The 130,541-nt window shown below is 37.5% G+C and overlaps 1 protein-coding gene across 5 annotated transcripts; it reads left to right on the forward strand.

Annotated features, from left to right (window-relative positions):
- The first annotated feature begins 14,635 nt into the window (after positions 1–14,635).
- USP9X (ubiquitin specific peptidase 9 X-linked) lies at positions 14,636–121,511 on the forward strand. 5 transcript variants are annotated; one of them, XM_042789069.1, is made up of 46 exons: positions 14,636–15,169; positions 41,196–41,449; positions 42,983–43,128; positions 43,502–43,581; positions 49,656–49,768; positions 50,534–50,752; positions 51,911–52,026; positions 52,280–52,531; positions 52,611–52,749; positions 54,328–54,480; positions 58,317–58,421; positions 59,935–60,141; positions 61,117–61,253; positions 67,417–67,550; positions 73,183–73,270; positions 74,945–75,287; positions 76,660–76,755; positions 78,356–78,567; positions 80,237–80,477; positions 80,688–80,837; positions 80,933–81,053; positions 81,545–81,675; positions 81,926–82,204; positions 84,320–84,445; positions 86,875–87,000; positions 90,300–90,466; positions 95,468–95,576; positions 96,163–96,309; positions 96,431–96,577; positions 97,406–97,628; positions 99,922–100,142; positions 100,539–100,729; positions 101,168–101,341; positions 103,499–103,640; positions 103,814–104,564; positions 105,058–105,181; positions 106,504–106,729; positions 107,836–107,965; positions 111,203–111,388; positions 113,092–113,312; positions 114,388–114,476; positions 116,958–117,114; positions 117,502–117,714; positions 118,163–118,258; positions 118,954–118,964; positions 119,705–119,833. In XM_042789069.1, coding segments are annotated over exons 2-46 (7,536 nt in total). In that variant the 5' UTR covers positions 14,636–15,169; positions 41,196–41,353; the 3' UTR covers positions 119,706–119,833. The 5 variants fall into 5 exon arrangements, with proteins under 5 accessions (XP_042645003.1, XP_042645004.1, XP_042645002.1 ...); XM_042789070.1 differs by having other exon boundaries at positions 118,957–118,964; XM_042789068.1 differs by lacking the exon at positions 118,954–118,964 and having other exon boundaries at positions 14,643–15,169; positions 97,406–97,613; positions 119,705–121,511.
- Positions 121,512–130,541: the final 9,030 nt, after the last annotated feature.

Raw genomic sequence — 130,541 nt, forward strand, 5'->3', positions numbered from 1 at the left:
ACATATTCTAAGGACTGTTATGCTTGAAGAAAAGACATTTTCCATAGGCAAAAAAAAAGTCATATTTATATTGCTTGTAAGAGAGACTATAATACTAATAAAATTATTTTAAAAAGCTAACAAATATGTTTAAGTGCTCACCTACGAAAATTTTAAAAACTCATTCATTTTATATGTCAGTGGATGAGGAGTAACCCCTCTGAGACTAAGTTTATAACAATCTTATCCTGTTTTGTGTAGAGGGTGTTCTCAGGTGTCTTTTGGGTGTGTCTGGTAAATATAGTGGGCAGTGTGATCCTAATTCAGAACCCAAACTTTTGTCCTCAAGACTGTACCCAAGAAGTCACATCTGCAGGCCATGACAGATCAGAGGAGTTGAAAATAACTCCTGAAGAGCCAGTAACTTACCTCAGTCATCGTTGCAGTGCTAAGCTTTCTACAAAGATTTCCAAAACATCCAGCCTCCCCACAGAATAAAAAAAAAAAAAATAGTAAGGCAGAAGAAAATAGCCATTCTAAATCCTTAATACAAGGACTATTAAAATTTTAAAATACATCTGATTTTGGTTTTGTAGCCAGGGTGTGTTTCTCAGTGCCTAATTTTATCTCAAGAGACTTAGTCACCTAAATTGGTATTTACTGCAATGGTTCAGTAGAACCACTAAATAGGACATGTCCGTAGACTCACAGCATCTTAATATTTTATTTTAAAAGACATCAATTCTAAGAATTGGGATGTAGGAAATGCAAGCCTGAAATTGTCCATCCTAATTTATGTGCACTGGACAAAGCTTACTACTGTAAACGAGCACCTGTAAAGCAATACCATCACACTATTTTTATCATGCCTTTAAATCGCATAAGATTAATGACAGTTTAGGGATCATTCACCACTTGTCATCTAATAATATATTTTTTACGTTATATGAAAAAGAGGAAAAATATCACCAACATAATCCACATGATATATTCCTTATGCCATCAGCTATCCATTATCTAGGGCAACCTGAGCCTGGGAGACACTACAGACAGGAAAAGCCAGTGGCAGCACTGTGACTCTTGTTGCAGACACAAGAGCCACTTTGGCACCTCTGCACCACATTCCAGTTTCTGCAAATGCTCATTAGTTGAGCCGGCTCCTCACAGATAAGATACAGAAATATGACTGCACTAGTGACACAGTCTACTCATGGCTGAATAATCTTCCCACAGGCTTTGGGGAGTGAATGATCTTAGCAGTTAGACTCTCAGAAACTTGATTTTTTAAGTCTTAGTCAATGCTCTTGATATGGTAATCTCCTTGTCAACACAGAAAAAAGAAGTGAACCCTTTATCTTCTAATTTTTTTCTTTATTTTTCTGCTTGTCCCAACATTACAGTTTAAACTGGCCTTTAAGTTGAGAAACAGCTGCATGCATACAACAGCCATCCTAGAGGCAATTAATGAATCCAGTGCTGTGATTTTATTTTTTTTTATTTAAATTATTGTTTGATCTTGATTTTCATGATCTGTTTGTTGTACATTTGTTGAGGACCATTTAAATTATTGTTTAAGCTGGAAGGCATGCCTAACATGGTATAAATTAATAAACATGTTTATATTTTCATAATGTAATACGATTCCCCTTTCCAAGCCAGATCCCATCTGTTAAGACAACTTCTTAGATCTTTGTAATGTACATCTGCTTTCAGATCAGGGTAAGTGGAGATTGCTAGCCCTCCTGCAGCATGCAGAGGCAATGAGGAGTTGTCTTCACATTTTAGTAATTTGTATAATAAACAGGGGAATTAATGGAATTAATGTAAAGATACCCTCCTGACATCATTGGGTTGTGGGTTTCAAACACACCTGAGGGGGCCAGGGACTAACAGAGCAATTGCATGTATCCAAGTTCCTTAGAAAAGTCAAATAAAATTAAGCCAAAAAGGGTGGAAATTAACTTTGTCACCTTGACGTCCTCAACAAGAAAAATACAAGACCCTCTAACTGTCTTGAAGTGCCCTTCTCACCAAATAAAATAATACTTTAAGGAAAATCTTAGTAATTCATGCTTTTCTTTCTTTTAGCTTTTCCTGCGTTAGTGAGTCAAGGAGATTTTAGAACTAATTACTTCTTTTTTGTTTGTCTGTTTGTTACTCAGTTCCTTCCTAGTACCCTACATTTTGAGCTTTCATATTTTAAGTGAGGCAATTTTGTCATCTGCAAATTCATCACATTAATGCTTTCATTAATGAAGAGGCAAAACCTGATGCATTTCCTTTTATGTTTTTGAAGTGCATTCTCTGGGATAAAAAAAGAGCCTTCTTGCTGCTTGCATAGCAATATTTACCCTTTGCATTTGTCATTTATTATAATACTTTCTTCTGCATTATCTCATTTCTTATTAGAAATGAGCACTTTTTTCATCTTAGATACTGTTTCTCATCACTGTGTTTTATCACTGGCAAAAACACAGCAGGATTGCAGCTGGTGGAACTTAGGGTTTTTTAAGTAAACTCTTTGTTTTTCTTTCATCCTTATGCATAAATAGCTCTTTAAAGTAATAAGCATTATTTTGAAGAGACACTCAAATGCTATGTGGGGTTATGTGTTAGTGATACACTTCTGACTGTTTCATACCATTCTGCCTTGTAATCTATGCAGAAAATCATTAAGTCCTTACATTCCATACAGAAGATTTTACTTGGAAAGATGGACAGAGCTGTCCATCCATCCTAGCCTTCAAACCATTTTCCAGTCCCACCAAGTATGTGATCAGAAGCAAACTCCTCATAGTCTAAAGTATACTAATTATGTCTAGACCCAGGAAGACTTCACACTGAACACCTACAGAGGAAGAAATGCCCACTTGCCGGTGGGTGAATGTTTCTCACAAAAGGGTCATTTCACCCTAATCCTTCAGTCCTGAACCTCAGGAGAAAACTCCTGAAGATGAGCCTGGGAACTATGGGCTCATTTATAACTTGGCACAATCTCAGAAGCCAGAGACTTAACAGAGATGTACTTCTGACATTTTATAAACTCTCTTCTCCACTGTTAACCTATCTGTGCTCTACAGGTTAAAAAGTACGAGTCTCTCTTTTTTCCCCCAGGAGGTAGCAAGCCTAAAATTTCTTCATCTCTTAAGCATTTTTCCCTCTCCTGCAGTATGCCCCATACTTCACAGCTACCAAACACCTTTATTTTTAAGCGATGATCTAGTTGGTACATAACCTGCTAAACTCTGAGCAATCATTCTCAATTCTTCTTATGGACGCATAGAATCACAGAATGGTTTGGGTTGGAAGGGACCTTTAAAGATCATCCAGTCCGACCCCCAGATCTTTGAAATCTGTTGCTTTTATTTCAGTCCTGAAGAATGGCTTCATAAATCTGAAAGCCTGCCTGAATTCTTCAGCTGTGACAATTGGCATGTTAAAAAAATAATTCCTCTTCTCACAAGCCTCATAGCTGCAGCAAAATATTCTATCATCTTTATCTGATATTTCATAATCAATATATCTATGCATTGTTAAGGTGCTAGAAAAGCCAGACTATATAATTATTTCTTGGTTTGTAATTAAGCATGCACAGTATGTAATCAATTAACAATACACTACATACACCTGTATGAAAGGGAAAGGACTTAAGGCAGTGTATTTTCTTTTCACATTTACTCCTATGTGGACAGCTGTGTAGTTGTACCATCGCATTATACGGTTTTATGTATTTATTTAATACTTCTAATAAAATTGACACTGATATTTCATATTTTGATTACCATAGAACTTTTAATTATAACTTGCTTATGTTAAATACATCACCCAATTTTACTGTACAAAATAACAGAATTTATAGATTATTTCATCTTGCAGTGCTAGGGATATCTATGAGGTCAAAAGAAGTCCTCTGTATACACAGAATGAAGAGCAAGCCAAAGCTAATTAGTGCAGTAAGAATCTGGGAGGAGAATTTGCTTACTGTCTTCAAAATTTTCCACATCTTGGGTGAGCTGGTCAAGCAGTAAGAGCTTTGTGACAAGCTGCAAGGCTGATTATTCACTTTTGTTTTGTATTTGTTTTAAATAGTATTTCCCCATTAATATATAGTAGTTTCCTAAGTGAATCTGTAGGCAGAAATAATACCTTTTTCCGCTAGTTTACAAGACAGTTGGTTTTAAAATTTTACATTCATGGAAGCTGCGTAATACACTCAATGTAAGTAATTTTTTGCCCCTTTACTCTACAGTATGTTTCAGTGGGAGAAACTTCCTTAAGAGATATGCGCCAGAACAGAGAAAATTGTGCTGGTGTACTACAGCTACATGGGAAACAGATAGGTAATTGTAATATTGATTAAGCTTAAGCTTTTATAAAAGCTAGAACTTTTAGCTTCTATTTTTCTTTAAGCATATAAAGAAATAAGGGACTTAGTAAGAATAACAGAGCTTTCTAGCATGCTCAAAATTCAGCATGTTGTGTTCTGGTGTACCAAACTGGAACATGGGATGACAGAATCCAGTAAATATATAGTGAAAATAGGCAACTTATTCTTCCCTTATATTTTTTGCATCCAGCCAATATGAGAGTGAATTTTATCAATAAGAAATTTAGATGGTCTTTCATGAACACATGGAAGATGAGAAAGGCAACAACGCATTTCCTGTTGCTTCTCTGCTTCTGTTGCTGTTCCTCTGTATAATATGAAGACAATCTTAAGTCTGTAAATGTGCTCCAAGTTAGATTCAATAGTGTTACAACAGTAATCCTCAATTTCTGAGCTATCTTTTTGGTCTTTAGGAGATTATAGAGTTAGAAAACAATATTCCTTCCAGAAAATTAAGAAACAGAGTTTAAGAAAACTCTTTTCCAGATGGTTTTGAATTAATCAGGTACTAATTCCAGACAGTAAAAGGTACTAATATAACTTAAAATACTTGATACTAAATTTCACCATTGAGGGCATCTATATGGCTTTCAAGGATGACCTTTGCTCACTGTGTAAGTGACCAAAAAAGTATCAGCCACAGTGTAGAAATTGGAAAACCCCCCCACAAACAAACAAGTATAATCTTGATGAATCGTTCACATGTATGAGACTGAGCTAGTCTGTCATGTAGTGGTCCTTGTAAGCACCACTGGCATCTAAATTCAGAACCCTTAAGGCAACTCCAAGATTCTATACCTGAAAAATTTGTGCAGTGTGATGAGCCCTCATTCCCTGAGTCCAGTTACACTTTTTAAAACAGTTCTTCAAAGAATAAATTTATGTGTAGCTTCTAGAAACAATTTGGACCCAGAATTTTCAATCTACACATGAAACAATGGTTGTCTTGTAATTTCTACTCCCTGATACAAAGAATTAAGACTTTGAAGGAGGGAAATGAGGAATAATGCTTGACTGAAGTCAAACAGTAAGTATCTTCATGTGCAGGACAGATACTCAGATCAGCTATTTCATGAACAGCTGACCAAAACTCAAATCATACAAATGTCCATGAACATTAAGCAAAGGGCATAAATGCGGTTGAATCAGCAGCTGTTTGCTATTAGAATGAGTGTTTTCAAGTACTACGTAGGTAATATTTGGACAGTGTACCCCATTGTTTAGGATAAGTTAAAGAAACTGTTCTCTGGAAATAATTGTTTCTGCTCAGACTCCCGTTATCTCTTTTCTCACCCTATCTTTCTCTCCCATTAGCTGCCATGGCACCTCATCTATGTCTGGTAAAACAGATAAGCAGTTGTCATCAACCCCACTACATGAATTAGTCATTGTATCTGCTCTCTGAATACTTCAGATGCTCTGAACAGCACATTTCTCTTCCTCCAGCCTGGGCAGTTTGTAATACCCTTGCAGTCTCTGTGCTGACTAAGGGAAACGTGAGTTGCAGGGTTCCTCCCAGCCCCGACCGTAGGCGCTCGCTTGCTAGCGGGCTCCTGGCTCAGCCTGCTTACCGCCGTCAAACTCGCTTCTGGGAACAAAAACCTCTTGCTGAGAACCCAAATTTCACATCACCTAACACTGGCAAGCTGAAAGTTACGTAGCCATTCACCCTTTGTCCACAGCTATGGGAGAAAGGAAAGCAGCTCCCGGGGGCAATGGTAGAGGGGGGTGAGACATGCCCGGGGAGCGCCTGCCTCCCCCGCCGGACTGCCAGGAACGCCAGGCAGCCACACCCGACAAGGTGTCCCATTTGTAGGTGGTTACAACCTGGTGAGATGTATCCAGCTGAAACAACTACTGTTTGACATGTTAGGAGCCTCATTCTCCTTTGAAATAGAGACAGACTTATGATGGATTTAGCCCACTAATTAGGGACTAGATCTATGCTAAACTGCAATCGGCCGCATTCTTTTGGCCATATGCTTTTGATACTTCTAACATTCCTTGAATTAAGGTTCAAGGAAAACTTCAAAGCCTACTATTGCTTGGTGAAATTAATACTACTAATGGCATTAATCCATGGACTTCAGTTGGACTCCTCACCTGAGAAGCATAAAGAATTAGTCTTTTGTAATGATGTATAGTCACCAACTAAAATCCTTAAGAACTGCTGGCATTTCAGTTCATCTACTAGAAGTCTTATTCAGAGAAAAAAAAAAAAAAACAGCACAAAACATGGATGATTTAATTTTTTTTTAAGTCATTTTAGAAAATAAAGAAGTAACTACTTTCTGGGAAGTTAAAATACATTATTTTGTTCATTTTTGTTTTGTTTTGTATTTTCTGTTAAAGGCTTTAAGATTTTCTGTTCAAGATTTAAAAAAACAGAAGTATACCTAAACATGTATTACTATATGTGCATGTAAAAGTACAAACACAAGGAAAGGAAAACAATTAAAGGGACATTATGATCTGAAATTTGATTCCCATCTTAACTTAGGAAATAACCGGTAATAAGTTTAAAAGCAGAACTACAGAATTCTAGTAGTTAACATTTCAAAAAGAAAAATAACTTGTTGGTATCAGATTTGTCCATTTGGTCTCAATTTGTAACTGAAAGCAGTGCAAAAGACAGAAGTAGTGACAAGTCAATTGGACTACTGAAGTATGTTTTGCTTAATAGTCAAAAAAAGGCAAAACACAGAGAAATAAACTGTTGTTTACAGCATAAACTTTAGGTTTTGTCCCTTGATGTTATTTCCGTACATTTGGATCCTGAATTAAATTTACCTTCCCAAAATAATGGGAAAAAAACAAATGGAAAAGAATTACTGTGCTGAGAAAAAGCAGATTGCCACTGGATGATAAAGTACCTACTTATATATTGTTTCAATAGACTAACTGATACGTCTAGTAAAAAAAGACAAGCTTTGATGCATACAAGCCTGTTTTCAGATCTAATAAAAGATATTACCTCTCCTTACAAGTTCTGGCTTCCTTATTGCCATATACCATTCTGGCTACAAAGACAATGCTATTGCTCAAACATTACTGCTACTAACCTTCCAGCTAAAATAACACTACTACTACAAAAGTCCTAGTATGACATACTGCATATTCATCAAACATATTGTTTAATGTATGTAATCTCTCAGAAAGGCTATAGGGCTACATAAAATACAATATGGCATACAGTTAATCTGCGTTATGTTTTGAAGTGACCTGTCACAGTGAAATACTGGAATAGCAATATAATTGCAGTTATCAAAACTCAGTCTTTACAAATCAGCAATGTAAACTGATATTTGCTTACTATACTATTTCATGAAAAGAGAAATAATGATTTTTTAGGGAAGTTTTTGACAATGGGCATTATTTTTTGCAGATAACTAGCAATAAAATACAAATAGTCAAGAAAAACTTCTAGAAAAAAAAAGGAGTGGAGTGACAAACACATAACTAAAGGTTCCAAAATCCTACTACTCTGCATGCTGCACTGTTAAATCCATCTTTAGACTGAAAAAAAAGTCTTCAATCCCAAAAAGGAAAAAGAAAACTGGCTTTACAAAATAACAAACTTCCTTCCTGTACACATTTTTAGATTTAAGCCTTTCTGACAAGCTATTTTATAAAGCTCGGATAAAACTATTGATACAAGATTTGAAATGAATCTGCATGTTGGTTCAAATCATGTTAGCATGTTTGTTTCAAATTTTGTGGCTTAGTCTTAAATAATATTTTTCTATTGTTTCTCTTTTTTTTTTTTTTTTTTTTTTTCATTTCAGAACTGCAGCAGTAACCTTTCTCCTATCAGACTACCCTGTTTTGAAACTTTTTATGGTTTCTTAATGATACTGGTTTCACATGATCCTGTTGCCTAGCTGTCCCTCTGCCTATCAGTTCCTCCAGAGCCTTTCAGCCAATTTCAATAAACTTTGAACAAGGGATACTGGCTTCCAAAGGGATGTTATTTTCTACAAATTTTAGGAAGACTGTTAGCAGAAGGAGGAAGAAATGCCAAACAAGTGCCCACTGTTGGAAAGGCAAGTACAATTTAGTTATTATACCTCCTGCTCGCTATTAGCTAATTAAGCTCCTGACCAGTCCAGCCTATTTAACACAAACCAGGCAATTTAGCATGTGAGGGATGTAAATCAAGGTTTCAGGGAGACCAGGGTTGGAAGGGCACAAGATGGTCAGCCATAGGAAAACAAACTTCTTTAGTCCTACTGCGCACATAGCAACTCCTGTGTTTAGAAACACCATGTAAGTGAAAATGACCATCACACAGTATGTAATGGATATAATTTTGTGAACAACAATCTGCTTCAAATTTATACTGGTGCAATGACAAACACTCTGTGTGCAGAGATGCATTCAGAAAAACTGAGGAAATGGCAGTAGGTCATGAAACTACAGAATTTCCTGCAGTATTTTGACAATGTTCTCATCTAGAACATTTAGGAATATGATTAACGAGTTTTAAGAGCAGTTCCCTTCTTCCCTCACTCTACTCCTAAGGCTGGAAGGAAGTCATACTTCTTAAAGGTTCATGTGGATGAAGAGGACCATATGGTTGTCAAATCAATTTGTCGAACTCTGTTCAAATCTATGAGATGGATGCTTTTCACGTGGATACCACATGGTTTATCTGAGGACAGTTCAGTTAGGAGCCAACTAGACAGGAAAAATAAAAGTATTCTGTATTGCTACCTCTCCAAAAGATGGGCAAGGTACACTTTGGGGCCTGTAAATAGAAGTTTTCACAATCAGTCTCTGTGATATCTGGTAGACGCACGCAGAATTTCTGTTTATGCTATTCATTTAAACCTTATTTGAAAAATTAAATGAGTAACAGCAAAACATCACACCGTATTTTTCTTGTAAGAATTGTTCCTAATCAGATATCATTCTTTCTTCAACGTAAGAGACCACAGGTCCCTACAAAATCTTTTTCTTATCAAATTTCTATGATTTCTACCTAGGCATGCATTCTTTTGTACCTTTAAGTATGGAGCATAAATTGGCTTTAACTTCTATGAGTCTTTCGAGAATGACATGATGCTCACTCCAACATCACTGTTAACATCTCATACAACCAGAAAAGTGGAAAGATGGAAAGTTACGACTATGAAAAGAAGCCTCATATTGATGTAAGGAAATGTAATTAAAGCACCCATCTCAGGAGAAACTAAAATGAAATGTCCATACTCAACCTTTGCTTGTAACAGAAAAGTTACAGAATCACTCCAGAACAGTTTTTGCAACTTCTTGATACATTACTTCTGAGGTTTTTTTCCTAATTTTGAATGTTAATTTATATGTACAGTAAGTACTGTCTGATACCTCAGGGGCACCCCCTCCCACTCCTCAAGTTTATTAAACTCAGAATAGTATGGAAAGTAGAGATAACACCTGAGTTTTGGAACACATACACAATAGCTAAATTTTAAAATTTACGGCATTGAGATTGTGGCTTTGTTCCATACAGAAAAGTCTAAATATATGGTGTCTAGATATAATAATTATATGCTAAACACTTTCAACCCATCTTAATTATTTGCTACTGGAATAACTTTATTGTGTTTTGCTTATCAATTTAAGGGATACAGAGGGCAAAGTTCTTACCAAGCTGCTCAGCATTCTCCCATCAGCTGCACTAATCACCTGCCACGTTGGCTAGAAAACAGAGATGTATCAGGGCCCTAAGGGCACTAACAGGGCCCCTCGGCAGTCTCCCCCGGGGCCCTCCCTGCACCCCTGCCCAGAACACCATTTCAGCCCAGCCAAGCAGGGAGGTGCCTGATGCCCGGGGCTGGGGCTGCCCCCGTGGCCCCAGCTGCTCCAGTCTGGGGTGGTGGGACAGGCCCGAGCTACCAGGGCCTGCTTGAACACCCTGGGGAGCTCCCTGATGCTCCTGGCACCTGGGGAAAATCTGGTCCCTGGGGTACCCCAACGAAACTCATCTCTCCTGGGGAACATCTCTGCACATCTCCAAAATCATCTTTCATTTTTGTCATGCCTTACCCCACCAGTGATACACAACAACACGTGTGCTGAGTGCAAGTGTGAAAATATCAGACGCTGTCCACCACTCATGTTGTATTTGGTACTCATTATTCCCAGTGTGAAAATACCATTTATTCATCTATATAATGTCCTGTGACCACTATGATACAATTACGCTTTACATTAGAAATTACAATTTCAAAAATGTTATTTTCTGAAAGGGATGACATCCAACAATTCGGTGTTGTACAAAATGACATATACCTGCACATCATTATTGCCAGAATACTATCCAAAATACATGCTGCATAAACCAAAGACTCAGACTTTTCCTTACTGGCATTGACATGCAGGCTCAAATAAGTCAACAAAAAACTATGTAAACCAAGAGCACTACTCGTGCTTAAGTGATTTACTGGATTGGGCCCAAAAATACTGAAAATGTTCCAAGATTGATCCTTGACGTGATCCCTTACAACAAACCTTAACATTCAGGCAACAGCTTGTTTGATTTTCAAGCAGCGTTTTATTTTCTTTTTAATAGAAACTTTTCTTATCTGCTAAGCTGCTTATTTTGATTCCTACAATACTACGTAATGTGGTGTCTTGGGGGGCTGAACCAGGAGGAAAAAAATGATCTTTCATGGGTCTGTGGTAAAATTCTGCTCTCTTCTGTTACTGTTCTTTTATGCTACTCAGTTGCAAATCCTCATAGCACTACTCTGCATCAGCAACGTTAAAAGTTTCATTTTTGTCTATGGAGCAGTGTAGCATTAATCAGTGTTTAAGAACTGGATCTATTGACATAGACATTTTCTAAATTCTGAACTAGTCCTTCACTGCAATGTTTCCTTTTTCATTTCTTTTGGGTTAGTCAATGAACAACACAACCAGCTAGTTTGCAACTGGTTTCACTTTTTGTTTGATAGGCTGACTGCAGTGCGTGAGCTGGGAAGCCTGCAGGGAAATGTTTCCATTCCCCCCATTTTCACACCAAATTGAAAACATTGAAAAAGCATTCCTAGTTATACTGAGTTGTGTACAGAGGGGAATTAAGTGGCCGGACTACTGAGGAATAAATTAGTCTGTCACAGTTCTCTGCATGGACACTTATTTTAGAACAATTAGTGAGTTTTCTGAGTGCCTACTGAAGACTTCCATCAGATACTCTTTAATCAGCAATTTATCTCACTCATAGCCTTTTGTTTCCATAGCTGCTGCACAAAGATAAACCAGTAACATTTATTTGCAGTATCAGGGGGAGGGGGAAGCGTCAGTCTTTTCCAAAGGCAAAGCAGCGTCGTACCAGATGAGCCACCGCAACGCCCCCAGAGAACTCAGGAAGCCTGGCTGCTGAGGGACTGGCATAGGTTTTTGTTTGGGGGAGCGGGAATAATTTCCCTGTCAGAAGTCTGGTGTGCAGCTTGCTCATTCGATAACCACAAAGTGCCATTGCCGTCCCAATATCTTCTTTTATTTGGTGCCATAAATAGATGTCTACTTCAGCCTATCGTGACCTTTGATTATCATGGCTACAAGCAACTGCTGGTCTGTCAAAGCACTTCGGAATATACTTTTAAAACAGGAAGGAGGTGAAATATAAAAGAGAATAAACTTGAAGTCCTCTGTTTTTTTTTTCCCCATACAACTGCAAAATTCCTCATTACGCTTCTGTAAACTGTACATAATCTAAAATGAGATAAATACCACCAAATGTCCCTGAAAGTTGAAGAGGAATTGGCTCTTAGTTTGTTGCAAACCTAAGGTTTCAATTAAATTAATCAGAGCTTCTACTCTTTCTCTCGGCGGAAGGAACCCTTCTTCCCAAGAGCGAATACTTGCTACAAGTTTTACCGGTATTGTTTCTACAAGTATTCACATCTTGTTGTTGTTGTTGTTGTTGACTTTTATGCGAACTGTCAATTTCTTGGTGGGCAATTGCCCGCATTATAAAAATCCACTGATGTGTCACTGTTTGGCTCCGCTGAAAAATCCATATTATAACGAATGCACTATTTGGCCTGTCATTAAAACAGGAGTCTACTTAACAGTAAAAATAAATGACCATCAATAAAACACAGCAGTTTATTTTTAAGCATAAGAAGCGTCAAAAAATACACAACTGGCTGAAGTGCCATTGTGCCTCTCTAAGTCATCATAAATAGTAAAGAGCTCTAGGGAGAACACTGCAGCAGGCAAGGAAGGTTAAATGCGTTATAGGTGCAGTCATTTTAAATGCTTTCCCAGGAAAAAAAAAAAAAACAAAAACGAAAAAACAGGATAAACTGGAAATAGGAGGGAAAGCCCAAAGTAATTGAGAAGGGACAAAAAATGAGAAAGGAGGCCACAATAAAATGCTCAGAGGCATGAAAATCACTGAGATAAAAGGGCTGCTTTTCTACAGTTACACATATTTCTAACCCAAACATGAACAGGCTTACTCTTACACAGATCTTCACCATGACTATGGCTCAGTTTTATTGTTGGTGAGGAGAACACATGTAAAACTATACTTTCAGTAAACAAACTGTTGCACTTGTATAGTGATGAAGCAGCTGCATCCTTTGTTTTGTTTACTGAGTGGTTAATGCAGAGATATACTTCAGATTTCCTTCTCAAATAATACAACCTAGTGATTAGAAAAAGAGCTAACTCTGTTAAAATAGGAAATAACAGTAGATACCACCACTTGGTTTTGAGCTCTAGCTTTTTACAGAAAAACACCCACCCACGGCTCCTGCAATGAGCAACTGGTATTTTAGTCTTTGTCGCTGCACAGTCCAAAAGATAAACATTTTGCACAAGAGCTAAGACTGTTAGCCCTCGCCTCTTGAGCAAATTCCAACCCATGCAAACCAAATTCCTCCTGTGTTTTCAGCTGGATATTGTGTTTTTCACTTCCTGCTCTGAAATTCTTGAATGGTGCTGTTAAAATTAAACTTTGACCTTGGAATACAAACAAAACATTAAGCACCATTTCTGGTACTGTCCAAGACCAAGTTCCCCACGTGTGCCCAACTTTGGTGCTTCCACGAGGCACGCTTTCCCATTTTTCACAGCTTTTAAATCCAGGTTTGAAGTCTCCCTGATGGCTATACAAAGCGCCTACATAGTTTGGGGTTCTACTGACTTCAGGTCATTGACATAAACTCAAAGGTATTAAAGGAAGAAACGACAACAACGAAAGATCCACTCGTCTTTTTGCGATGCCTGTGTCCCCCAACCAGCGGGGTGTTCCGAGCGTTTCGGGGAGGAACGCGGTTCACCGCTGCGGGCTGCTACGCCAGCCCCAGCCCTGCCCCAGCCCCAGCCCGCTGTCAGGCGGCGGGCCCGAGGCCCAGCGGCCGTCGGTGCCCCAGGACAAACGCGGCCGCAGCGGAGATAAACGCTGCGAAAGCCGCAGCCGCCCCGGAAAACCCCGCCTCTCCCGCTGCCCGCCCGGGGTGCTCCCGGCGGAGCGCGGGCACACGCCCGGCCGGGGCCGCCTCACACGGCCGCGGCGGCCGCAACCGGTTGCGCCGCCCGCCCGGGGACGCGAGCGGGCGGCCGGGCCGCCTCCGCTTCCCCCCCCCCCTCCCCCAGCTTTGTCTACCCGTCCTCCCGCTCGGCGACCCGCGGGCGGAGCGGCACCGCCGGCCCCTACACCCCCAGGCCCAACGGGACGCGCCAGCGGAGCGGCCCCAGCGGCCGCCCCCACCTTGGCGGGGCCTAGGAGGCAGCGGCCGCGCTGACGTCATTATCCGGGCCTTCGCCCGGCGGGTCACAATGGAACCCGCTCGAGCCCAACCGACGTGAAACGGCAGCGCGCGCGCACACGCGCCACCGCTTATACACCCCCCCCCCCCCCCACTCCCCCCCCCCGCGCCTTCCTCGCGCGCGCTCCCTCCTCGCCGCACACACAGGGGTGGGGGCAGGCTGTGCCGCGGCCTGGGCCTCGCCGCGGCAGCGTGAGTGACAGCCCGGGGGGACGGGGGCGGGCAGCGCGTCACGCCGTTCGGGTGGCGGAGCCTCCGCCGGCGCTACCGCCGCCGCTGCTGCGCTTAGGTCGGGGCCTGCGGCGCGGGCCGGGCGCGGAGGGCTCTGCTGGGGCCGCCATCTTGCCCAGGGCCCCGCCAGACGGAGGTGCGCCGCCGCCGCCGCCGCCGGGAGCGCGAGGAGCCGCCGCCGCGTCTCGCCTCGCCTCGCTCCCTCCCCCCCCTCCCCTTCCCCCGCACGCACGGAGCCGTCAGCGCAGAGCGCTCCAGCCGCCCCGGACGGTCCCTCCGCCGCCGCCTCCCGCCCGCCCGCCGCCTGCCCCCGCTGCCGCCCAGCCGAGCCCCGGGGCCCCGGCGAGAGGCGCGGGGTGCGTGTGCGCCCCCTCCCCCGCGTGCGCCCGGTCCTCGGACGGGGCGGAGCGGAACGCGCGCAGGCCCCAGCCAAGCCCCAGCCGGAGCCGAAGCCCGGGGCCGCCGGGCAGGAGCTGGTGACGCAGGAAAAACGCCCCGGCTGTGCCGCCGGCGCCGAAGAGAGCGGAGCGGCCAGGGCCGGGATCCGAAGCGCGGGCAGCGGCGGCGGCTTCGCCCTCCCTCTTCCCGTCGCGGTAACACGGCGCCCGCCCCGGGGGGGAACCGGGGAAGCGGAGCCGCCCCCTCAGCCAGCCGGCTGCACGCCCGGGATCGCGGGGCCTGGCATGAGACTCTGCCCTGCTGGCTGCCGGGGATGAGGCAGCCCCCGGCCGCGCTCCTTCGGCAGCACCCTAAGAGGGCACCGGGCCGTCGCTGCAGCAGCCGCGGGACAAGGAAAAGCCGTGCGGGGGTGAGTGGCGGAGCGCTGTGCCCGGGCGGGGCCGGGGGCCGCGGCCGGGCCGCGGCGAGGCCAAGCGGCTGCGCGGGGAGAGCGGTGGGGGGGGGGGAAGCTGTTGGCGCTGCAGCCGGCCGAGCCGAGCGGAGCAGGGGGGAGACGCTCCCCGGGGATGGGGCTCCCCGAGTCGGGGTGCGGGACGGTGGGGTGCGGCGGGGAGGAGGGGGCGAGCCGGGCCCCGCGGGGCGGGCAGCGGGGGTGTGTGTGTGTGTGGGGGGGGGGGGGGGGGGGATGGGGACAACGAGCGGCGGGTGGCGGCAGCGCCTCCCGCGCAGCCCCCGGCGTGTGGCCCTGCATCGCTGGTGTTTTGGAGGGCAAGGGAAAATGGCTGACGGCTCCTCATCCTCTTCCCCGGCTGCCGGGGGGTAGAAGTGTTCCGCGCCCCTCGGGGAGCTCTGCCAGCCGCCGGGCGGCCCCTCCCGCCGTTCACCCCCGGTGCCGCCGGGCGAGGAGGGCCCGGTGGCTCCCCGCAGCGCTGCACCCAGCTTTGCCTCCCCTGGTTCTCGCTTCCCTTCGCACCGAACGCCATTACTGAGGTGGAGTGATTGGAGCCGTGTAGGCCCGGGCGACGCCTGGAAATAAGGCCCTGCCGAGGCGCTTTTCCTACAGTCTCAATGAAAACCGCCAGCAGCAGCTCGTTCACGCCCGCTGTAAACATTATTAACACGTAGGCCACTCCTCTAGCCTCGGCTTCCAGCAACCCAATTTCCATGCATAAAAAACGTTTCTGGCTTTTCGCATCTTCTTCCTGTAGTTCACCCCGCCGCTTCTCCAAGTTATGTCTTGGGGCTTGTCTGCTGCGATTTATTTTAGGCAACGTAACCCTCTCTGCTTGTCTAAGGTGTGCGGCAGGGGTAGTTGCATGCAGTTTGGCCATGGTTATTCTCTGTTACTGTCCTCAAGAAAACAGGGAATTACCAGTTGGTAAAACCAGATGGGTGGTTGGATTTTTTTTGTGTGTTGGTAATCACTGTTAATGTGTACTGCCTCACGTTGTGCAGCATTGTTTGTATACAGAGAGAATAGACTTTGAAAATTATTCATTTTGTTCTTAAGTGATTTTGTTCTCATAGAAGCATCCAAAAAATGTTGAGGTGGTTTTTAAGATGCCATATTTTATTTTCAGGTTCCTCCCTCAGAAGTCCAGTTAAGTATTTTGAAGATGTACAGTAACACACAACCCTACAGGAAAAAAAAATTCTTTTAGAAAAGAATTGTTCTAATTAAATGTTCACAGGACGCCCAGGCTCACTGTAGACATATTGTGTCTGTCTCGGCTGTCTTCATGTTGTCTGTGCAACTTGATTTATATTCACAGTTCTGCACTTGTATCACCGGACGTTTGTATCAGCCCAAAGACCCTCTGAAGTCACAGGCTCAAAGCTAGTACAAGGCCCACTTTTCCTGACCTAGTTGAAGAACCAGGGCCTGCATTTTTAAAAAGTTGTTGAATTTAGATATTAATATGCAGTGTTAAGTATACTAGTGGCAACACTTGTTATGACAGATGGACTAGGTAACCTGTGTTTTTCAGTAGGCTTCTCAAATGCCTGAGAAATGGATATTTAAATTATTATGTTTAGGAAGGGACTATTGATGGGTATTTGGAGTATTGACCTTTATTGATTATGCACTTGAAATTGTGTCTCTAGTAAGAAGCATTTAGGGGTGACTGAAATCTGTAGACAGCTAACTTCATTCCTAATATTTTAAGGCTTCATTTTGAGAAATTGGCAGGACTTTCCACCATAAATGTTCCTGATCAAGTAGCATTTGTTTATTTCAGCAAAACCTAAGTCATATATGAGGGTGTTTTCTTTTTTTTTTTTTTTTTTAAATAATGCTTTTGATTTTTTTTGTTGAAGTAATGTTTATTCTTTGAACCAACAAAGTACAGTAGCTAATAAGAATTTTGGGGAAGCATATAAAATACATCTATTGATTATTCTGTTGCAATACCCTGGACAACGGTGATGCTTAATGATAGCATTGAATGAAAAACATAAACATAGTCATAAAGCTGTGTTGGAAGAAACTCAAGTATCAGCATGTTTTTTGGGGGGAGGAGGAATCTAGCTAAAAATAAATGTAAGATTGTATTATAGTAACTTTTTCACCTCTCTCCAATATCTCTTGTACTTTCATGTAGGTTTTCTTAATGGTATTTCTTTTGGTTAGCCTCTGTCTTAAGCTTTCCAGGCTCCTGCTTCTTCATGTCTTGCAGAATTTGCCCTTGTGGTGTTACTTCTGCCCATTGAATTGACAGGAAGACTACATCTGGAGGGTGGTGATCAGTAAGGATAGTGGTAGCAAAACTGTTTACTCTTTCTGTATCTGTGGAACACTGTCACCCTTACATAAACATTTTATTTCCCATTGTGATGGATTTATGCTCACATAGACCAGTGCAACTACTCTCTGTTCTAAGTGCACACTTTTAGGTTATTGCATTTTACTAATATTCTGGATTTCTTACAAGCAAGACTGAGGATAAACAGAAATAGTGGATTAGTGCCTATTCAACAAAATTAAATAGACTTTTAAGAAAGTAAAGGTACCTCTAATACCTTTGTTTTAAGACATCTTACATTTAAAAATAAAATTAGTTTAGGACTTTTCAATATGAATACAACTTTGAGTAAAAATGGACAGGAATTCAATTATTTATTAGTTTGAACAAATTAGTTTTAAATGGCTTTAAAACTATGTTCTGTCAGGTGTGTATTGAAAATATGTTAAGTTCCACGGGAAATATTTCTGTCCTTCCTGTTCTGGTTTAGAAATAAGCTCAACTTACTTCAGGTATTTGAATGGCAAGCACTTTTGTGCTAAGCAGTACTCTGAGTGTGTGTGTATGTATTTCCCCCCCAGCCCCAAGAAATAATGTTTTATATCTTCTAAGAGATATAAAAACTGTGGGTACATTTTGAAAACATCGTGAGCAGGATAACCTCATTTGTGAAGTAAATGAATCAAGGTGTTCCTTACTGTTATTCACTTAAAGCATGATTTATTTATTTTTTTAAAAAAGCAAGCTAAACCTGGCAAAACCCTAAAAACTATTCTAGTTACTTTAATTCTTTTTCATGTAATCACAAACACTGTTTAATCAAACCAGAAGTCTTGCTTATCCAGCGCTTGCAGAGACCAGTGTGAAGTGGTTGTCTGAAGAGGCAAGAAACTTTGCTGGGTTTTCTGTTCACTTGAAAAGCTGTATGTGTGAAGGCTTTTGTGTTCTTCAGGAAATTGTTTCCTGGATGTTAGCATTAGTATTAATATGAATGTGTGGACACGGTTTCTCTTGTTCAACTATTTTAAGTTTTTCTTACAGCATGGATGTGTCTCCTCTTGAAACTGTGTAGTTTCATCCAGTTTTATTATCTATATCACCCTTGTTTAAAATCAGAGTTCGAAGTTTAAAGCTGTACTTGAGGGTATGTTTTGGGAACACAGCTTGATAATGTCTATCTTTTGTTGTAGTACCTTGCCTTTTGCAAAGCTAGCAGTGCTGTGTGCTGTTGCTGTAGACTTGTCTTATATCATACATGATGTTTGTGGTATATACACAACTTTTTTTTTTACACAACTGAGCTTTGTTATGCATACTGTCTCTGTGACACAAACCTAATGAAAGAAAGAATGAAAAATTGAGCCATACTGCTATACCTGCACTTTACCATCAGCATAGAACATTCACCACAGTCTTTATTTCATTCCATTTTTCTTAAGAGGTTTGTATTCTGCAATATCCAGTAGTGACGAATGTCAGTTGCTTAGCTGTGTTGCCAAGCAGTTGTTATGTTTAGGAAGAGCAGTTTGGTAAACCTTCATGTTGCAGGATGGTAGTTAAGAGAAATAGTCTTTCCATAGCAGAGACAAGGGATGAAAAGAAGGTCTGATAAGCATATGCTTCCATGCAGTGAGACTTGAATTTTTCTACCTGGGAAGTTTGAGCTATTTTGGATTCATGCGTTAGAAAAATGCAGTGACAATTTTCATATATTAAATGTAGTTTTTGTTCTCTTTTTAATGTAGTAACATCTTCAAGTTCTCACACTGTTATAATGAATTACAGTTTCCTAATGAGCTATCTTTTTAAGACAGTTGTGTTGTATTGGCTGTCTCTGTTATGCTTAAGGCTGCAGCATGCCTTGTGAATATGGTTAAGAGCTCTCTGCGCTTAATGACAGAACCAGTGTTTTGACTTAGATCGTCTTGTTTAGAGTCTTGAATAGATAGATAGTGGCAGAAAGCTGGCCTGTCATGACTTTGCACCCTCAAAATGTCAGCTACTGCATTTCTGAGACATTATGGTGTCCACTTGAGCCCATTGGTGCTTAGAGCACTTTCTGTAGATCTGGTTTGGTAAAATCATATAAATATAGTGTTGGTAGGGTTACAGGAGAGCTGTTGTTAACTTCCCACAGTAGAGGAGAAGAGGGAAGTAAGTAAGGTCTTAAAGTAGCCAGTTGTGACTTTCTGTTTTTTTTCTTTCTTTGTTTGTTGTTTTTTTAAGGGATCTTAACATCATAGACAGTTCCTTTTGCATTTTCTGATATTTGCTTAATTTTACAAGAAGCCATTAGTTACTTTATTTAAGAGTTGAATACAGTCTGCTTGATATCAAAGCTTTTTGGTTGCCAGCTGTTGATGTGTTTTCAAATAAAAATTAAAATGGTGGGAATAAAACCCATATGGATGGCTTGCTTTTTAAAGGAAACATTACTAATTCATGGTTTTCTTAAAGAAGGATTAGTTAGTATTAACTGTGACAATGATTACTTAACTTATTTGTGTTAGTACACCTCCAAAAGAAATGCATGGGATGTATATTTAAAATCTAGTCATGTTTTAAATCCTAGTATTTTCAACTTTCTCAATTAAGCTAAAACGAAGGCTGCTTTAGAAGTAATGGATAGCTATGGGGAATGTTATCGTGGGAAACTTTTATTTGTAGCATCCTTGATCTACTTACAAAACCAGTACGTATTCCTGTTTTGTGATTTTTGTTTTCCTTACGTATGTAACTTCCAACAGAAAAATGATTTTCTTGCATGTAGAACTTTGCATGGACATCTTAGCAAATCATACTCTTTGGTGGTTAGTGTTTAGCCATGAATTCGCTCATAAGAGGGGAATTCCACATTGCATCATTCCTTAAAGATGTACATCTGTGAATGGAGAACTCTTACAGAGGAAATCTTTTTTTCCAATTTTTTTTTTTTTTAAGCTGAGATTCAAGAGTGTGTTGAAGGCAAGGCACAAACATGTGACTCCTTAGTGTTTGCTTGTCTTCTCTCTGCTGTAAAGTGTGAAAGACTTCCCTAGTATATTTTTTAACAGAAGTGTTGTTCACATGGGTACTCCAAATAATGAAAAGTTCATGGAGGGAATTTCAGGGCTAACTTCATCAAGCTTTCATGTAAAATACCCAAAACTCAAGTCATAGTAAATTGTCCCTAGAAGAGCATTTAAGACAATTAACACTTTTTTGTATCAGCTTAATGTCAACATGGAATGGCACAAAAAATGTACATTATAAATTCCATAGGCTTCAATCCTTAAGTCACTTAATTGCCTCTTAACCTTTTCTGTACTTCCAGCAGGACTGTGTGTGCGAAGAGGGAAAGGCATTGTTTTGTGTTGGGGTGGTCTTAGCTTAATCCTCTGAAATGGTGAAGAAGAAAAAGAAGATGGTTTATAAATGTGTTCAGTAAAGCAAAAACAGTAGTGATGTGTGCCAGGTATGATCCCTTTGTTACCAGACAGGCTTTTTTTGTTGGAGGGGAGTGTCCTGGCTAGCACTGTGATATGGGATAGTGGTGACAGGCCTGTATTGGCTGTGGGTGGAACTTAAGTTTTCTTGTGGCAGAAATTAAAATTGACAGTGAGGAAGAAAAGTCTCTTTTCTAATATAAGATGAGAATGAACACTGTTGTCAAGGTACACTGGCATCTCAGTGAATGAGCCTTGCATCTTTTGGTGTTTAATTTTTCTGCTGTCTTAGCAATTAAGTACTTCAGTGCGTTTTTGAGTAAGTTTCAACAGAACAAATCCGTGAACTTGAAGGTTAAATAAGAAGGTGGATCTGCTTAGCTTAGCTTTTAGGTGAATAGATCGGTGAAAGACCAAAATTTTGATAAACTAAAAGCTTAAACTATAATTTAAACTATATTTTATATTACTTTCTATATTTCTTACTTAGAAATGTTAATTGTTTGGTGATTTTTGACATTTCCTTTTAATGCATTTTCCTGAATCCTTTAGCTGTGAGGATTGCCATTATTGTTGGTTTGTTGTTTTTTTTTGTTTTTTTTTTTTTTTGTTTGTTTGTTTGTTTTTTTGGTTTTTTTCAAGCCGTGACACAAATTCGATGGAGCTTGAAGGTGAAAACTCCAGTGACTTGTTCTGCAGTTTTAGACGGCAGTTTTGCATGGCCCTCCATATGTCTTTCAGGCAGTGCTTTATTAATCACAGTGGGACCTTAAAATCCCAGGTGCTTTTCCTGACTGCTTATAATTGTGTATGTGTGTATATACACACAGACACACACACACGAACATTTTTTTAAGATGATATATTAACTTTTTTCCCTAGGTGAGGTACTAATGTCAGGTCTCTTAAGTGCTTTATAGCTCTCTTGCTGTGTCAAAGTTTCTTCATGACAGCTCTGGTAATTAAGACAGGAAGATAACCTCCAGATTGCCTGAAAACTCTTACTGTTCTTATTCTTGTAGCAATTTAGCCAGATTGCTGTGGTTGACAGTTTGTAACGTGTCTAGTGAAGATGTAACTTGAAACATGAATTCCCCTTATGGCATTTGAGAAGCCATTATTTCCTTTTCTTCCATGTTTTAGGATTGGGAAAACAGATTTTTTTTTTTTCATAAAATGAAAAGCTTTGAAGTTAAATAAAAAGCTTTGTTTTCATCATTGGCAATGGATGCAGCAAGGTAAACATAGTGGTAGCAAAACCTTGCTGTAAGCTGATGTGTCTTCAGCCATGGAAAAAAACCTCATGTGATCAGTATCAGCCTCTGGTTAGCAGGTGTATGACTGAAGTTTTTCACTTCTCTGCACCGTCCTAAGAACTTTGACCAGATGAAGGAGGCTTTGGTAATGCATCCTGTCATGAATTTTCTTTTTTCTTCATATCACTTTCCTGATAATGGAATGAGTATTTAGAACCAGTAGCAATTATGGATAAGGTGCCTGGAGGCAGCTGGATGGGGGTAATGGATGACCAGCATGTTAGTTCAGTTTTGTTGTTGGCAAGTAGTAGCCAACACAGGAACTTGGAGATTCACATGCACTGTGCTTATTGATCCTTAGTTGGTACTTCAGAAGATCATCTTTTCCTAAAATGTATATTGTTTGTGATACTTGATGTGCTGTTTGTTTTTATGCTTTATATTTACTTAGGTGTGACTATTGCATGGGAAGATTGAGGTGTTTCAGAAGTTGTATATTATGTCTAGGCCAGCAGCAAGTAATGAACAGCTGAGAGCAGAGAATCAGAATCTCTTCTGTGAGAGCTGCTTCACACTTTCATGTGCTTATACTATACTACACCTAAAATACGGGTTGAAGGGTTTTCAGTGTTGATGAGCCACTGTGGTTCTTCATGGGTCTGAAAATATGATAAATAGTAGTAGTTTACACCTACAATGAAGACTAACCCTTTCGTTCTACTTTCAATCATTCTAACAGCAAAATTTTGCTTTAAATGTGAGTTTATTGTATGTCATTTAACTTCTAAATTACAGTTGTCCACTGTAATTCTTTATTCCATATCTCTAACATAATCAGCTTCTCTAGTGTATTTGACAAATTTAAGTTTTTTTCTTGGGACTTCTGTGCCAGAAATGGGGGGGGGGGGATGGGGGGGGGAAGAGGGGAGAAGCCTCAACAAGAAAGTTGATGTTTAAACAGTTCCAGCTGCAATGGTTTTTCCATTTATAGGAATTATGAAGACCTTATCTTTGGGGTACATTTCTGTAGACTGGTATAGTGGGTATGAAAAACTTTGCTTTTTCCACAAGCTCTGGAAACATTTGTTTTCTCTTCAGATACTCTCTCATGATTTTCAAGATGTTTTCTCTTAATGAGAAATGAGGATTTTTTAGTTTAAATTTTTATAGTTTGCTCCTACTTGCCTGCTTAGTCTGGCGTTAATTAGTATGCTTTAAAGAAACGCTGTGGTGAGATTTTATTGATCTGATAAAATTAGTGTCTGTGCATTTACCTTTTTGCTTTTCCTTCTTGAATATCTTCTGTTTAATTCATTCTGCTTTCTCACGCCATTTTTCTTTGAAAAGTGTTACTTACTAATTCAGAGTTTCAGTGGATATCCCACATGTTTTAGTGGATATCTTCCTTTGGACTTTCTTTCCTCTCTCATACTTTTGCGTAGCTAGTGCTTTTGAGTAACATGTTTTGTTTCACCAAAATCAGTGAGGTTAGGTATATGCTTTGGAGAGACTTTCTTTCTAGGAAGAAGGTGTCTTTATAGACAACTCATCACAGGGGTGCATATCATCAGTTGGGTTTTTTACTTTGCTTTGTTGAATTGGTAAATATGAGGTTGATGTTTGAGGTACCTTATTTTTGCTTAGATTCTTGATAAATGCAAGTGAAAAGTTTGTTTTTCCCAGCCCTAGTACATATTATTTCATCAGGACTTTGGGTTTGTAGTATTTCAGAGTGGATTCCTCAGCAGAAGTAAAATTTTGATTTTTAAAATGCTTCCGTTATTAATTTTTCGGTTGAATTATCAGATGGCTCATTAAAGTTACTTAAAAATTGTGTGCAGTGAAAAACAAATGATGCAAAGAGCCTTGGAACAAATACACAAGTCATGATCTATTTAAGCATTTTACCTTTTAAGGAGGGTATTTTCACTTGAGCCATGGGTAATTTAAGAAGATTCATCTAAGTTTACATAGAAGTGGAAAATGGGGAAATACGAGAATGAAACTTGTCGTTAAACCAGTGGGTTTTTTTCCCCCACTTAATTATGAACTCTTCTTCCCATTGGATCTTTGACTCATTCAGTCTGGAAGATGGATTGAATTGGATTGTCATTCAGTATTTTATCCTTAGAATTTATTCTGTAAATGCATGTGTTATATCAGTCTAAATCCCATACTGAGTAGAATTATTACTCCATTAATAAACTTGATAGGTTCTTTTTGCTCTCAGGCTCTACATTTCCCAAACATTAACGTATTATTTCTCACATTACTCTGTAAATTAAAAGGCTTGTGTTTTTTGTTTTATTGATGAAGAATTGAGGCACAGGGTCTGTAAACTTCAAAAGTACCCCGTCATAACTTTTCAACTGATTTTTGTTAGATGTTCAGGTGTTGCAGACACAGTTTATGTTGACTTAAGTTGCTGTTGTGCTCCCTTGCTTTTCCTCAGTTTCGCCTTTATCTCAGCACCTAGAAAAATGAGAGTAGGATGAAGAGGTTAATCTGAAAAATCTGTGGTTTCTTGAGCAACATATATGAACAAGCCACAGACAGAATTAACTTCTTGGGGGTTCTGTATAGCTGCCTTATAATCCAGAGGTCTCTCTTTGACTGCCTGCAGTTCTGTTTCTCTTCTTGTAAAACATCATTTAACTTCTGCAACGAATGAGGTATGGACAGTTTTTCTTCTGGTACCTCAGTTGATTACTGTTTACCCAGGGGACTTAGTTTGATGGAAACCAACTTTAGTTTGATGGAAATGAAATTACAGTGGAAACTAGATTACTCTGAAAATCCCAAATTATGTAGGAGAAAAATGACAAATTGAGCCTTTGACAAATTTAAGGAGCATGTTCCTTATGTCTGTCTCTCTTACATGGACATAAAATTTTGTTATATGAAAATTTCTTTTGCTAAAAAGTAGTATGAAGTTGATTGTCACAGTGGATACAGCTGTTGTACTTGGTTACTCATACTCAGTCATCTCTAATTCCAGGGGTTTTGACCTGAATTTCCAGATAATATTTCATTTGTACAGTCTTGTTTACAGTTTCATAACTCTGGCCTTTTTTTTTTTTCTTTAGCAAAAGTAAATTTTTTACCAGCTTCTGTGTTTTACATAATCTGCATTACCTGCTGTAGCTTTGTTACTGATTTATGTGCTTTTGGTCCGATTATTCAAAGTGTTAATGCTAAATTAATTTTCCTGACTCACTGTGATTTGTTAAGTATTCCACTGGCTTTATTGCAATTTCCTGGGCAAAGAGTCTTTTGCCTCCACCTCCTTAGACTTCTTGCAGTTAGACTTACTTGCTCTGGCTACTTAGTATTTCTTTCAGGACTGAACTTACGCTGCTCATGAACTGACATTTCTGGCATTTATCATACACTAAACAGCTTTCTCTATGGGCATTTTACTGTGATACCCATCATGCTTGAGAAAACTTTTGGTCTTTATGACACTTTTGTGTTGTCAAGACTCATCTTGGCTCTAATGTGTGTGAACCATGGTTGCTATCATAGCTAAATGTGTGCTGACTGTAATTACCCATATTCTGTTTCCTTCCTTTTTTGTCCTCTTTCAGGGTGCATTTCGCGATAAATTTGGACTGATGATAAAAGAGTTGGTTCTATCCATGGTTATATATTCTTCATGTTTCTTGTGCCATTGTTAGTGTTCATACAGCGTGTGATGCAGCTGAAAACTAAAATAATTTTCATTCCTTTCCCCCAGTTACCTTTCAGCCAGATTGGCTTCTTGATTTGGCTGACTATGTGGTGATGCAAGGGCATATAATACTAGTGATGAGGAGGTGGTTGGGATGAAAGCGAGCAAGATCACCCTCCTCTTCTCGTGACAGTGGAGATGTACCTGGTTTCATACAGCCTGCATAGCTGTACATTCAGCTAAGCCTTATCCACATGCAGAAATACAGCGAAACTTCTGTTCCAGAATTTATCAGGATATAATACTTCTACTGGGAAATAAGATTGCTGTTTCTCACTGAGATTCCAACAGTGGAAACAGAAAAGATCCATGTACAAGCTGTGGTGGCAAAACTACCTTATGAGCATTTGTCACTTCGTGCTGGTTTAAGCACTGTCCCTAAAAAGAACAGCTACAACATTCCTCTTGCCTCTCTTGGCCTGCTGGTGGATTCAGCTGAAAATGTTACAGTTTTCTTTATAGTTTATTTTGTGTACCGAAGGGAGGTGCTCAATAGCAAGGTGGTTTATGGGATTTAGCTGTTAACCATTTTCAGTACAGGGATATTAGTAGTAATGCATGTTTTAGATTGTTTTTTTTGTGTGGTGGGTTGGTTTTTTTCTGAATGATGACTGTTTTCAGACAGACCTGCGACAGAGTTTTTAAACCCATCTTCAGTCCCTAGGATGTGGTAGTAATTGATCATTATCTCCTGCATTTCTTAATAAAGAAGGTTATGATGTGCTTTTTGATAGGTTTTGTAGATACAGGAATATTAAGTTTCTGGGCCAGTGGAGTCATTTTCTTTTTCTGTGGGGGTATGGATATAGTGGAAATAATTCTCCTGTTTCCAGTCCTGCTTTGTTCTTAATACTTGTTCCTATCCAACTTCCTCTGCTATTTACTTTTTTGCATTTGTATCAAACTACAGCCTCAGTTGTGCTGGCAGAAGGAACATTAAGACAGAAGACAAAACTGCTGTTCCTGTTGCCACTTCTTATTTCCCTGCTGAGAGGCCAGGATTTTTAAGAGGAGTTGTTACACAAGTTCTCCAGAGCAGATGGCTTATATGAGTTTAGTTGGAATGGAGCACGTTTAAGGCAGACAGTCTTAAAAAAAAAAAAATCAGCTATCAGCTTATAACACCTCTAGTGAGCTTGTGCTAGCTTGATTTTTCAGAACAAGTATCATCTGACTGAAATGCTTGTAAGGCAACAGGAAATGGCAAAATGTTTACTTGCAGATAGCTAGAATGGAACCGTACAAAAATCTCTAGTCTGAGTTAGGCAGTTGGTACATTGAAAACTAGTTGGAAGTTTGGCTAAGTTTGTTAAGCAGTTATGAAGAAGTTTATTGAAACATTATTTTTAATGCTGATAACACTTTCTTCTGTATTTGAGACATTTTAAGTTATGCTTGATGATGATGATGGTAGTGTTGAGTTCCTGTGCATAGTTCATGCTTTCTAATTGAACATTACATGAAAAACAGTTTAAAAAAAACAAGTGAAATTAAAGCTAGTACAGTAATGGGAATACTTAGATTATTTGAATTTAAAGCATCTCAAAATATCTGGGTATTTCATTAAGTTAATTTTGTCATGATTCAAGAATGTGAAATGCTTCAAATTTAATACCTGGTTTAGAAGCTGTACCATGGTTGAATTATTTGCAGTTAACCAACCAATAAGGTGTGTTAATTTTATACTTCGAGAGAAAATTTCTATAATGTGTTGATAATGTCACAGGATATTAGGAGTACAGACTACTATTAATAATTGTTAGTTAATTAGTTAATAATAATTTTCTGTAGTGTAATGTTTGACATACTTCAGAGAAGCCCTTAAATTCTCCATAGAAAACTTGAAAGGAGTCAGAAGGGGCTAGCCTGTTTTTTTCAGGCAAACTTTAAACTTTACTTTTCTAACAGAAGCTTTATAGTATAATTGTGGTAGTGGCATTGAGTACTGCATGCTATGGTGATATGTCAGGTGCGGTGTATAAGCATGATTTAACAAGAATAGTGTGCAAGTAAAATGTAGAAATAATGTAGGAATATCTATAATTCATTGGGTGAATGGCTTTAGACAATATTTCAAATATTTATAGTGCTGAGTTTTGCAAAGCCTTAAGTGCAGTATACTATAAATAATTTCAAGTTTAAAAGCCACAAGTGGAATGAACCTGGAAGATACCATTATGCTTCCCTTCAAATATATGAGAAAGAATGAAGGTATCAAAAGCCATTTAGCATCTACCCCTGGCCTGGTAGAAGGTATGAACATCATCAGAAATAACAGAAGACACCAATGTATTTATGTATCCTGGGGGAAACCAAGGCTAGGGATGCCATTGAACATGAGAAATGGTAATTTGGGTATTTGTATGGTTCAGTGGGATCTTCCAAGGATGTAATGTTGAAGTGTTACTTCCTTTTTTGCTCTGTTCTTCAGGAAGAATGGAAGTTGTGAATAGTATTAAATTTCTATAGTATAACAGATCAAAGGGAGCATTTTGATTTAAACTTTTGTCATGAAGTTTTTAGATTTTTTTTTTTTTTTTTTTGTCTGAAGTTAATGTTACCTGTAATCTTTAGGCAGTTAGTCTAGATAATCACTAATCACTGTAGGTCTCTACCAGCTGGAAAATAATTCTATTCTTAAATATTCTATTCTGTTCATTGGAGGAGGAGGTGGAAACTTCATAGTTTTACCTTCATCAATCCTGCCTACAAGATTGTGCTAATTAAATACAAGATTTCATTTTGAGTTCTGTAGCAAAAGAACATGACTTCCGAAGAAGTTTCAAAGGTCAACAGAGCTAGAGGATAAAGGATCTTAACAATTACTAAGGGTTTGAGCCCAACTCTCCAAAAGAAGTGAGATATTTTGTGGATGCTTTTGGAATTTACAAAACTCATGTTCTTCTCTAGTTAACCTTAAGACCTGATATAGAAATAAATGATAAAATGTAACACAACCTAAAATAACAATAAAAGCTTCCTGCATAAGTTGCAGAGCTGAAGTTCTGCATATGTATTGATGGCTTCACTGCTACCCTCACAATATCAGATACAAACCCCAAATTTTTTATGAGGTTAAAAGTCCAAGGATTTGATCATGAAAGAAGAAAGGAATATCCATTCCTAAAGATGGAATTGAAGGAGCTTCTGAAGTGGTTAAGAAACTTGAGTTTGCAGTTTGGAGGAAAAATCTGTGCAGATGCATCAACATTTGCTTATTTTTGTCAACCCGAATATGAATATTGCAGACTTCTTATGGCAAATCTGAACAAAACGAGAAAAAAACAATTCTTTGCTGTGAAATGGTGTGATGTCCAAACACACACAAAATCAAGTAGGCTTAAGCTACTGTGTAGTATTGAGGGCATTTGCCTTACAAAGATGAAGCAAAAGTGAGGCTGGCAGCTTTTTGCAAACAGAGTTTTTGGCTTTGTTGTAATTTGCATTGGTACTTTAAATGAATACTGGTCAACACAAAAAGGTAAACGTAATAGACCCTTATGCTAGTGGAGTTGTGTAAAAGGTTACATGTTAACAAAGTCAAATTTGTTTTGTTTGTTTTAACATTACTTTGTAGAAACTAATATACTTCTTGAGTTGTATGAAGTGACTTTCTTGCTGAGTTCTTGCTTTCAAGAAAACTAGACTTTGGTAAAAACAGTGTTTACTGCTTCTCTGACATGATTGAAGTCCTTTTAAGAGCCTTTTGCTGAAGTGCTTTTTTGGCTTTGTTTTTCAATGTGGAAGACATATCAACATTCTTTCCTGTGTATAGATGTGAGTAATTTTTTTACACCCTACTAGTACTGATTTTGTTTCAAACCTATTAAACCTAGATCTTTCCATTTAGTTCTGTATTTGTCTATATTTTATATCTGCTGTCTGCTTTAATTTCAAACACAAAACTGTAACAGTGTCAGGGTACTTAGTTCCTCATATGTTGGAAGGTACAATTCCTAACTCCTTTCAGTTACTTCATTGTTACCCGGTGTTCTGGGTATGCATTCAGCATCCTCCCTTCTCTCTTGGTATGAAGAATAGTGTTACTGAATATATTACTCTTTATCATTTACAGTTTAAAAGTTATGTTTAAAAATGGTTTCTGTGTATGGACATTATTTTTATTTGAAATTGTAGCTGTGTATAGTTGGTAGTGGTATCAGCTGGTAGTCTTAGCTCTGTATGCAATTTCAGATAGCCAAGAAATGTTTTCTTGCATGACTAGCCAAAGATTTGGAAAACACACATTTTAGATGTATTGGTTCTGTTCTTGAAGTCTACAGCTTAAAAGCTCTTAGCCTGAAACAATATCTTACCATAACTTTGGCTTCAGAACTGAAAAGGAGATACTATGTCATGTGTAGAAAATACCTCTTCTCTAAAGTTGGAGGGAAAAGGCAGGTCCTCACTGCTTTTTCTGATTTTATTTGTGCTTGATGGGCAATTACCGCTTTTTTTGAAAAGAGAATGTCAGTTACAAACACGCTTTCTGTAGTACTTGCCAGCTGGCTTCTTAGTTCTTTTTTTTCCTTTGATAGGTCCAAAAGTTGAAGAGAGTAGACATAGCAGTTTTTAAAGGGCACCCATTTTAAGACATTCCCTTACTGCAAGGGAATAAGATAAATACTAGTCAGAAACCCCAGAACAACTAGGCAGCCTTGGAAGTGGGTGGGTCTCTGATGTTCTGTCCTGTGGCCAGTATTGTAATGGGTTCAGTTATTTGATTTAGCATGTTGCACTTTCATCTTGTTGAGGCAGCTAATTGGTGTGGAGGATATCTTTGTTGCTACTTTTTTTTTCCTAGATGTAAAAGACTAATTCAGAAGTTTTATCAGTTTTGCAACCAAAATTATATGCTTCTGTTAAAAAGACAAGAGTCCTGAGATTTATTCTTTCTGCAAATATGTAATTGTGGTGTTCACATGCAGTTGGTTTTCTAGAATAACCATGCTTCTAGTCATATTTCCCAATATATACAAACTTTTCTGTATGTCCTTTTTTTCTAAGTGAATGGCCTGACACTTGGCTATGTTAGTACACATTTTATTGTGCCAAGTTTATCAGATGATCCAGATTACTCTGTGACATGTTCTCATTGTTTATCACCCCATTAGTTTGTGTGCCATGGGCAAAATTCATTAGTAATTTTACAGTTTTGTCTATGTTATTGGTAATATCGAATAGTATGACATTCAGAATTGACACATGAAGTGTTTGGCTATGAATGTTGTCCCTCTTTGTTAAAATCAGTGTTAATAATTCTGGTTTCAATCAGTGGAGTTTAAATTTACAGTAAACAAAACAGGTTTAAAAAAAATAATCAGACAAACGTAAAAATGCAGTACAGAATTCAGGTAGTCTCTAGTATCTTTCACATTTATAATAAAGAAAGATATTAAATTGATCTTATTTATTAGACTGTAGAAAGTTGCCTTAGTGGCTTTGAGTTTCACTAAACAGGTTTAGTTCTAGAAATGTTAGTTTGATTTCTGTTCTCCCTTCCTCCTACTCCTCCCTTCTTCCTTTTGGTGCTATTTTGGACTATATCCTGTTTTTCAAGATCTAGTAAGAGTTACGGCTGTAGATTTCTCTGGATTCTTGGTCATATTTAGTACAGCTTATCTGAGTTTTCTGATTTTAAAATATTTAGTATAAGTTGTTTTAATATATTATAAATATTGGAAACTGGGTTTTTTGTTATGGCATTGATGTGCCTTTTGTATTTAGGTTCAGACCAGAAATATTATGTAATATGTCAGAGGAGGCTGGGTTGTTTAACACTTATATAATGATTTATATTGTAGTTGCTAGGATGTTTTAAATGTATTAATTATGAACGATAACCATGTGTGTACTAGGAAATACATATTAGATAGAAATAAGGATAATCAATTCGATTAAATTTTGCGACCATGTATTAAAGGAATTGCATGAAGGAAAAAAAAAAAAAACAACCCACCACATTTTGGGATACATCATTCTGTTTTGTTTAGCATATTGCAGTATGTTAGCATATTGCAATATGTTTATCCAAAACTAAATTTTGTTTTAAGTGTAATAAAAATGAGGTGTTATTTTCTACCTGCATTAGTATACAAACCTATATGTTCTCCTGAAACTGCTTTAAAGGCTCGTTCCATTAGAAAACTGAACCTGGTTGTTTTTTGAACCACTGCTATAACTAATAAAAAAGAAAGTTTCCAATGCCAGTACAGAAATATAGTTATCTGCTCCTATGAAGAATGATAATTGACAAGCTGTGTTGCGCACATCCTCATACAGAGAAAACATGGTGATGAGTACTGCTGTGTAAACTTGGGTGTCTGGTTTGTTGTCTCTTTTAGACTTTGTAATACATCCTATTCTGTACGTTGCTTTGCACATTCCCTCTTTATAGAGTGCTTCAGGAACTAGTAGGAAGCCATTGATACCTCTGTGCTCAGAAATTTTAAAATTTCCTCTATTCCCTAGTACTTTCTGTAAAAATTCACATCTTGCTGAGAAAAGCACTCGTTACTCCAGTGAAATTAAGCCTATGTTTTTTGCTACCTGTAATACTGAGAACGTATTTCGATTTTTTTTTTTTCTTCCCCCCATTGACTTCTGAGCATCCAGTAATAATGCTCTTTGTAGTAAAAAGGCAGAGCAGTTCAGTTTGAAGTAACATTCCAAGTTAATTAGGCCTTTTAAAAATGAAGTAAGATTAAATCTTTCTTAAAAAGTCTAAGAGCAGAACATCTTGCAAATCCTAGCATTTAAAAACCAGACACAGTTCTTAAAGTATTCTGGACAGTGAGCTTTGATGTACAGCTTGTAGAGGTGTAACTACGTCCATTTTAGAACTGGGCAAACAGCTTGAAATATTTGATATGGCCATGATCAAATTACAGCTTTAATAATCAGAAATAGGGAACCGAGATCATTTAATCAGTCTTTGGTGCAAACTTTAGACGTATATTTTCTTGAAGCAGTGATAAGTAGACATGATACAATAATAATTACTCCATAGATGATAGAACATCAACTGCAAATGTGTATATTCTTTTTAATCTGGAACATTATTTAAATGTAAACATCAATCTGTTATTTGTCCTTGCTTATAGTGTTCTGTTGCTGTCTGTGAATGACTAAGGTTGCACTTGGGCCTGCAATATCAATTCAATCCTAATTGGCTATATTGCCAAGAACACAGTTTTTGGGTTGCAGAAGGGCAGCCTCCTGCATAAATAAACTTGTAGTGTAATTGGAAGAAAGTATAGCGTGTTGCTGAGCAGCGTGAGATTGAATCTGACACTCTGCCTGAAACAAATGTACGTATGAAAGTTCTTAGATTGGATTTTTTTTTTTAGAGGTTGTTTCCTGTTGTAGCTTGTTCTTTTAATGCAAGGTAGAAGGAAGTCTTGCCCACTTCCGTGCATGTTCATTGTGAATTAAAGAGAAGGGCTGCATAGTAACTGAAAGTCATAGTTCAAATCATTTAAGCAATTTATAAAATAGATGTTAGCATTTTCCAGATAGACTTGACTTAAGTTTGTTTTTCTTAAGTTACAGTGCATGCATTTACTGGTGCTTTTTTTGTTCACTTCATTCTGTTCTTGGAAAGTCTGGTTTATTTTACTGTCATGACCAAATTCTCATCTCCCAGCATAAAACCCCACATTATCTATCTACATACCAGTGCCTTGAATGTAGTTTCTTAATCACTTGGAAATGTTAAAAACAAGAATGTAAATAACAGAATTGCAGGGTCTGTAAATTCTACATCTCTCCTCCTTCTGTCATTGAGATATATTGAATATCATTGAGGATACAGTTCCGTACCAGTTGAATCACTGTAACTCCTGCTGAAAGCTCCTGAGTGTGAATAAATGGTTGTAGTGGGTGAGAGGCCCAGCCTTGCTCAGTGCTCTGTCCACGACAGTGGCCTGAAACATACCGCCTACAGAAAATCGTGGCAGCTCACTGAAGGGAGCATGGCTAATTATCTTAACATTTGCTGGTTTTGTAGATAACTGCTTGCTTTTTTGGTGCTGTATCCGTGGCATTCATCTCTTTTTACTGTCACATAAGCAAAACACTTCTCCAGAGCAGGAACTTGAAATTCACTTTTTTTGGTAGCCAGAACTAAGTGTATGATCTGAAGACCTGACCTCTTGTTACACATCTGGGAAAACGCAATCATGTACCTTAAGTAACCAGTGGTACACTATCTAACTCTTAAATGCCCCCAAAATTATTGGTAAGTGAGTGTCGTCTTCTAAAAGACACTTGCTGCTGTCCAGTGCTCTTTCAGCACCTGAACTTCATTGATTGTCTTGCCTTGAAGTAAGACAGTCCTTTGAGTGGTATAAGGGCTTACCTTGTTTTTTTGGAAGTCTTTTGGGAAGTTACACCATGTGGAGAGAAGTTAATGCATTTTGAATATGTCAGTTTTGTTGCCTTGACATGCAGGGACAAACACTGAATTCTCAGCCTCAGACTGAATACACTTTGTTTTGGTTAGCATTTCTTGGGCTCCAAGCTTGGTATTTCAATTAGAATTTTATATTGAGAGTGCAAAACTTTTGATGGAAGGGAGTCATTTTTAGCCAGAGGGGCTGAAGGAGAGACTTCTAATCCCTTGAAAAGGGAATCTGAGAATCATAAACTTAGGTTACCCGTTACACCTGAAACAGTTAAACATAGTCAGATTCAGCTCTTTATCAGTATGTCTCAAGTCAGGTTACATGAGAAACCAGTACTATTATCCTGTTTTCTAATTGGAAGCTTTTTTTCAAAAGAGGGAATAATCCATGTGGTTTTGCTGTAACAGAGCTATATTATTTAAAAAAAAAATCAAAATTGGTCTTTGTATCATTAATCTTTCTATGTCTTGTTGTTTGGGTTTGTTTTTTTCTTTAATAGTGATGGGAGAAATACTGAATCCTCAATCCCTATTCTTGAATTATGCCATATATATAAGTATTTTGGCTTTCTTAATATGGCATGTAAATAATGGCATTTTAATTTCTTAGAGCTTGTTGAACTTCATTTTCCCCAAATCTCATTCTCAGTAAGGCTTCAATCTTTGAATGTTCTCAGAACTTTACATTTTCAGCCAGACCTCTACATAAGTTCCCCAGTGCTATAAAATATGGGCAGAAGACAATAGGATCAGGCTGTGACACCTGTAAGTCTATAATACAGGTAATATTTATATTTGCTGCTCAAGGAGTAGAAAACATCACTGCTTAAAGCTAGCATTCCTGCAGCATTCCTCTACAGTCTCTTCAGCATAGAAGATCTGAATGCATTTAAGTGACTCCTTTGAGACCATATATATGGAGCTGACAGTTGTGGTCCCTCTGCTTTGCCCTTGACCTGACAATAAGCGGTGATGCTTTCCTTTGGAAGTTCACTTTCTGTGCTTTTACTGCTTGCTTACATTCATGTGAGTGGTAGGTGTAGGTGCATCTTGTACGAAGTGAAGTTGTGTACCATTAAGTAGATGTAGCTTAGCTACACTTAGTCTCTATGCTAAGCTTTGAAGTTAAAAAAAAATTCTGAAAGAACTGAAGTATGTTTTAGGACATCCTTCTTTATTTTGTCATATCATATTATGGGCAAATAGAATTGTATGTTTGCATGGATGCTTCCAGTGTTCCAGAAATTTACGCTGCCAGGTGTCAATCCAGTGACAGACAATTTTAGATGCATGATGGGGAAGGATCAATGAAAAAGGTTACTTGAAGCTATTTTTAAATGAACGTAGTTTTAGTTCACAACAGAGTTACTCAAAATCTGTTTGTTACTATATTTCCTTGAAATTTGTTGCTTTGAAATAATGTGTTGGAGCCTGATGCAGTTGACTAAGTCCTATGTGCACTCTCCTTTTTATTTGGAGAAAGAATCTAAATTCATTGTCTTTGTAATATAAACTATTTGAAGTAACCATTTCTCTGCTTATTATCAGGTATTTTTTAAACATTGAAAGTTAGACACTTCTTGATCTACTGAATAGTAGCCTAATGACAAGTTTTTTATTAATCATTGAATACATTTCAATTTAAGTGCATGTCAGTGTTAATGAGCAAATTGCTGGGACCTCTAGTTTACTGTTCTGATTATATAAATAATTTCCTTCTTCCTGAAAGACACAAGGCACAGAAGAAAGAAAATTATAAATGTGTGTGGGTGTGTATAGATTGTAACTACTGAATTAGGTCAGTGTTACAGTTTTGGGGGAGGTGTTTCTAGATGAGAAGTCGTTTTGATTAAAAGAAAGGAATAGGTTAGATTCTTAAGTCTAGAATTTTTAGACTAGAATTATGTCATAACCTTTGTGATGAGTCAGTATTTATTAGGATTTTTAAGAAGGTAGTTCCCAGAATCCTTTATGAAACAAATCTGTGATACTTTTCAACCTAAAATTTGTATTTGCTGCAGTTAAGATTTTTAGCAATACAGCACCTATAATGTAAAAGCATATTTTCTGTGAGATCCCAATGACATAGGAATGTCATTATATAAATAGTGCTGGAGAAAAAATAAAAATATTTTTTGTTAGCATAGTTGCATGATTTTTAGAAAGCTCTGCCTGTTGAGTAGACGGGTATCCTGGTGCACATTGTTAGCACAAAGTAGATTTTGTGGCATATATCCTCACTTGTATATAATCAGAAAACTTTAAATAAATGAAAAATAGGTCTGTGTCCCTAGATAGTGCTTAGGTAGTGCACATGAATAATAAATTGTATTTTCAGGTCTGCTGTTGTCATCTGTCACCTTGTATTTACTTTTTTAAAACTATTATAAACAGTTAATTTAGGAGAAAGGCTGTATGTATTGAGGTATTTCAGCTACTTTTCAGGAGATGACTTTGAGAAATTCAGATGAAAGCTGATCTAGAAGTCAACTGTATTAGAAAATTATGTATGTTCCTTGATCATCATATGCTAAAATGCCATCCTTTCTATTTGCTGTTAGGCGTTAACCCTGTAGCAGAACACATTTGCGTCTTATCTAGCATGCACCCAGGAACCTATGCCTGTTGTTTTTTTTTCCTGGCTTTCATAAAGGTACTTGATTTCTGTTCTTCCCCAAACAAAATTAACCTGTTCCACCACACAGGCGCGAGGTTGCTGGCTGTAGAAGCTGAGGTGAGGTTTGGATGTGCAGCTGTATGGATGCTTGAGCCTGGAAGCAGAGGCCCCTCCTGAAGGGCACTGCCGTGTCTGGCGTCCTCTGTGCAGTCTGCTGGTGCCCTTTTGGAATGCTGCTTGCAGCAAGTGGTGTCTTCGGAACAGGGAGCATGTGGAGTCAAAACTATAGTTGTCTTTTCCTAGTGTTGTTAAAATTACATGGAGTCAGGTGAAGCAAAAGCTGACTTTCGCTTACAATTTAGTGGTGGATCAGGCTGACATAAGGAAATGGCAAGAGCATGGCAAATCGGAATTTGCTCATTGGGCAGTCAAAAGCAAATGTCAGTGGGATTCATTTGACTTGGTCTTTGTAGCCTCACACATTGCTTGATTAACAGTGGAGTAGTGAGTTTGTCATTTAATAGGTGTCTGCCTCCATTTTGGTGCTGTATCAAAACATCCATTCAAAGCTGTGGGTAAAGATGATGTTTTTTTTTTTAACATGGCTTAGTGTGCTGAATCTAAAATCAAGTATAGTAGAAATGAGACATATTAATAAGTTAATATAGGGTCTCCATTAGAATTCAGCCAGATGCAGGCAGTTTGAATTGTTTCTGTTGGGCTGTCTGTATACTCAAAATCAAGGTGTTGCTGTATCAGTTTACATTTGTTAATAAAAACCCAAATTAATTATAACTAGGTGTAAAGACTGTTCTTGAGTTGAGCTAAACTCTGCCTTGGTCAGTTTTAACTCTAAAAAATTGAAAATTAGTTGTCTGAATTAAAGACGTGACAGGAATTTGAAATTTCATGGTTAATCAGTTCTAGAGAGATTGAAGCAGTAGGGTGTTCTCTGTGGGCATGCAGTTTGCTGTTTTCTTGAAAACATAAATGGTTAGATCAGTGTCTGAAAGCATGACTGATAAAGTGCTCCATTCTAGTACTGTTTAAAATCTATAAATTGGATGATGATTTGTGCTTACGAAAACATATTTGTGTACTCCGTAATTAGAAGGAAGATACCTGAGCCAGGGGTATCCTTACAATTTTGGATACACAGGTACTACAGGAAGCAATCAGGCCATTTGTTGAGAGATGGAGTGCTGTTCGTTAGCTGCAGCATAACTTGAAATTACTGTTGTGTTTTTGAGGACATCACACAAATCAGGGGGGGAGAAGTGATGAACTCAAGAAGTTGGCCTTAGGTATATGGCCAAGCCAAGTGAACTCTGGAGGCCCTGGAATACACTTTTCTGGGAATGTAATTTGAGTAATACACAGTATTGTGATTAGTCTCTTAAGCAGTCAGTCAGCAAATAAGAGGAAGAAGAAGATGTATTAGTCCTTTCTATAAATGTTCTGTATTTACTAGTGTCTATGAAATTCTGTATATTTTTGTTACACAGATTTTGTTTCAGTTGGTGAATTTAGAAGATTTTGAGTAAGTTGAATATTTCATTAGCAGTTTTCTTGTATCTCCTAGTTATGTCACTCACCTTGAGCAGAAAGGGATTTACAAGAATGCTTTGCCCAGACCCTTCAGTTAAGCACAGAACCAAAATCTGAGGGTAAATCACACTACTGTAAGTCAGTCTAACAGGGGAGGTGCAGTTTTGTCCTGGCTCCCTGGCTGGCCTTAGGATGGGTACTCTCTGGCCTTGCAGTACACCCGTTCAGATAATTAAAGAAACTGAAAAATAATCACAGTCTTTGTGTTTTGTGTTTGTTTTTGTGTGTGTGTGTGTTGTTTTTTGTTGTTGTTGCTGTTGTTTCTTTTAGTACTCTAGACCGGCTCACTTCATGATAGTTCAGCCAAAAGCATTAGAATAATAAAGAGATGAGACTGAAGCAGCTTGCACTTGATGTAAGTTATTGTAGAACCGCATCTGCCAGTGATCATTTTCTGCAGTTTAAGCCAACCTAGACCAGGATTGCTGCTGAAATGAGCTGCTTCACCCTTTTCTTGCTTCTTTGCTACCTCACTATATGTGCCAGCACAAGTTTTTGTGTGGCCGCATGGTGAACCAGACCTGCTAAGGAAGAATGATGGTGATTAAGGAAGATTTATTGCTGTGGTAGTTGGCTTAGGGCTGTTGAAAAGTAGTACAATGTAAGTTGGCAGAAGTTTGATTACATTGGTTTGTGCAAGTACCTAGAAGCCTCAATCAGGTAGTGCAGGGGAACTGACAGCATTGAACTGCAGTAGACTGCATATATGTGTGTATATATATATGGCAGGAAACTTTGTCTTGCTAATACTTTCTACCTAGTGATATTTATAAACATCAGTAGAAAAATAATTAAGTATTCAGGAGGGCATTACAAAAGACCACCAATTAAAAGAACGTGGAGATGACCAGGGGGCTGGAGCACCTCCCCTATGAGGACAGGCTGAGAGAGTTGGGGTTGTTCAGCCTGGAGAAGAGAAGGCTCCGGGAAGACCTGATAGCGGCCTGCCAGTCCTTAAAGGGGGATACAGGAAAGCTGGGGAGGGGCACTTTATCAGGGAGTGTAGTGACAGGACGAGGGTTAATGGTTTTAAACTGAAAGGATAGTTTTAGATTAGCTATAAGGAAGAAATTCTTTACTGCAAGGGTGGTGAGACAGTGGCACAGGTTGCCCAGAGAAGCTGTGGCTGCCCCCTCCCTGGAAGGGTTCAAGGCCAGGCTGGACGGGGCTTTGAGCAGCCTGAGGTCTCTGGAATATGTCCCCTGCCCATGGCAGGGTGGTTGGAACTAGATGATCTTTAAGGTCCCTTCCGACCAAACCATTCTATGAACATAAGTTAATTTTTAAAACTGCATTAAAAAATGAGTTTCTTCCTAAAGAAAATTTTAGTTCCAGACTTAGCACGCTTACTAAGCCCTATTAATATGGATTCTGAAGGGTGCGGGTGGATCACAATTGACTGTATTCAAAGAATACAGTTTTGTTCAAAAGTGAACATTATTTTAGTGACAATAGTAGAGAACTCTAAATTTGTTGGTGCTGTTAATATTGGAGACTGGACAGAGGAGTAGCATATTCTGTCAAAATTTTTATTGTATATGTAATGGTTTACAAACTTGCACAATTTAGGAAAGGATTTTAAAGTGTCTTGGAGAAAGATAACAGCATTGAAAATTAATTTGAGGTGAAACATCATAATAAAACACAAATATGCATAGTGTCACAGCAGAAATTTCTAAGTTGATTGGCAAAAACCTTCAAGTTTAACAAATCAGGAACTTAGCACTGCCAAATGAAACTTGCTGAAAGCTCGTACAATCCTTTCTACTACCCAACTTGGCTTTTGAACTTTCTGAGTACTGTTGGTTTATCTGGTGCTTGGAAGTCTGAGTTGCTCTGGAAAATGACATATTGTCTTCCATGGTTATACAATGCCCTGTGGTATAAAGTGGAATTGCTCTTAAAGCTTAATGAAACTTTTATTTCTGTATTTAACACAGTGAAGTTTAAATACATACGTAGTGATTATTGAACTGTTGGTATCAACAAATTAATAATTCCCTTCATATAATACACTAAAATAATTGGTGGGGATGTAACGGGCTTTGTAGTGGGCCTGAAAGGCAGTGGACCCAGGCTTTCATAGGCACGTGCTGAAAGAAGGGAATACAGATCTAATGCTCTAGGTAAATACTGATGTGCTAATAGAAGTTTGACAGCAGGGTCTCTATTAGTCTTAGCTGAGGTAGAATTAATCTCTTAACTCCCTCTCAGACATCTGCAGTTAGACAGTGTCATGGAAAAAGTATTGGAAAAGATGTCAAATTTGGCTGTTCATGCTCTTAACCAGGTCATTTCTACATAGACCTTGGTTAGCACCTTGAATACAAATTGAAAATCTGCTGTATAAGTTCAAGCACAACAGAGTCAGACAGCTGCATTTTGGATGTGTGTCAGTTTCTCAGTGGTACAGAGGTAATTATCAGAGTAATTTTTACTTAGAACATTGAAATAATGTTAAATATTTCAAATGTTCCTTTCTCCTGATGTCAGTTGTGCTCAATAAAACTAAATACTAAGTCTGAAATAAAAGATTCTTTATAGCAGTGTGTTTGGTTTTTTTAGAGTTCTTTTCCAGGTATGGATTACTTTGATATGCATGTGTCAGTATAGCATATTGTGATGTTTTGTTTTGTTTTTTTTTTTTTCAGGTTATGCAATGGTCTCTGCAAGATGGCATATTCTTGAGTTGGAGCTTTTTAAGGCAAGCATATGCTGGTACTTCAACTTTACTAAGTGGACTATAATTTCTTCTCTCACAACAACTACATAAGCAGACAAAATTGCAAAGATCTGCCCTGTGTCGAGTATGACAGCCACGACTCGTGGCTCTCCGGTAGGAGGGAATGATAGCCAGGGCCAGGCTCCTGATGGACAGTCCCAGCCTCCCCTCCAGCAGAATCAGGTATGATATTAAAAATCAAGTTGTCTGAAAATAAAGATGTTAGTTCTGTAGAAACAGCGTTTCTGAATTATTTGAGTTTGTGTATTCCTAGAAATCTCTAGTTAAGTTAGATTTTTTTTTTTTGTGTGTGTGTCTGAAAGTCCAAAAAGATTTTGAGGGATGAAGGCAGTGGTGTTGGCAAAGTAGGTATGGTTAGGGAGCACTGCACTGCAAAAGATGCTCCCTTTTCAGGCAGTGGCATGGCTCTTACAAGCATGTGTATTTTGGATAAGAAGCTGCCTTGGAATAATATCAGAAGCTTCTTCAGGAACTTTGTAGATGTACTTGCCACAGATTGGTAAAACCACTCTCTCTGAGCTCAGTTTATCCTCAGTTCTGCAAAAGCACTTTTGGATAAAACAGCTTACACATGGGTATCACCTCTTTAAGACCAGCTTTATCTAGGCCTTCGTTCATTGTACTAGACTTCCTGAACAATTCAGCATGTTTCTGTTGAACAGGTTATCCTGCTTGCAAAAGACAAGCAGAAGCTTTGAAATATTACATCATAATGTGACGATTCTTTTTTTTCTGGGGAAAAAATACCAGAAAAGATGCTTTTAAACAGTGTAGCCAAACCCATTTAAAAGAAAACTCACACTCTGTCATTTAGTTCAGTATGCAGATATTTATTTAATACCATAAGCTTTAATGGTTGTTACTTCCTGAGCATGAATTGTTCTTTGCAACTTGTGTGGTGGGCTGACCCTGGCTGCCAGGTAAGCCTCCACCCCCTCACTTCTTCCCTCTTCCCTCTGCCTCAGCTGGATGGGGGAGAGAATTGGAAGGGAAAAGTGAGAAAATGTATGGGGTTGAGATAAAAGCAGTTTAATAATTGAATGGGGGGTAGGGGACAAAGCAAGTGGTGAACTTGTGAAAAATGTTCCAGAGGTTTTGTTCCTCTCTTGTCCTCTTCTGGTTTGAATCTTTATTACTGTCAATTCATGCTATTTCTATCAGATAAGCATGCATCTACAAAATGCACTGAATTTTGCATAGCCTGTGAAAATGGGCTTAACTAATTATGTTCTGGGAGGTTGGTTAGTAGCCAGCTGTAGTAGTGTGTTACTCATTTTTAGCAAACTTTTTTAGAAAATGTTTTTCATGGTTGTTTTCTGTGCTGTTGCTCAAGTCTGTCTTTCTACCTAAACCAATCATCTTTTCTGCAGAAGATTTGTAAAAAAATAGAGCATCCATTTAGTCCTTATCTTTACCTTCTAGATAGGTGGTCTGCTGAAAGAAGTCTGTTACAAAAAAATGCAGTTTACTCACTGGAAAAGTAGCTTATTTTTTAAACTGTTGAGATAGAAAGCATATAACATATTTAATGCTCTATTGTTTTTTTGTTAATAGCTTTGAAATTGTTTTATTAGGTTTTATGATGGCAGGTATTTACTTCAAGTGATTCTTTGAAACAGTGTGAAGGAGAAATGCCAAAATAAGTGGCACTTTAAATGCAGACAGTATTTAAAGTATTTTCTGTACCAATTTTAGACTTCTTCACCTGATTCTTCCAATGAGAACTCCCCAGCTACCCCGCCTGATGAGCAGGGCCAAGGAGATGCTCCACCCCAGCTTGAAGATGAGGAGCCTGCATTTCCACACACAGACCTGGCAAAGTTGGATGACATGATCAACAGGTATTTTCACACTTTTTTCAGAGGGTGTGGATGATCTGTGCAAATATCTTGATGGTGGAATTGGGATTCTAGAATCTTTGTTCCACTGGATTTCTTTAAATACTTTTTAAATTGGGTTAGAGTTGTAAGGAGAAAGAGGCTCAAATCATCAAGTCAAAGGGTTTTGTGTGTGTTTTTTTGAGTTTTTTTTGGTTGTTGTTTGGGTTGGTTTGTTTTTCTGTTCTTTTTTTTTTTTTCAGATGGAGTGCTCATCAGGGCCTTTAGAAATTTATGTTATTACCCTATGTTAAGAGGATTACGAAGGGTCAAGGATTCTTAATTTTTAAAAAGTGCAGTTGAAATATGGTGTGGTTTGTTTTGGTTTTGAATATAGGCCTCGATGGGTTGTTCCTGTATTGCCGAAAGGGGAATTAGAAGTTCTTCTAGAAGCTGCTATTGACCTGAGTAAAAAAGGTAAGCTGAAAAGACAATTAATGATTATTGGGCCAGTGGGTAAAGTCTTTTCGTGTTCTTTTGAATCCCTGGTGGAGGCTTAAAAATTCTGAATTATTTCTGTTACAACCCTTGTCCTGAAGATTGTCTCAGAGTGGTATGCGGAACACTCATAGATCAGATTTTAGAAAGCCGTTAGTGTTGTTAGAAATTAGGAACCTTAGCATAAGTAGGGAAGTTGAATAAGCTCACAGCAGTAAAAATCTTGTAATTCCTGTCCTACCTGTTTTCTGTATTCACTTTGATATCAGACTTAGTGGGTTTGGTCTTTATAACAGATACTAAAACTCAAAGAATTCCAGTTTTTTAAAAATAAGTTACTATAATCTAGCTTTCCGAATGCCTTGCCATAGATTTTTATTCAAGTTTGTCATGTACATACTTTTGTAAATACTAGATAAAAGTTAGAATCTTAAATAACAAGACTGAGACTAATAATTCTACCGTATTGCTTTCTGTGTCTGACTTGCTTGGAATTAGGAGGGTTCTGTATCAGGACTGTATATGTGTTTGCTAAATTGTACTAGTCAGACTTGACAAGTTCATCATGTATTCTGGAAAGTTCTGTTGTCCTGGAAGGTTGCTTTGGTCTCATGTTCCAATCAGTATATGTTGCCACAGTATTTCACTAATACCAGAAGTCAGAGAGAAGTACTTTTCTAGATATCTACACTTAAGGGTTAGTTATTTTAAATATAGTGACAGACAAATTGCCTGTTCCTTACTTTTGCAGAGCTGGACCAGGACAACTTCGTTTCCATGTTAATAAGGATTATTCTCATGCAGTTTTAAGAATAAAAAGCTGATTGTAGTCATCGTATTCTGGGCTATCTTGATTGTTTTCTGTAAATCTTTTTTGCTTTGGAGCACTGTCTGGAGAAACAAAAGTTATGGTGCACCCTTGTGATCCAAAACAGGATAATGACATGTTGTTGCCAGCACTGATTTATCAACTGTAGTTGTGCTTGGAATTGGCTTCTTTGCATGTAGCTAGGTCTGGCAGGAATCCTCAGGTGAGTGTAGACTTTTCAAGTCATTGAATCTGTTCAGGGGCAAAATAAATGCCAACTAATGCAAAGACAATGCAGCCATCTATGTGTCTGGGCTGCTGGAACAGTGCAGTAAAAAAAAATCTCTGCTTGTGGTTTGTGAGAGAGGAGATGTATGTACTGCCAGCTGTTAAGTCATCTCTTAATAAAAACAAAACAAAAGAATTGTCAATGCAATGGAGTAATAAGAGCAGAATGAGATTTTTGGCTACTCCTAACATCAGTGGACCTCTCCAAAGTGTTAGACTTCGTTGAAAATTCCCAGTCTTCTCTTTTTTTTTTTTTTTTTTTTTTTCCTCCTGTTTAAGTTGTGAAAAACAGTGGAAGTGTATTTATATGCTTTATGCACTTTGATTTTTATTAAGTTGTTGATGTCCAGTTCTGAAAAGGGCTTCTTGCATTGCTATCTAATTATTCTTCCTCTTGCCCTCTAGATGAATTCCTATGTGTGTACGTATGCAAGGATTATTGGCTAAGGAGAAAACAAGGAAAGCTGTTAAAGTAGTTGCTCGTTAACTGTGTTATCTTTACAGTTACATGCTAGATTTTTTCTTTCCTCTCTACTTGAAGTTATGTGATGACTAAGATGGTTCTTTTTAAAATAACTTCCAGTGCTCAAGGAATATGATAGTGTGCTCACTTGGTGTAACAGACACTGTTTTGGTAGCTTAGAACTTGGCGGACACTGTTTCAGAGCTCTGTATATATAGAGAAGTAATATAAATGATTCTGTTGTGTACATTCCTTAACAGATCAAAAATGTATTCCATTACCTCATCAAGATGCAAGATTAGACACCTTGCTACCTCTCTATGGGCATTTTTCTTAATCGGAGGATTTGTTTTCCAAAAGGGAAGAACTGAAAGGAGAAATGGAAGAGAAACCAGCTGTTGAATTATGTATATTTTATATTGCAGTCTCTAACTCATTTAGTTTGTGAAGCAACAAAACCTAAGAGCCCAGTAAATATTTTTTTATCAAGCACCATTTTCTTGTGGTTAGGATTAAGTAGCCTTTATTCCTAACATTGCTGGTGACTATCAGCTCTGGCATTCTGGAGTGACTCTGGGGTGACTGCTGTCTTTGTGACCCTGTCTATAAAATAAGAGTGATATTTTCATCCTTTTAAAATCTCTTCAGGAACTGAAATTGAAAGGGACATAGCTGAACTGAATTGAAGGTACTCATATGATTTAAATGTCATATTTACCACCTTCAAATGCAAGGAGCAAATGTGATGGAGCAGTATGAATCCTGTCTAGACTGTGACTTGCATTATTCCTGGCAGATGTATTTATTTATGGAATTTATCTTTTTATGTGTAGGCATCAATGTATTATTCTTTGTTAAACCATGAGACTATCAAATGATAGTCTGGAGTTACTTGCTAATACAAGAAAACCTATTTGAAAAATAGCATTTAATAGGAAGACTGATGTTTATCTTCACAATAATTCTGGAATACTTACGAAGTGTTTTGAGTAATGAGATTTGATCCAGAAATACATTTAATGGTGAGTTGGATGCTACAAATTTAGAAGTAAAAAAAAAAATGGTTTGGTTTGTTTGTTTGTGTTTTTTTTTTTTTTTTTTACAGGCTCTAGAGTATTCTTCAGTCTGTCTTTCAAAATCCCTTCAACAACTCTGCACTGCTCCACCTTAGTTGTGGATTTTGTTGCTCATGATTTTTACATTCAATTTTTAACACGCTCTCAAAACTTTCTGATGTGACACACAAGCAGGATGCAATGCAACTTTTAGAATTTGTAGCTTATTTAAACTGAAATGAGATTTCAGTGCACAACTTAAACCTTCAACCTTGATCCCAAATGTTTGTTTCTGATGAACTGCAAAGGCTTACAGGGTGGGAAAGAATGGAGAGGCAGGTCCTAGAGCCTGAAAGAAAAAGTGTGTGTGAGTGCATCCAAAACCCCAGTAATGGGAGTTGTTTCCAGCATCCTCCTTAAAGACAATCTCTCTCTGGATGATCCATCTGCATTTCTGTGGGACCACTCTTGAGTTCCTTACTGAATCTGTATCTTCTGCATTTTCTTGAATGTTTATTTTTAACCATCTGTCTAAAGCAAGGACAGCAGGTTTGTGTCATCGTGTTCCAAAGTTTCTTAGCCAGGTGTTTGGGTTAGAACCAATTCAGTGAAATGGACTACAGCAGGGTCAGTGCGTGCAGTATCTTGGTGTAGAAGGACTCTCACATTCCTGATGATTAAGACTTACTGAAAGTCTGCCAGAATCCGAGTGCCATGTGTAGCTACTGTACCCATGGGCAAGTGTGGGTTTCCCCAGAGCTTAATAGCTCCAGGTCATGTCAGTTCTGCAGGGTCTGAGCCAGCCCTTGCCAAGCCACTGAAAGGTTTCTGTTCTGCACTTCCTGAAGCACCAGGTCTGGAGGGGCTTTGCTGGCACAGTGCCACACCACAGTGTGGAGCTGGCTCAGCTCTGGGGTTGCAGCTACTACAAAATTGTGTAGTCCAAAGTCCTAGAGAACAGAAGCTGTGTGACTTTGCTTGTGACCTTGGTGCTCTAGCCCTATACTGTTGAATACCCCTCAGATGCATCAGGGTTTGTTTATATGCAGTTGCATCTCAACTGACGAGTTTTGTGGACCCAGAGTGTTTCTGCTCTTGTGGCAGGGTTAGTACACTGTGTGTGGTTTATCTCGCGAATTGACCACTTTTAAGCATAAATACAGAAATCAAATGGCCGCCTGTTCTTCCTCTGATCCCCTAATTACAGCCCATTTACACTGTATGTTGCACATCACCTCCTCCTTTCATACTCACTTTTTTCTCACTGTATAATCCCTTCCTCCAACTTTACTCAAAATACTCAGCTCAGGGCTGCATGCGTTTATTTATCTCCTGTATTCTTCCTTATCCTTCCCTGCTCTCCAGATTTGGACAACAGCGAGAAAAATGGCTGCTTGTCTTGCCTAAGAGTTAGTGGTGCTGAATCTGATTCAAGCAGTAGATGCCACATGTCTAGTGTAACTGCTGTTTCTCTTCTCCCTGTCTTTGGATTGCTCTTGCTTCCTCTCCCAACCTGCTGTCTTCTAGGACTCCTGTACTTTCCTTTTGATGATACTCTGGTCCTCATAGACACCTAGCCTTGGTTCCTTCCACAGGTGTCATCTGGTGTTTCAGCAGTATGCAGTGTTGTGAGAGAAGGTAGAAGGTGATTGTATATCCAGGAGGCATACAAGTACCTTCTAAGGTTCTACATCTTCCCTCTCTTTCCAGTGAAGTACAGAAAGGACAGTGTATTTTGAAACATAGTCTGTTTTGGTATTCCTGAACTTGGTTTGAAATGTCTTGCTGGTGGAAGCTGGCCAACTGTTGTGGTGGGAGATGGTCCAAAAAGCACTTGAAATTTTGAGTGATATTTCAGTGCAGTATACTGGTACTCTGAGGAGCATTAAAATCACTTGAGTGCCTGCTTTAAACTTGTATTCTATAATTAAGTTCACTGTTACATTTGGGTTCAGAAAGGAACGTTTCCCCTAGGTTAGCCACATAGGTTGACCACACTGAATATCCTCCCTGTCCTCTGTTTTGTATAGGGTGAAGTCATCTTCAGCTCATTGAGGAGTTAATTTAACAAAGTCCTTTGTTTACTGCAAATGCCTAAGTTTTAGGCAGTGTTCATCTCTCTTCTCTTTGTCATGTTGTCATTGCTGTGGCTTGCAGCCTCTTATTACTGGTCTTACCACCTCACTATATAGAGTACGGATGTCAGCTAGCCAGACTGCAAGCTACATAGAAAGATAATGTAGTTTTCTTTATACTTGCCCACATAATGTTTATCGTGTACCTCTGGTAGTGATAAGAAGAGGGAACACTGGAGTAGTTTTCAAGGAGGTGACAGGGGCTCTCCATAGATACCTGCTATACTCAAGTGGCTTGAGAGCTGCACCCACTGTGAGAGTATAGGCTAGCAAGCTCTGATACAGGAGTTTGGAAAGCCTCTGTGGTATGTACTGACATGCAGGGCAGATGTTCTCTTACCACTTTTGAAAGAAGCCTCGGTTCTACAGTTGTTTGTGACTATGAGGAATTTTTGATCACCCAAATCAATCCTTTCCAAACCAGTGGAAGTGACTGTCAGGATGTCTTACTAAGGAGGTTATGGGAAGGCGAAGTGGTATCAACAGTTTTTATTCAATCTGAATTCGTTTGAATCTGGACACAGTAGACTTGTTGCATGCTAAAATTTCCTGACTGAAAATTAAACTTGTTCTGTAAAGAAATGGTGCAGGCAGGTCACAGTTTTCTTTTTGTAATGTAACCGAGGAAGTACAGATTTATTGAAATACTGGGTTATAAATATATCCAGAGTTTTAAAACAGCTAAAAGAAAAGTATGGAGCATTATTCTTTAATTTTAAACTTGACATGGTGGCTGCAGAGGTTTACAGCAATGTTGGGGTTTAGGTGTATTGGGTCCTAATAGTAGAATTACAAGAAACTGTACTTGAAGTGAGGGTGAGAGACGAAAGGATTCATGCTTATTTTTGCAGGTCAGTTGTGTCTGGAAAACTGAGCAGGTTCACTCTTTTCTCTTACTCACCGGGTTTTACTGGTAGCAACTAAATAATAGAGAACATAAATGTGTGTATACCAGAAGAATGGAAGATAAAGATTGTACTTATTTTTGCTACTATATCTTTGAGTGTTACAAGTGTGGAAAAAAAGCACCCTATCACATGTTTTTAAAATAATTTTAAAATTATCTGAAGGAGTGCAGTTCTTGAGGTGACTTTACTAGAACATTAATCTGTCATGGTTTTGTCCATTCAAACTTATGTAAGTTTGTCTTCAATCAAGGCTTCTCTTTTTAAAATAATTTTGAAATTTTAAACACCAAACCTTTAAAGTCCACATCACTGCTTTCAGTATTTAAAACTTGATGTAACCACTGATGAAATTGCATCTCTGATAGTTTGTTTTTTTTCTCTTCTATTTTAAAATAGGCCTTGATGTCAAAAGCGAAGCATGCCAGCGATTTTTTCGAGATGGGTTAACAATATCTTTCACAAAAATCCTTACAGATGAGGCAGTGAGCGGCTGGAAGTTTGAGATTCATGTGAGTTTTTAATGCTGTGTTTCTGAAAAGCATAGTAATTTAAATGAGGAAGGTGATTTCCCTTGTGACTATGAGGAGACTGCAGATACTGAATCTCATTTTTGAAACTCATCTCAACAGAGAACTGGGAGAACTCCTTGTATACATGGCTCGGGAGGGGGTGGGGAGTCATCCTTCTATCATTGTTTTGTCTTACTGCCTCTGGTGTTTTTGGAAGGAAGTAAAAGAGGTCATATGGGGAGGAATAGAACTTCATATGTTCAGTAGTGCAGCTCTTGTTAGACAGGCTGTCTTTGGCTGGATGTATAGAGATTTCTTATGTGCATGCTAGGACATGAAAACTTGCTTTTTTTAGTAAAAGCTTTTAACCACCTGCTGACTGCTGAATGTTTGTAGCAGGTGCTTGAATATAGAAACTACCTGTTGGACAGCTAGTCACGTGCCAAATGAGAAACTGTAAGAATCTTCATAAGGAAATTAAAATATGTGAGAGATATGGATAGAAGAAGGAAAAATTAGTAGTTCAGTGGTGATTCATTAATGTCTTGATCAAAAATATTTGTGTCTTTTTCCTAAATCTAATTTTAGCTGAAAACAGATAAAGTTTGTTTAAAGCCTTTATTGGATGAAGTACAAATTAAAATAGAATGTTGTAAATCTCTTATGGAACTCTGAATGCTAGGTACAGATGATTCACAGTTTTATGGTCCATATTCATTGTGCAGTCACCTGCCACATTCTTGGTGGTTGTTTCTTTCTTAATAGAGATGTATTATTAACAACACTCATCGACTAGTGGAACTCTGTGTGGCCAAGCTGTCCCAAGATTGGTTTCCCCTTCTTGAACTTCTTGCCATGGCCTTAAATCCTCACTGCAAATTCCATCTATACAATGGTACTCGTCCCTCAGAAACAGTTCCTGCAGGAGTCCAGCTCGCTGAAGATGAACTTTATGCCCGTCCTCCTGACCCACGATCACCAAAGGTATGAGAGCATTTTCAGACCTGTATTATTAATTTTATGCAGTGTTATCTAATTACACAGTAGCCATAGAGAAGTGTTTTTAGAGGGGAAAAACCCCCCAGCTTAATTCACTATATCACTAGGATGTTAGCATGATATTTTGACTTCTAACGATTCATGATTTAATGTAACTTTCCCCTTCTAACTCTTTCAGTCTTTGGTCCACAATCAAACTGTATCATGTGTTTCTGTGGTAAGCTGGCAAACTCTATTGAAATGCCATTCCTACTCTGTTAATTGGGTTGCTTGTATTTGCCAGTTGATGGATTTACCTTCTTATTCAACATGATTTTGTAGGTGACATATTGTGAGGAGGAGACTATGTGATAAAGTAGAAATTTTCTCTTCCTTTTCTTACAGTTCCCAGTGATGGGAGAAATGTTTTTAATTGGGCATGGGATGCTAGCGTTAGCATGATTTTGGGTTATGGGGTTTTTTGGTTTGGTTTGTTTTTTTGGGGGTTTGGGGTTGGGTTTTGTTTTTGAACTGGCAGTGCAGATTACTAATCTGTTCTGATTCTTGGGTCTGCATTTTTTAGAATTCTGCTCCAAATGGCACTGGTACAACTTCAGGAGCTAAATGAATTACATTTTTGTTGCTTTCTTCATTTTTTTCATTTTAGTAGAACTGCTAGCTATTGATAAGTAAGAACCAAAGATAAAGAACTTGGTGTCCTTGGACTTCCTTTCATTGCTAACTGTGTTTAGAAGAGTGTTATTTTGCATTCTTACTGATTTTTATATGCAGCATTATCACATCCAGGACCACAAAAAAAATACCAGATTTGTCATGCTTTCTGTAGTAACTTAGCAGCCAAAACTGAACAGGAAGTAAAGTCATGTTTATTCTTATATATTTGATAAATTTCTTTGAATAACTAATACCCAGTATCTGTTGTTTGTCATGTTAATGGGAAAAAACTTGTTGCCTATTTCTAAGCATTTCCTTAAAACTGAATATTTAAACGACATAGGCAAGTTTACTGTCAATTCTGTTACCTCCTAACACTTTATTGTGTAAGGACTTTTTTGAAGAAAGTTTTATAACTAACAGGTACTTGAAAGTACTTCTAGATGGTAATTTGTAAATGTCAGAAAATAACTGTTTATTATATTGCAGGGTTGGCTAGTAGATCTTATCAACAAGTTTGGCACATTAAATGGATTTCAGATCTTGCATGATCGCTTCATGAGTGGATCAGCATTGAATGTTCAGATAATTGCAGCTCTCATCAAGTAAGTTTTTTTTAAAATAATGATTTACATATTTGGAAAAGTTGGACTACGGATAAAATACTATGTTGATGCAAAGCTTAATGTTTTCTTGAAGCAGTTCCCCTCACTCTATCTCTTAACTAGTTGTGTTTACCTTCAGCATTTCATGTGCTTGTAAGTAGACTTGAGTTTCTTGAATGAATTGCTCCTTACTATCTTAATATTACACAACTACTGATTATGGCACTTTGATCTCTTTTTTCTTTCTTTTTAGGCCATTTGGACAATGTTACGAATTTCTAACATTACATACAGTGAAGAAATATTTCCTTCCAATTATAGAAATGGTTCCACAATTTTTAGAAAATTTAACAGATGATGAACTGAAAAAAGAAGCAAAGAATGAAGCCAAAAATGATGCCCTGTCAATGATAATCAAATCTCTAAAGAATTTAGCTTCAAGAGTTCCAGGACAAGAAGAAACCGTAAAAAACTTAGAAATATTTAGGTTAAAAATGATACTTAGGTAAGATGCTACTCCTAATATGATATGCTCCTGGTGACTTTTTTTTTTTCATGCTTCTTACATTTAATTTCTCTTACAGGTTGTTACAAATTTCTTCTTTCAATGGTAAAATGAATGCACTAAATGAAGTTAACAAAGTAATATCCAGTGTGTCATATTATACTCATCGGCATGGTAATCCTGAAGAGGAAGAATGGCTTACAGCTGAAAGAATGGCAGTAAGTTCTCCTCTTCATTGAAATTCATTGAGTAGATTTTCTTCCTCCTTATTACTTTAATTGTTGAAGTAGCTATATATTAAGGATTCTGCACACAATCCTAATCTTCATATCTAGTGTTATAAACAGTAGATATCACGTCATAGTAATAAGTCATTTTAATAGCAGTCTTTCTGTGAAAAAATGCTATATATGTTTCAGAACTGCTGTTGACAATTGCTTTCAGTGCTGCTAAAAACAGGCTTTGAAAAGGGATCCTTGAATATTATGTTTTTATGTAGTGTTTAAAAAATAAATAAAACAACCCTAGATAAAACAGGTGTGATTCATTGGAAACTTTAGTGCCATTGTACCTAAAAATTGAATGTCCTTTTAAATAAGGATGTAGTTTGGGGTTTGTGCTTCAAGTAATTTTTTGTCATTAGAGCTCTAAGTGACTACTCAGCTTTTCACATTTCAGCTGGATTCTTTTGTACAGAAAGTTGTAGATACCACATTTTTATTTATTTAATATTCACGTATGTTGAATACTGTTTCATGCTTGAGTGCATATATAGAGAGCTATTAAAACAAACATTTATGAAGTTAAAGTAAGGACATATTTCTCTTAATCTTTGTGAAATTTAATTATGTTAACTGGTTTTTGCACTGTTCTGCCCTGGCTTTGTGACTGGCTATCTGTTGTGAGGTTTATAATCTGCAAAAGGACTGCTGACAAAAAAGAATGACTGCAGTTTGACTTTTTAAAGCAATGGGAGGAATTGTGCATATTTCCTATAGTTTGACATCTCAGACAAGACCTTAATTTTAAATGAAAACAACTAGATTTAAGTATTTCACAAGACTAGCTTGAATATTTTAAGTCTGTAATCAAGGGAACTGTTGTGAGGTATGATGCTGTGTATGTTTATTTCCTTTGTCAGCGCTCAAAGCACACACTGCGTTGCTTCAGTAGGACAGAAAACACAGGACACTGTCAGTGACACCACTGAAAAAATTTCATCTACTTAAATATGGCTTTAATATCTGCCTCTGATTCAATTAGAAGCATTTTAAAAACCCCTATAAGTGGCAGTACTTCCATAATCTGACTTTTTTGTATTTCAGTCCTTGCTTATGCCTTTTTTAATGTGATATGCTATACGCATACCAGTAAAGCTAGAAGTGTATTAACTTGGTTTTGATATTTAATGATTGTGAATTGGAAGAGAAAAATTTTGTTCCTTGTATGGAAGAGTTAACTGTTCTTCCCACTGGCTTTTTATGTGTAAAGTTGTTTAAACATTTCTGTGCTTTGAGTTCACTATTTTAATATGTCTGAAAAAATATTTCCCCTTAAGATATCACTGTGACTAGCAGATTGGGTTATTTAAATGCTGATTTTTTTTTTTTTAATAGGAAATTAAAGTTAAGAGATAAATACCTTCCTCTTGTGCTGCATCTGTCTCATTTTTGCCAGTTAGTATATTGTGTATAAAGTCATTAACCTGTAAGAGGTTGAAATTTTTCTGCTTTAACTTCAATATCAGTGACAGCACTTCAGTAACTTGAGATGGCATTGCTTCTTCTTATATTCAGGAATGGATCCAGCAGAATAATATTTTATCAATTGTGTTGAGAGATAGTCTTCATCAACCTCAGTATGTAGAGAAGTTAGAGAAAATTCTCCGTTTTGTCATCAAAGAAAAAGCCCTCACTTTGCAGGATCTTGACAACATTTGGGCTGCACAGGTAAAGAATTCAACTGCTTGCATGTTACTGCACAAGAGGGATCTTGGATGTCATGTATTGAGAAGATGACATGTGCTTCTTTTGCTTGGTGTTAGACAAAATTAACAGAAAATTTGAAATCAAGTGGTGCTGTTTTGGGGGATCCTGGATCTCCAAATTATCTTCTCAACTGTATTCAGTGGAAGGGACAGCTACGCATGTATATAAAGTCTAAAGCAACAGTTCAGAACGTGATGCATAGATTTTCCTTTTTCAGTATTAAGGAACCCTCAATATTCACCAGAGTCTAGATTATGAAAGAACATGGTACTTGATGACTTAGTATTTTAAAATGCATTAAGAATATGTATTGCCAATCTCTGAGTTCACCACAGTTGTCTAGCTTTTTCTTGAGCACAGCACTGTTAATAAGGCTTATAATAATGACTGTTCTAGAAGTTGTTTAACAGCAAATTCTTCCCTTTGTCTTGTAATGATTATCTTGGAAAAACAATAAATTTCACAGTATTGACTTGTTTACGTAAAAGTTTGGTGAAGCTGGGCTTCCTAGCTGTGTGCTGCATGAGTTTAGCAGACATAATGGGCAGCTGAAGAGACAAAATCATTATTAATTATCTAGTAGACATAAAATGAAGGGTCGTTTTAGGATAGAAACAGGCATGAGTACATACATCCTTGTTCATAAGTAACGGGTAGTGAATCTCTGACTTGTACAAGTAAGCCTTTAGGCCAGTCTTTCAAGTGTGGGAAGGCTAAATCCGGTTTCCAAGATAGAGGGTTTTGGCAGGGACAGAGTTAAATTTCTTCATAATAGCTTATTTAAGATTATGTAGGTAAAGCAAAAGATTTATCTGTTAAACTGTATCTCAACCCACAAGATTTCTCACTTTTACCCTTCTGATTCTCTCCCCCATCCCACTGTGGGGTGGGGAGTGAGTGAGCAGCTGTGTAGGGCTCAGCTGCCAACTGGGGTTATACTGTGACAGGGGCCAATACAGGAACTGGGTAGTAGTATATCCCTACTTTACATGTGTTCACACTCTTCTGAAACTAACAGTTTGGCTTAAGTGGATTTATCCAGGTGTCCCTATTTTCAGGTTACATTTAAAACACCTGGGACTATAGGTTATGTAGTGGAGGATTGACTTGAGATCTCTGGTGTTTCAACTAACTTCATAATCTCTAGACTTCAATTCCAGCATGGTAGTAACTGCACAGGCTGAACTCAAATTTTCTCCTGAGGGATGAGTCCTGTTTAGAAAATTACATCATGTAACAGAGCAATACACAGATTACTTGAATTAAGGTCTGTGATCATACCATTAGTTTTCAACTTGTTGTCTGTAGACCTTTCCAGACTGTAAGAAGTCTGTGGGGGGAAAAAAAAACTTTGAGAAGTTAGTTCAGTGTTACTAGGCTTGTATTAGCTATATTAGAGCTTCATCTTCTATAAGAAGGGAAAAAAAAAAAACCAACTGAAATTTGGAAAAAAGTCTTCCAAGCAATTATATTACTCCTAGTGCTTGGAAATGGGATGTGTAGATAAGATAGTTTAAGACAAACTTTTTTACCCTTCCAGAAAAGTGGTACAACACTTAAAAGACAGGGATAGTCCACCCCAACAGTTGCAGAAAATAGAGGAATAAATTTCCCATGCTCTCAGATACCCAGCTTACTCTGCTTAATTCTTATGCTTTCAATTAGGTAGTTGCTGCAGTGCACTTGCTTTGGTTTTGCCCTGTTTTTTATTTTTGTGTGAAAGCTTTAAGTCAGTCTTGTTCAGGTAGATGATTTCACTGTGGCTTTGACCATGGAATTAAAATAGACTAAAATGTAAGAATGCCAAAACCTGCTAATACAGAATGATTTTTACCAACTTCACTATTACCCGAGTTGGATGTTATTATTAAATGACTGCTTCTAAGAGTGGCTGGAGCATGAAATTCAGTAGTGAGGAGTTGGTTTACTGTGTAGCTTTATATAACAGGCAGGCTATTTTAGCTCTGGCTCAGTACAGCAACAGTGTGGTTTTGCTTTCAGGCTAGAGCCATTATTTTGCTGCCTGGGTTTAGAGGCAACAAGTTAGCTGTGTAGAAGTGCCATGAGAATCTCAGTATGCAACTAGAATAAAAATAAATCTATGAAAAGTAATACAATCGTGCTGCTTCTCTGTTTAGAAAGCAACATAAGTTTTATTGGAGTGTTTTCATGTCTAACAAAGCCAGTGCTCACAGTGTAGAAGTATATTTGATTCTAATGTTGGAAGTCTCTGAAGGCAGGCATTAAGTTGCAGTCTGAATTGTATGGAAAGATGCAGCTGGACGATGAATAAAATTGCAGAGATTAGTGTTGGAGTCTCATTACTTAAATTCTGAAGCATTTAAATAGAACTAAACATGCGCTTTCCTGTTTCTGCACCAAGCTGACATTTCGCACAACAGGTTCCTTACCTTCTCCTGTTGTCTTGTACTGCTTCCCCAGCCTTTTCTGATCTTAAGGGCTTCCCATGTCTGTTAAAAACCTCCCAAGATAAGATTGTTATATGCCTTATTCTTACTCTTCTTGCCCTGCCCCCACAGCAGCTGTGCATACTTCTCCTTTTGAATTGTTATATTGTAGATGTTCTTTCTGCCCTGTGTGCTCTCAGTTTTTCTTTTTATCCAGGAAATGGCCTGGTAAAAGAAAAAAATAATATGATGTTTTACAAAACCACTTATTCCACCTGATTTTGCAATTCCCTCTCTCATCATCTGACCCATAACATGAAAATGAATATTACCACTTAAATTTTCTTTTAAAAAAGTAAATTTTATGGCACGCTATAACGGATTTACAGCACAGCATGTAACAAAGCTGTTAGTCTTTTTTTTTTTTGTGTACTACTGATGCAAGCTTTTAGAAGGAAATGAATTTCAAAACTGCACATGCATGCACTTTTAATACTGTACAAGATTAATTACAATGAGTTTGTTTTCTAGGTACTTGTTTTGCATTTTTTATTCTACAATTACAGGAAATTTTTCTGCAGTAAATCAGCTATTGATTCACATAGTCCAAAATTGTTGGTTTAGAGTGCAGATTTAAAGTACGGGATGCACTTTCCAGCCTGGGCATGTGGGAATGAAATTTTCTTCCCGCCCAGTTAAAGTTGAGCTAGCTGTTCTTTTTCATATTTTCTTCTTCCTTAAATGTCAAAACTGTGATACACACCAAACTCTCACTTAAAATCATGTCTAGTATAGAACTCAACATCTTCCCATTAGTGGTTTGATTGTTAAACTTCATAAGTTTATAAGATGCTGGAAACGTTGTCTGCCAACAAATTGTTTGTAATAGAAGGCTTTAGTTGCCCGTAAACCCACTAGCACAAAGGAAGTTCTTCATCCTGAGAAGCTATGTGGAAGTACTAAAAATTGTTTTATAGCTTAAAACACCTCAATGAAATTCATTGAGGAAGTGGATTTTGAGTCTTTTCTTTAAAAAAAACAAACAAAACTACATTAAATTAAAATACTGATTTGTAAGTTAAAATACCCTTTTAGACTTTATTGTCTGGTGTCCCAGCATGATTTGTTAAAAAAAAAAAATATTGTGACACTGCAGTATTTATATTCTAATTAAATACTTGTGTACATACACGCAGAGCACACTTAAACATATAAGGGAAGTCTAAATATTGTGACTTTTCAGTGAAGTAAGCATTCAATTTGCCATGCTGCTCCCACAGCAGTAGATTTTCTTGCTGGCCACCTCAAACAGTCATCTTGTAAAAATGATGGAGGATGTCTTGCTGCTTGACTTAATATCTGGGTGGATTCTTTTTGTCTTCTTGACAGGCAGGAAAACATGAAGCCATTGTAAAAAATGTACATGATCTCCTTGCAAAATTAGCGTGGGATTTCTCTCCTGAACAGCTTGATCACCTCTTTGATTGTTTTAAGGTAACTGTGCATGTTTTGACTATATTCAGGAAATGGGCTGTAAGGTTGAGTACAGATATGTCACTCTTTCAACATCTACTTTCTACTTATTTTAGTTACAGATAGTTTCCTTGCGTTAAAAGACTTCTTAATGTGTATCAACAGTCTGTAATATTTACTAGTAGAAATGCTAGATTGTGCTATTCTTTAATGTTCATTCATTGTGAGATTTTCAGTTTACTTCCTGTCTAAAGCAAAGGCTAGTTATGCTAGTTCAATTAAAAGTTTTGTTTTCTGGTTTAAATGCTTTTGAGTAATGCATGTCTGTTGAGGCCTGTAGTATTACAGTGACACTTAGCAATCCTAGTAATATTGAATTTTTCAAACAAAACAAGTTATTTACATATTGTTTTGCATTTGTTCCAAAACATAAACTGTTGGTGATTTAGTAAATAATGTTTTTCTTCTAGCATTAGAGTCAGTTTCATCAAGTTTACCAGGCACTGCTACTTCTGATCTTTAAGTAGGGGAGATCAAGGACTTCCGTTCCCTGCTCCCCCAATTTCCTCTTTATCACGTAGTAATTTTTCTGTGGTTAACACAGATACAGAATGAAACAGTCTCAGGAATATACAGTTAATGTTTATAAACATACAATGATTTGACTGAAATAACAAAATAACTTCTGAAAGTTTGTTATTCATTGGCTTCTTATGTATGCTAACATTAACATTCGTAGCTTCCAGCAGTGGTGCTGTCTGGCTTGTTCTACTGTTTCAGTTTTAGGAGATGATGTGCTGTACTAGAAAATGCAAACCAGCTTTGTAGACTCTTGTTTTCTGTTTTTAGATAAATGCGTTATAGTCACATGTTCGCTTACATGCAATTTGTGCTCAGATTAATGGGGGTCTTCTAGATTGGTGAATATGGCTCTAGTGTTTTGTAATCCAGATAATTAAGTAAATTCTTGGAAATTCCGTGTGTAAACTGTTGCAAGTTTTGTCTGACCTTGAGAGATGGATACGAAGTAACGTTACGTTGGAACCTGACTCAGAAAAAGCTTAACTTACTGCAGAGGACATTTGTTTCAGTTAGGTTCAGAGACACGAGTGATATTAAAATCTTACTCATTTAGTGATTCTAATTTATTTAAGAGTCTTTTAAGTATAAGCACAGGAGTTTTGAGAAAGCATTTGCAAGAAACAGCTGAGTCTGCTCTATTTTGACTGTTGGTGAACTTGTCAATGGTAATGTTAACTTTTACAAGCACAACTGTAATCTTTATTTAAAGATTTTTTTTTTTTTTTTTAAGTCTTAAGTTGAATACTCTTCAGTTGTAAACACCAGAAGAGCTATTCAGTTGTGTCTGGCTTACGTATTGATCTTATGTGCTATTTATTTTTAATGAAAGAAATTAACATAAAAGTTTTTTATATATTTGTATCACTTTATTGTTGCATCGTTTGTTAACAGTGCAGGTTATGTGTGGAATTAAAAAAAAGTGGTTTTCATATCAAATAAAATATTTTCTTAGGCAAGTTGGACAAATGCAAGCAAAAAACAGCGTGAGAAGTTACTTGAGTTAATTCGTCGTCTCGCAGAGGATGACAAGGATGGTGTGATGGCACACAAAGTGCTGAACCTTTTGTGGAATTTGGCTCATAGTGATGATGTACCAGTTGATATCATGGACCAGGCTCTTAGTGCCCATATAAAAATTTTAGATTACAGCTGTTCACAGGTGAGTAATCCAGCATGTTCTATTGTGAAATTAGTCACTGACAGTTTCATCCCATCCCCCATTAAAAATTGAAGGGATTTGATAACTTAACAAGTGTTCCTTATCATAGATTTGTAATATTCTACTAGCATCCATGTACTTCTAAAATCTTATGGGACGTGTTTTAAATAACACAGTTCTTGCTTTAATTGGAGAGGGTGAGATATATCAGTTTATCTGTCTGGTTGCAATTGGTGACAAACTGTAATGACCTCATGGGAGGAAATGGAAAAGAACCATACCAAAATAAATGATGAGGAAGGAGGAGCAGTCCCCCTCCTGCCTTTGTTTTTTTTTTTCTGAACTTGATTATGCTAATTTGTTTGGGTGGGTTGTTTGTTTGTTTTTGTTTTGTTATGTTTTGGGTTGGGTTTTTTTTTTTCAATAAGACCTTGGATGTCTTGTATAATATTAGAAAGTACCTAGCAAAGGATAATGAAAACTATTACATGCTCTCCTTCCCCACCCAACATTCTGTGTAAGTCTGCTAGAATAATAATTCACTGTGGTTTGAAATTAATCCATTATCTGTCTTGACAGCCACTAGCAGGTTTTGTTTCTTGGTTGTTAGGAAACAGTTTCCCATTGTTTCTTGATATTTTATAGCAGTTTATTCTGAGTATCAGTGAGTAAAAATAAATGGAAGAAGGAAAAGAGCAAATTATTTAAACACTGATGATTGTCTCTAGCTACAGGTTTTCTTAAATGCATACTAATTGCTTGAGTGCTTGAAGGCAGAGCTTGTAACACGCTGATAGCTTCTGCCAACATGTAGTGCTGTTCAGGTACTTTTCTTACACTTGTATGCTGCAGAACTCAGTTGATCTAGTATTTGTGTGGCTTTTTATGTTCTGTTCTATCTTGGAAACTAAATAAAATAATGGAATGATGATAGTTTCTACAATATACTTGATTTATAAACGCTTGATCTTTAAGGATCGAGATACACAAAAGATCCAGTGGATAGATCGTTTTATAGAAGAGCTTCGCACAAATGACAAATGGGTCATTCCTGCACTGAAACAAATTAGAGAAATTTGCAGTTTGTTTGGTGAAGCACCACAAAACTTGAGGTAAGAATGGAAATAAAAATTTTGTCTTTTTTAAAAGTTGAATGGGTTGGAATGAGACAAATTTTAATTATTTTTTTTTTTAAAAGAGGCAGGGAAAGCTTTGGTAAAATCATGACCTGTGTTTAAAGATGTTCTTGAGTTTGTTTTAATGTGTGTAAATAGCCTCTAGGTTCAGTCACTGAGGTTCGGTAAAGAGCATTAACAGTTTCCTCAAACATGCTTTTATTAATTTTTAGAGTAGTAATATGATTTGTGGAAAATCTGGGTTTATTTTTCTGTTATCTATGGGATTCCTTGCTTAACAGTGGAATTAGCTTACAAAGTGTATTTTATATGCATATATATACACAGAAATACCCACCCACCCCTGTTCTTTGATGATCATTTTATACAGGTCATCTAGTTTATATACTTGAAATTAAAGGTGACTTTTTTTGTCTGGGAAAAATACTCTACTGACTCTCTCCTGAATGGAAGAGATTAGAAATGTGTTGGGTTTGTTTTAATGGGTTTGTTTTTTTGGTTGGGGGTGGGGGGGGTTGGTAGGGTTTTTTTTAAAAGGCAGGAAAAAAAGAAAAGCCATTGTCTGGACTAGTTAAATATATGTGCTTGTTTTTCATTATTTTAAGTATTTTCCCGCTACAGAAATATCTTAGATTATGTGTACCTAACAGTTTTTGGATTCACATCAGAATTTTTACAAATTCCAGAAAAATGTTTGCTTATCAGTGTTGCGTAATTGCTTTGTTTTAATTCTTGTAAGCAGGTGAACTATTCAAATCAGTGTTGCTATTACAGTCTGCTTACAAGAAGGATCAAGGCAGGGAAAGTTGAAAAAAATAAGCCTTCAGCTTATACAACACTGTCTTCTTACTGATACTGTTTTAAAGAGCTGTGATAATACAGCATTTCTGGCTTCTGGAGGTTTCTTTATTCATTTAGTTTGCAACATCTTTCTCAATTTTCATGACATTTTAATCCTTTACAGTGTGACATTAATGATTATTTGGCGTTTTTCCGACAAGATCACAGTTACCTGCTTATTAGCGGATAAGTCTGTTTTCTGTGTCTTGGGGTCCTTAACCTTTTACGTGCTGTAATATCGAGGCAAATGTAGCTACCTGGTTATTCATGGTACTTGTTAAAGTTGAATGTTTTTTAGTACAATGCCTTAACAAAGAGGCTTTGCTTTAAGTAATTGTTGACGCAGAGCTCATTCAAGGCACTGATTAGGTTTCTGCTCTGAATCAATCTTGGGAGGAACCTAACTTCTTGTGATTGTGGAAATTCAGGTTCCCTGTATGGTATATGTTAGATGGTTTGAATTTTTTTTGGGGGGTGGGGCGGATGGTCAAACCATCTCTTCCTCACATTTCAGGGAAGTCTGCATTGCAGTATGTAATAATACCTCATTTTTATGCAGGATTTGAAAACACATAGGGCAAGAAAGTAAACTTTGAATCAAAGGTTTCAATCAAGGGTCTTATAAAGACCTTTTCCTGTGGAGAAGCCTTTATTAGCAAGATACTGTCAAGAGAGTTTTTTTTAGCCAGATAGTATTACTGCCCAGGTGACTGGGAAACCCCCATGAGTGAAAACATCATTTTGAAATAATTGGTGACTTCCCAGTCCTCAGAGCTTTCTGATAACTCTTAGCATTGATACAGTTTGGGAATTGTAATGCATGCATCCAATACCTGTTCCTATCAGCTTACCTTATTTGACTTAAAACATGAATCTCTAACATCCTTCTAGAATTTGGATTGAAAATAGATCAAAACTGATGTTTGTGACAACTGCCCCAAAAACATTTCACAGAGCTTTCTGTATGCAGCATTAACTCCATAATCTATATACTACTCTTGTGGGGTGGTTCAGTTGATTGGCACTGGCAATTTTAAGTTTGGTCCAGGGCAACTTAGGCTGCTGACTCTTGGCAAAAAGAAGTGTAAATTACCTTGCACCATTGGCACTGTAGAGATTCTTTTGAGGAGGTTTTAATTGTTGCTAGTTATTCTTGCAGTTGAGCAAAGTGAGGAATTGGTTATACCACTATATACCAATATATAACCAATATATACCAATATTGGTTATATATGCTTTGGCAAAATTTAGCTCCCTGACCACAAAGAAATGCTGTATGTTTTGGGAAGTTTATCTTAACCAGAATTGCAACAGCATAAGAAAAAAAACCTCTTATTTAGGTGCAAGGATTCGTACTAATATAAAGGAGTAGTCAACTTAATTATTCAACATACTGACCTTTAGTGTACAGATAATTAATCATGTTAATTTTCTCTGTGTTGGCTGATAGAGGTAGGGCCTCCTGTATACCAATTTGAAGCACTTTGACCTGAATCTACTCAAGCAATAGAAGACTGGTCTTCTAAATTACTTGCCCAGAAGAATTAACTGAGCATTGAGAAGACCTTCTGTAAGAGTTAAGGGTTTCGTTGGTACTTTAAGGCAACAGTGGTGCTAGCTTCAAGTCACTTTTTAGCATAAATAGTAGAACTTGCTAGGTTTTGTCGCTGCTATTTGGTCCTCTAATGTCTGCTTTTAATGGTACATAGCATTTCGTTGTCTAGTAGAACGCTTAACTTCAAAAACTGAGTTATATGTGTGGTAGTATGTTGGGCAAGTTACATGTGCAGATGAATAATTTCTTTTAAAGCCATTTAAATTAAGTTGTTTGGAAATTTGCCTTTGTCACTTTGCTAGTATTTTTCTAGTATGTAATCATACACTCTAACTATGTAATACCCTTTTTAGTATTTCTAGAGTGAGTACTTCGGCATCTATTTCACAACGCTGGTTTTTCTTGTTATATATTGGCCTTTACTAAAGGAACATGTTCCAATGGCAACATAATCATATAGCCTATCGTCAGATGCTTAAGGAACAATTCTACAGTTGCATGTGGAGTTTGCTTTAATTCTAGAAAGTCGTGTCAGATCAGCTCTTTTTCGGTTCCTAAAGACAATTGTCTTGCCTTTGACTCCAGCCTAGTAGATGATGAAAATAACATCTTAAATATTGCTCACAAATACTATGTAACAACTCACAACTCCTAGCTCTAGTAGCCAACTTTTAGAAGTAGTTGCTAACCAAGATGAATCCATGAGTCTAAATTTACTGTTTGTGCCTGTAGTTGAGAAAGGGGAAAAGTAAAAAATGTCTAGCACAGAAGATTTATTTAGTCTTCTGCTGATAAAGCTTTCTTTTTGCTGTGCTTTGTAAAATTGATACAAATGCATAATATTATGAGTATATAAATACACACTCCAGTAGCTTGATTCTACAAAATACCCTATCTTACTACTTCTTGTTCCTTTAGTTGCTTCATCATATGTATTTCCCAAATAGTCAGTGTTCTTATTTACTGGTATCCTTTGTAAATGCATCTCTCTATCTAGAGGTAACATCTCGAGTAGCCACCAGAGACATCCAATCTTCTGCTGGTTTTCTGCTGGTTTATGCTGAACAAGGAGGGTTTATGGAGATGGAATGAAGTGTAATTAGAAAGTTTCTCAAAGAGAAAACAGAGGATGTTCTTTCTGGGTGTATGAAGTCCTGTATGTTTTCTTCCTTCGTACTTCTATCCATTCTGTTTTCTCTCTGACAAATGTTTAAATCGTTGTTTTTTTGGTTTTTTTTTTTTTTTTTTTTGCTATTAAACACAATTTGTGTTGTAAGTGTCTCTTTCAGGCTGTTTTGGGAAGGTCTGCATGTTACGAAATTTAATCTTTTGAAGACCTCTGCTAGCAGGCCAAGCTCTTGGTTGCAGATAACAAAATTATTGGTAGGGTGTTGATGGCTTTTGTCTTTTAAATGCAGATTGACAGTTTTCTTTGGTCCAGTGAATCAATTTAGCTGCTGTTGTTACACCTGCAGTAAAATGTGGTTATTAGCTGCAAGATCATTATCAGCTGATGCTGGAACCTGGATTTCTTCCTTTACTGTTCTCAAACTGTGTGGTGATACTTGCTGTAGGTCATGTAGCATGGAGACCCTGTTTCCTAGTGTGCTGGGTTTCTGTGGCAGGGTTTTTGGTACCAGGGGAGGGGCCTTCAGCAATGGCCTCTGTGAGAAGGTCCCCCCCAGCTCCAAGTTGGACCTGCCTCTGGCCAAGGCCAAACCAATTAGCAATGGTGCTTGCGCTTCTGCAATAACATATTTAAGAGGGAGGAACCTGTTGGAGTTGTGGGGAAGAGGTGCAACATCTATGTGAACACCCAGGTCAGTGGAAGAACGGAAGAGGAAGGGGGAGGAGGTATGCTGGTGCAGAGCCCCACCCTGTAACCTGTGGCAAGATGGCAGGGCAGCCCCCCTGCCACCTATGAAGGTCTGAGGTGGAGCAGAGGCCAACCTGAAACTGTGGAGGAGCCCATACCTGAGCAGGCATCTGTGCTTAAAGGAAGCCAGGACTCTGAGGGGAGAAGTGGCCCCCACTGTTGTGGTTTGGCGCTGGGAGGGCTGCAACACGCGGGGGTGACCCATGCCAGAGCAGCACAGGAATGGCTGCAGCCTGTGGGGGGGACTCACACCAGGAAGGTTAATGAAGGACCATCTAGTGAGATGGGAGCCACATGGATCAGGGGAGGAGTGTGCGGTGTTCATCCCACCTCCTGAGAAGGACGGAGTGGGGAGCTGACTGTAACCCCCATCCCCTGCCCCCTGTGCCGCTGGAGGCAGAGGTGGAGAGATCAAGAGCAGAGCTGAGGCTGGGAAGAAGGGAGGGATGGGGGGAGGTGTTTTTAGATGTGGTGGCTGCTTCTCACTGTCCCGCCTTGTCTGTTAAGTGTTGGTTTTGTTAGTGCTTGAATTAATGATGTTCTTTCTTTCCCCTAATGAGTCTGTCTTTTGCCCATGAATTAATGGGTGAGCCTCCCCTCCCTGTCCTTATTTCAACTCCTAAGCCTTTTACTTCATTTTCTCCTTCCCAGCACTGGGAGTGAAAGGGTGAGTGAACGGCTGGGTGGTGCTCAGTTGTCCCTGGGCTCAAACCACAACACCTAGGAAGGATGACAATTCATACCTATAATCCGTTCAGCAGGTTCTGGGGTCTACTTCTTAAGTGTTGAAGGAAAGGAGAACAGTTAGGAAAATAACATTCATATTTCTTCAGGGCAGGCTGTGGGATCAGCTGAATGGCAGTACAATAAGGAATGCCTCTCTTCCCTCCCACCACCCCACTTTTTTCCTTTTTTTCCTCTCTTTACCATGGAAGAGCAGTGCAAGTTTGCATCGTTTATGCAGCTGAGATCAGTGATCTGATCTATAGAAGCTGAGGCCTTTTGAGGCTGTTCTGCAGAGGTGATTAGTCCCTAAGTTCTAGAATTCAGTAGTGCTTATAGCATGTGGGTTTTGGACCCAAGCTCTGTAGTTTCTCTTGCAGTTTACTTTTGTAATCTAAATACATCTAGTGTTGTTTAAAAGCAGCAGTTTGGGCCAGATCTTGATAATAGATTTAAATGTTCATCTAATTAATTATTTGGGGTATTTCTTTCCCTTTCTTTTTTTTTTCTTAGACTATATATTCTGTGTAACTATGTGCTTTTTTATGTTTGTACCAGCATTTTTTCAGATAGATATTGTCAGAAGAAACAATGCAGAGCTGTGCAGTGTTTTTTAAGTATTGAAAGAATTGCTGTGTTTATTGGCTGCTGTTCTTTCACTACAGTTTTAAGACCATGAGCTTTCGTTTTGAAAATTTACCTAATTTTACTTAGTGTTTTAATATTAAATTTAGAAAAGAGTATTAGATGTATGTGGAAGAAACTGTGGTTATGCAAATTGGAGTTACATTACAGTTGAGGGTCTCTATCTTTACTATGCAGTTTATGGGCAGGTATTTCTATTCCTGTCTTGCTTCAGATATTCTCCCTCCAGCATACCAACCTGTTCAGATTGCTTTGATATTTTTTATACGTACAGTAATTGTATAATCCTCATAAATTAAATGCATTTAATAACTGGTAAGAGCTGTTGATGTGTCAGAAGAAAAAAGAAAAACACTGTCAGAGACCTAATATGCTTTCTATTAGAGATCTTTTAGGAAAATTTGGAACATGCATCAAAGATGAGTTTCTTAAATTGATTTTTGAACTGTTAGGTGCAAGACTTCTCCGCTTTTCTTATAACACTTGTATTTTAATTTCAGTCAAACTCAGCGAAGTCCCCATGTGTTTTACCGACATGACTTAATCAATCAACTTCAGCACAATCATGCCCTAGTTACGCTGGTTGCAGAAAATCTCTCTGCCTATATGGAAAGCATGAGGCAGTATGCTAAAGGTAAGTTTTAAAACAAAAATTGCCTCATAAATAGAGTGTATGAAAACGCCAGCTGAAAATGGAGTTAAAAGCAAATTCTCATAATGAAATAGCTGTTAAGTTTGTTTAATTTTTGAGCATCTGTGGGATTGATAGCCTTTGTGGTATCTGATTGGGCAAGAAAAGCTTAAAAGGTAGATACTTCATTTCATAATTGAAAATGTGTGTTTTACATCAGAATATGGGGAAGTGGCAGCTCTTGTTTATCTGTGGATTGATAAACATCATCTTGCCCTACTTAGCCTGGGATGGTTATTTTTGTGGAAAGTCCTAGTAATAATCTTGGATTTTGTCCTACTTCTAGTTTTGAATTTTTGAAGGCTCCTTTGAGAAGTTTTTTTATCACATGAATTTGAAGTCCGAGTTTGGAATTTGTCAGGGAGAAGGACCTTAAACCACAGGGGTACCGTTTCTTTTTACCATGCAACTCCAATTTCTGTTTAGTTGCTTTCTCGCTGCATTTGTTATCAGCAATGCTTTGGCAGCACATCATGTTAGTATTTATATATTTCAGGTTAAACCCAACTCTTTGCTGATGAGTTCACATTCTTATTCTGGATTAGCTTTCTAGCTACTGAGGTAGAAGTAGGGAAGTGAAGGAGATTGATAGACCAGGAAACTCCTTGTTACACTGGACCGTGGTACTTTCATATATTGAATTAAGCCAGCAGAACTGAAAGGAGGAGATTTACACGCCCCCTTCCCTCCCTCTGTCTATTTTACTGACTTGAACTAGGGACCGTTCCACCCTGGCATCATAACATCCTATCAGATTTTCAGTTAGATCTCAAAAGGGACACATTATGATATGTAAAAAATTTAATGTAGATTGTTCAGAGCGGACAGGATACTTGCACACTGTAAAGTTGTGTGTCTCTTCCAGTACTTGGGTAAGTTGCCTAGACACCTGTAATTTTGGAATTAATATAATTTTTGAGTACTTGGTAAAAGATATCCAAAATATGTCCTTGAGGACTTGTTTGAATAGTGGTGCTATATGAAGATGATAGCCCTGGGTGGCATTCCTCAGAGGTCGGTGTTGGGACTGGCGCTGTTTAACATATTTGTTGGGGACATGGACAGTGGGACTGAGTGCACCCTCAGCAGGTTTGCTGATGACACTGAGTTGTGTGGTGCAGTCGATGTGCTGGAGGGAAGGGATGCCATCCAGAGGGACCTCAACAGGCTTGAGGGATGGGCCCGTGCAAACCTCAGGAAGTTCAGCATGGCCAAGCACAAGGTCCTGCATAGTGTTTGGGGCAATCCCAAGCACAAACACAGGCTGGGTGATGAGTGGGTTGAGAGCAGCCCTGTGGGGAAGGACTTGGGGGTGTTGTTGGTGGGTGGAAAACTGGCAGTGAGCCAGCAGTGTGCACTCGCAGCCCAGAAAGCCAACCATGTCCTGGGCTGCATCAAGGGGACTGTGGCCAGCAGGTCAAGGGAGGGGATTCTCCCCTTCTACTCTGCTTTTGTGAGACCCCACCTGGAGTCCTGTGTCCAGCTCTGGGGCCTGCAGCATAAGACAGACATGGACCTGCTTGAGTGGGTCCAGAGGAGGTCCACAAAGATGATCAGGGGGCTGGAGCACCTCCACTGTGAGGACAGGCTGAGAGAGTTGGGCTTGTTCAGTCTAGAGAAGGCTCCGGGGAGACCTGATAGTGGCCTTCCAGTTCTTAAAGGGGTCTACAGGAAAGGTGGGGAGAGACTCTATCAGAGGATGTAGGGATTGGCCGAGGGGTAGCGGTTTTAAACTGAAAGAGGGTAGATTTACATTAGAAGTAAGGGAAGAAATTATTTCCTATGAGGGTGGTGAGGCACTGGCACAGGTTGCCCAGAGAGGCTGTGGCTGCCCCCTCCCTGGAAGTGTTCAAGGCCAGGTTGGATGATGCTTTGAGCAACCTGATCTTGTGGGAGGGGTCCCTTGCCATGTCAGGGGGGTTGGAACTGGATGATCTTTAAGGTCCTTTCCATCTCAGACCGTTCTTGGATTGTATGATTCAGCCAGGTATAGGTCAATGAGAATGACATTTAAGCTAAATCTGCATACTGCAGCTATATTTCTCTATTCAGGAATACATGAAGGCTGTTATCCTAATTGAAGTTCCTTAATTAATGATAGCATTGCACTAATTAATGTTAAAATAATACTGAATGCCTTGTTCTTGTTCTCAAGCCATACTGCCTTACACTTAGCCTTCTCCAGGAAGGTGAAATAGAACAAGTAGTATTTCATGTTACTTCTGTAGTCTGTTGGAGTGCTCTTTAACTTTGCTGAAGTGGTACAAAAATGGCATTTCATTTATAATGAACTTCATGCTTTATCTATATGGATAGCTTAGCATATATGATTCTGTCTTCCTCTTGGACTTTGGCCAGATGTGAAATCTAGGGTTTGCATTCATGGTTAGGTAGGAAACAGAACTGGCAACTATATTCTAATGAAGTGTTGTCTTTGTCCAAAAATAGCCTACACATAATATTAATGAATGCACTATTATTCATTAATTTCAGTTATTTTTGAACTCTGGAGAGAGAAGGTCGTTTTTGAAAATATTGTTTACCTATCAAATTGTTGATGACTTTGGCAGAATTACTGATGTCTTGCATGATTCTTGTGCCAAAAAACATGTCCCATTGCCATATAATGACTTGGTAAAGCAGTAATGCTAACATCTTCAGCATGATAGGAATTGCAAGTGTGTAAAGAGTTTAAATTTAATCTAATTACAAAGCAACAAAATTTGTGCTTTCTTGAGATTAAGTTGCTTCAGAACTTCTACTTGTTTGCATTAGAGTACAAAACCAGATAAATAGTGGTGTGGATTTTTTTTTTGTTAAATGCTTTATTACTTGATTAAAGGCAGCCAGAAAATATCTCTTAATGTTCCAGGTACTGTACTAAGACTGTGACACACAGTTCATGTGCAATTTCAGTTTTATATACTGAATAGAGCAGAACATACAGAGAGCGCTGTGAAGCTTGCTTTTCCATACCTTTGTGGAAGAGACAAAAAGATGTGGGGTACAGGAGTAAATGAAAAAGGATGAAAAAAGGATGAAAAAGAACTGGACCGCTGTAGAATTCTTAGCTGGAGAAGGTGAACAAGATAGAGGGAGGAAATTCAAGGCAAACATCCAAACAACACAGGTCAAACAAATGCCAGAGGGGAAAGAAAAAAAGCTACCCACAGACCTTTTTGGCAGTTAACACCACAATTACTGTGTAATTTATGATTTTTTTTTTCTTTTTTTTAAATTAGATTTGAATTTGCTGTATCTTTTATTTTCCTTGAAGGCTTCCACAGTTGTATTCTGTAATGGAGAACAGTGTTCCTATTCTCCTGTTACTAACCAATGCATATTCTTTTCTATCATACTCCCTTTTATGTATTTGCCTTTTTAAGGTTAAAGAAAAACCTAATCTATGATTCAGAATTTTTTCCATGATCTATGACTTTATCTTCTACTGAACTCACCCTTTCCTCCAACTCTTCAAAGTCCTCTATGAGAAGACAGGTGCTATTGCATTGTGTAGTCCTGGAGGAGGAGGTCACAGTTTGATCTTTTTGACTATTTTTCAAAGACCTTTTGAAAAATTTAAAAGATTGCTACCTAGTTCTCCTTTATCTTCTGTTTTTCTGAAGTGATAAAAAAAATCCAAAGAGTTAGTGAAATGTAATTATTTGTAGAAATTGTGCCATATGATCTATGTGTGTTTGTCACTCATTATACTTAAATTTTCAACCAGTCATTTTTTGATCTATAATTTCTATGTTCGTTCTTCTGTAACTGTATGTAGAAAGAATTTTTAAGGACATCATACTTGGACTTGCAGTGGGATGCACAGTATAGGAAATAAATTGGGCAAATGTAGAAAGAAGCTGAGATGGAGAATATTTAGGGACACTCATTTTTTTGTAGTTAAGAGGTTTTTGGAATTCTTAAGTACATACATACTGCTTTGGGGCAACTGACTGACCTTTAATACTTGAATTCTTCTGTCATTGACATTATGGACACTTCTGTCTGTGACTTAATCTCTATTCAGGAAAAAAAAGCCCAGATAGTCCCTGTAGTTAAAGCACACAAACAACAATAACACCACCTCAACACCCCTCACCCCCACCGACAAAACAAAATCAAACAAACGACACAAAACACCCAACAAGTATTTACTTTTAATTTCTCTGCACTGTGCTTATTCACTGTACTTGTTTCTTCTGCTACACTCACAGCATATTCTTCAGGTTTTCTGCTTCTAATACTTATTCTGCTACTTTTGATACTCTTTCTTCAGAATTTTTTTGACATTTCTTCTTTTGGTAATTGCCCATTTATGCTCACTTCAGTAGGATTATAATTTAAATTTTGTCCGGATTTCTGGTGAACGTAATGTCTTCAGTTACGTAGCTATCCGTTAACTATTAGTCTTCTTTTTTCCCTTTGATTTGATTTTTAAGCTAATGTATCTTTTGCACTTGCATATAGAGAGCAGTATTTAGACAAGTATTTTTTTTCTAGCTTTGAAATACTAATGATGCACTTCAGTTGTTAAACTTGTTTGTTTTGGTTGGTTTGCTTGTTTGTTTTTCTCCCTGTGACATAATAGGAGATACTGATTTTCAGTTCTGAAGATAAATTTTACTATGAGTCTGGATGTTGTCATGAGTCTCCCACAGCTGGGTCATATTAGTTAAATGCAATCTGTATACCTTTGCAAATAAGAAATATAGCATGCATTCATTAATTAGTTTATAATGGAGCTGTCATAATGAACATGTGTCATGATGAAATATTAATTGTACAGATCAAGGTAGTGCAAGTATGGATCTAACTTAGAACAACAACAACAAACAAACCCAAACAACAGAAGACAACAAACAGGAAAAAAATTAAAATATTATGCTTGGTAAAATGCAGGCAGAAGTTTGACTTCTTGCCTTACTTTCAGTTATTCAACTTCTGTTTCAAGCTTGTCAGTATTACAGGCATTTGTTTTTTGTACTTGGAAACTTGCAGTAAATAAAGTTGTATGCTTTCCTGCTCTAAGTGATGTCACATGTGTAGCTACTTAAAAAGGTGTTAAAGAACTGGAGTCATGATTTCCTTTGGAGAGGAAAAACCTAAAAACAAATTTTGGAAAAGGTGGTCTGTAACAAGACTAAAGCACCTTCAGAAAAAACACTGGATAATCTGAATTAGATGCTTGGTATACCTTTGTTTTTACTGACTACTGACTTGAAACTGTCTACTTGAAATAAGGAAAAATTGATTCAAGTAAGTAGAATGCAGGTTCTTAACTGTTTTGTGGTACTTTCATTATACTGAATGATGAGCATATATATCTGCACATAATTGTTTGTTGATTTGATTATAGACCTCAGTAGTCTTTGCCTATACCCATTTTAATTTAGGATGAAATATTAACTGGTAGCAGGCTGAAAATTATTTTCATACACCTTACTGAAAATTTATTGGATTTTGAGTGGTTTTAATTATATTCAGATAAATAAGTCTTCAAACATGTCCTGTCTTTTAGAGTCCGAATGTCTTTTCGGAATGTATTGTCTAATAAAATTTTTTATATTTGCAGAGCATGGTGAATATGATCCTCAAACTGTAAGACCAGGAAGCAGATACAGTCATGTGCAGGAAGTACAGGAGCGACTTAACTTCTTACGGTTAGTTTTAGCTTGATCATTTGTTTAACTCCTGTAAGAATACTTTAAGTACTTTAAAGAAAAAACCAACTTGCTATCTCATATGTAGCCTTAAGTTGCCATGTTAACTCCTTTCAAAACTCAGGTGAAAAATTACCTCAAATGTTTTTTTGGTTGGTTGTTTTTTTTGGGCAGGGTGGTGGTGGTATTGTTTTTGTTTTGTTTTGTTTGGGGTTTTTTGATTAGTTGGTTGTTTTTTTCCTCCCCAGAGGGTTTCTATGATAGTATTTGAATATTCTAATTAAGTTTATTAGGATCTTTGCAATCAAAGGCTCTGATTCTGCACTAAGATTTGTATGGGCTGCTTCTGTCTGTGTACAGAACCCTACTGACTTGAGTACAATGTGTATGTGGATACTGTTAGATACATATTGGGGTAACTTATCTAAAAATACAGAATATTCCATGTAAGGATATGTCCATGTGTTCTTATTTGTTGTACCACACGCATTTTAAATCCATGATCATAAACTGACACACGTTTGTCAGACACTCAGGTTATCAGCAACTGAGCCTTAGAAAGTGGTTGGAACAAAAAAAAAAAAAAAAAACCTGAATTACTTCTGACTAGATGCTGCTGTTTGAGTGAAATGAGAAAACAGAAGATCTCTGCTGGTCACAAAGCTGCAGTGTGTTGATGCTTTTTAGGCTGTGTCTCTCTTGGTTTTTTCTTATTTGGTTTTAACCTTTTCTTAGACAAGTGAAAATAGGTGAACTGTCACTTCTGAAGTATTTTTTACTCGTTTTCTAAGTGAGATTTTTTTACTTTTTAAAATTTTACCAAGAATTTTTATATATGGGACTGAAGTGTTAAACAAATGTTTAATGAAATTACGCTGTATGGATAGCAGACTTAATTTACCATTCCTACATGTTTAAAAATTGTAATCTTCTTTAAATTTAAGTTCACTAGTTGTTAATGTAAAGGAATTCATGGTGACCCATGGCTGTCAAATGTAGAATACGTAGTTAGCAGTTTCTAAAAAGCAGTGCCATAACTTGGTCCCTGATTTCTTTTACATTGAAGAGATTTGGAATCAGAAAAATGATTCTGAAGAACTTTTATTATTTGTTCTACCTGAAACTTGTTTAGTGTTAGCCCTTAGAGTTGAAATTCTTAATAATTCTTTAGTAATAGTTTAACACAAATGAAAAAGTTATTTAAATAAAAGGAAAAAATTCGAGATCATTGACTTCTGCTTCCATCTCTATTCCATAGACTTGATACATTATTTTGTGATTTTGCTGAAGTGAGTGCTAAAACACAGTGAATGATTGCAAAAGTAATTTAATCTCTTATGTTTTGACCTGACTTTTAAACTAAATCGTTTGTATTAGGAGATGCACATTTGTTTGTATATAATACGTAAATTACGCTTGGTGGTCTTGTATAAAACATTTTTTGCCAAATTATATTCTTTTTTTGTTTTGACTATAAGGTCTTGTTCCATTCAAACTTACTAAGAAATCATGGAGCTAATTATGAGTGGGCTGATGATGTAAATGAAGTTTTCAAGGTCATGATATATAAATGTATAATATGTGTATTCAACTTTTTGCCTGTACTTTTTACTGTCTTGTTACTCTAGATGTCTAATAGACAGTGCTGTTAATTGTCTTTTTGTTTTGCTCAAGATTTTTATTGAAGGATGGTCAGCTGTGGCTCTGTGCCCCTCAGGCGAAGCAAATATGGAAGTGTTTAGCTGAAAATGCGGTTTATCTTTGTGATCGTGAAGCCTGTTTTAAATGGTATTCCAAACTAATGGGGGATGAACCAGACTTAGACCCTGACATTAATAAGGACTTCTTTGAAAATAATGTGCTTCAGCTGGATCCTTCCCTATTAACAGAAAATGGAATGAAATGTTTTGAACGTTTCTTCAAAGCTGTGAACTGTCGAGAAGGAAAGCTAGTAGCAAAGAGACGAGCCTATATGATGGATGATCTGGAATTAATAGGATTAGACTACCTTTGGAGGGTGAGTTAATTGGAGGAAACATCTGAAAATTTAACTGTTAAGTCTTTCTCAGCTTCTTTTTATATTTTTAGGAACGTGTAATTTATTAGTTATAGTCTGAAATTACAAAAAGCTACTTGTTAAAACTAAACACATGGATATTGACTCGCCTGTCTTCCCAGCAAGTATGCAAGTTGGTAACTTTGCGACTGATGTTTATTGGGAAGTTATATGAAACTTCAAGTATATTTGTGTATTCACATGAGATTTGCCTGTATTGTTGAAGGAAAGATCTGTCCAGGTGAATTATCTGTAGATTTATCTCTTACACACATTAGAATGAAACTGTGCACTTTATGAGCTAATTCATGTCATTGATTCCAGTATGGTAAACTGGAGTGATTCTAAATTAGACAAAGTGATTAGTGGTGTGATTCTTTCTCTTACATAGTCTTTTGCCTAAACATGGTTATAGTTTTTCAGTAGGAAGACTGTATCTTCCTGAAGCTCGCCAGATCTATTGGTGAAAAACATCAGTATCTAATTTGATACTTAATTTTTTCAGAGTATTTCTGGTTTCCAACAGCTGCATTAGAACCCACAGTAGCGCACCATGGTGTGATTATCTGTGGCTGTGTTTCACAAAATGTGCCGTATATAAAGCAGCAGTCTTCAGTAATTTTGGTTGTGGCTTGTTGTAGGCTTAGGTATTTTAATCATGGAGATAACAGTTAAAACCAAAGTAGATCACAGTTTTCATACAAATAAGTTTTCACACAGTGTTTATATACAAAGTGCTCACATAATGCTAGCATGTTTTAGTTGTGGGAATCAGCTTACGTGGATCTGTCCAGCTGTTTGGCAGCATGACAGAACTCGTGAAGCTTCAGCTCAGTATCCTGCAGAGGTCTGAAAGGGCTGCTTTCAGACCTGGTGACTAGTAATTAAAATTTAGATTATCAGGTCAGAAACAGAACTCATTTGCCTGTCCCCCTTCCACCCACTCATAGCCATTTAAATACTTTAAAATTCTAGATGTAAAACTTTGGTAAAGTAGATTATTTAAGCATCTGAAAAAACAGTTGTCTTATTCTCTGAAACTGGTGAAGATGGAGATGTGAAGATAAATATATAACTACTTATGTTTATAAAGCATCAGCTTTTTTTGCTAACTCCTTTAAACTAGTTAATTCATAATTTTGACTCTTACATAATTAACTTTAGAGTAAGTTGTATTGATTGTATTTTGTAACTAAGCATTTTAGTTACTTTCGCCTCATAAAATAATGAGACATACTATTGTGTCAAGATAGTTATGTATTTGTTTTGTTTTTAAATTTTGTACCAGAAAGTTTTAAGATGTTCTGATGCTTTTTTTTTTTTATTATGCTAGGTTGTGATTCAGGGAAATGACGACATTGCAAACAGAGCAATAGATCTTCTTAAAGAGATCTATACTAATCTTGGCCCAAGGTTACAAGTTAATCAGGTAAAAAAAAAAAAAAAAAAAGGGCAACAAGAAAACTGGAATATAATGGGATAGAAAAACAGTGATAACATTCAATTCAGTGATACTTTTATATTTGAAAGCTTTGAAAGCAGAGTATAGTTTTAATGGTTTGAAGAGTATACTCCTGAGTCTAGCCATCATGTTCTGGTCAGATGCAGAATTAAGAGTTTTTTCTGATATTTGCAGACTGAACTCTGATAAATATTTCATATTAAACTGATATGTTATATTTGCTCTTTCTACTCAGAAAACAGTTCGTATCCTATATTTAGGGAAGCCTTTTGTTGAAATTGCAATTGTGGTACTTATTTGTACTAGTATGTTCACTGGATGGGTCTGTTGAGTGTTGTCACAAGCTAATCTAATCTTTTTTTATGTCATGACCCTTACAAAGGGTCACAGAGTTTCCATATAATGGTCAAGCTGAGATCTAGCAAATCTGATATTTTCTCCCTGTGTTAATATTTGCTGGGAGCCGCGTTCTCAGTGGACAGAGCGATAATGAGTTTCTGAAAGGTCAGAGGAAGTGAACTGTTGGGATTTTACAATTTTGAGGGGAAATCTGTCCTCCAGACAATCTCCAGTTGGTAGCTTGCCAGTTGTATTTCTTAAAACTCCAATTCTCATACTTGTTCTCAAAAACACTTTTATAGTCTTCAGAGCTGCCAGTCTGCTAGATACAGCACAGCTGCTCTAGGTGGTGTATTTCCAGCCATTCAAGCTATGTCTTACTGCAGTGGCAGATGGGCTGTGTGCTTCTTTTTTACTACAGGTATGGGTTTACTAAGCATGCATAGATCTGTCCATCTGCACATGGTTAGATCAGACACTTCCAGGAAGTGTTGGATTTACTTGACATGCACACAGGTATAACTCCTCTGCTCCTGAGCTGCCTCTAAGAAAAGTGACTGCTGGGCTATGGTTTACTGCTATAGTTATGACTGTTAATGTTTCTGTTGCAGACTACTGCCTGGAGACACTGCAAACTTCTTACAGTGATACTATAAGTTATATGCCAATCTAGGTCAGGAGCAAGGAGATGTTAGATATCAGGCAGAAAGAAGAGATTTGTTGCAGCTGCCACTATACTGAATCTAGCTCAAAATCCATTTCAGAGTTCATACTGAGAAAGAGTCTGTCTGGAACTGAGTTATGTGATTGAGGAGGGAGGGGCGGCGGGGAAATAGTTGTTTCGGTGGTCTGTAGATGTTCTGTGTTTACTCTTAGTGTAAAGTAACCTGTACCAGATTGTCAGATAGACCTTCTTTAGCATAATCTGAGGAAATGAAAAAGAGAAAGTCCAATTTAGTGTTCTCTGTGCGAACTTTCACTTTTTTTATTTAAGTGCAAGTTTGCACTGTACAGTTACAGCTACTGATGACATGCAAGATTTTTGAAGCACACATTAAATTAGAGCTATTTATCAATAGGAGCTTATTCTAAAGTGGCATAAAACAGCTTTATAGAGTAACTTGCCATTTGGTTTTGTTGTATTTTTCACTTCTGCCATTGGATTATCCTACTGAAAAGATGGGGTTTAATATTTCTTGTAATTGCACCAATTTTTTAATATAATTAGGTAGTGATTCATGAAGACTTCATTCAGTCCTGTTTTGATCGTCTAAAAGCCTCCTATGATACATTATGTGTATTGGATGGAGATAAAGACAGTATCAATTGTGCAAGACAAGAAGCAATACGAATGGTGAGAGTGTTGACTGTGTTAAGAGAGTATATAAATGAATGTGACAGTGATTACCACGAGGAGAGAACTATTCTACCTATGTCAAGGTATGTGTGAAAATGTAATACTGTGATACTGATTTCTGTTAATGAAAATACTACTAATATCCTTGTGATTTTTGTATTCTAAAGGGTTTCTATTACACAGTTTCAGAATTCCATTTTCTTTGCTAATACATCAAACTCCCATCTGTAGTAAAAAGAAAAAAAATACAAATTTTAAAGTTCAGGCAGATACAAGCATCTATGAAAGGGACAGCAGACCTGAGAATAAACTTGTTTGTGGTGTTTTGTTCTATAACTGGCACAATGTACCTTGTGGCTAGATTGTTTTGGATGAATTTCTTCTTTTCAGATAATTATTCGAAAGCAATACCATTCCTTAAATTAGCATGGGAAAAACTTTGTTTTTCATAGTCCTGATATACAAAAATCATGTTGTTAATGTATGTCTTCATCTTTCAGAGGAGTTTACAGAGTTGCTAATCTTACTTTACAACATAAAATTTAGGATTATCTTGAAGTGAAATATTCCATGTAAATTCCTCATAAAAAAAAGAAGAAAACAGTATATTTATTTTCTGTATATCTTTACTTTTCTTGTCCTTGAATAAAAATTTAGCTTAAACCCTAGCTGCTCCTTCTTTAACTCTTTTTGGTACAAAGAAAAATGGAAACACTTAAATCCAATGTTGTGTAGATGTTTTCACAAACAAAATATTTCCTGAGAGAAGGAGGCAGAACAGAAAACTGTTTAAATGTTCCAATGTTAGTATCTGCTTAATACTTAAGGAATACACTGAGATTGCTACGGATTTACGATGCAGCTAACACATTTTTAGACATGGTGGGAGTTTGTTATCCCCTTACTTTAAATGCGTTTTTTTGTTAAGAAAATGGAAGAGATTGCTGTTTCTTCATGATGTGTCGGTAATTTCCAGTGTTGTATATGTTGATTGATTAGTCCTAAATTCTCTTGATGACTGCAGGTGCATCTTTTTATATAGGCTGATTATTTGATTAGATTAACTTTTTCATGAGTCTTGTTAGTAAGGGGCTTTTAATGAGGAATTTTTCCCTTCTTTCGTTGTATGGAATTAGTTTGTTGGTCTTATCTGAGCACATCTTTCCTAATGAGTTCCCTGCTATTGTGTGAAATGTGATCACTGCTAGTGTGTAAATGTTGTTTTTTTTTTTTTCTTTTTTTGACTTACTTGAATTTTTTAAAAGCTTTCTGATTTTTAAAATTAGGATTTTAATATGAAACCTTTAACAGCTTTTGACAGAAGGCCTTAAGGTTTAGTGACCTGATGGCTTTTTCTGACCTTAGTGTATTTAAAACTAAGTTGTTTTGTTAAAGGAGAAAAACATAGTTGCCAGTCTGCATGAGCTGCATTTGCACATTTTGATGAGATTACAAGCAAGAGAAAAGATCTAAAACTTCATAAGAGACTTTCTAAAATTCTGTCAGTGTTCCTAACCTGAATGTAAAGTTAACCATATGTTTAATGCAGTTGTGTGGAGTGTGGCTTCTTGAAAGTTTCTGTGTATGTTACATTTGCATAATTGCTGGGACTTCCATAAAATAATCTCATGCTGGAGTGTATCACCATATGTAAATATTTGATGTTGAAATACCTGTAGCATAAAATATAGCACGAAAAAGACTTTATTTCATGAGGGCAAAAATGACTTTATCTGGTTTGTTTATTTTCAGAGCATTTCGTGGTAAACATATCACACTGGTAGTTCGTTTTCCAAACCAAGGCCGACAGGTGGAAGATTTGGATATTTGGTCTCATACAAACGACACGATTGGCCAAGTACGGCGTTGTATTCTCAATCGTATTAAAGCCAATAGTGCGCACACGAAAGTAGAACTGTTCATTGGTGGTGAGCTGGTGGACCCTGCAGATGATAGAAAATTAATTGGACAGTTGAATCTCAAAGATAAAACGGTAAGTGTTGCAGGCTGAGTATTTGTGTCAATTCAGATGTCACATCCCTCTTGTGAACATTTGAAAAATACCGTGCACGGGATCACTTACTCTTGTGAAATAGTTCCATTCCTCCTCCTTGTATTAATGCCATTAGCATTATATCAGATGCTTATTTAGTAAAGAATCTTAATTTTTGCATAGTATTAAAACTGTGATTGTGTTTTTCAGCTTATTACAGCTAAGCTTACACAGATAAATTCTAATATGCCCTCGAGTCCAGATAGTTCTTCTGACTCTTCAACTGGTTCTCCGGGCAACCATGGCAATCACTACAGCGATGGTCCAAATCCAGAAGTTGAAAGCTGTTTGCCTGGAGTGGTAAGCATATTCTGAAATGAACAGTTTAAAAGCATTTTTTCCCTATTCTTTGACTTTAACAATTTTTATGAGGTTTTTTATTTGCTTATTTTAAGATCATGTCACTGCATCCTCGATACATCTCTTTTCTTTGGCAAGTTGCAGACTTGGGCAGTAGCCTAAATATGCCACCTCTTAGAGATGGAGCACGTGTTCTAATGAAGCTCATGCCACCAGGTAAAACTGAATTTTATCCTGTTTTGTCTTGTAATATCATGTACAATAATTTATCACCTGTATTATAAAAATTAAGATAGGGGAGTGTTTTCCACTTTCTGATAATTTATTGATATTGTAGTTCATGACTGTTATCCTAATGAGGATTGTAGATGTATTTCCCAAATAGTTATTTCATATCTGTCATATAAAGTTGCATAGCTTGCAGCTGATATTGGGGCTCAGTGCCAGAGAGCACTTCAGTGCAGTGAAAATGGGGAGAAGCATTGTATTTAGAAGTGGTTTTGTAGCACTGCCTTTACAGGGTTACTTTTGTACTGACAGAAATAATCATGGCAGAGCACTTCATAGTCTGATCTTGTCTGTCAGTTACATTTTTTGCAACTCTTCTGATACACTTAAAATTTTTCACATTTACAATTGTAAATAGTACTGGCTTATTCTGGAGTACTTCTGTTATGAAATGTTTATAAGTTGTATTTTTATTGCAGATAACACTACGGTTGAGAAGCTAAGAGCTATTTGTTTAGATCATGCAAAGCTTGGGGAAAGCAGCCTTAGTCCATCCCTTGATTCTCTATTCTTTGGTCCTTCTGCCTCACAAGTGCTGTATCTAACAGAGGTTTGTGATGCCTTGCCTGTTCTTTAAAAATCTTAACTCTCTTTGTCAGTCCTTTCTGTAACATTATGGAAGCCTAAGATCAAGTTTTGGTTTGAAAGTAACAATTGAAAATACTTGACAGTTTACTGGAATAAACTGGTGTGTGGCCAATGCTGTCAAAGCACTGCTTAAGTAGTGTTCCAGCATAGTTCAGTTACCTATTCTCAATCTAGTGCATTTCTGTTACTTAACTCTCTATTTTGTTCTACAGGTAGTTTATGCCTTGTTAATGCCTGCCAGTGCACCTCTGGGAGAAGATGCCAGTGACTTCCAATACAACTTCTTAAAAAGTGGTGGTTTGCCTCTTGTATTGAGCATGCTGACTAGAAATAACTTCCTGCCAAATGCAGATATGGAAACTCGAAGGGGTGCCTACCTTAATGCTCTAAAAATAGCCAAATTGTTGCTAACAGCAATTGGATATGGCCATGTTCGAGCTGTGGCAGAAGCTTGTCAGCCAGTTGTGGAAGGCACAAGTACAATTTCACCGGTAATACAAATCTTCCTTGCTATAAATAGCAACGTACTCTGGTTTTTATATTGTCTGCAGCAACATCTATCTACTCTGCATTGACAATCTCTTTGAGTGAGTTGCATGTCAAGAACTCACAGTCCTTCCAGATAATGTTGTCTGATGATTCTAAGGAGATCAACTTACTAAACAAATCCTGTTTCTTTCTGACTGTAGAAAAGTTTGATGTGAGATCCACTTGCTCTTTATATGATTTTCAGTGATTTCCATGATTGTCAGTATGGGTAACTTTCCAATTTTGAGTACATCTATCACATAAACGTGAATTCTGATTATTTTTTTGAGCTTTTGAGTCTACTGAAGGATATGTCTCTGAATTTCTTGCATCTCCTATTTATAGTGTAAAACAACAGAACTGATGCTGAGTCATGCCAGCCCTTTTTCTACACAAAAATAAGTCCTTGGTTTGCTAGATTCCTAATTCTGGCTGTTGCTTGTAGGAAATTCTTGCAGAGAACAGCTAAGTACATTGCAAACTTTATGCGTCTATAGTTGAAAGGTGTCCTACCCTAAGACTTCCTAGAGTTGGAAAGTGAAATTGTAACACAGGTGTTCTGAACTGTGATCTCATATGTCTACAGTAGTAGATTTTTATGCATGTTTGATATGGCTAGTTAGTTTTTCTGCATTTGGACAAATGCGTTGTGGGTGAAGATTTTATTTCTGCCTGCTTACAGTAGGCATACGGCATAGATCCCCAAAATTAAAACTTGCTGCTGTCCTTCATGGGCGTTTGCTTCCAGGTATTCCAGCTATCTTTTTTTTCTCTTCCTTTTGTGAGGTTCCATCCTGAATAGTTGCTTGAGTATCAGCCTATACTCAAGAATACGTAGAGGGCCCCACTTCAGAACACTTTATTCTAGAATATTTACTGAGATACCTGTCTGAAGCAGAGAAGTACATGCTTCTTCTATCTTACCTAAAGCATAAATATGACAACATAACTTTGTCTTGGCTTTCCATCAGTACTTAAGAAAATGAGGTAACCAAGATGATGTGTCTGCAGTCATACAGTTAGCGGTCTGCTGCTGTCACTACGACCTTTTAAATTTTTATTTTCTTCCTTGCTTTCGCAGAAAGTTGAATCAATAATGTTGTTAAACATAGTGTGCTGGTACACAGATCCCACATACATTGTGTGTGATCATTTACAGCCTGTTTCCGATAGCTAATTGACTCTGTAAGCTCTATTAGTCTTCAGTGGGCATTCTGTAATTTTTTTCCCTGAATCAGGTATCTTAGTAAAGCTGACAGAGCAAAGGGATATGACTAGTGCCAGGTGTTACAGAACAACTCACAGTGAGTCTTTTGAGCAGTATTTGAGACGGGTTTTTTGGATGAAATGGTAGTAGAAAATGTAGAAACTCTTTTTTTACAAGAAGTTTTAACTTGTAAACACAACAGACAGTCTTTTCAAGCAAGCTTGTCTATGAGAAGGAAATAACCATTTCAGATTTGATCTGTCAAAGCTATGAAACTGTCAGTCCAAGAAGGAGCTCTGTGCTCAAACCAATACAGGAAAGAGAAATACTTGTCTTGCTGCTGTTTCTGTTGTGAAAGTATAATAAAGAACAGGAGGGATAAATCAGAACAGAATTCTTTAATAATGCTCTAAATCAGATGTTTAAAATGTACTTAACTGTAATGAACACTGCAGCCATTTTGTCTCTGGACAATATTAACTAATCCAGAGGGAGACCCCTTGTTTTATCAAACCCTTTCTTCCCTGCATCAACAGAAAGGGAAGGAGGCATTGTGATTCTGAACATTCTGTTAACTTGAAATAATCTGATCAATGAACAAACTCCCATAACTAAGTACTTTTGAGCAGGTCCATCTCCTCTTAACTACTTGTACCCTATGTACACTATAGCTTACAGTGTCTTCGGATGTGATGGTATTTATCTGAAAGTGAGGGGGGTTATTTTTCTTGGTGTTCACAGTTTCTGTAAGTACTTTTCCTTCCAAGATCTTACCTGTTTCTACCAAACCTTTCAAAGTAATCTATATTTTCATATCTTCTTGGCTTCTTTTTTCCACATAAAAATAAGTGTAAGAAATTATTTCTTCCAGATAAACCAGGCTACACATGACCAGGCAGTGGTGCTACAAAATGCCCTACAAAACATTCCTAATCCAACTTCAGAATGCATGCTAAGAAATGTAGCAATACGTCTTGCACAGCAAATATCTGATGAGGTTAGTGAATTCCTTTGTGTCACCTTTTTTTCTTGTAGTATCTTTTTTTTAATCCTTAAAAGACACGGATTTTCCTTCAAAAATGTCATGAAACACTTTAGGTAATGTTCATAAGTTGTTAACTAACTTGAAGTATTTAATGAATTGTTTCCATATGCAATTGTGAAATTCAGTGTCTAATAGCATAGAGAGGCTTAAGTGAACTGGGAAGGTTCTGTACAAGTTCTTTAGTGGATTGTGAATGTTGGTATGCTTAGATCAGAACTTCGGAAATTTTATGTAATAGGTTTAAAGAAGTTAATGGATATTTTGAAAACTTTTTTGTAATATTTTCTTTTTCTTGGTCTTATATTGTGATTTCTGAGTAACAGTCTCTTCTTGAAGAGCAACACAGAAAAAGGGAGAGGATTCTTAAATATTGAGTGTGGTTTTAAATGCTGAAAGATTGAAGTTTCAGATTGTTGCCAGTGTATCTTTATGTATTGAAAATACATTAATGATACAACTAAAAAATTTTATTCTGGAGCTCAGTAGGGTTAAACAATGTGCTTAGCAAATATAACAGTCTTATGTGTATAGTATGACCAAACCCCGTTTGAATTCGGAATTATGAGTCATATTAGTGATTTCTGCTGAATTCAGCAGAAGCTAAAATCAGAACTACTGCAACTTCCTCTTCCACAGTGAATCGGGATCCCTCAGTTTCCAGTGTGGAAGCAGTGAATATTGTTCTTCGATATTGTATAGAATCTCTGCAAAGCTATCTCCAAAACATTTCTGAGCTATCTAAATAATAGTAGTCTTGCATTATCATCTTAATGTTGAAAAGTGCAGTATTTCTGCTGAGCAAAAAGCAGTGTCTACAGAAAGCACAATGTACTAAATTGCAAGACTGAACCATCTGCTGTCCATTCATGCTGGTATTGCATCCATAGGTGATTGTATGTGTAAAACAAGCGAGTTGAACTCTGATTTAATTAAGTTCCTTCCACAGAATAAATGTCTTTTGAGGTGAAGTATGAGGAAGGGGTTTTAACTGTGCCTTTGTTCTTTTGAGAGGACTTCTGATAAATAAATACATTATTTTTCTTTCACCAGACACATCGGAGTAGAAAAAATCTGAATCTTGTTTACAAGAGGCTACACAGTATTGCTGTTTAAATATTGTCCATAATTTTCTGAAATTATGAAAACTATTGTAGATCCAAATTTTATATGTATTGTAGTTTGCCTTTGAAAGATATTTTTTTTCTTCTAATGTTTTGATGGTCAAAGACTTTCTTCAACTGACCTCACAATTTTTAAAAAAATAAATCTCACATGGTTACCATAGGCCAAACAGAAGACTACAGCACAGAAAGGAATCTTTCACAATGAGATTAAAAAATAAAATGTTCTTCTGTCTGACAAATTTTTCTTGTGATGCTCTTACTCTGAGGTTGCTTTGTTTCTGATAAAGGTGAAATACCTATTACTTTTCTTGTAACTAATGTTGAAGTCCATAACAGTAGCAAGAATATGCATTGTTGAGGTTTCCTGATGCAGCTAGTTTACTAGTTCAGCTTAGAGTCTCCTTTTTTTATCAAATCTGAGCATTCAAAAATGAAATTTTAAATTTTTGAAAACTGTCTACCCTCTGCTTTTAAAGACTGGATATTTTTTGGACAGTTCTGCTTTGATTATAGACTCCAGATAGATTCAGGGGGTTTCTGGAAAGTTGACACAAACTAAATAATTGTAGTATGTATTGTAGGTGTATCAGTAGAATATATTGGTTGTAACTCAGACCATGCCCAAAATACTGAAGAATGATTCTGGATTCACAAGATACATGATCTGTGTTCTTACTAATTTTAGACCATGTATAACTTGAATATAGAACAATGCCCTTATATTAATCACATACTTGATAAGGGTTAGTTTGTCTAGTTATAATCTAGCACAAGAAAAACCATGAGGGGGACAAGCCCTAAAATAACTTAAACTTTTTACATTAATAAAGAGGCTAGCTGCCTTCTAGGTGGTGCTTTGTTGGTGTTTTTTCCCCAAATCAAGAATGCTTTAGCATTGAAGTTGTTGGTAGTTTCTGCTAAATCTTACTCAGAATCAGAGTTGCTGGTTATTCATCAAAAATACTCACTTTCTTATAATTCCTGATACATGTAGCATTATGATTCAAGATTCTATTATATCTAACAGACGTGCTGCTTTCTATTAAAAAATTAAATATTGCATAAGTAGAAGTGCTTTTCAAGATAAATCTTGGGGGTTTTTTTCTATTTTAAGGAAAAAGTTTCTATTAAATTTTTAAATGGTAAATTTTAAACTTTCTCTTAAATACATTTGTGAGAATTTAGAAGCCATTGTAATGTTATTTGCAACTGCATTTTAATTTTACTTTGCTTTATTTCTCTTTTTTTTTTTTTTAGGCTTCAAAATACATCCCTGATATCTGTGTTATTAGGGCAGTACAAAAAATTGTTTGGGCATCAGGTTGTGGGTCAGTTCAGCTGGTTTTCAGCTCAAATGAGGAAATCAGTAAAATCTATGAAAAGGTAAGAATTCCTAAGCAAGTTCTTTGCTATATAATTTCATTTGTTTACAAAGAGACTGTTAATCAGGTCAGGTTTAGAGTGTGATGGACTTTTAGGTAGGTATCTTGGTGATGATGTATTTCAGATTCTAGTGTGTGTCAGCTGTGATACCGCAGTTCAATTTTCTATTGCAAATTCTTTTTCTCAGTACCTATTAATTGTAAGTTGAATTTGGTGTCAGTTCAAAAATGCACAAGTTCTGTAAGCTGCTGTAACATGTTTTCAGCCAATTAGATTCTGTATCTAAATAAGGAAAAAGCGTTTCTTGCAATGTTAATTTTTCTAGTCTTCAGACTTGAAAGGTGTATTCTACAGAAGTTGCTTTAAAGCATACTTGTAGTCTAGAATGAGAAACAAGAGCTAACTGATCTGAAGTTAGCACTGAGGCCCTGGTAAAACAAAATAATTGCTAATCCCATATGGCTTTTTTCCTTTTATTATATAGATAGGTAAAACATCTTCATGGTTTCACATGTATACACAACGATTTTGGAGCTGGAGGTTATATATCAGTATGTTCTTACCTTGTGTTTAACAAATGTTGCTTACAGTTATAGGAAATAGGAATCTGTATTGACAGTGATTTAAAAAAACCACGTTTTTGTTCTCTAAACATCTTCTCTTGTTCATCTTAGAAAAATCAGGTTTAGTACTTGTCAATACTTGTTTGAGATGAAAGGGAAAGGAATATATAGGAGGGGTTTATTCCTGGTGTATGAGCTATTGTGCTTAAATGATGAATTAGAGGAAGGCTATTTACTTTAGCAAAACGCAGCACCTTTCCATTTAGCTTACATAGTGGTATAATGGCGTCTGCTTCTATTGCTGTGAGAATGACTACTTCATGAAATATGTTGGGGTGTTTTTGTCTTTTGGGGTTGGTTTGGTCTTTTTTAGGGGATTTGGTGGGTTTTTTGAGGTGATAAACTTTGCATACAAAACGTGGTCTGGTTAGCGTGACAGTCCAGGCACATGAAGATGTACTCTTATATCTATATATTAGATGTTTTAAGAGCAGTAGTGCCCTAGAGAAAATACACCTAGAGGAAATTATACCTAAATGTTCTTTTCTGATGTTTTTCTGGGTGAAAATTGTACAGTTAAGTTCTGTAAAAATACTTTCAAACTACTGAAGTTTTAAGATAGATTAAATTTAAGCTATGCATTATTAGTCACCCTTCAAAGATTTTTCATGTGTTTTTTTATTCTTATAGACACTTACATGGACATCTGTAATAAATGGCAGCTGCATTTGGTTTATGTTAGGCAAGGGGGAAATAAAAATTGAAGGGGAAAATGGGAAACTAAAAAGAGGAAGAAATTGCAGAATTAATAAGAAGCAGGAATAAAGTATACTTTGTTAAAATAACAGTAGAAGAGAGGAGAGTGATGCAGAAATAGAGGACTATGATGCAAGAAAAGACACGTTCTTCTTTTAAGAGAATTGTGTTTGGTTGTAGATAAGGGGAAGTAATTCCTATGGTGGTTTTACAAAGATTGAATATGCCGGTGAGGTGACTGTCAAACACTTGCTTAGAGGAAAAAATATTTTAAGAAAAATGCTTTCAGTTTTCTAAGTTGACCACTAAACCTTAGACTTCTAACTCATAGGCCATAGGAGCATTTTGCTAAGTCTGTGGGGTAGAGATTTATCATTAAATGTTAGTTTAAGAACAAAAGTAGACTGATTTTTGTGGAATCGGGAATGATGTCAGGATTCCTAAAAACATCAAAGGCAACTGTGGTAAATGTTTGTTTGTTTTTTTAAGAGATACTTCAGAGTAGTCCCATCTGAATTCTGAAAGAATGTTGTGAGCGCTTTAAAGAAACTTCTGAACTTAACTGGTAAATTCAATTAAACTTTAAAGTCAAGATAAATTATTTTCAGAGCATAACTTTTATGGAGTCTTTTCTGTCTCCTGCCTCAACAAATTCTGGTATGGGAGTACTCCTAGTGTTTGAAGAAGACTGTGTACGACTTTTAGTGGTGTCAAACCACCATTTCCTTATTCGCTCAGAGAAGGCCTTACCCACCTGAAATACTGCAAGTATGCTGCTTGTACAGACCCATCAGCTCTTGGTGCATGAGTATAGGGAAGTACTTTGTTGAGCTTAAAATGTACTTTGCCTTTTTGATAGATCCCTGCACTCATGCAGAAATAACTTTCTTTTCTAAACAGGGCTTCAGTGCAGAGCAGGTACAGCCCTCAACTTGTTGAAAGCATTCTGCTTTTACTTTCATATCTAGAAATGTGTCAGAATTACCACATCCTGCTGAAGTGGTAGTGACTGTCTCTGATTTTTAGCTGTTGTGCAGACAAAAAAGTGTCTGTTGCCAGACTGAGACCTACTTTGTCCTCAGCTGCTGCTGTTTACACTTAGTTATCTCTTCTGCATTGTAATCCCTTCCTTCTGACTACTTAATCTTGATACCTTTCCATATGCCTCTAGTTAATGTAGCCTGCAGCCATGCTTACTGATGAATTAAAATTGAAACCTGCTCACATTCAGTTTCTTCAGAACTTCAAGCTAATTAATTTTGGCTTAGATGGAGGAGAGGGCTTGCTCTTATTCTTAATATGTACCAAAATCAGCTTACTTGAATCAAGTATTTAATTGAAAGATTAACCTGTGTACCAATTAGATATATTATCCTTTCCTATTTCAAAAATCACCACAGCAACTGTGTTTGAAATTCTGGTTCATCAGTTTCATGTTTCTGAAAAATAGTGAAGTGCCGAATAAATTCTAACAGTATTAAGAAGCTTTTGGTCAAATAAGTTGTGACTATCAAAGCTTTGTAAAACTGGTCGTCTTGATGCATTATACAGCACTATAGCCTTTCTCTGTTTAAGTAGTAAATGTTTCCAAAGCTTTAAACTCCAGGTTCTGAGTAGTAAAGAAAACTGTATTATTTAAAAATTGAACAAACAAACAAAACCCAAATACAAACCAACCAAAAAACTCAGCAGTACCAACTGATGTAACTTTTGCCTACAAGCCTTCCTATTTAATTTCTGGGTCCTTAAGTTTATGCTTTGAATCCTCCTTTGAGAAGCACAGTACTGGAAGTTCAGGTCATCTCACATAATGCTTTGAATCACATCTGAGTGGAGTGCATAAAATACTTGGCACTGATAATCACTTAGAATATAAATTTGTGGTTTGTGTTTGTATTTTGTGTATATACCTTGGAGCCAGTTGGGTTTCTTGGGATTTTTTTCCCTACCCATTTTGTTCTCTCTTGTTTATTTTCACAGACAAATGCAGGAAATGAACCAGACATGGAAGATGAACAAGTTTGCTGTGAAGCACTGGAGGTGATGACCCTGTGTTTTGCTTTGATTCCAACGGCGCTGGATGCACTCAGTAAAGAAAAAGCATGGCAGACATTTATCATTGATTTGCTATTGCACTGTCACAGCAAGTAAGTTTTGGTGTTTGTTTTTTTTTTTTTTTTTTTCAAATTGCGTATATTATTTTACAATAAAAAATTAGTATAAAGCCTAAACGGAGAGCAGTGACTTATTACTTAAGTGATGCTTTTCTGCAGTTGTCTTAATTTATAGTTTAGCAATATAAATCTGTGATTTGAATACCTGTCCTGAAGTGGTAGCTATATCAGCCCCATCTCCTTTTTACTGATAAGGAGGATATTGTCAAGCCAGATGGATGCCTGATAATGTGCTACTGATGGCTTTAGAACAACTTATTTAGAATAACATAATAGGTACTTTATATTTTTCAGAAATTATGTGAATAGTTGCTACATTAGAATATTTAAGTCACTTAGGTATAGAAGAACTTTCCTGTACTTTTTCTGGTAAGTAAAGACAAGATACAGTACTAGCAGTTAGAGGAGAGGGGCAAGTAAAGATTTAATCCTGGTTTTCTTCCATTGGAGTGGGACGCTGGTGGTTCTTCACGTGACTCGTATTTTACATAGAGCTGTCACAGTGGAGCTGTCACCTGATGCAGTAGCAGCATCTTGGAGGAATCCTTAGCACTGTTGGGGGATGGACAGACAGGGAAAACTAGCAGAAGCTGCCAAGAGTGATGTGCTTCAGTTGCCCTGCAGTCCTGCCAGAGTTCAGAGTTCTCTTGTTCCAAGCTATTCCAGCAGATCTCCTTAGACAGCATCTGCACAACACAGCGTGTTTTGATGTATGATGTGTGTTTTGTGACTTGGAACATCTGAAATTACGATGTGAAGTATTGGGGTGTGTATTCTTAGAAGCCCTCCAGGTGGAAAGTTTTTGTATGTTGTTATTAAATTTAGTTACCAGTGCTTCAAACTGTTACTGAAGATCTAATTCTAGTTTTGTAAGATATCTCCACTGTTGTTCCATGAGTATTTTAATTTTTCTTTGAGAAATAACAGAAATCAGTGATGTTGTTTAAGCCTTTCAGTACATTTTAAATGGAGTCTGACTGTGGTGCGCTCAGGTGAATGGGGTCAGAATTTCAACTCCATGTTTTAGGTTTTTTACTTTCCTGGATAAAACAGGTTAAAAGGTCTTATGTTCAGGAATATTCACCATAACAAAAGGATCAATAGTGTCATCAGAGTATCTCTTTACAATGAACTATTTGTACACATTGGTGAAACTGTGGAGTGTTACTATCAGAATCCCACAAACTTTATTAGTTTGTAATCTGTGGTATAGGATGTTAAATTCTCAGCTTCACTGAAGCTTGTTATTATCACTTAAGTTAGAGAAGTTTAGCAAAACATTCTGACAAATGTATGTTGTAATTTTACACTTTAAATGAAACAAGCTGTCTTCAACTATTTTTGGTAACTTTCAAGGCTGATGAGTAAGAAATCACTAAATTTTATTTTTAAAGCTCTCGACAGTTGTTATCAGGTTACTGTTTTGACAGTAAGTATATGTTGGCCACATTTCAGACTTACAGTACCAGTACAGCTGAATAGCATGGGCAAGTGTCAGTGCTGCCCCATCCTTTGTTTTTTTGGTGCGGGTCTGAAGATGTATCAGATTTCTGACTTTTTAATATTATCTTAATTGCACAAATGTAAGTAATGGATGATAATTTTTATAATAAATTTCACTTTAGTTATCTGACTTTCTGGCATTGTATTTGGAATTTAAGTGACATTTTTCAAGCTCACCAGCATTTGTTTACATTTCAGTTAGTGTTTGGTATCAAGGCTTGTTTACCACTCTTTTGGTCTTTGAAAACTGCAGATGCTCTTTGTGAGGATTTTCCTCTTCCAGTCATACTTCCTTGAGGAAGTGAACTATTGGTTCAAATCAGGAACTTCTAAATCTCGAAGTCGCAAACATTTTGATCTCTGAGCTTCATTGTGCAGGTTCCATCTAACACAGTTTGTGGTGGAGGTAGATGGTCTTCTTAATGAAACCTACAGTCTTCATTTACAGATGGGAATATCAGCCATGGTTTTGCCAATCTTTTTCACTGGTTACTTTTCTTGCTGATTTGAGCTTTGACAGAATTTGAATCCCAACTATTTCATATTATTATGCCTAGTGAATAGTTGACTGTTGTACTTTTCTTCCTAAAATATTGGAAGAAACTAGATGTGTCCCCAAGCTGGGACTTCTCTTTCCATGTGTTTTGTTGGCATGTCAACCCAAGTCTGAACAGCAGTGGCTTAATTCCCCAGGTATGTTAGCTTTTTGCCCTTTAAAAATAAGAGTAGCATTAATGGGTGGGGTTTGGTTTTTGTTTTTGGTTTTTTTTTTTTTTTTAATCAGAGGGGATAAAATTTTTAAGGGCTTCTCTTATACAAGTGGACTGCTGCTCAGCTCCTTATCTCTGCTTTATTTCTCCACCAGATACTGTCAGTACAAAAAGCTAAGCATTGAGCTCTTTCCTCTCATGTGCTTGTGAAACTTCTGCTATTTATGGTAGTGTCACTTAGAATGCAACTGTTCATTATTACATGATAGTTAAATGGCATAAAGATGAGTAGAAACAAAAACTACTTTGAAAATTAAGATGATGAAGTTGAACTATGCTAAAAAAGGTTCCTCTTCTGAATTAATGTGGAAAAAAATTAGTGCTTACAGTGCAGAGAAAGTTTAGCAAATACCAGACAGAATTCTGAATATCTTTCCATTTTCAACTATTGTTCTCTAATCCTGTCTTTTCAATCAGAGAACAATGTGAGCAAAAATATGCATGTGAGAAAATGGTTTTGTTGCACCATAAAAGACAAGGAAGATGATCAAGTTCACATTTCACAAATATGATCTTTCGGGAAAAGATCAGATGGATTGGTGGGTTTTGTTTCTTTCAGAGGTTGTGTGGAACTTTTGCTGTTTCCTCATAGCATGACCATTCTACCTATAAATTTAGAAACAGAATGCAAAAAGTTTAATACTAAATACTAGAGCAGTTCTTCTCTCCAAGGTAATTGGTTTTATAGTGGTCACCCCTAAATAGAAGACTGGCTTGGTCAGCAGTAGATAGCTGAACAGTTAGTCCTAAATGACCCTGGAACCCAGAAGTGTTCTGCTTATGGCCCGTGTAAATAAAAATTCTTACTGCCCATGGAAAACAACGGCACTTATACTCATTAAAGTGGCTGAATTCTGTTAACAGAAATGTGTATCCTGGAGCTATCAGTAGGAGGGGACTCAGGTTGCCTGCCTTAATGGAGGTGTTTTGCCTCCAGCTGTTTGACCAAGTGAATATAAGTTAATCATGCAATTTGTGTCCTGTCTGCCAGCTCTGTGCTGTTGTCATGGTGTCTAACGTGGTACTAGATGCCTGCATTTAGGCAGCTGCATCCTTCCCATGGTTCCTTAAGACCTGTTAGATTATTACAGCTTCATGAAAGTATAATGTTTGTGTTCAAATACTGCATACTACTTAGAGACATGACAGTGTGAAGTATGTGTTTTCTTGGTCACTTTTCTCACTTTAGGAAAACACCACCTTTTTCTGTTTCTGCCTTTAAGTGGATGAACTTGAGGAATGCCTATGTGGTGTGTCCCAAGCAGCTGAAGGATTTGATCTTAAAAGAAATTTCTGGAAGAAGTTTTATGAAAAAATCAGCTTAGCAATCAGATCCCATAAAATGTCAATTATTATTAAGAACAAAACAGACACCCTCTACCCCATGGTCTTCTGCAACTAAATGCAATGTAGTAGAACTTGCAAAGATCAGAGAAGGGTGACAAGGGAGATCAAAGCTCTGAAATGACTTCCATTTGAGGAACAGCTGAATAGCTTGGGGCACTTCATACTGGAGAAGAGATAAATAGGGGGAGGAGAATACCACAGAGACCTTTAAAATCAGAAGTAGCAAAGGAAGAATAAATAGAGAACAGTGTTCCTTTGTTTAAGAACTTCTTGAGCATAACATTTAAGCAGTGCAAGCCTTCAGTTTGGAAATAGTTTGAGGGGTTCTTTCATTAATTTGTCCAGTGAGGGCTATGAAATACCACTTTTGGTCGTCTTCCTGAACCACAAATTCTTAGAAGCTGAGAGAACATTCTGGAGAAGTGTCACTGCATGGTTCTCTCTTCTTGTGCACTTTCCTAGGTGTCTACCAGAGATGGGGTGCTCAGCTAGGTGCGTCTTTGCTTTGACCTCACAGTCGTTCTTGCGTGTATTTGAAGCACAGTTAGCCTCACATGAAAGAACTCTGAAGGAAATAGAATGCTTTTGTAGGCTTTCCACAGTGACTTCATAAGCAGAAAACAGACAGCCTCAACAAAAGACACTGTAAAATTCAGTTTCTTATACGCTATTTTCATAAAGTACAGCATTCATTTGTATTCTCTCCCCACACAAGCAGAGTTGTTTCTAACAGTTCTTACAAGATACAATGCTCAGATAATCTTACAGGGTTTGCCTTTATTTTTTTTCCTTAAGCTTATCCATTCTCACATTATTCCAGTGGTTAGATTAAGTTCTTAGATGGAAGATTTCCTTTAATTTTAGCCACTTGAATTTTCCAGGGCTCATCTTTTCTCATTTCTTACTAATGATTGAATTTTGATCATTTCATAGATGCTCAGCAAGCTGCTGTAGTGATATGCAAGAGCAGTATTACTAGGGTAGGTCTATTTTGTCTTTTGGGCACAACTGTTGCTTGATTAGAAAAAATTACATTTTTTAGGGTTGCAAATTGCTTGTGTTATGCAGTATTTGCTGGCGGTAGCAAAGGCTTAGTGGTTAGGTGCTGATAAATTTTTATTTTACCTTTAAATATTTGATTCATGGAGCAGGTTTGTAATAGTAATTCATGTGTCTAAAATTTCACTGTAAGGAGAAACAGTGTGATGGGTAGTGAATAATTAAAGTATTCCCATTTCTTATGTGCAGTTTTAGAAAATGGCATTAAGCAGCTAAGCAGAATTTTTTTTTTTTTTTTTAATGTCCTGTTTGGATAAGGAGATTGAATTTAATGTTTCCATTGAATGATTTCCAGAACTGTTCGTCAGATGGCACAGGAGCAATTCTTTTTAATGGCTACCAGGTGTTGCATGGGACAGAGACCTCTCCTTTTCTTCATTACCCTGCTGTTTACTGTTCTAGGGGTAAGTTTTTAGAGGTAAAGCTTCAGTACAATACGAATTTCTGTAAAAAGTGATAAGACAAAATGCCTGCAGGAAAAGGCAAATTGTTATTAAAAACAGTCACTAAAATACAGATTTCTTTTGACCTTTATGCAAGCAGCACAGTCGATTTCCATTTGAATTAGGTGAAAGGGTGAAAGGGACTTTTTTGCATTTTCTGATAAGAACAGGAGCAATATATGCACTTGATTTCAGTGAATGCTAACCTTCAAGTAGAAATCATTAATAGATTAGATGGGTACCTACAGTTACTGCCTTCTTTTACTGGGCCTGCCAGGGCTTTTAAATTCTGCATGCTCATGACTCTCTTGAACATTTGATTGCTTCCCTGTTTGTTTCCCATTCAGGTATAAAAATTGCTGCTAAAATAGTCCAGAAGTCATTTATTAACAGCTAACTACAATTGTAGACTTCTAAAAGGTTAAAAATTACCTTGCACTTCTTTTTTCTCTCATATTTATTGCCAGTTTTAGGGAAAATACATTAGTGTGGCACTGTAAGTAGAAGCGTGTATGAATTCCTTATCATTTGGTTTTTGTTTACATAGAGTACTGCAAGAGAGAGAGCTAAGCATTCTGGAGACTACTTCACTCTCTTAAGACATCTTCTTAACTATGCTTACAACAGTAATATTAATGTACCCAATGCTGAAGTTCTTCTCAATAATGAAATTGACTGGCTTAAGAGGATTAGGGTAAGTTTTAGGATTAATTTCTTTCTGATAACCAGCTTTTTGCTGCTTTGTTGTAAAGTACAGTTTTAAGCTTGGTAAATGTATATTATTTAGAGTATCGTAACTTTCTCTTAAATGGTAGGATGAAGTAAAAAGAACAGGGGAAACAGGTGTTGAAGAAACTATCTTAGAGGGTCACCTTGGAGTAACAAAAGAGTTGTTAGCATTCCAGACACCTGAGAAGAAATACCATATTGGGTGCGAAAAAGGAGGTGCTAATCTCATTAAAGTAAGTTCAAGTTGTTTGACCTATGGGAGGGTTTTTTTGTTTTGGTTTGGGTTTTTTTACTATAAATAGGTAAAAAGAAGCTTCTCATCTTGTGATCTGTAACGATAAAAGCTCCCAATTTAACTCTTTGACAGGGCCTTCTAATTGGACTGTAATGTTTTCTTGAAAAATAGATTTTTAAAGAAATTACACATTTCATTTATAAGAGTACTTTCTCATTCTTTGGAGCCACTGCATATGGAGTTGCTGTGACCTTGTGAGCTGTTATTCCAAGAGTCTGCAAACCACACAAGGATAGTGAGCTACATACAGGATAGTACAGGACTGCTTCCTTTTGTTACCCCTGTATTGTCTTTTCTCCATATGTTCTTAATTAGTGCTGTTAATGTTTATGGCAGGTTTGAACAAATGCAGGACATCTGAATGTCTCTTTAATCAGACTTGTTTTCTTTGTATGTCTGGTATTATACAGCAGGAATGTTGTTGGGTTTTTTCAGCACTAATTGATAAAGAGCTTTGTAGATAATACTGGTTTAGCAAAAGAAAATTTTTACCAATCAAGAATAATACAGATTTATTTTTAACTTGCAGTGGAGGGGGTGGGTTTGCAGGGAACCACTTTAGAATGGAGTTATTCTGTTCTAAATTTAAAAGCTTGTTACGGCGTTGGTCTCAGCTTTAACTCTCGGGTTTTTTAAGTACTCCTCTGGTTCTCAGTCATTCATTTATGTAATAACACTCTCTTACAAAATCATGTGCATTTCTATGGTATCAGGTGATTTATTTTCTTCTTTTTTTTTTCTTTTTTTTTCTTTTTTTTTTTTTCAGGAGTTGATAGATGATTTCATCTTCCCGGCATCCAATGTTTATCTACAATACATGAGAAATGGAGAATTGCCTGCTGAGCAGGCCATACCAGTCTGTAGTTCACCAGCTACTATTAATGCTGGCTTTGAGCTACTAGTTGCACTAGCAGTTGGATGTGTGCGAAATCTCAAACAGATAGTAGACACCTTGACTGAAATGTATTACATAGGTACAGCAATCACTAGTATGTAATATTTTTAATTACCTATTTTCTACCTTTTAATGTGTATATGTTATGTACAGGGTTTTTTTATATTATCAGCTGAACTAGATGCTGAATTTTTTGTTTGTGACTGCTTTTAATGTTGCAAAATCTGGAAAAGTTTCTCAGTGTAGCCTTTACTTGTTCTTCTTTATGCAGTAAGTGAACTGAATTTACATGGTTGCATCCAATTTCCAGCCCATCACTTACTCAAGTCTGGCCCTTCCTACCCCCATTTCTGGCTACTCCCCTTTATCCATGCCAGCTCCCAGGAACCTCGTTCTGTTTGTATTTTCTACTTTTTTGTCTCATTGTTTCAGGTTCTGCCTAACCAATCCCAGAACCTCATCAGATATCTTTGGCTTAGTTTTAGTCCTGGTCTCTTGGTTGCTCACCTAATTTGTCATCATTGTCCACACACAGACTCAGGTCCACTGTCCTGTTTCCCTGTTTAGTTCTGTACTCATTCTCTGCTTTTCGTAGTCCTTTCTCAAATGTTTGTTCTTTCAGTTTTGGTCTTGACACAGCACAGCTCTGCATTTAAAGAACTTTCTCCTTCTCACTGGAGAAAGATGATAGCAACTTGCAAATGTTAGTGTTTCAAAAGCCAGTAGTCAAATGAAATTTGGGCTGATTTTCACAAGGATGGCAAAAGGCTCATACTTAACACAGATTTTGTTATCAATAAAAAGCATCTAAGACTTTCTTAAAAATGAACAAACAAGAGCATGTTTTCTGCACCCCTAAATGGGATAGCTAAGCCATTTTGGCTGTAATATTATGGGGGCAGGACACAAGAAAAAAAAACAAACAACCACAACACAAGCTCATATGGGAAGAAAGGCTGGGAGCGTTGGAGTTGTTCAGCCTGGAGAAGAGGTCTCTGGGGAGACCTTATTACAGCCTTTCAGTATTTAGAAGGGGCTTATAAGAAAGATGAAGAGAGACTTTTTACCAGGGCCTGTAGTAATGGGACATGGGACAATGATTTTTAAACTGAAAGAGGGTAGATTTAGATTAGATATAAGGAAGAAATTCTTTGCTGTGAGGGTGGTGAGACACTGGAACAGGCTGCCCAGAGGATCTGTGGCTGCCCCCTCCCTGGGAGGGTTCAAGGCCAGGCTGGACGGGGCTTTGAGCAGCCTGGTCTGGTGGGAGGTGTCCCTGCCCATGGCAGGGGGGTTGGAACTAGATGATCTTTAAAGGTCCATTCCAGCCCAAACCATTCTGTGATTTAACAGAATGTTTAAACTTGCAGAGTTTAGCAAAACTGTAAGCAACTGGAAGTAGTATTTAGTAGTGGGAATTGTCTACTGCCTCCAGCAGTGGCAGTGCTACTTGCCCAGTTGGTGGTAACAGTGAGTCATTTGAGGTTTTTCAATCTCTTCCTATTTGATTCCATCTCAAATGAACAAATGAAAAGGACAGTTTTATGGTTTTCCCCCCTGCCTCATCCTTTGTTCTTCACCCTTTTCTGTTGGGAAGTAGTATATTTATCACCTCATGATTAGAAGGATTTTATGGCATTTCCCTCCACTAAAGTATTTGATAAGCATGATAGAACATCAGATCTCCATGGTATGTCAGACAGAATAGAGAACACATGTATGAACTGTGCATGCTGTTTGATTCATATACCAAGTAAAACTTGCTTGTAAACATGCATGCTCTCTTACCTTCTTTTACATCAGCATTCTTTTGTTAAAACCACAGAACAGCAGGTTAGCGTAGGAAACCTGTGATTGTAAATGGACTCTGAAGAGATGTGAGATGTCTAAGGGAGAAGACTCGGGAGAAAAAAAAAAAAATGATCACAAGTCATATAGATAGCATTGTCTAAAACTTTCCCATCCTGGCGAGGAAAAGTGAGGCATAAGTGAAATATTTTAATGTTAAAAAGATTATGAATTTGTGAAAGGCTTATACATTGGTTATATATTCTAGATTCATTCAGCTGAATTCTTCAGTTAAGAAACTTGTTGGTGTTGAGGGAAGACTTCTGTCTGATAGATAATTAGACTAAATTTTTGTCTGGCCACCTTTTTAAGCAATAGAAGAAAGCAGTGTCATGTTAAGGTTACAGATGGAGCTATCGTTTGTAGAAGTTGCGTTGACATTATCAATTAAGTTTTCTGGTGGAACATTTGATTTAAACTGCGGTGTGATACAGACTAATAATACTAATTTTATGCAACTTGCCTTTGTACTGCATTGATGGTCTAATTCTTCTATAACAAAATAGTTTCCTAATCATATTCTGCTATATTTTTTTTAGCTTGTGAAGCACTTACAGAATGGGAATATCTACCACCTGTTGGGCCTCGACCACCAAAGGGATTTGTAGGACTAAAAAATGCTGGTGCCACTTGTTACATGAATTCTGTCATTCAGCAGCTGTACATGATTCCAGCCATCAGGAATGGGATTCTTGCAATTGAAGGCACAGGCAGTGATGTAGATGATGACATGTCTGGGGATGAAAAGCAGGACAATGAGGTAAATTTTAATTGCATAGAACTTACTTACCTTTAAAATAGAATTCTTTTTTCTGAAAAGGTTATAACCAATTTAAGTTGCTAATCACTTTGCTTTCCACTGCTAGCAGTGGGGCCAACAGCGTGGTATTTCTTACTTGAATAGGCTTGCTGCCAGAGGCACACTTCAGAAGATCCAAGTAGCAGGGTTTGCAGACTTACTCTTCATTCATTTGTGCTTGAGAACTCTGTACACCACTTCTGCCACCAAAACTCCATCAGTGCCTGCAAAGACATTGTTGGTTTCTTCAGATGAGAATATGAAACACCTTAGTTGTTAAATTAAGCAAGAAATACAGCTAGCTATGAGACGGCTACATATCAAAGTTAATTGTGCAAATTTTCTTCTGCTTTTCAGAGCAATGTTGACCCACGAGATGATGTGTTTGGTTATTCACATCAGTATGAAGACAAACCAGCACTGAGTAAGACAGAAGATAGAAAAGAGTACAATATTGGAGTTCTGAGGCATCTCCAAGTAATTTTTGGTCATTTAGCAGCTTCCAGGCTACAGTACTATGTACCAAGAGGGTTTTGGAAACAATTTAGGTAACTGAAAATTTAGTGTTGATATCTGTTTACTGGACCACTGAAATGCAACAAAACTAATCGTAGTATAAGAAACAATAGTGATGTTAAGTGTAAATTAGTTGAACTTGTGCAGCATTGAATCTGTTATCCTAGCTTTTCACTATTCCATAGAAGTCTGTTAATAAACAAAAGTTTACAGCAAGATGGTTATTTTGAATTCTAACAGTTGTTGACCTTGATACTGAGACTTTGAATTAAGTATGAACTTACACACAAAAGCTTGGTTTTACTTACCAGTCAGGGAAAGAGTAATGTGGTATGCTACATCACAAAACAATAAATAGTTTTGCTCAATAAGGAAGAGGGATTAATAGCTTGAATAATACTTTTTTATAAAATAAATTGCTGGAGAACAAAACAAAAAAATACTTGACAAGAATGTGCTTTTGTTTTCAGACTTTGGGGTGAGCCTGTAAATCTGCGTGAACAACATGATGCTTTAGAATTTTTTAATTCCTTGGTGGACAGTTTAGACGAAGCTTTAAAAGCTTTGGGCCATCCAGCAATGTTAAGTAAAGTTTTAGGAGGGTCCTTTGCTGATCAGAAGATTTGTCAAGGATGCCCACATCGGTGAGTGCTTAAGATTCTTCTTTCTTACAGAAAAAACGTGTGTTTATCTCCCTTAGAAAAGTGACAAAACAGTCGAGTGGGGGTTTTGTGTGGTTTTGGTGGTGATTTTTTTTTTTTTTTTTTTTATTCCTAAAGCTAATAGAATTTGCTACCTTATGTTTTCTACAGCCTTAACATTAATTTGTTTCCAGGTACCTTGAAATACTTGATTATTGTTGCTTTTACTTAGCAGATTGCATGTGGGGGAGGATTGCATCATGTTAAAAGTGAAAACAATTTAGGGACCAAATGCAGTGTATAAAATCTTAATATATGGCCAACAGCTGTTGCTATCTTCTGTCTTCCATAGTATGTGGATAGAGCTGACCCAAGTACAAGTCTTTTAATTCCAATAAGTAAAACTCCATTCATACTTACCACGTAAGCTGTAATTAAGGAGAATTGTGTAGAAAGCTTATATTTTCTTATGGTTTCTGCTGTATTTTTAATTAACTTAAAATGTGAATACTGAAGTTCAGCTTCATATGGGATATGGAAAAAAACACCCATACCAAATCAGACTGAAAGTCTGTAGCCCACTATCTTGGTGATGGTGGTCAATGACACATGCTTAGTGAAAGAATAGAAGTACGTATTTTACAGTTGCACTTCTCTAGATTTTTTTCTTCTATACGTCTTTTGAGCTGGATGAATAAAATTGCATGCAAGAGTCAAGATGGCCTAATGATGAACTTGTTCTTTTCAACAGTTGGCTTTTGTATCACTAAGAGTTGCCCTTCTTACTGTTTCCTACATCTTTCAGATCACATGTGATTCTTAAACGATATAGATCTCTCTGCACATTACCATTTCAAATTCTCTTTATTGTGAAAGTTGTCCGTTTACTGTTATCCTTTAGTTAGCAATTAAAATACAGTAAAAACCACTGATAAACTGATCTGAGGCAATCTTTAAACTTCAGTTGAGCTCATGTGTGGATTAGAAGAACTTGTAAGTGGGACATCTTAAGCTTTCACACTTAAAATGTATGACTAGAAGTAAGTTGCAATACTGCAAGATACAATGAAAGCACTGATCTTATTTTATATGCAATGGCTAGTTAAATGGAAGATACAGATGTGAAGCAATGTGATCTACCATACATTCCTGATATTATATAGTGTCCCGAAGCGTTATCTGTCTTTTTGGAACTCTGCTGGATTTGTGTAATCATGCTTCCTAATAAAAATGTTACCCTTGTACTTGAGGGAGGAGAAAACTGATGATAAACTAAACTGTTGGATTGACAGATTAGCAGCCTTTCTAAATTTGTAAGTTATTTAATAGATTAATGAATACTACTGTTTTGGTTGAAGTGTTTCTAAAATACTAATTTATTCACTGTTATAAAACCCTTTGTATGCTTGATTTGCATGCATATCAGAGAAACAAGCTCTGCAGGGTTATGTTGGGATAGATGGAACTTCTTTAATTTATTCATAATTTCTTTATCTTAAAAAAAAAAATTGTTTCCAAGATACCTTGACTGGTTATCTCTCAAGCATTACTGATTCATTGTTAGGAATTGGTTTGAAGGTTATATCAGAACACAGTAAGTCAAAGCCGGTCATAAATGTGCAGAATGATTTTACGAATACAGCAATTCAGGTTTTTTCAGATTGAAAAATAAAAATGCCTTTTTTTAAATTGGGATCTGTTTTGAACTGTTGTCTTCAGATATGATACAATATTTGTGTTTATTATTCTAATACCTGTACTGTAAAAAAAAAAAAGTACTGTACTTTGCTATCTGTGCTTCTCTACTAGCTTATGTTAGCCAAGAGTCTGTCACGCTGCTTTAAAAACAAGATAAAAGATTCAACTTCCACGATTTTTTCAGTGAACTTGATACTTACAAGTAATTTCTATGATTTTTTCATAAAAAAACTATAGTTAGTGCAGATCAAAAAAACACAATGTGCAGATACTGTAATGTAAGTGTAGAAAGGCTGCAATAAAAGTCACGGGTTTTTTTACTGCTTAACTCCTTTTGCCAGAAGTTAGCATCAAATGCTGAGTAAAACCTTCGCAGTAAGGTGCTATGTAGCACCCGTGGAACATAACATAAAAGTTGAACACATTTCTACCTTTCTCTTACATCTGTCTGTTCATTGGTAGGTATGAATGTGAGGAATCCTTCACAACTCTGAATGTAGATATAAGAAATCACCAAAACCTTCTTGATTCTTTGGAACAGTATGTCAAAGGAGATTTATTGGAAGGTGCAAATGCATATCATTGTGAAAAATGCAACAAAAAGGTAATGATTCCTTATATATTAAATTTGTGTACAACTGTGATGTTACAGCCATAATAAATTCAATCTTAGTTCATGTTCAGGGAAGAAAGTTATCCCTTAATTACTGAATTTTGTTGGTTTAGAAGATGTGAATGAAAACGTAAGAGCTAGTAACTGTTGATGTCCTTTTTTAGGTTGATACAGTGAAACGCTTGTTGATTAAGAAGTTGCCTCCAGTTCTTGCAATCCAGTTGAAACGATTTGATTATGACTGGGAAAGGGAATGTGCAATCAAGTTCAATGATTATTTTGAATTTCCACGAGAGCTGGACATGGAGCCTTACACAGTGGCAGGTGTAGCTAAATTGGAAGGAGATGATGTGAATCCTGAAAATCAGATAATACAAAATGAACAGTCTGAAAATGAACATTCTGGGAGCACAAAATACAGGCTTGTTGGTGTACTTGTACACAGTGGCCAGGCCAGTGGTGGACACTACTACTCTTATATTATCCAGAGAAATGGTGGAGATGGTGAGAAGAATCGGTGGTATAAATTTGATGATGGAGATGTGACAGAGTGTAAAATGGATGATGATGAAGAAATGAAAAATCAGTGTTTTGGTGGAGAATACATGGGAGAAGTATTTGATCACATGATGAAGCGTATGTCCTACAGACGACAGAAGAGGTGGTGGAATGCTTATATTCTTTTTTATGAACGTATGGACACAATAGACAAAGACAATGAACTAATAAAATATATTTCAGAACTCGCTATCACCACTAAACCCCATCAGATTAAAATGCCATCAGCCATTGAACGAAGTGTACGGAAGCAGAACGTGCAGTTCATGCATAATCGTATGCAGTACAGCCTAGAATATTTCCAGTTCATAAAGAAGTTGCTTACTTGTAATAGTGTCTACTTAAATCCTCCTCCAGGTTAGTATGTTACTGCTAACAATAATGGATTGATTTCTTGCAAGAAGAGTTTTGATTTGTGTTGTCAAAAATTTCACCAGCCAGTGAAAGTTTTGTGCGTTCTGCTTTGAATACTGTTTTCTTGGACTTCTCCGGTTAAACATCTGTTGTCGAGTTGTTCATCCGCGATAACATGCCAGAATATTTAGCAAAAAATAAATTCAGCTATTATTCAGTTTAAGTACTAACTCATGTTAAAATACGTAAGTATGTGAAGACAGTTCTCAAAGGTGAGATGCTGAATTTCTAAAAATCAGACATGCTAGCCTTCGGGTACCAGTCTTAAAGCTTACATTTTCAAATTGTGTATTATAGGAGCTAGAGGCTGTTTTGATCAAGTTTCTTGTTAAAATTGGAACAGAATGTCAGACAGTAGTAATCTGGAATCAGCTAAATTATTAAAAGTAAATTGCTTTTATGTTGTCTACATGTGAATATTTTGATTTTTCTTTAGGACAAGATCATCTGTTGCCTGAAGCAGAAGAAATAACTATGATTAGTATTCAGCTTGCTGCTAGATTTCTCTTCACCACAGGATTTCATACAAAGAAAGTAGTCCGTGGCCCTGCTAGTGATTGGTACCTTGTCTTTTAACAACGATTACAGTTTTGGAAGTTTGATGTCTTAAAAGATCCCAGTTATATACATATGACAATAAAAGGTGTTAGTGGCCTGTCCCATTTTCCCCTCTCCCCCAAATACGTGGTCACGGTGCACATGAAAAGGGACCAAATTTGAGCAGAAAACACTGAGAAGAAACTGAGCCTTAAAATAAGCTGCTGAGCTGAACAGCTTCAAAATTCAAACAGAGCTTAAATCTACCTTTTGTCTGAACCTTTTAAAAGAGTAAAGGAGTAGAATCTGTTGTGCAAAACTAATCAGTTACGTATTCTAATCCAGAATGCTTTTTTCACAGTTTGAGTTGTTTTAAACAGTTACTTTCAAACCATTTTTGCAGCTTATCTTTGTATTCAGTTTCTGAAACGTGTATATAGTCTTTTAGACTCTGTTAGCAGAGTGCTTTATGTACATTGCTGTGTGGCCTGTAATTCACATCTGTAGTATAACAAACAGTATAATCATATTCTTAGCACCACAGCATTTTAGTCTTTAAGCTAGGTTATTCTGTGCTGGGGAATGTAGGTTACTACTGGTAGAACTAGAGAGAAAAATCTAGTATTCATTATGACCAGTAGTTTACCAGCTACTAGTAAGTAGTTGTATAATACATAGCAAATATGTACCTCTACTTTTTTCCAATTGCAGCTTTCAGAGTAGCTAAGTTACTCCTGTTATTTTAAGAGATCAAGAGGAGTTCAAATACTGCTGCAGGAAGGAGGACATAGACACACAAGACCCTCTCTAGAATAGATATTTTACTCTCTGGGTGGTTTTTGTTGTTTTTTTGTTTTGGTTTGGTTGGTTGGTTGGGTTTTTTTAGATCTGTAAATGAGAATATAAATTCCTGGTAGGTTACATATTCAGTTGCCTGTCTTACACACAGCTCATGAAATCCAACTCATATTCTCCGCCGCTCACCTTCTCCTGCAGTTCCAATACAGAGGGAATGATGGCTGCCAATTTAGGATCTGCTTTGAGTAGGAGTTTGGGAGTTAGGGGATGTAATCCTGTCTTAGTTCTTACAGGTGATAGAAGTAAAATGCTACAGTTAAATGCTAGTTTCTCAATTGAAGTATCTTTTTAATTTGTGATTGCTATTAATAGAGTATCACTATAGGAACTACAGTTTATCTGATTGTAAGCATTTTGTGAGCAAAAATGTTTGGGGATCACCTTTAACATGTATTTGCTTCAAATTCTGTGAAAGAATATGTCCGCCAAGATGAATTTATGTCTACATTCGGTCATAATCTCTCAGTTATGCCATCTTCTATTTCAGGTATGATGCATTATGCATCCTTCTTCGTCACAGCAAGAATGTACGCTTTTGGTTTGCACACAATGTCCTTTTTAATGTTTCAAACCGCTTCTCGGAGTATCTTTTGGAATGCCCTAGTGCAGAAGTGAGGGGTGCATTTGCAAAACTTATAGTATTTATTGCACATTTTTCATTGCAAGACGGACCATGTCCTTCACCTTTTGCCTCTCCTGGACCTTCCAGTCAGGTATTTAATTTTCTAATGAAAAACTTTTGAAACTTATTCTTACTTCTTCATTATAAGCATTATATATAAATTGTGGAGGAGGTGCATCAGTGTTGACAGGAAATCTGTACAGTCCATTTTGCACTACATAACATGATGTAACTCAACCAGTTGGTGTGAGAGTTGCTGTCAGAGGGGTTCAGTGTTCCCTTGTTCGTAAATCTCTGTGAAGACTAAATAGTGAGAACTTTGAGTTGCAAGTGTGAAATATGCAAAATAAAAGTAGTGGCTTGTGAAAAAGTAATGTGTAGGGGAGTGAACACTTGTTTTTCATTTAGAATTTAAAAAATAAGCAAACAAAACAAACAGACAAACAAAACCCATGAAAACACACAGGAGTTCCCTAAGTTTTCTTCCTCTCTATCCTGAAATGCTGAAATTATCAAATAATCCTGACTTTACATAGGAGTAGACAATGAATTGCCTAATCTTATACACCTAGAACTGACCAAAAAGAGAAGAAAAGCCAAAATTTTAATGTAATACTTGTCATAACAATGTTTTTGTTCAGACTATATACAAATTTAAAAGATCAACCTCTTTGGGCCTTTGCTTTGTCATGTTTTTAATGTCTGCAGTAAGACATTTTTTATTTGTATTGTTCTACTTACCTTCTCAGAATATTTTCACTACTGTATCCAGCAAAATAATTTGTATTAGGTTAAATCTACGTATGCCTTGTCAGTGTTTTCTGTCATGAAGTATTTGAGATACACCTGTAGTGGTGATTTGGTTGTCTGTCTTAGTCTGTGAAATTCATAGTGTAACTGAATGTGGTTTTCTGAGTATTTAAGCCTAGCTGTTATTGGAGAAAAAGCACAATTAAAAGCTTCTATACTTGCATAATTTCTTGCACTCACATGGTATTTAGTGATGGGAGTCTTCTTCCCTGTATGTCTGTCTGTCTGTGTGTGTGATACAGAAGACTAACCAGCTGCTAGTATTTTGGAGCTTGTATGAATCCAGTATCTTTTAACCAATTCTGTTTTCTGCCCTAGTAGAAATTATAAACTAAATAAAGATTTGATAGGTTCAACCACTCATATTAAAACTTTTTTTTTTAATAGGCTTATGATAACTTAAGTTTAAGTGATCACTTACTGAGAGCGGTACTAAATCTTCTAAGAAGGGAAGTATCTGAACATGGGCGCCATTTGCAGCAGTATTTCAATCTGTTTGTGATGTATGCCAATCTAGGTAAGCAAATTACATGCATGTTTACCAATGACACTGTAATAAACTGGTTTTTATTAGTGATCCAGTTACACAGGTAGCAGCAGGAGAATCCAGTTTTTCAGCGTCAGGCAGATGGTTATGATTACATGTTATAAATGTTCTGTAGAGTATCTGTGTTCCTCCAGTTTGGACTTAAGGGCTTTAGTCTTCTGGCCATCCTTGGAAGGTTAACATGAGAAGCTTAGAGCAATAACGCTGTGTCCTTCCGAGAGGGTGTCGGGGGTGAAAAAATGGCAAGAGAGATGTTGCTTTGTTCAGGGCTCATTTGCAGGGAGGTCATGAGACCGAAGAAATTTGTGGGGCTGTCAACTGGGTTGAGCATGAAGAAGTTGAGGAAGATAAAAGTTCAAAAAAGAGAGGTACATGAGTCGCCTTTATGGAAATGTCAGTACAGATGGTCATGCTTTATCTCTGTATTCCAACTGTGCCCTTTCAATGTAAATTTATTTAGTTCATCATTGCAGTTCAAAGCTAAGAATGCAAAACACTGGCTCTGTATATAACTTCCCTTTAAAGACTCCTTTGGAGGCTGGGGAAGTAGCTCAATCTGTAGATGTATGTTCTTAGACATTGCTTGCCAGAATGCTTTCACCATAGACATCATATGAGGTAAGAGAATGCAAGAGTCAGGAAATTCCACCATAAATTTATCAGATGTTGTAGTTTCTCCAAGATAAACAGTCAAGAAAAGACAGTGTTTTAGCAATATAGGAAGGCTTCAGTAAAGTTCACCTGGGCTTGACACAGTGACTTTTCATGAAGACTGGAGTCCTAAATTTTTTGATGAAAAATTAAATTAGAGATTGAATATGATCACAAATGAATATTTATTTTTAGCATCTTTGAATGTAGGACTAGTAGGACTGCCTGTATTTGCAGGTGCTACACTTAAGGGCCATTATACACATGCTGTAATATAATTGAGATGAGATGGCTATCAGTTTGTGGTGATGGATATGAAATGCTGGCTGTGGCACTTCCAGCATCACCCATTCTTCTTCAGGATCTTAATTGTATCCAGCTTTATGAAAATTTGAAATAAGTATAGATTTAGAAGGATACAAAAACTTGTATTAAATTCTGAATTGTGTAGGTTCTTTGCATAGAAAATCACTAGCCTGTATACCAAGAATAGAATAAAATAATAATACTATCTGAAGGAACTATTCCAAAGAAAAATAATTTTTGCAGTTAAACTGATATCGGTCCTGTTCATATTCAGATGAACAGCTGTGATCATGCTTTCTGTTAGCATTACTAGCATGCTGAAAATCAATTGATGATTGAATAAACTGTTTCTCAGGTGAGTTAATCCATTGCTGCTTTATATATTTGCCCTAAGGAAGAGCAATTAAGAGTGATAAAATGCAAGTCAAACAACTAAAGGATTGCTTTTGTATTCTCAGGTTGATGAGGGTAGTCACAGGTTGATATCTAGTGAATTGTCACAGAGCTCTGCATTCTAATATTCCCCAGTTATTAGGATCTTCTGTCGGGGGCCCTTTCCTTTCACATGTGGTAGCCTGAGTGACAAAGCATCTTTCTTTACGTCAAGTTCTAAACAAGATACGATGTTCTTACATAGTGGTAGTCTATTACACTCTCCCTCTTCTCTTAATACAAGGTATTTTCATCCTTTTATATAAAGTAGTATGAAGCTAGGAGAACCAGTTCCCTTTGAAATTTTACAAAATGCCCATAATACTGAGCAGCTCACCTAATGCTGTTTATCAGCTCATGTAGGCAAGTTATAAATGTGAGTTCCTGTTAGATTACTTTGTGGCTAAAGTGTTAAGCAGATGTATCAGTCTAAATGGAGTTATTTCAGTATTTCTGAATTAACACACACGCAGAGCTCTAGAAGCTCCTTCATGCAGGTAAGACAGTATTAAAGGAATTCAGTTTCACCTATGATGTGTCTTGCTTTCAAATACTTTGTCTACCAAAGCATTCTCTGTCAGGTAGAGTTCTGTCATAACCCCCAGCATGGACTTAATGTCATTACAGAGAGGAGAGATATAGCACTTCTTCTCTAATTTACCTTTTTTTTACTACCATTTCATAGTCAGTTCAGTGCAGTTGAAACCTCTGACTAGGAAAGCACTCAAAAGCCAGACAGGAAAGCATAACTAAGTTTTATTTGTGGGTCTGATCGTTATCACAATCTACCCTGCAAAGATAAACATGGCAATACTAAGTAGTTGTGCTTGTCTTACTGCTGTTAACTGAAGGCTTCTGTACTGGTGTAGAGTGTTCATTCAGCAAAAGCCACAATACATCATTCCTGCAGCACCCCAGGTTCTGTGAAAAAAGATTAAATCATTTGGCATTTTGATGAATCAAATAATACATTGTTAAAGTCAAAGCAAGTGGGAGATCAGTTCTACAAAGGATAGAACTACACAAATAACATATTGAAAAAGATACTATAGAAGATTTCTAATAAAGTACCATCTGGATTCCTCCTTCTTATCAGAAAGATGGTAGGTGAGGTCCAGTTGTATTTCAGAATAAGAAAAAACCTGGAAATGTAAGAAAGATCATTACTTTTAACTAAATTGAGAAACAGAATGCAAGATCAGAAGGGACATACCGAATTTACTGGTAAGTACTTTTGTAGTATGTGTAAGGTATTGCAGTAAAACTAGCTGTATGTTTGGGTTTTTTGGTTGGTTTTGGAGGTTTTTGTTATTTTGGGTTTTGTTTATTCTTGAATTGATTTTGCTACTCCTATTTACACTTACTGCATAGTATGGCACAGTTGGAAATGTCTTAGATTTGTAATTGGTGTATTTAGGACATGATGGAAAAATAACGAAATACACTGTGGGATGTATTCATCCTATCCTGGGCCTCACAATAGAAAGATTAATTTTTTTGTCCCAAACACTTCTCTGAGACTTTGCTATTAACAGAGATTCTGGTTACTTACTTAAGTGCTAATGGGCACTGTTAAGAAATAGTAGTCATTTACAGCTCTCCTTCAATGTGATTTTTCAGCTGAATATAATTTTCTTGTGAATTGTTACTGATTTGATTTTTTTTTTTCCTCAGCATAAATGATGGTTATAATAAAACCCACCAACTGAAAAGTTACGAATCGTAAACAGTAGTTAGTTTTCTTAAAAAAAAAAAAAAAAAAAAAAAAAAAAAAGTATTGTCAGTGCCAGAAACAAGATGTATCTTTACCCCCTAAAGGTGTAGCAGAAAAGACACAACTTCTGAAACTAAATGTTCCTGCAACCTTCATGCTTGTGGCTCTGGATGAAGGTCCAGGTCCTCCAATTAAATACCAGTATGCTGAACTGGGGAAGCTGTACACTGTTGTGTCACAACTGATCCGTTGTTGCAACGTGTCATCGCGAATGCAGTCTTCTATCAATGGTATAGTGAATTTTAAGTTTTCCTTAGATTAATTCAATATATTGATAAATGTATTTTGTGCATATTTAGCTATTATGTGTATAATGGATTAGCTAGAAAATGTTTGCTTTTTATGTTTAGCAACTCCTTTTGCTTAAAGACAGATATCACTTTGTTGTAAACAAAACTTGTTTGCTATACTAAGAAGCACAAGACAGATTTCTGTTTTATATTTTATGCTTTTTGGCTTATTCCTTAAAGATACAGGAAAACAGCTGAGTAGAAAAGTAGTAGTTTGTTGATTACAAAATAGTAATGATTTTAGAATAGTTTAAGATCAGTGTAAAGGGTTGCGTAAAGACCTTTTGATTGTGAATCAGCAATAAAGTAATAGATTACTTTTATGTTACCAGCACAAAAGTAATCTGTAGAAGAAAAATACTATAGCAAATTCTGAAATAGCTAATACAGCTTATCAGTAAAGAGGTCTTGCACTGTTGTGGATAGCTCTTGAAAATGATTTGGTGCTTGTTTGCAGTCAAGATGATAAACAGAAGCCAGCACTTTATAAAAGATAAAGAATCAGCTAGAAATTGGTCAGCCACAGTGTAAATCATTAATAACTCCACTAGTTGAATAGAGTGCAGTTATTTTTGAGAAATGGTGACAGAATTTTGGACTACATGGACTTCATAGCCTGTATATGTACACGTTCTATTAAGCATATTTTAGAAAACCTAATTAGGAATTTGTAGATAAACTATTTAATAGCAAACTCATTACAGCTTGATGTGTCAGGCTATAAAGCCAATAGGCTAGAATGTGCTATAGTAAGATTAATGAACTGAAAATTTTACTGTGCTATAATAAGGTTCAGAGTCATTTGGCAATTTTGATTTGGTTTTGTTTCCAATGCATTATTTCAGGCTTACACTGAAAAGATATTCTACCTATGGAAAATAATTGTATATTCACTATATTCGTAATGCTGTACTAAAAGTTACTTTGCATGACCATTACTCTGACTACTAAATATGATTACTATTTGCAGAGTAAAGTGGTTTTTTTTGCTTCAGCATATTAATCTAGAAGAGTTTGCTCTTGGACTTCTGGGCATCTTCAAGTATTAACTCAAAACCCTGCTACATTTGGAAACATCAGGAGCAAATCTGTAGTCTTCCCTTACACATAATGAAGCTTACTAAATAAGATACATTAATTTTTATTCTTTCAGGAGTATATTACTTCTATCTACACTCTAGAGATTCAGACAGGACTGTTGTGACATAGATATTCCTCTGAACCCTTTCCCATTGCCTAGTGAAGTAAATAGGCCTTATGTCCTAAAATATGATAAATTTGGACTGTGTTACACAAGCAGTGAAGCAGATAAATTCAGGAGATAAGAGGATTTCAATGATGAAATTCTCAATAATTTCTCTTCTTGCATATGAATGTGTCTCCGGCTGTTCTGTTTTGATTGTCACTGCATAATCTTCTCTGAGAGGGAGAATTAGCTCTCGCAGTCAGCAAGTGCCAAGCTTCACAATCTGAAAACTTAGTTAATTTGTACCATAGTATTTTTCAAGGAAAATCAATTGTTGGGGAGGGGTTGTGGGTTTTTTCTCCATCTGTTGTTTTTTGATGAGTTACACCAATTTATATTTCAGTCTACACTAAAAGTACTTCAGTACCTTTTAATCTGTAATAACTGCTTATTCTAGGTAATCCCCCACTTGCCAACCCTTACGGTGATCCTAATTTATCTCAACCTATAATGGCACTTCAGCAGAACGTAGCAGACATTTTGTTTGTGAGAACTAGTTATGTGAAGAAAATTATTGAAGATTGCAGCAACTCTGAAGAGACTATCAAGTTGCTTCGTTTCTGCTGTTGGGAGAATCCTCAGTTCTCTTCCACAGTCCTCAGTGAACTTCTTTGGCAGGTACAAATAAAAAGCTAGGAGAAAGGTGGCAGTATGAATGTCTGTGATGCAAGATTCTATATTTATATATAGGAATATTGGATTAAGTACTGAACAGGTGCTTGATAGATAAACTTTCCTTAAGATGGCATCTTCTGCCAGTATTTGCACTCTTAGGTCTATACATCATGTTAGGGTACTATGAGAAGTACTTTTATGAGTTCAGGAAAGTTGTTGACCTTTTATGAGTTGGGAATGCTGTGTTAAGGAAGGAGAGTAAGTAGACTGATGTGGTCTTTATGTATTACAAGAGCATTTCCCAAAGCTTTTCTGTCATTATCCATAAAATAGCTTCTTACATTGCATGGAAAGTTCAAATCATTTCCTAAGATATCCCTTGTATTTATTTTGAATATGTTCATAAGGTTCTTTTTTACAAGTCTGCAGAACATACTTGGCTTCAGACTCGGGAAAGAATCTTTGGGTCTGTCTTGTTTTTCCTTTCTAATCTCTATAGGGTTAGTCACACTTTTTCACTCCCAATAAAATTTTTGGATTCTGTTAGTTCATCTTTATATTCGCTCATTTATTTTTCCATGTAAACATGACATTTTTCTATGTCTTTTTGTTTGGCACTTGAAAGAATCATAGTAAAAATCACTTCACTGATATTTTGTTAGCTGTGTTTATTTTACATTTTAGGGTAACATTTGAAGATAAGCTTTGAACATACTATCTAAAAGTAACAGATTCAGTCAAAAATATATTTTGTAATTTTGCTTTTCTAAAGGTATTTAAGGTAGCTTTTTCAGTATTTCATGCCTGGGGCTTCAGACCAGTTATGTTAGAAATAGATGAGGAAACATTTTGTCCTTTACAAAACCTACTATATTTAAAAAACAAAAGAAGAACCCAATAAAACTACAACCCTCTGAAACCCTGACACAACTTTTTTTTTTTTTGTTAAAAAAAAGTATACATTATGTCTTGAAATACCCTTTACAGTAAACTTCAGATAGTGTTCTTATATTGCACTATGTAATCTGTGTGCTTCAAGGAATGCTTTCTTATGTTCTCTGCATTTTTATTTTTTAAGGTTGCATATTCATATACTTACGAGCTTCGACCTTATTTGGATCTGCTTCTGCAAATCCTATTAATTGAGGACTCTTGGCAAACTCACAGGTTAGTATTTACCTGTCTTTTTATAATTAAAGATACTATCTTCTGTAGAGCTTGTTTTCCCAGTGGTTCTGTTGCTGATCCTTTCACGAAGTCTGTTTTTAATATATATTAAATCAAAATACAGGAATAAAGCACTTTTTTCCACTTTTGGCTCAATTTTTTAGATAAACGTAGAAGTTTTCACCTTGACCTTCCTTACTATTTAGAGATTTCCTGCTAAGTCCTATAAACCCAAGTTTTTTCACATACAAGAGAACCTGACGTTGAGGCTAAACTCGTTGGTATTTACTGTGAGGTGCTTAGATTAATTCTTGGTAAGACCAGGCTATTGTTGGACCCTCTCGAATGAGATGTTTCTAAGCAGCACATCAGTCATAGTAGTGATACCAAGACATTCATAAAGTGTGAACTTGGGAGAAAATGATATTTCATACATAAATATTCTGTGTGATTACATTTCAAGAGAATTTTAACTTCAATATATTAAATACCAGTTTCAAGCTTCATTTTTATATGTCTACAGAATGAGGCTTATGAAAGTAGAGATTAATACTGACATTTTGCAAGAATAGTCAATTTTTCAGAGTTTTTATGTAGAAGTAGTAAGGTAACACAATGTCACCAACATACTACCTGTCACTGTTTCAGAATAAGTGATACAGGTAGTATTGGATTTACTAAATCATTTGCAACGATGTGTCATATGATATTTAAAATACTTCGAGTAAGACCCCACTTGCTGTATGCAGTATGGGTATTGGAGTGAACTTGTGTACTTAACCTGTAGAAGTAGAATGCACTCTTAGGATTTTATCAGTTGCCTAGCCTTACTTTAGAAGATACTCTAAGAGGAGGTGGTGGTCTGGCTTAACCACACTGCAAAACATGAAGACTGAGTGGGAGGAATTTCTTCATTTTCTTTGTCAGAATTACAACTTATGTAAGGCACAAGAATATCCTTTATACGTAGGCTTTTCAGTTTTCCACATATATATATGTGTGTGTGTAATGTGTATATAATGCAGTTTGTTTATATTTCCTTCCTGATAAGCAAATACTTCCATAAGATGTCTTTTAAGTCCACATAATGCTGGAGGATGGGCATACTCTAGTAGACGTGAAGTAAAAGAATGTGTTTTAGGATGGAAACGTAGGTGAGAAATCATGGAAGTAATTGTTTGGAATAGTGCTATGTTTGAAATAATGGGCTATGAAGGAGGTTGAATGTTTTAGTATGGTTTTCACGATACTTGGAGATGTACATCACTTCATATTCAAGATTGCAGTCTCAGGAATAGCAGCGTTTGTTGGAATTGTGTTCGGCTTCAGCACAGGGGTATTAAGTGGCCAGCTGCAGTCATCCTCTGGTTTCTGGTTGCCACTTCTGGCAGTAGCTTGAAGTACTGGTCTCTGTCCTGTTCTTTGTTTTGCTGTGATAATTACAGAGTTTTAATGATCTTTGTCTTCTCTTTTAAATAAAAACTCCAGATAATGTAACTGTCCATAGTAAATGGTAGTATCTTCTAATTCTTAGAAAACAAACATCTGATCTCAGACAAGGGTGTATCCTTCAGTGCTCCTTGTATTCTTGTCCTGTGAAATGGCTGCTGCTGTGCTTTGGCATCAGACCTGCTCTCAAATTTCTCTTGATTTGACAAGTTCAGGAGCCAAGTTTGGGGTAATAGTGTTACAAGTACCATGAAGTTAAATCAGCTGAAGTAAAGCTCATCATCACTTTGCAGATGGAGCCTGGGTTGGCAGCTGCCTGTAGTCTATTTGCTGACTGTTGCCAGGGCTATAAGGAAAGAGGGAAATTGTTTTTCCTACAATGAGCGTAGCTCTGAGACATCAGTGTAGGTTCCATGCCTTCATCTGACTGCTTTTTTTGAAGCCAAAAGTATGTCAATTCTCAGTTCTTGGACAGATTCAGGGTGGCAATTAATTCCTCTACCCCTTGTGTGAGAGTAGAAGGCACAGGAAGTGGGCTTAGTTCCAGGGAATGCCCAAGTCCCTTGTCCCCATGCACAAATATGTACCCTTCATTACTCTTGAGTGCAACTGCATCTAAAAGAGCGTATCTTTGAGAAGCATAACTATAACGTAAGTAACCATTCTCTTGAGGGTTTAACTTCCAATTCTGTAAGGACCTATTGGGTTATCGGGTCTATTTTGTAAATGCAGTTGATCTTAAAAATAAGTAATAAAAATTAACCAGTTAAAGTTGATTGCTGTGATTAGAATTAATCATACTTACATGTTTTATGTATCTCATTCAGAGAGTTTAGGTATTACCAAACATGCTAAAATTGTAAGTTAGTTACGTGATATATCAAGGCAGTTTTCTGTTTAAAAACAAACAAACAACTTTACTAGACCCAGAAGTCAGAATATGAGCTATCCCTTTTGTAATTACATTGTAAGTGAAGCTTTAATTCAAATACTAAAATTCTAACACCTGACGTTTTGGTTTTTTTTTTGTAGGATTCACAATGCACTTAAGGGAATCCCGGATGACAGGGATGGACTGTTTGACACCATTCAGCGCTCTAAGAATCATTATCAGAAAAGAGCTTACCAGTGTATAAAGTGCATGGTAGCTCTCTTCAGCAACTGTCCTGTAGCCTACCAGATCCTTCAGGTGATACCTTTCATTCTGTTTCTTGCTGCTTTTTTTCTAGTTTTGTGTAAAGAAAAAAAAATAAACCACCATTATTCAGTTTTCATCACCTTGATGAAAATACAACTTCCAAGTACAACTCATTTGAACCTTCCTGTATCAGAAGGTCAATATATGGGATTGAGAGCAATTTGGTTAAACTTGCACTCATGATTCTGTGATGCAGCTGCAAATCCATAGACTTCATTTCAAATTTGAAGTTTTCTTTGTGCAAAAAAGGATATTTTAGGGACTCTCTTAAACAGCAACATAGGTGTTGGTGGTCTGTTCTCTGATAGCTGATGTGTAGCAAGGGAGTAGTATTTCTATTTTGAAGAAAATAATCAACTATTGATTTTCCATCTGCAGAGCAATGGAGATTTGAAGAGAAAATGGACCTGGGCAGTAGAATGGCTTGGAGACGAGCTTGAGCGTAGACCATACACTGGCAATCCCCAATACACCTATAATAATTGGTCTCCACCAATACAAAGCAATGAAACATCGAACGGCTACTTCCTAGAGAGATCACACAGTGCTAGAATGACTCTTGCAAAAGCTTGTGAACTCTGTCCAGAGGAGGTAAAGAATTAACTTGACTTCTGGTAAAAAAATTTGAGTAAAGTGATTCTAGAAATAATTAACCTTAGCAACAGTCTACGGTCATTAGAGAGGTAACACATTTTATAAGTATTTTATAAATACTGATTTCTGGTTTTGTTGGCTTCAGTTACATACTCCTCTGCATTTTTCCCCGTTTGTCACTGTTTCTGTAGGCATCTGTCACTTAAAGAATTAGCAGTATATAATTGAAATTGACCATTTAAAGCAGATTATGAATGGGTCTGTTTTTCCAGTACTACACTGATAATGGGAATTTTTATGTAGTACAATACAAGCTATGGCTGACACATGGTGGAATTTTTTCCAGGCATGTCTGAAACAATCACTTGCATGTGGGATTGGTTCTGGATAGAATAATCGTAATACGTTTTACCTAAGTAAAATTAAATGTTTTTTCAAACTTTAGGAACCAGATGATCCTGATGCCCCGGATGAACATGAATCTTCTCCACCTGAAGATGCCCCACTTTATCCCCATTCACCTGGTTCCCAGTATCAACAGGTAAAAGCTGATAATTGAACCATTTATTCAGAGTTCAGGGTTAGCTTCTTTTCAGCATTTATGGTAATTTAACTTATAGGCATTTAGCCAGAAGCATTTTATAGTCAAATATCACACTTGGAGGCATAAAGATACGCCTCTATTTTGCCAGGAACAGTTTCACCATTAGAGTTTCAGGTGAGAACTGTAATGTTGTCAGATCAGGGATTAATCATCCATAGAAAGAGCAGCAGGACAGATGTTATCTCAGTCCAGTGCATACTGAATTTGATTCTGTCATGTGTTGACATTGATAATATTTTGTGAGTTGCTTTCTTGTCTTTAAATACAAAATCAAGCCTCAAGGCCTGAACTTCAACTTGGGTAATCAAAAGACTTTCAGAGAAGTTGCAGATGGCTTTGTTAAGTATAATTTGTGCTGTGAACACTGATCTCTAAATCTTAAGTATATATAAAATCTAAATCTGTTCTTTCGTCAGATGGCTGCTTTGTTAATATCTTCTAGTGGAAAGGCAGATCTGAAAGAAATCATAACCAGATTTTTTTACTGAATTGATTAAATTAGTAGATCCCCCACTTAGTTGCCATTTTTTTGTTCCAATTCATTTTATATATTCCAAATCTGCTAATTTAATTTCCTTTCCTGCCCAAACCCATTTCCCCTCCATCTTGCTTTCCTTACTTGATGTTCTCAGCAGAGCAGTTGGTAAGTCATGAAGATTTTCCCACTTCTTTCTGAGCCTCTGAGTTCAGACACGAACCATAACCTCACCATTACCCATGCGATGTGTTCACTTTCTTGCAAGAGACGGCATTTCTCACTAACACACACAGCCCTCGTATTCCTAGTTTCTCCACAGATGGCTAAACTCTGCAAACAGTAGCTAGATGAGATGTTTTATTTTGCCAGATGTGTGTATGACTTTTTAAATCGGGGCAGAGCATCTGCAGAAAACTACCGGTCTAGATTTCATTCAATTCTGTGACATTAAACTTTCCTCTCTTACAGTACGCTGCATAAATACAGATGTGCTTTTTCTGTTGTTTTAGGACAAAAATTCAAGCTGGTTTGATAAAGTGTGTGCACAGTTTAATATCCGCAGCACATAGGCAGCCTCTTTTCATCTCCTTTTTTTTTCTTTCTTGCTGCTTTTGCTTTGCATGGAACTGTTTGTTATTCAAAAGCTGAGATTACTATTTCAACTAATCCTTTTATCTTTACAAGTTGAAAATTTGTTTACCTTCTGTGTAAATGAAAAAGGTAAGTGAAAGATGAGATGTGATGCAGAGGAATGAAGAAACTGTGATGTGTATTCATACACGAGAAGTTCAGTGTGCTTGAGGATACTTTCCAATAGTCTGAATGTGAAGGGGAAAAGCAAGTAACTAGTGAGGAAACACCCCACGAGTTTAATGTCTCTTTAAAATGTTTATGCTTTATTACAGAATAACCACGTGCATGGACAGCCATATACAGGCCCGGCAGCACATCATATGAACAACCCTCAGCGAACTGGCCAACGAGCACAAGAAAATTACGAAGGCAGTGAAGAAGTTTCCCCGCCTCAGACAAAAGATTAGTGAAATGCACATAATCAATTAACTTGTTCCATCAAGACTGTGCACCCAGGCCTTACAGTCCAACCTTTCTCTGTGTCTGGCTAATATTTAAAACTAGAAAAACTATTCCTAATCAACATGGAGTGGAGAGTCTATTCACTGTCTTACCTGCAGAAAATTGCTGTCAATATATAACCCGCCTGCAGTGGAAAGTGTATAGTGTTTTGTAATAAATGGCCTGATGCTAATGTGTAAATGGCAAAGGTGTATATAGTATATTAATGTTTGACTGTTAATTCTTGAGCAAGAAACATTTTTTTTTGTCTTGATGAGACTCACAGATCTACAAAAACAAAAAAATAATTTCTTGATATATCTGCTGCGCTCTGCAACCAGTGTTGCCTGCCTCATGGCAGTTGGATCAACTCCTTTACGAAAAAGCCTATCCATGTCAACCACAAAAATAGTTTCATGTTAATTCTTTGCCACTGGAGTCGATTTTACTATGAGCAACTTAATGGCTGGTAACCTTTTAATTATTTGGTTGATGTGGAAAATTGGTGATGTAACATTGTTTCTAGATCTTTTTTCATTGCCTTTTTCATTCTGGTATTAGGTTAATCACTTTGAAGCTATAGTTATGCTGTAACATTTAGCATGGCTTCACACCAAGTTAGTGTAGCCAATGAGGGGGGAAAAAAGAAAAAAAAAAAAACGTGACAGCAGTTGTCCCAATGTGACAACTGTATTGCTCAGAACTTTTTCTTCTTACACCTAGACTATAAAATGGGGAGGGAAAATGTGACAAACAAGTGGGTTTCAGTTTCACATATGTTCCTCACATCTGATGTTTGACAGTTCTGTCTCTGGGTGGGATAAAGAACACTTAGTTTTCAGTAATAGGAATTTAAAAGATTTAAAACAAATATGCAAAAATTTGCTATGCCAGGATGCCTGGAGCATAATAGACTGTATTTGGTGTGCTTGTTTTGTTTCTTTGGTAGAGCTTATTAGATAAACTTCTAACACTTTCCTTCTACTGCATCCCAGTGAAGTGGAAGTCAACAAAATCACACAGTACTTGTGAGTGCCACTGCACCAAGTTAACTTGCTGGTTTTCTGCTCGTTCACAGTTCTACTTGAAAGCGAGAATTGTCTTAGCTCTTTATCCATTATACAGGAAATCTTAACATTAGAAGCAGGGTTTAATTATAAAAGAAACTACTGGTTAGTCAAATACAATTCTGAGGTATCTCTATTCCAGAATAAACATTTGTTTAAAGACTTCAAGAAACGCATCAGTAAATACTGTATTTAAATGAAAATTGGTAACTTGAATGTGTGTAATTTTTTTGGAACCTGTCTAAAAACCAAATACCCCTGCAAAACAGATACAGCCCACCCTATACTATTTAAATATTTTGCTGTTTTATTTTATAGAAATTATTTTGCTGAATTCACAAATAGAATTTGATTTAAGAAGAATGTTTTGTCCTGTGGTGTGTGTTGTTTTGGGGTTTTTTGTGGTTTTGTTTTTTTTTTTTTTTTTTTTTTTTTAATTGGACTGCATAGAAAGGTGAATTCTGTGCAGTGGCACTATGCTGAATTCTGGAACAACCGTCACATTGAGATTCTGTGCACAAAAAAATTGGGCCCTTAAGAATAAAATAATCAGGACAATTACACTGTAAAAGTTTCTTAATGTGATTTATCTTGTACTTTTTGTATGTTTTTATATATACATATATATATTTAATGAGCACAAGCTTGATGGTGTTTTTTACAAATGAGTTGATAGAAACAAAGCTGCTTATCAAATTAAAGGTCTGTAGTTTCGAGGTGAACAAAAGAAAATTCAGTTGCAAGTACATTCTTATGCATAAGGAGGGGACACAGAAGATTTTTGAACATGCTGTGTAGCCATGATGACTTTTATGCTTCCATGTTTTCCCTAGTGCTCAAGTTAATTCAGATTTTTTCCATAGTTTTTAAGTAATATAATTTTACCTGGACTTAATACATTTGGATAAAGTATTCCTATTTATGTTTGGGAATGCTTGTTGGAGGTTTTAATTCGAAAATTCTACCCTGAGTACTCTTAACTGAAATAGTTCATATTCATTTGGACCAGTAATTGTTAAACAAGCTATCTCAGAGGCAATTATTACGTATTTTTTACTGTATAGGTAAAATATATAATGTGCTAGTTCAGCCTTGCCAAATGTGTTTTCTTTTTATAGTGCAATGATTGTAGAGTCATGTCAAACCTGTGACACTTCAAGGCTCTGACTCTTTTCAGTCACACACCCCCCTGTCCCTGAATTGAGAATGACTGCCATGGCAGTTGTTGTTCAGGTGGCAAATTGAGAATGTTGTGCATCTTTGTGACTTTGAAGAAGGACAGCCTGTATTGTTTGTTGCAGCTGCTGCTTTTAAGCAGATAGATACAGTAAAAGGTGCAATGTGTTCTTCACTCTGGGCAAAACATTTTTGAATTGTACTTAACAAATACTGTACAAAGTTTCATATGCGTGTTGCTGTCACGGCATTTTGGCAGTGGTCATTTTCAGGCGATACCCAGTACCTCATTGTTGATGGCACACTTTAAAATCGTAGTCCTCAAAGTGCCTAAAGATTTAATTCCCCCCATCACTGATTTCAGTCCTGTTTTCTGTTTATAACAGTTACTAGGGAATCTCTGGTCTTCCATAAAATGAACCAATAAATAGTGAAGCAATTACTCATGTTCCTGGCAATGTAACATCAAATACATACAGAAACTGAAAATTCATAGGTGCTGTGGTGGTTGATGTGTAGTTTGACCTATGGGGAAATCCATAACCTTACTACGCCGAATTTCTCCCTCTTGTACATTTGGATTGTGGTGGTTTGGTGACTAAAATAAGCTTTTAACACTTGCTACTGTTAGTGTTAAAAAATCAGCCATATATAAAAGGAATTCAGTTACTATTTGTGTATCAGTAAATGTACCAAGTTCCAGCCACAAAGTTGGTCACCTATGCTTGTGTTATGCCACTGACAACAGTGGGATTGCACAGAGTTCAGTCAAATCTTATTTGCCATGTAGAATCTGGTTATGTGGTGATGCACAAGCAGAAAAGGACTCTGCTTGACTTGGAATTCTTCAGATAATTTTCCCTGCTAACTACCAGCTCCTAAAATTTTAAGTTCTCTATTTTTAAAGCTAGTGTATCTTGCTGAAATCGAGCCAGAAAGAAATTAAATTCTACAATGACATTTCTTCTTTTTTTTTTTCTTTTCTTTTTTTTTTTTTTCTTTTTTTCAGAGTGAAACTTTATTTTAGATGACGTGAGAAAATTGTGTTATGGTAATTGCTATTATGCCTTCTCAGTCACTTTGTTGTGCCTAGCTTGTGTGGTTTAGCATATGTATCATGAAAAAGCACTTACGGTTCCAAAATTTTTTATATATTTCCTAACTCCCAGGAGAGAACGAGATGAGCCATTCTGCCAAAGCTAAAATAGGCAAAAATTGGCTTCTGTAGCAACTGACTTAATTTTTTTGTTTCAAAAAATTTTGACTACCTCCGAGTCTTTTGCCAGAAATTAATAGGCTGATAAACTATGTCAAGGCAAACTGGCTCAATGTTTTTGTTGGCATGTGTTTCAGTTACTAGGCATTGCAGTGAGGCTTTCAATGCAATGAATTTAACTTTAAATGGAAGTTAAAGACAGTCTACATAAATTTAGAGGAAGAAGTGGCATGTTAAGAAATTTGCAGAGTAACCATTTAAATGTCTTAGTTAATCCTTGTTAGTCTACGCTTGCAAATCCGCTTTGGAAGCAAATTCACCCCTTTGGTGAAAGACACAAACCTTAATTTTGGGGAGGGTGAGATGCTGACCTTGCATTTCTTAAGACAGGTGTGGGAGTCTCCCGCTTGTGGCCCTGCTCCAGCACAGCGCGGTCGGGACGACAGTAATTTTGGCTCCCTCTCTTCTTACCTCCTCTGCTCTCCATCGTGTTCGCGACAGCGCTTTGCTCACAGCCGTGAGGTCTTGGGAATAAAGTTGGAAACCTGCCTTCTCTCCAGAGCAAGAGGAGGCTCTCGGGGGGAGAAGTAGGGACCGTTTCGTAAATACTGCATGCTGCACAGCAGTACTACAACTAACAGAAAGCAAGGTGAAAGAAACCCAGCTTGCATCCTTCTGCGTGGTCCTGTTCCTCTTGCACGTGGTCTCCTGAGGCCGGCACCGGCAAACTGCTCTGTGAAGCTCTCTGCGTTTTCTTTCTGGCTGGCCCCTAGGAGCAGTCTCTGGTAGGGCAGTAAGGGTCACTGTGCAGCAGCAGCACAAGCACCACGCCCCGTACATGCCCTCCCTACTGTTTCGGGGTGTTCATTTACCTTCCTTCTGCTGGTCTTTGGGGACTGTCATGTTGATATGTTCACTTACACACCCTCCACTACAGAGGAGACAGCTCTGCCGCACTAGAAGGGCTTTAACCCAATCTGAGCACCGTCACTTTTTACGCTATAGCTTCTTAAGGTTCGTACTATAAATGCCCTTTTATTTCTCAAGTATCAAGATTTCCCTTGGATTAACTGTTTTAAAATGACAGATAGCCAGTCTCTTACCCTTTTTTTCACAAGAGCAAGTGTTCAGTCCCACCCCTGCAGTGTCCATTACAGTAGGCTGTTCACAGAGGTGTGTTTACATAGATTCCAGCACTTAAATTCAGAGATCCTCAACCTGTAATCTGATTTTTCCAATGCAAGCTGTGGTGAATCCATGGTTTTCAGTGGAATTTGTATGAGTCCTGTTGATTTCAGCACCATAAGAGTTGGAGTTGGTGATGTGTTGCAGGGATCAAGCCAGATAGATAAGTCAGCGGATGGCAGAGAAGACAGCTATCTTGCTTTATTTACTTATTTGCAGACAATGAAATCAAAACAAGCATGGGAGAACCAGTTTCTGAAGGAGAAAAACACTCTCCTGAATAAGGGCTAACTTTTCATCAGATTTTAAATACCCAACTCTCTATTTTTTTAGCCTTAGAATTCCTTAAAGCCACTTTTTGATAACAAAACTGACCTACAGGCTGTTTCCTTGGGAGAATTTAATACAGCCTTAATTACATCAGCACAATTCTGAAATGACAGTGTCATTCTTCAGTGGTCAAAATAATGTGCAAACGTCTTTAACAGTGAGCTAACTGTGAATAATGAAAATAGGAGGAAAAAAAGGAAAACCGGTTCTACGAATTCATCTAAAATCTAACCATAGAAAAACATGCAGTGCAGAAAATAAGGTCATTCCCTTCTTTGTCTCTGTACTATTTCAAATGTCTGATCGTGTTAACTTTTAATTTACAACTGCTGTTCCAGTAACTTGGTTTATACCGCCCTAAGCAGTGGCAGCTGCATAGTTTGCAGCTCCCTGACGCATTTGCAGTTACGTTCCCTTCAGTCCTTACCAGAGCAAAACCTTTCAATGTTTGTCTTCCCCATCTAAGCCAGTTCCCTAATCCACATTTCCATTTTCATGGTCAGGATGTGCTGTCTCTGTTTCCGTGCAGTGACCAGAACTGGATGAATGCTTTCCAAGTGTGGTTTCACCTGAGCCATTAAGCAAGTAGTTCCACTCCTTTTCTGTAATGATACCTCTGCTGATGCAGCTTTTAAAGGTATTGGCCTTTTTTGTAGCTTTATTTATTGAAATGCTGCTCAGTTCTTGTCCATCACTCCTAAATTCCTGTCTTATGCTTCTTTCTTACCAAGTTTCTCACTCTGGATTGCCAGGATCATTTTCTATTTGATATTTTTGTATTTTCTTGGAATCAAATCCCTTCGACTTGCCATGATGGTTTTTTATCTCTTTTTCTACCTACACTTGCTGCTCTGCTGTTCGCTGCTACGGAGGAACCATGTTTGCCAGGCAGCCTGGCTCTCCGAACCGGAGCCTTTTGCAGTGCAGTAGCAGCAGCCACAGCCTCGGCCAGGTGGGCTTCCTCACCTCCTAAATCTTCTCAGAGTTTATGTGGGATAGGAGAGCTGCACGCTACTGAGGGGAGCCTTGAATTCAAATAGCTTGTAGCTTATTGGGTTTTGTTTGGGTTGGTTTTGAATTTTTTTTTGCCTCATTTTGTGTCTTGAACAGTTAGTTTCTACAGGTGGATAAAAAGGGTAGGTCTCGCTGGAACCTGCTTTGAAAAAGGCGGCTGATTGAAAACTTGGGCACTTCTTAATATACTTGATTGTGTTTAAATATCTGGTAGGTGCTTTAGAGTCCTTAGAAAGTCTTCTGGAAGCAAATTCAAAAGCTTAGGAACACAAAGACTAGGTCTTCAAGATTTAATGATACTCACAGATTCTACCTACCTGTCCTGCTGCGTGATGTCAGAACAGGTGAAGCGGCAGGAAGGGGAGTATTTCAGTGAAGGGGGGAGAGGCCGCGCTGCGTGCGATCCCTGGGGAACTGGAAGTGCCAAGCGTGCTCTGCCCAGGCTCCCACGCACCACGGGGCGCTGCTGAGCGCGAGCCCCCCCAGCGCGAGCTCTTCCCAGCCGCGGGCTTCCCCAGGCACTGGAGCAGCGATCTCTAGCAGGACGTTGATTAAGCAGCATATAAAGCATTTTCTGCTCTTCTCTAAGATCTGTACTGAGTTGAGTCTGAGCAAATAAAGACAGGGAGTGGGCTGGGCGCGAGGCTTCGCGAGCTTGTTCTGTTAATACTTTCTACCTCTTGACGTTCACGGCCGAGCCGCTGCGGGCGGAGACGCTGGGAAGTGGCTTCAGCAGCATCGCAGCTTCTTCTGGGTCCAGCCGATACGGGTGCAGGAATACCTGGTCGGGCTGTCGGCTGGGCAGGCACGGGGCAGCCCCTGCCTCCCCCCAGGGACGTGTGAAGTCGTTTGAAATGGGACTCCCAAGCGTAGGTACGCGTGTTTGCACCAAAATGGAGGAACTGGCATTTTTCAGGTGGCACCACGTGGGCTCACTGACACTTCTACTCGGTGTCCTGTGCTACTTCCTTACCCGTGTGAAGTAGAATAAAATCCTTTCACAAATGATGTTCAGATGATGCAACTGCAGGGAGGTGTATCGGTTTCTAGTGATGTTGATACGGTGAGAGTTCAGAAAGGGAGAGATGTCAGAATGTGAAAAGCCAGTATTCTGCAGATCAGCCCAAGTGTTTATCTAGAAATAAATGTTTCCCATTGCTACCATGGTTGTGTGTAAGACTGAAATGCTGGAAGAGAACTGTGTAACCCTCCCACTCCAAGTCTGAGAGAGACCTGGCACTGGCTTTCTGAACACTTCTGCAACCTGAACCAAAAAACTGCTGTGGGAATGTAGACTTACCATATAGCTGTGGAAGAAAACTTCAATCGTGTCACTTCTCTCGGTCTTCAGAGCAGTCAACATGATTTTGATGTAGGTTTTAGATTATGTATATATAAATCTGATTGAAGTACCAACAGCAAACCATAAATAAAATGTGGACTTAACTGAAGAACGGGCTAGTGGAGGACTCTTGTGTTGAATTTATTAAAATACGATATAACAAAGTTGTTGACGGAAGAGGCTCGCTGTGGTGAAGACAGGGAAATAGAGCTGGGGTGTCCTCAATTCGGGAAGGTAGCCAGGTTCACTGTTGCCTTTGGATCTCTTACAGCACGTAAGGACCGACCGGATCGCTGTAGTCGCTGGAGAGGAGTTGGCTGCGCGGGGCTGTTCCTGGGGCTCTCTCCACCCTCGTGCCTGCTGAGGGCCAAAGGCTTCTGGAACTACACTTGCCTCTCCTCGGTCCCGAGTGGTTATTCCAGGGCCAGGTCTCCTACCACATTCCAGGCTGTGAAAAGCTGATGGAGGCTGCTGGTTAGCTGCCCTCACCCATTTCCCTAACGTGCCAGTTACCAAGTTGCTCTGCTCCCTGCCAGAGCAAGGGCCACCACGTAAAAGGAATTTGAAGGGGCTGCAACGGAGCGCTGGCGGGAACTTCTGGTTTACTGTGTTTGCTCTTGGCACTGGCTTTGAAGACATGTAAATGAAAATACAAAACAATGGCAAATTACTGGGAATTTGTAGTACTGACAGACGTTAAATAAAAAACAATTAAACAAGACATCCATGTAAGCAGGTAATACCCGAGTTTATCGTAGTTCTGTTCAGTTGATGTAACCCACGTGAGTGGACGTGCATGTGCATTCTGTGGACAGTGACATGTTAGCAAAAATAAGAACTGAAGATAAATTTTGGATGTATCCCACTACATATTACTATTTGGGGGGTTGCTATAAACTGGGAGAAGACAGTTATTGATGAAGACAGCAAAAACATAAATCGACTCCCGAGAATGTGTTCTATTCTTGCATTTCTCTCTGAGAATTCATTAATGCCACAGGACAAAAAAAAAAAAAAAAAAGCCAATTTTTAATTTAACTTCTGTGGAGACTGTGAAATATGTAATGATCTATCAACCACCCAACTCCCTGAGACCTTTTAGAATTTGGGCTCCTGTGTTAGCTGAAAATACAGCCTGAAGCATTTCTCTTGGTTTTGATACTCACCTGCCTGGTAACTTCAGCATAACAGTCAGCATTATAATTTTGTTGCTGAAGCTTGTTTCCCTCTCTTCTTTTTGTAAAAACTCTCTGAATGGATTCGCTCTGACCTTTTTCTACCTGACATGGTTTCCTTGAATCTCCATTTGTATTTCCTCCCTCCCTTCCTGCACTGGTGTGTAGCACGCTGTGGATCCTCCAGAAATGCCCTCCTCGCACACACACTTCTGATTTGGCAAGGGCAGGCAGTTAGTTTGTGGGTGTCCCGGTAGGACTGGGAGATGGGGGTGTGGAAATCACTGGAGAAGTGAGCCTTGCTCACCTTCGCCTTCGCGCAGTCGTGCTTCTGCCGTCTGTGTCTCAGAGCAGGTTGGAATTGTGTGCTGTCCACGCGACCGGCATCAGGCTGCCGGGAGGCCGGTGGAGCGGTGGGTCAGAAAGGGATAATGATGTTAATGAGGGCGTTAGATTATGATGAAAGAATTTGTGATACATGTCAATATTTAGGTAGGACTTGGTGTTTCTCAGTACACCCTTAAGAAAGTATTAAAGAAAATGCTGTTTGATCTTTTGGTAGGTGGAAATTTGAAGGCCTTCTAAAGGAAGACTTTTTAGTGCTCTGCTGGTATGTATCTCTTTTTTTTTTTTTTTTTTTTTTTCTTTTAGCGTACAAAGCCTTATACTGGAAATAACCACTGAAATTCCTACATGAACACTTCACATCTTTCTTTAAAACAGAGTTTGCTTCACTTCAAGATTTCAGATGTCCTTGTAGTCATGCTAATCTTTACAGGAGATTTTTTACTATTTTAATAATAAGCGTGGCTGTAGTTTTGGAAGTTTTGATTATGTGTATAGTAGCTCATGTCCTCTGTGCAGCACCTAGGGCTGGGAACTGAGACGCTCCTCCATGAAGTGAGTATCCTGGGTATAAACTGTATAAGCAAATCAATTGCGTAGTCTGTCATGCTGATGAGAATAGCTGGTTTGGGCAAGAGGTTGCTGAATATGATAAACATTTCAAATATAATTATTAGAAGTGACTGTAAAAGTATACGATGAGTTAAAGGGGTAGGAGAAGCACAAGACCAGGCAAGGATGCCATCCGGTTTTGCTTATCTTGCTAACTTGAATTCAAAAGTGTTTTTGTATTAAAGCTTTTTTAGTAAAGCTAGGAGCTCAGAAGTCCGTCTGCTTCACCGCCAGGTTAGCAGTTCTTTCCTGCTGTCTGTGGTCAGCGGCTTCTCAACAGAAGGGGGTGGAGGGGCCACCCTGCTGGCTGCTGGGGGGGAACAGGCACCTCGCGCAGACACGGGGGAAGGGGACAGAAGGGGGATGCTTGAGCTTTAATTTCTTCTATTGGCGCTTTATGGCTTTAGCGGTACTCGAGCTGCATAACGCCGGAGCACAGCAGGCGTCTGCGTGCTGCGTGATGGGGGCGGTACCAACCAAGGCTGGAAGTAAGGGGGGCTATTTCAAATCAGTTTAATTTGCTGTATGATGAATCTCTCACCTCTGAATCCCAGGACCAGTCATAGACCATGATTAGATACACCAGATCCTGGTGACAAAGTGCTCTTGATTTATTGTGTGTCCAAATAGTGTCCCACTTGATACTGCCGTGTTTGCGCTGCATTTCTGTTGTTTGAAAGTAGTAAGCCTACACCAAGGATCTTCCCAGCCAAGGTGGTAAAGGAAGATGCCCTGCTCTTTGCAGTGTCCCTGTCTTGTTTAATTTCTGATTTCAACAGTGTGAATTCAGGAGCTGCTGCCCTGTTCAGTGGACCTCCTGGTGCCCCGGGCAGCTGAAGCTCCCTGCGGCCCACGCAGAGGCCCGTGACTGATGCTGGCTTAAGTTCCTTTTTCATCTTCCATTCAGTGCTTTCACAGGTCTTCCCAGGCTGAAGTAAGCATGTTAGTGACTCAACAGTGTATTTTGGGGTGTTTTTTTTCTTTTGTTCATTTTTTTTTTTTTTATTCTTTCCTTGTCAGTTCTTTCGTTTTATTCTTTCCTAGTTAGTTCTCTTAATCTCCCCTATTGTGTAATCTGCTGGAGTTCACCCTGTATTCTACAGCTTGTCTTATGTTAGACTTTCAGTTTGGAAAACATATTTTAGTTTATTGAAATTTTTCATTTTAGGTTGGTTTCTTTAGAGCCTCTGATTTTTTTAGTTATTC

The sequence above is a fragment of the Tyto alba genome, unplaced genomic scaffold (assembly GCF_018691265.1).
Source record: "Tyto alba isolate M040663 unplaced genomic scaffold, T.alba_DEE_v4.0 Super-Scaffold_14, whole genome shotgun sequence".
NCBI classification, from domain to species: Eukaryota; Metazoa; Chordata; class Aves; order Strigiformes; family Tytonidae; genus Tyto; species Tyto alba.

Coding starts and splice junctions, on each gene's coding strand:
- USP9X (XM_042789066.1), top strand. CDS start 41,354: ATGACAGCCACGACTCGTGGCTCTCCGGTAGGAGGGAATGATAGCCAG. Junction 58,422..59,934: donor ACCTCTTTGATTGTTTTAAG/GTAACTGTGCAT, acceptor ATATTTTCTTAG/GCAAGTTGGACAAATGCAAG. Junction 73,271..74,944: donor GAGCGACTTAACTTCTTACG/GTTAGTTTTAGC, acceptor GTTTTGCTCAAG/ATTTTTATTGAAGGATGGTC.